The 144,179-nt window shown below is 40.2% G+C and overlaps 1 protein-coding gene across 6 annotated transcripts; it reads left to right on the plus strand.

Moving 5' to 3' along the window:
* The first annotated feature begins 3,980 nt into the window (after nucleotides 1-3,980).
* SLC39A8 (solute carrier family 39 member 8) lies at nucleotides 3,981-83,307 on the plus strand. 6 transcript variants are annotated; one of them, XR_007137484.1, is made up of 11 exons: nucleotides 3,981-4,107; nucleotides 4,884-5,335; nucleotides 33,162-33,324; nucleotides 39,552-39,721; nucleotides 42,943-43,065; nucleotides 43,548-43,715; nucleotides 71,858-72,065; nucleotides 72,388-72,572; nucleotides 74,682-74,844; nucleotides 77,601-77,723; nucleotides 83,108-83,307. XR_007137484.1 is itself a non-coding variant. In XM_047798643.1 (10 exons), exons 2-9 carry the CDS (start codon nucleotides 5,117-5,119, stop codon nucleotides 74,829-74,831), a joined length of 1,386 nt encoding a protein of 461 aa, XP_047654599.1. In that variant the 5' UTR covers nucleotides 3,981-4,107; nucleotides 4,884-5,116; the 3' UTR covers nucleotides 74,832-74,844; nucleotides 83,108-83,307. The 6 variants fall into 6 exon arrangements, 5 of the variants coding, with proteins under 5 accessions (XP_047654599.1, XP_047654598.1, XP_047654595.1 ...); XM_047798643.1 differs by lacking the exon at nucleotides 77,601-77,723; XM_047798642.1 differs by lacking the exons at nucleotides 77,601-77,723; nucleotides 83,108-83,307 and adding an exon at nucleotides 75,967-76,252 and having other exon boundaries at nucleotides 3,982-4,107.
* The last annotated feature ends 60,872 nt before the right edge of the window (nucleotides 83,308-144,179 follow it).

The raw sequence follows: 144,179 nt of genomic DNA on the forward strand, positions 1-144,179 counted from the left end.
CTGCAGACCTAAGCCCTCCCATCTCTCTCCACTGCAACCTTTAAAATCTCCATGAGAGCAACTGTCTCCCTTCCGTCTACCTTTAACTACAGGCTTTTTCAAGGTTAAAAAAAAAAAAGCATGTTTTCACCCTCGTTTTCCCTAGATACCATGAACTGTGATGCAGATGGTAAAAATATATGTTAAATGAGTAACTTAATTTCATGGACTATTATCAAGTTGGGATTTTAGCAAAATTTTAGTTTTACTATCTATGTAATTTGTTGCAGAAATCTTCTTTTCTTATTCATACTCAATGTTTTATTTTATTTTCTAATTTATTTATTTATTTTTTTTTGCTTTTTAGGGCTGTACCTGTAGCATATGGAAGTTCCTAGGCTAGGGGTCAAATTGGAGTTTCAGTTGCCAGTCTACGCCACAGCCACAGCAACATGGGATCCAAGCCGTGTCTGAAACCTACACCACTGCTCACAGCAAGACCAGATCCTTAACCCACTGAGTGAGGCCAGGGATCAAACCTGTGTCCTCATGGATTCTAGTTGGGTTCATTACCACTGAGCCACAACATGAACGCTCTCAGTGTTTTATTTTTTTAAGTTTTGAAGCAATTACAAGCTTACAGAAAAGTTGCAAGCACAGTACAAAGAGCTTTCCCACTGCCCCCCTCCTCAAACCATTTGAGTATAAGTTGCTACTCTCATGCTCCATTATTTTGGAATACTTTAATGTGTAATTCCTACATTCTTTGACCACTTTCTTGCCTTCAGGCACAGCAAGAGATTCCAGGTTCACCTTGGTCTTTGCCTGTCCAATCCTGGAATCAGCCCTTTTCCTAATGAGCTCTGATTCCTATTAATGGAGAATAGTTTTTAGAAGCCAAGGTCAGGGCCCTAGGTATGCTTATTGCTATTAGGGCATTGTAGTTTCCAACCCCTCCTATTGGACAGAGAGAGCTAGGGATAATTTATAACATATCCATTTTCATTTGTTAATATACTGAAAACCACAAACTAACCCTTATATCTCCAATACCTCATCACGGGCTCATTTTAGTTTTCTCCCTTTTGATGTCTGAAACTCCCTTCTCTGACAGTGAGAAAATCGGCTACTATTATCTTTAACGTATTTATTTAATGGTTCCCTTTACATGTAACTACTTTTCTGTTTCCGATGCCATTTCTTTCGCTTCTGATTCCCTTCTTCACCCTCTTGGGTTCTCCTGCTATAATTCTGAAATTCCAAATTTCAACGTGGAGGATGGGTTTCCACATACATCCAAGCCTTTGGCAGACACCAGCTGAATAGCCTACATTTCAACTCAACTCCGACTCTATCTACCTGGAGATAATGTCGGATCCCACAGTTTTAGGGCTAAGCCCTATAAGACTGTCCCCTCACCCATGTCCGTCACAAAGTCCAGGTTGTCACCTGTGCTTCTGATAAACTAGCTATAGGTTGGAGGATCCAATGACTCACAGAACTCAAGAGAGACATTTTACTTGCTCCACTCCTAGTTTATTACAAAAAATAACTCAGGCACAGCCAGATGGAAGAGGTGCACAGGCCGAGGTTTGGAGAAAGGGGGCATAGCTTCCCTCTCTGACTGCACTACTATCTATGCCTCCACATGTTCACCCATCGGTAATCTCTCCCAACCCAGTCCTTGTGGATTTTTAAGAAGGCTTCATTACGTAGGCATGGACGATTAAATCATTGACCACTGGTGATTGATTCAATGTGCAGCTCCTCCGCTCTCTGCAGAGGTCAAGAGGGCGGAATTGAAAGTTCCAACCCTCTAATCACATGGTTGGTTTTCCTAGCAACTAACTTCATCCTGAGTTGGGGGTCCAAGAGTCTCCTTTAACACCCTCATCACCTAGGAAGTTCCAAGGCTTTTAGGAGCTCTGCGCCTGAAATAGAGATGAAGCCCACATATGTATTTCTTATTATAAATCACACTGCCACATGCCCCATGCCAGGCTGACCTCCTCACTGCACAGATGTTCATACCTCGTGCTAGTGCTGGGCAGGGTCTCCCTCCTCATCCGTGCCCATCTCAGACATTCTGTGTGGGGCCACCATCAAGCACGGATGCCCTCTTCTCACTCCCAGGCTCTGACTCCACCCTCGACTCCCTCTCTTTCTCTTCTCTGATCCAAATGTGCCCTCCAAACTTAGCTCTGACTTTTAGCAGCCCACAGCAGGCCACTGCTTTGTGTAGATGCCCTCCTTTTTCACCTTGGGTTCTGACAAACCACACTGGGAAGGGTGTTTCATTCATCAGACCTGGGTACGAACATTCTGTGCAGGGTTGCGTGAATACACGCTTACCCCATTAGCGATGCATCCTCTGATTTCCAACGTTTCCTCCCCAATCTTGACATCTTTGTCATCCTGCTTAGCCTCTAACTGCCCATGCTAAATTCTGAGAGAGAAAGAACATCTGTCTATACCCTGGCCAGTGCTCATGGCATGTTCCCTTCATTATTACCATTTAAAATGACTTGACTTTTAAAAGCACATTTCTGAGAAAAACGAGTCTTTACATTACACCTTGTTTCAAACTGGAAGTCCTTTTCTTCAATAATGTTATTGGTAGAATGCTGTATCTTGGGCTCTAAAACATTATTTAAGTAGTCCTTTGGTGATTATATTTCATTAGAATGGAAGCTCTACAAATGAGCCTCACCAATTTAGTAGTTAGTTGTAATTTTCAGAATACTCTCTTTTAATTGTATGCTTACGTTATGTTCCCTGTTTTTGGTAAAGTTGCCAAGCAGGTCGATTGTTATTTATTTGACTGCTTATCACCATTTGAGGTTGATGGGCTGGCAAAATTTATCTGTCTGTCTGTCTGTCTGTCTGTCTATCTGTTTATCTAGAATTAGAGAGGACATGAATGGCTGATAAATCTTTATTTTAAAAATTTACAATATAAAATGTATATTATTTGAAACTCATTTACATCTGTGGAAAGTCCAACATACTATCAATGTTGCAGTTGAAGCTGGGAATGAACAACTTGTTGGGTGTAGACGAACCATCTAGAAAGCTCATTGATTTCCAAGAATCACTTTGAGTTACTGGGGTCAAAAGGAAAAACAGGCATCAAACTACATTTAAGAATCCAAGAATAATCTGGACGTGTTCCCATCAGTTGTGTAGTTTAAGAAGTTTAAGTGTGACATGAACTTACTTCTATCCTTGGGTGATGATGGTGTTTTTGTGTCAGTGTCATTCTGTAAACTAATATCAACAAATACACAGATTGTATAATTGGAAGGGACACACCAGGAAGATTTTTTTGATCTCCCTCCAAGGCACCAATCGCTCTACTATGTACCCATGGGCTTGAATAACTTTCCAATGGTGAAATTATTACCTCCCAAAGCAAAGTGTGCCTTATTTTCTGCAGAAATCTTCCCGCCCTGTTCCTGCTGCCTTCTGCTCTCCATAGTTAGAATGCAGTTAAACCCTCTCCATAGCGCCTCAGCTATGTCCCACTAGAGAGCCTCCTCCTTCAGGAAGGTTCTCTCCCTGACTCTTTCTTGCACTAAGTTCCTCATGAGAAATGAGATTCTTTCCCCTGCCCCTTGTCTGGACTTAGTGTATCTTTTAAAATGTGCTGTGTTAGGAGGCTGTGCATTCTTCCTCGTGAAAGACAAGAACATTTTTGAGTTCCTCTTATTGTCCTAAGCTGAGTGAATCGTGGTTTCACTTTATTTCTGGACAGTTACAGCCAACAGACACAACCTTTGCCCCCAAACACCGCATTCACTTTGCACAAATTTGTTGACCTCACACCTAAATCAGCTTTTATTGAACCCTCATCTGAACAAACAAACATTCATTCTGATCTGCGGATATCCCGTGCGGCGTCAGGAAGGGCCGGCTCTGCACTGCTGGCTCAGTGAGCTTGCCACCGATACAGATTTGGTTTCCTTTTGCTCCTGACTTTAAGAAGTAAGACAAAAAAGCAATTCCTGCTAATCTCTTAGACAATGCAAAAGGCTCCACACTCTATTCCAGGAAGCTGGTTTCAACAAGGTAACAGACCACCAAGCCCAGAAGGGAGTCTAGGGATATCGACAAGGAGGTGGCATTCAGGTAACCCCTGGGGGTGAGGGCGGGGAGGCCGCTGGGCTGAGGGTGGGAGGGCGCAACCCCAGCCGGGAGGAAAGGGCAGCGGCTGTGCGCCCTGGCGTGGACACGCGCAGGAGTTCAGGATGGGGAGTGTGTCACCACGTGCTGCAGGGAGGCGGGGACAGGGCCCTTCTCCGGTTATCTGTTTAAGAGCTAGAGCCGGATCTCCCAGTTTCATAGCGGATTTGCCAGAGATAGTGTTGGGAGGGAGGAAGAGGGAGGGAGTAGAGAGAGGCAGACAGTGACTCACGTGGACATAAACAGACGCAGAAACAAGAAACAAACAGGCGAGGTGAGAGGTTAGAATTAGCTAACCTACTAGCTTGCCCAGGCGGAGAAGAGGTCTGGGAGAGGGAGGGTCCCGATTAGACGCTCAAACCCCAGGACCCTGAGGTGGCCATTTCCTGCGGCTTTCTGGGGACTACACGTCTCACCCCTTCTACGTTTGCTCTGAAGGAATTAAGCAGAAAGAAAGGAAGAGGGGGTGGGGTTCGACAGCCAGTGTGATTTTACTTTTTCCTAAGAAGTGGCGCGGTTTGGGGCTTTCTATCCGGAAGGAGCATGTGTCATCACACTGTGCGCTAAACCTGGGACGTTTGCAAACCCGGCTCCGGGGCAGTTGGCCCCATGCCGGGCCAGGCGTTCGAGGGCTCTGGCCTCACAGTGCTCCCGGGGCTGGCCGGCGGGTGGCCTGGTGGCCTTTATCTCTGTCCCCCCCTCCTTTGTCCTCTTTATCTCAGGCTCTCCAGGAGGCCCGGGGGCCCGCTCTGTCTATCGCTCCCCACCCCCGGCTGCACCGTCACTTCAATGCCCGGCAGATCGCGGGCTGCGGCTCCTTCAAAGGCGGCGGAGGACCAGGGGCGCCCCGCGCCAAGGCTGACTCGGACCGGCGCCGAAGCCTGACCCGTGCGCCCTTGGGCACCGACGCGCGTCCCTGTGCACTTCGGGCCCGTGTGGGGCAGCCCCGGCCAGGATGGCCCCAGGCCGGGCGGTGGCAGGGCTCCTGTTGCTGGCGGCCGCCGGCCTCGGAGGAGAAACTGCGGGGCCCGAGCTCGCCTTCAGCGAGGATGTGCTGAGCGTGTTCGGCGCGAACAGGAGCCTGTCGGCGGCGCAGCTCCGGCGCTTGTTGGAGCAGCTGGGAGCCGGCCCCGTGGAGGGCGCCCCCGAGCTCGGGCAGCTGCACTTCAACCAGGTAGGGCCCGGCCCGGCTGCTCCTCCGCGCCAGGTTGTCGGGAGACGTCCATTTGCCCTCGAACGCTCTTTATTGGGGAAAAGTGCGGGAAAAAGAATTTCTCCAGTGTGAGACGGGTGGGTCCTGTTTTTCACTAGACCCAGCTTCCTAGCTGGGGTTCAAGGGCTGTCGGTGTCGAGGGAGCCACACATTGCAGTTTTATGCCCAATGAGCTGAGCAGTCAGACGGTCGTGGTTCTAAGATATTATAGAAAAGTTAATAAAGTAGTTGAGGGGGGAAAGCACCTTAAGAGATGCTTTTTAGATAGGGATGGCGAACTGAAGCCTTCCCAGCAGAGACAGAGTTTCGCAGGCTACCCTCCCTAACAGTTGCTCAGTGCAAAACGACTGCCAAGGAGCTATGATGTAGTTCTGTCTGGCCTGTGTACACCACAAGAGGCATTTAGGGCTGAAGGAGCCATCGAATAGAAATAGGGAGACCCGAGGGAAGGGGAGGCGGCGCGGGGGTGGGGGTCGCTGAGACCAAGATCCCACATCCATTTGGGGCCGACCTGGGTTGAGATCCATAGTTTTAGTTATCTGTCAGGTGAAGCGTTTGATTCTAATATTCATTCCAAAACCAACACCATCAGCAAAACAAAACCCCCAATGTATCTCATACATATTCGCAGTATTACCTAGGCATTTGGTAATTCCTGGGATTTAAGGAATTTAGAATTCAACACCATGCGTCACTGAGGAGCAATGAAGACCATACCTATCAGTAACCTTCAAAAAAGGGTGATATCATAGATCCTTTGTTATTTTCATAATAAGTGTTCTATGATTATTTCTTAAAATTGCGAAGTAAGCAAAATGTGCTTTCAGCATCCTCCCCAAATCTCCTCCCTACTTTTTAAAAACGCAGTTAACTCAGTGCTTTGATTTTTTTTTTTTCCTTCTCTTCCTGTTCCAGTGACAAGAAGATGATGAATGGCAGTATTCAGTATTTTCTGTACTGTGTGTCACTTCTGGGGCGTGTTAGTTTGTGTTACAAGAAGTGTTTGTGGTCCAAGGTGTTTGGGAAACCCTGTGTACCATGTACTCCACTCTTGGAATTTGAGCATTTCCCAGTAAATCTGACCTTAGGTTACAGTTAAGGAAACTTTAATTAGATAAATTCCTTGCTAATAATATTATAATTTGACGTTCTTTTTGTTAGGAATATCTTACCTCAATTAAAACATACAGTTTTCAAGAAGTATGATTTTTGATGCCATAGGGTATGAGAGTGACCTCCCTTAGGTCTGGAACGGTTTTGTGCATGTCCTCTTGTGTACAGTCTTTAGTAAATTATCTATAGATCCAGTTCTGGCATGGCATTGCAGTTGGTTTAATATCTAAGAAATGATACAATGGAAAAACTGAAATGAACCCACGTTATATCAATATTTTAGAAATGAATCAAACAACTTCCTAAGTATTTTCTGTCTAGTTGCAGTCTCCTCAAGTAGGGCAAACAGCTGAACTGACTAAAGCATTTCTAGGTAGAATAGGCGCGGTCATATGCTTGGAAAGAAGTGTGGAGACTTGACTTGGCAGCTGCATATCTGTAGCCCACACATTGTTTTGACTTAAATTATCTCTTTATCTTGCGATGACTGGAGGGGCTGATGAATTTTAAAGGGACAAAAGACCCCTGAGCCAAGCCTTGGAGAAGATACTGGAAAATACACATAAACAATTTAGGAAAACTGCTTAAGTTCATTCGCAATATGATTCTAGGTTTATGAGTAAGTGGGGTACCTCAATAGGCAAAGTGTATGTACACTGACACTTTGTTTCTCATTCTTCTGTTTGCATATTTAGCTACCCTCATTATGGCTTCTGTGGGCATCAAAAAGAGATAAGAGGAAGCCCATAATTACTTCGGAAACAAGGAGAAAGAAGCCAAGGGAAACCTATCACTTAATCAGACATAGCAAACATCTGTTTGATGTTCTAAAAAGTGCTAATGAAAACAACAATTAACTGTTAAATGATGTCAAATAAAATGCCATTCCAGAGGAATCTATTAATTTGCTGACATTTATATCTGCCCTAACAGGAAACCATCCAACTTGGAGCAAAATTTAGGGTCCTTAATATCTCTGTACCTTAAAGAATGCAACTTCAGTTTCCTTATCTGCAACAGAGTAGAATAATAATAATATATGTGAGAAGCTTGATTTTTTGACTTTGAAGAAGGTTGAAAAGATAGAAGTTATTTCTTTAGACCACAGATTTATTGAATCTTCTACAAGATCTGTTTACAGATGACATTTGTTCCTTTGGATGAGGTCTTAGGTCAGTTTTTCCCACATAACAGACTACATACCACAAAATATAGACAATTTCGGAAGGTTGTCTAATATTTTCTCAGTGTCCCTACGTACTATTAAATTAACTTGTTGCTTTGAGTGATCAACATGAACTGAGTTCAAACTGGAGACCATAGAATAACTGAATTTAATTGTTGTGCTGCTTGTGGTTTCTGAGGGTACAAAGAATAGGTAGAAGAAGCAACCCAAACAAATGAGAGGAGAGAGCTGTTTTATTTAAATAGGTCTCTAGGACTCATGACTCAGTATAAATCTGCTTTATCTCAGAGAGTTTCTAGATACAAAGGGAAGTCCCAACTGAGTAAATAATTGAGGGGATTTAGGAATGGGCTCAGTGCCACCTTTCCTTTGTTCAGATGTTCCTTTCTCATTCTCCAAGTGTTGCTTTCTCTTCATTTCTTCAAAACACTTCACCCCCACATTATCACACTGAGCTGCAGGAAACGCCTCCATTAAAATAAATCAGTCTCCCAGGGAGGGTTAATGAGGGTGCCAGAGATATGGATGCTGGTGTGGTAGGTTGGCATGTGGGGCAACCTTTGTTTCCTACCATCCCACCATCACTCAACCTTCAGCTTTTGCTTCTTTCTTCTAACTCCATTTTTCTGTTTAATGCCTGTCTCGCAGGGCATCTCCTGCATCTTTCTTTTTCTTTCACATCCTGTCACGTGGTTGCCCATACCTTGCTTTTAAACCTCTTTCAATTCACATTCAATCTTAAAGCAGTGCTTGGAGTTACGCCTCTGTTCTTCCAGAAGTCCATGAGTTGTCTCTTGGCTGGTGAAGTCTCAATCTGGAGCCTGGCATTTGAGGCCCTGCTCATCCAGGTTGACCCTGAGATGTCACCTTACCTCTCCAGACCTCACACTTGCTAAATGAAACTATTCATCTTCTATAAATTCACCTTATACTTCTGCTCAACCACTTTTTAGCTCATTGTCTTCCTTGTACCCTTCCTGTTTCCTCCTGGAATGTTCTTTGCCTTGAATTGCCCTATCAAAATTTAAAAAGTTTAAAACTCAGCTAACCTCCTCCAGAAAACCTTTCTGGGGCATCATAGCCAGCACTGATTTGTGGATTTCCCTCTTTGTTGAATTTCTGAATTTTTTTATCATGCTAAGGACACTTAGCTATTCGTGTGTTCAACAAATATTTCGAATAACCACTGTCCTCTAATTAGAGTGGTCATTTTAAAGTACAAATCTGATCATATCACTCATTTTGTTACAACAATGAAATGCCTTCAGGATAAACTTCAAACACTCTTAATGTGGTTTAAGCCTCTTTATGATCTGGTTCCTGTGTTTTTCTCAAGCTTTCTCCTTTGCCACTACTCCAGTCTGTAGTTTCTGGTTCTCCATTTACACCTGCTTATGCTTCAGGTATCAATTTAGACATTCCTTCTTCCGAGAAGCCTTTCCTTTTTTTTTTTTTTTTTGGTCTTTTTGTCTTTTTGCCTTTTCTAGGACGGATCCTGCGGCATATGGAGGTTCCCAGGCTAGGGGTCTAATTGGAGCTGTAGCCACCAGCCTATGCCACAGCCACAGCAACTTGGGATCCAAGCTGTGTCTGTGACCTACACCACAGCTCTCGGCAACACGGGATCCTTAACCCACTGAGCAAGGCCAGGAATCGAACCTGTAACCTCATGGTTCCTAGTCAGATTCGTTAACCACTGAGCCATGACGGGAACTCCCGAGAAGCCTTTCTTAGCCTGCTCAAGGGTTTAGAAAGAGCCCCTTTTTTTGATCCTACTTCAGGTGATGCCTATGCAATCATAATGCATTGTATATTGCAATTAAAATATGTAAATAACTTATATGTATAACAATTTTCTGTTTATGTGGCTGCTTACACACTCCCTCCCCCAACACACGCACTATACTCACCCATATGGTTTGAAATAAATTGAAAGGAGTGCTCTGACTCATCTCTCTAAGGTCTAGTGGTGCTTGGTACCTAACATGTATTCATGATATACTTTTTGATATTTTTTTGAATGAGTGAAGATTGTTTAATGCGGGTAAGGTAATTTGGGGCCTCACATGACTTTACAGTTTGTAGGTAGATGTATGATATTTGCACAACTATAATGCACGATAGGATGATATGTCTGACCAAAGAATTTCAAAGACAAATGGAATGGGATCAGACTTGTGTTTTTAGAAAAGTCATCCACATGAGAGTATGGAATGTGTCGGAATGGGTCAAGACAGGAGCTAAGAAGGGGACGGCAGTGGTTTGTGGGAAGTGTAATAATTGCTTGAATCTGGAGGCAGAAGGTAGCACAAATGCTCTGCTTTCTTCTGAAAAGCAGGCATGACTGAAGAGTAGGCGAAAAAGCCCCCAAGATAGATGTTTTCTATTTCAGTCTTTTGTCTGTCATGGTCTTTTAACTACAGTTAGGTGTTCTCTTTCATTAGTTTATGGCCCAAGGATGCCAGAGGGAGAGGCAGTGAGGGAATCCTGGCTTATTTCAGTGGATGACCAGGCTAGCGGTTTATAGCAAACAGAAAGGGTGTGTGTGGTCATTACCTGCATCTGTATGCACAGCTTGTTGTTTATTGCACTTTTTCCTGGGATAGGAGGTAATGGTGCATTACGTGAGGGAGGTTCTGAGAAACACTGACCATGGGTGGAGGAAAGAAAGCGCATTCTCTCTCTCTCTCTCACTCTCTGCCTTTATGTTCTGAGAATGGTGGGGTAAATCTAGGACTGCCTTCTAGCCTGATTGTTCAGGTAAGAAACTGGCTGCAAGGACAGAACCAAAGGGCGAGATCATGCTTAGGTCTCTGCTGGGTTTTCCTGCAGGACAGTGGACCTTCCTGTTCTGATCTGTCACTTTCCTTCAAGCTGACTGTGTACAGGGTGACCATTGTTTCCAAGAGGTTCTGGGAAAATGAGAGACACTCATAAAGCTGATGTCAAGAGCTTGGTTTGCTTCCATGCCAGGGATGATTGGGATCCATTCGAGAAAATACCCTGCATTCTTTCCAGATCTAACTCCCCAACTTGCATCTTTATCCACTACCCTGGGAGTTACCTGGACCCTTTTGTATGTAACAAAAATAATTATATCTAGGATTTTTTTTTTTTTTTTTTTACTGTGTGGCATAACGCTTAACCAATCTATTTGTACTAACACATTTCAAAGTCACGACAATCCTGTGATAATTTACACATGAGAAAAATGTAGTGCCAAGAGATTAAGTAACTTGACCAAATCCATGTAGGACGTGGTAGAACCTCTGGCAATCCTAAATCCTCAAGTGGATTTTTGGAATTGTAGTTTAGGAAATCGTACTCTCTAGCTCCATCGCGTAGTCACACTAAGGGAACTGGACTAAGACTACAGAAACTACAGTGATGGTGATGGGTCCTTGTCCTCAGGGAACTTCTAGTCTAGTTAAGAAATAAGATGGAAACGTGTGAAAAAGTGTGCAAGGCAAAGCTGCAGTAGTTGTAACCATGGAAACAAATATTACAGGACATTATCACAAGGCTGTGTGTGATGAATTGCCAAATGAATACTGTTGGTAGCGTGTGCTACTAGTTTAGGAGGGTGAGGGAGCCTTTGGGTAAACACCTTGTGGAGGAGTTACATGTCAGACACTTTTTTTTTGTAGAATCTTGCTTATTTGATTTGGTTTAGAAAATATTTATTGGTTGAACATATGCTTGTGCCAAATGCATGGGTGCTATTAATCACAAGATGGATTTTCCTGTGGGTTATAAGGATTCTCTTTTGTAGAGTGAAATTTCCTTTGATTCTTTTTTAAATGCTGATCGTTTCTCAGAGGAAATATTTTGGGAATAATAGTTTTCCTACTCCTGAGTTTCAAAAGTTTTCGTAGAGGAAACACGTCCATCAACTTGTTCTTTCTTCTGTGGTTAGACTTCGGATATGGGTGAAACACCCATGTCTAGTGTTAAATTGTTCAGTCCTGTTGTTACGTTTATTCCAGAAGGATTCTACCTATGAATCCACTCTTCTGGCAGATTAGAATGGAAGTCTTCCTTTTTCTTTCTTTTTGAAAAATTGTGCCGTGTTCTCCCTGGCAGATAATGCTTTTAATTTACATGTGAACTATCTTTTTAATTTGTTTCATTTTTGGCTGCTCCAAGGCATATGGAGCTCCCAGGCCAGGGATCGGATCCAAGCCACAGGCATGATCTAAGCCAGAGCTGCAGCAACTCGGGATCCTTAACCTACTGTGCCGGGCGGGAGTTGAACCCTCATCCCAGTGCTCCCACCAATCCTGTGGCACCACAGCAGGAGCTCCTCTTTTTACTTTTTTAATTGAAGTGTAGTTGATGTACAATATTATATAAGTTACAGGTGTACAATGTAGTGATTCACCATTTTTAAAACTGTAAATAATTCCATTTATACTTTTATTTTATTTAAACTTTTATTACTATTATTATTTTCTTTTCAGGGCCGTGCCTGTGGCATATGGGAGTTCCCAGGCTAGGGGTCTGATCAGAGCTGCTTCTGCGACCTACACTGCTGCTTGGGGCAACGCCTGAACCCCAAGTCACTGAAGAAGGCCGGGGATCGAACCCATGTCCTCGCAGAGACAATGTCGGGTCTTTAACCTGCTGAGCCACTACAGGAACTCCCAAGATTTGAGTTTTGTAAAGCGCAAAGTGTCACACACATTTCCCTCCTCTTTGCCAGCACGTGAATTAATGCGGGCCCCAGCCTGGAGTTCTATCAGTGGTCTGTCAGTCCTGTTCAATTAAGGAAAGGAGGTTGGCTTCACTTCTTTCTTGTTTCCCCACATGGCGCACCATTACAAAAACAAACAAAAAAACAGAAACAAAAACAAACAAAACACCCCCAGCTGCCCTGCTACTTCAATGTCCCGCAGGTGGAGGGCTGCTGCTCTTTCGAAGGCGGCAGAGGACCAGGGGTGCCCCGCGCCAAGGCTGACTCGGACCAGCGTCAAAGCCTGACAACTCGGGGTTCTTAACCCGCTGAGCCACAAGGGGAACCCCTCCACTTATAGGTTTTATTTATAGGTTTTATAGAACATCGGCTGTATTTCCTGTGTGGTATAATACATCATTGTAGCTTATTTTATACCTTATAGTTTGTACCTCTTAATTCTGTTTGTTTGGGTTTTTTTTTTTTTTTTTGCCTTTTCTAGGGTCATACCCATGGCATATGGAGATTCCCAGGCTAGGGGTCCAATTGGAGCTCTAGCCGCCAGCCTACACCACAGCCACAGCAACGCCGGATCCTCAACCCACTGAGCAAGGCCAGGGATCGAACCCACAACCTCATGGTTGCTAGTCGGATTCGTTAACCTCTGAGCACGACAGGAACTCCTGTACCTCTTAATTCTGTAAGTCCTCCTTTGTCACGCCTGTGAAGCCCCTGCATTGCTGAGGGCATGATGTTGGAGAGGACTGTGCCTAGGGACTAGGGAATGAGCTGCAGCAGTGAGGGAAGAGTAGGTGAGCAGAGTAACAGAATTACTAACTCTTAGCATCTCACTGAGCTCTCTCACACAGTTACCATGAGAGGGAGAGGTAAACGTTTCTCCTCATTTAAGATAGATCTTTTTTTTCTCTCTAGGGATTTTCAAAAGAGAGTAGCTGGGTGGGAGATTTGGGTTCATAGCGTATTTCTGTTTCCTGATGATGCCCACCTTGGGAGATGCTGAGGGCCAGGGACTTGATTTCCCCATCCTAAAAATCCATGGCTTTTCAACCACAACTGTAGTTTAAGGTTTTTTCTTTTCTTTCTAAAGTTAAATTTTTTTTAATATTCATTAAAAATTTTTATTGGAGTTCATTTACAATTTCTGTCAATTTCTGCTATATAGCAAAGTGACCCAGTTACACAGTTTTTGCTTTAAGTGTAACATGTATTTGCATCCTCTATGTTAAATTTCTTTTGGAGGTGGGAGGATTTCGAAGAGAAAAACAGGAATATAAATCGGCATGGAAAACAAGGCCTGATGTTGAAAAGGATTGACGTTTCTCAGGAAAAAGAAAGGCAGCCCCATTAATGAGGGCAGCTTAATGTGGTTGGTAATAAAATTTGCCAGTTACTAGGGTTCAGAGTGGCATTTCCTCAAGGGACTATCCATATTACTAAGTGTACTCAGTTAATATTGGGATTGTTTACAATGCAATTTACTAAAAAGAAAGAAAGAAAGAAAGAATGGTGCTAAACTCTAGACAACCTAAGAAACTGTAGTTTTCAGAGAGTGTTCCCATTTCCACTCCAGATAACAGTAGATTCCTGTTTGTAATTGAAACTAAATTAATTTATTCTTAAACTATTCCCAGTTGTCTCTTTCAGGAGCCAAATGCTTTTGCCGCGTCTTGAGATTTATTTTATAAAGAAGTGAAACTCATTGAATTACCTTTGTGATGATGGGATTTGGGAGCATAGGAGATCTTCAGAATGGAGCCCTGTTTAACTTGGTTTCTGTATCCTTCCAAAGATCCTGTGTTGTTTTTCTTGGCCTGAAGTTTAAGGAGGACAAAAACAAAAATCGGTGAATCTAGATCACAGGTGTCAACATGAAAAGTAGTATTATGCCTTCCAAGTCCAAATGTTTAATACCTTGACTTTTTTTAAAAAAATGACTGAGTCGTAGAGAGAAAACCACATGAGCAATGATAAGGCCTCTAAGGCCTTTAGTTCTATGAACCTAGTTCAAAATTAATTCAGTTATCATCAATACATTCGATTCGCTTCTTTGCTCTCTGACCATAGTAGAGACTACAGCATAGTGGTTAACAATTTGGTCTTGGGCATCAAACAAACCTGGGCTGAATTTCTAATATTGTCACTTATTAGCGGGGGAATCACAGGCAATGACTTAATCTCTTTAATCCTCAGTTTTCACATCCGTACATTGAAAAAAATGAACCTTTCTCGTAAAATGGTTGTGAACTAAAAAATTATAATAATAACAACAATTACTGAGCATTGAGTCTATTTTAGGCGTATTTAGTACATATATTAACTCAGTATATATATTTAGGCACATTTCAGCATATTTTTATATGGTTAGTGCATTACGTTAAACTTGAGTAGTAACTCAAGCAAATAAGCTATTTTCTCTTATTACCTGTTACTTGAATAAGAAAAAAGACAGTGCAAGTAAAATTCTTAGCGTCAACTCAAATTATGTGTTCACTGAACAGTTGTTGTCTTTATAATGCTGTGTTGGTTGATATGGCTTAACAATAGCTTAACTGTCCTTAACAAAATTGTCTTTCATTGAAGCCTGAGCACCTTAGGATCAGTCAACTTAGATGAGAGCGCTGCTATAAAAAGACAGCCAGGATTAATGAACTAAGATCAGTGAGAAGTACATCATTCCAGTTTCCATGATGACTCTCATCTTGAGAAAGGGTTTTACCATTTGCCTCTTCTTCCCTTTCATCAAGCACTAGTAATGACCCCCTGAAAATACAAACCTTAGGTGTAGAGATTAATGAAGTAATTTGAGTATTTCAATCTGTACTGAAATTATGAACATTCCCTCTCTTCCAGAGGACTTCTGAGGCTCTATTTAGGAGTTGGCTCTATTTTATGATTTTCTTCCAAAATTTACATCAGCACTGAAATGCGAATGGTTAGAAGCCCATATTATACTTCTAGACATTGATGTGATTTTTGTAGTTTTAAATTTAGATTTAGTTATGCAAGCCCAAAGAGTCCAAGGGCCTCCACATTCAGCTGACCTTGTTAGATGGAAAGTAAGTTAGAGAAGAGAAGCCACTTTGGTCTCACTACAATAAGTGAGAAATGGGTCTCTTTAGGGACAGGGAAAGAGAAATTAGCCCAAACTTAAGAGGGAATTCTATCATCAGTAAGTCGATTCTGAATTGGGTAACAGATATTGCATTATATGAATATTGAACATATATGCTAGAAAACACCCAGACCCTTCTGCTAAGGGATGCGTACAGTTGAGGATACTGGGTACTTGAATTTGCATATCAAATCATACTGCTCTGCAGTTTTCTTTAGGAGCAGGGATCTCAGAGCTCGGCTATGCGTTTTGGTTACTTCACCTACACGTGTTCATGAGAAAGTCTAGACACTGGCTCTGTCCTTAAACTTGGGATGAAGACCATTTAAGTAAATGTTCAAATGGCCTTCACTCTAGCAGAGGAAGCAGGGCCTGTCTTAACAGGAGTGATAGGTAACATTTATGGAGCACTTCTCATTTGCAAGGCATTGTGCTCAGTACCTTCTTATACACCATGCCCCTTCATCCTCCTGATCTCACAGGGTAAGTGCTCTAGGGATTGCCCCTGAGGAAACCCAGCCTCAGCTACATATGACTCTGAAATGGCAGAGTGAAGCTTGCACTCCAGGGGGACTAGACTTCAAAACCCATGTGCTCCCTACTGTTACTCCTCATTCTGAAGGATGTTATCCAATGGCGGGGTGGTTTGTTTTCCAAAAGCCTGGTGCCTCCTATTTCATCTAAGTGCCTGGAAGTCGAGGTGGAACGGATACCTGTTTCCTGATGCCACTGGGAGCTGTACAGCCCTTTGAACTAGGAAGGCATTTTCTCCTGAGATTTCTTTTGTTTTAGTAAAACAAGGAAAAAAAGATGATCTTTTAATCAGTAATATTATTACTAATATTATTATTTATTTTAATTTTTAAATTAGTAATAATATTACTACTCTTTTTCCCTGCTGAAGCTGTTTGTGCAATAGTCACATCTAGCTCTAAAACATAGTAATTCCTTCACAAACTCTTTTTTAACCTTAGAGTGTTATTTCCTGATCTTTGACATTTTATATGCTAAACAGTATTGTGACAAAACTAGGACAGAGCAGTTTCCCCAGAAACTGAGGCACAAAGAAATCCTTTGGCAGAAGTCAAGATGTGCCCAAATTTGTCTGGGAGAACAGAGGTACCAATTTTGAGTCCTCAGTTCTTTTCCACTGTGCTGGTTTAAGGTAGAGGCTGTGTTAGTGGGGCCCTTGTGCCATGAATCCCCTGAATATCCCATGGTCTTTGTGCCTCGGTTTCTGTATATACCTCGGTGGTGGAAATGTATGAATCCTCTTCCATTTTTTCACCTTCCAGATACTTCTCAACACATTGTGGTCTGGCTCCGTCTCCAAAACTCTTTGGAAATTGCTCTACAGGACGTCATCCAGCACCTTCTTATTGCTAAATACAGCAGGTGGCTCTCAGGCTTTACCTCTCTGCTAACTGACCATGTGCGACCCTTCTACTGGAGACACACCCTCTCCTTGCCCACAGCTGTGTCTGTCTTGGTTTTCCTACCTCTGGCTGCTGCTTTTCAATTGCAGCATCCTTTGCTCATCTCTTAAATACCAGGGTTCCTTGGGGGTTCTATCCCAAGCCCTTTTCCTTTTGATTTTGTACACTCTCTCTACAACCTCGGCCACTCCTCTGGCTGCAGTTATCACCTATCTGTGGATGCTTGCTGCATAGGATGGCTTGGTTCACATCCGTCTCTTGAGGGTCAGTCTTGCACATTCTGTTGCTCACTGTCTCTCCTCTCCCCCAACCCAGTCCCAACTAAACTTGTCCCAAATGGAACTCAGCAATTCCATCCTTTCTCCATCAACACCTTCTGGTAAATCCTGTTTTGCCCATCTCAGGGATCAGCATCACCATCCACTCCATTGAATAAGCTGAAAAACTGGATGTTATTCTTTTTTTTTTTGTCTTTTTGCTATTTTTTGGGGCCACTCCCGCGGCATATGGAGGTTACCAGGCTAGGGGTCGAATCGGAGCTGTAGCCGCCGGCCTACGCCAGAGCCACAGCAACGCGGGATCCGAGCCGCGTCTGCAACCTACACCACAGCTCACGGCAACGCCAGATCCTTAACCCACTGAGCAGGGGCAGGGATCGAACCCGCAACCTCATGGTTCCTAGTCGGATTCGTTAACCGCTGCGCCACGATGGGAACTCCTGGATGTTATTCTTGACTCCATTCCCTCCCTACTTCCCATATCTAATGTACAGAGGTCCTGTTGCAATAACTTAAATCATGTGCACTTAAACTCTATAGGTGCTGGTGTCCTCTTTTGTGGAATGGGCATAATTTTACCTACATCATGGCATTGCTGTGAGAGTAAATTAGATGCTCTATCTTGACATTCTGTTTGTGCCTGGCGAGCCACTGCCCATTGCATTCTGTTGTGCCCATGCCCCAGCACCCGCAATGTTGCCAACTTACATCTCAGCTATGCAAATCTGATCTCTTACTGTCTTCAGATGGCTACTAATTACTTTAGAATAAGACCTAAATTCCTTGCCTGGTATTTAAGGCCCTGCAGTATCTCTCCTTAGCCCCCATACTTCTCCAACCTTATTTCTCTTTTCCTTCACATCTCATCTTTGGTATCATTTTCTCCAGGAAGCCTTGGACAATCCATTACTTTAAGGTAGCTAAGTTATTCTGTCTTTTCACGTTCATGGATCTTACCCCAGCACTTACAGGACATACTGTAACTGCCTTTTTATTTATTTATTTTTAATCTGAACCCTGTCAGAGTCTGTAAGATCTATTGTGAGATTAGGGGCTGGGTTTTTCCCAGTCACCTTCTTTATTCCTGGAACTAGCATAGTGTCCGGCATATAGTAGGTATCCAGGAAATAGTTGTTAAATGAATGAATAACTTCAACCATTTACAATACATTTCCTATCAGTTTACTTTTAACTTATTTCGGTCAACCTGGATGTCTCAATTCAAAGTAAACCAGCAGTCCATTTATTTGATACAAGCAAAATAATAAAAAAAACAGTAGAAAAGAAAGAGTATATTAAAATTGAATCTGTGTGTCATATCAGAAGAAGGAAATGCATTTTTTATTCTTTCTAGTTTCTGAAATTTTCAGATTTTGGGGGCCATCATCTTAGGTTTTCTCTAGAGCCCATAGCTGTAATTTTTAGGGCATCTTAGAAACACTGGTGTCAGTTTATTTGTGGTATCAGGGCCTACAAAGCTGATGGTGGAAAAGTTTTATAGAAAGAACAAAGAAACTTGTGACTAGAAAATTTGGCTCTTCAGAGTTCCTGGTAAATAACTCTCCCGTTGTCCATTTCTATTCTCAGAATTATTTTTATGCACCATGTACTAGTTTCTTATCTTCTTTCACCCACCCCCATTTCCTTAATCTGTCCTACTAGTGATTGTGATAAGTTGGGTGTCCTATATGTCTGATGCTTTGCTAGGCGTTGAGGAAGGTGTGAAATAATACATCTTTCCCCTGTAGATGTTCATAATCTTATTAAGGAGATATCCATTCTCATCAACATATGGTAATACGGGAAGCATACACTAAATGCTAAACGTAGAAATCCTATCGAGGTGGGGGTCTGGAGAGCATAGCAATATTAAGCAGAGGTGGTGGGGGCCAAATGTAGGACAGATAGACGTTGAATACTTCGAGAGGAAGTATCTCAGAATTCTAGGGAGGGATCACAGGGCGCGCAAAGTCACCGTGAAGGTAAAATACAAGACATTCTAATAAGAACTGCTTGGTTAGAATAGAGAGTTTGAGTATGCTTTCGGAAGAGGGCAAAGGAAGAAAGAACAACTGGAGATGGCTAATTGAGATTCTTTAGCTTTAGGACTTTAGACTCTTGGCAAACAGAAAGTGTGTGTGTGTGTGTGTCTCTGTGTGTGTGTGTGTGTGTGTGTGATTGTGGGGGCCCAGTATGAGCGGAAGAGTGTTAATGGCAGTGTTTCAGTAGAAACAATCTTGGGTGAGGCAGTGTAGGAAAACAAGCTACGAGGCATATGAGATAAAATTGATTAGAAGCGCTCCACTTGTCAGTTAAGTAGCATGTAAGTGACACTGACAGCCCTGACGGCCTGACCCTAGCCAGAACACAGATTGGGACTCGAACCCAGCCCAAACCGAGACTGGGACTTGAACCCATGGTTTTACATTAGAATTACTCACCTTGTGTCTGGACTCACTGAGGTTCAGATACTTCATGCCTCCGAGCAGACGGAATTGAGTGAGAGACAAAATGATAGGCAAGACACCGATTTGTTAGGATAAGACGCTTGTGAGAGATGCAAACAGACAGGCAAAGAAACTTCTGCACCAGGATCCAGGGGGCTATGCTTTTATCAGCCAATGGAAGTGGGGGGCGGAAAGGCCCGCCTCTTCCTTTCTGGGAGTGGTAGCTCCTCCTTAGTATCTGGTAAAGTGTGTATTCAAATCAGCTGAAGAGTGGTCTTCAAACACTTGCCCTTGGTCTGAATCTGAACGCAAGCCCCATCCCACCCCCACCCAATGACCTGAGGCAATTCTCGCACCTCCACCAGTCACGCAAGCCTGCCTTGTTCTGGTGGTTTTCTTGAACTTACAGTGGTCTCCTAACATCCCCCAGGTTTTCCTCTTTATCTATGATCCCCTACTGGGACCTCTACAACCACCTGCGCCTGCTCTATCCCTATCCTAAGGGTCTTTTTTATGTCCGAGACCAAACTTTTTGGTCTCAAGATCCCTTTGTACTTTTAAAAATGATTTGACGACACCGATGTACTAAAGTATATGTGGTTTATATCTATTGACATTTACCACTGTAGAAATTAAGGTTAAGAAAATTTAAAAATAGTTATTGAATATATAAAAATAACAGTTACAAGCCCATGCCATGCTTACATTTTCTAGCTGAAAAATAATTGCATTTACAATGACAAAAATTAGAAGAATGGGGAGTTCCCGTCGTGGCGCAGTGGTTAACGAATCCGACTAGGAACCATGAGGTTGCGGGTTGGGTCCCTGCCCTTGCTCAGTGGGTTAAGGATCCGGCGTTGCCGGGAGCTGTGGTATAGGTTGCAGACTCGGCTCGGATCCCGCGTTGCTCTGGCTCTGGCGTAGGCCGGTGGCTGCAGCTCCGATTGGACCCCTAGCCTGGGAACCTCCATACGCTGCGGGAGCGGCCCAAGAAATAGCAACAACAACAACGACAACAACAACAACAACAAAAGAAAAGACAAAAAAAAATTAGAAGAATGGCATTGTTTTACATTTTTGCAGATCTCTAGTATCTGTAGAAGATAGTTGGATCTCATATGTGCTTCGGTATTCAGTCTGTTGTGACTTGTTACTTAGCTTCTGGAATATCCATTGTTCAGCTTCTGGAATATCCATTGTTCACTCCTAAAAGAATGAAAGTGAAAAGGAAAATGCAGTTTTAGCATTATTATGGAAATCATTTGACCTTGAATATGATGCTCTCTAGAAGGGCCTTGGTAATCCCTGGAGGTCCCTGGACCATGCTTTGGGAACCACCACACTAAAGGATTGTGATATAATTGGGTCTTTGATGGACAAGGTCATTCCATGTCTGCAGAGGTGAGAGAACTTTGAAGGATGAGCTCACTCCTTGTGGTATCTACCCCAGCCTTGAGTTGGAGAAGGGGCAAGCCTTCCATACCTAAAAACTGCCCCCCTTCCCCCACTGAGACTGAGTGGGGAGCTCTTGGTGGGTAGCAAGGCCCAAAGACCTTTAGATCTTGGCAGCAAATGGGAGGAGGCCTAGGGGACTATGTTGCAGGTGATAGAAAGTTAGGATGGCCCAGTTGCTTGCATGTGGGTCAGAATCAGAGAGTGGAGAATCCAAAATATTTGTGCTCTGCCAGCATACCAGGCTTCTAAGCATGAAAGGAACTGTATGTGAAGTGGTCCAGTAAGCAATTTATCAGTAGCTGCGGTTAAGTCAGAAAATTTTGTAAACCTCTCTTTTAGAGGGTGTCATTGCTTTTACAATTTAATTTAGTAAAATTAAAAAAAAAAAATTCCAGCCTGTCTTAATTGTATTTGGAGGAACCTAGAAAAGGAGATTAAAAACCCCTATGATTTAACTTCATTCTTCTAATTGGAAAAGAAGTACAAGCCTATTGCCTAAAACTTTGGCAAATATAGAGAAGCAGAAAGGAAAAAATGAAAAAACCCACCCGTAAGTTCATCACCCAGAGATAAGCCTTGTTAACATTTTGAACCTTGTATCCCCAGATTTTATTTAACCTTATTTAGAGCAGTGGTGTCATTATATACATTTGGTTTTGTGATGACCTTTTTCCCCCCTCAACAATGCATTATAAAACAAGGCATCTTTCTCCTTTAAATAATACATGAAGGAAAGGCTCTTGGTCTCTTAAGAGCTTTGAGATTGCATGTTAACACAGTGCACGTGTGTACATGGTAGGAGCAAACGCATAGGCACCATGATGGCTTTAGTACGTGTAAGAAAACCTGGAGTTCCCGTCGTGGCGCAGCTAGGAACCATGAGGTTGCAGGTTCGATCCCTGATCTCACTCAGTGGGTTAAGGATCCGGCATTGCCATGAGCTGTGGTGTAGATTGCTGACGCGGCTTGGATCCCGGGTTGCTGTGGCTGTGGCATAGGCTGGCAGCTACAGCTCTGATTAGATCTCTAGCCTGGGAACCTCCATGTGCCACAGGTGCGGCCCTAAAAAGACAAAGAAAAAAAAAAAAAAAGAAAACCTGCTGGAAAAAAAGGAGAACAAGTCTTGGGGAAACAGAGTTGGAATCCATTGATTAGCCACCCCTTACATCTAGAAGTTCATCTTTCTAGAATGTTCTTTGCTCATACCTTGGAAAACTGTCCTGTCATGGTGAAATGATCTTGAGTGAACTTTAAAGAGAAAATTAAGAGGGAAGAAGGTCAAGAGAAAGTTGGTAGGGGGTGAGCGAGTAAGCACATACACACATTGTGCAATATTAAGGCGGTGTGGAAGTGATACTGGCGAGTTCCTTGCAACTGCGGTGAGGCAGTTCCATTATCGCATCAGCAACAAACCTGGAAGCCACGTCCACGGTCACTCCTACTTTGTCACTTCTGCTGCCTGTGTGGAGCCTTTAAATCACTGGTTCCACGACATGATGCAGTCACCCGGACAGGTTAAGTTCATGGGACCGTTCGCTGGTTTCAGGGTCAGGAAAGGCCTCCCAATTGTTAAACTCAAACCACCCTTTTAAAATTTATTTATTTATTTATTTATTTTTGTCTTTTGTCCTTTTAGGGCCGCACCTGCAAGCATGTGGAGGTTCCCAGGCTAGGGGTCCAGTCGGAGCTACAGCTGCCAGCCTACGCCAGAGCCACAGCAATGCCAGAAGTGAGCCGTGTCTGCCACCTACACCACAGCTCATGGCCAAGCTGGATCCTTAACCCGCTGAACAAGGCCAGGGATCGAACCTGCAACCTCATCGTTCCTAGTGGGGTTTGTTTCCACTGTGCCACAACGGAACTCCTAAAATTTAAATTTTTAAATTGTCTTCTTGGGAATCTTTGGCCTGTTGCCATGTTTGAAACACTCTTATGTATACTCATCTTCTGTGCTTCTTTTGCTTTTTTATCATTTTATTGAGGTCACTACTGTGAATGTAAACTGATGTTGCAGTGGATTTAAAAATCACTTTGCAGACAAGTGAGGGGTTCGTTCATTCATTCCATAAGTATTTGCTGAGCCCTGCTGTGTGCCAGGCACATAGTATTATATTGTTAATATTAGCATTAGTAAGTATTAAGGTAGATATGAACTCAAGGTTTCCAGAAGTTTTTTTTTCCGTTAAATAATTCTTTTGGGTCTTCATCTTTTTCTCTTCCTAATACATGCCTAACAATCTGTGGACAGGCCTCGCTGGTCTTGCAGTTATGTGGTTATGTGATGGTAGCTTAGGTGGGTGAAGCAGCAAGCTGGCTTCTCCGCTTTAACTGCAAGAATACTGGGTTTAAAATAGCAATAGGGAAGCAAATTATTCAAGATGGTACACACCCAGATGTTCTAGATTTGATGATCCTGCTGCAGGAATACTTCATGGCAATGCCAGCAGCCTTGAGTTTGAAGTAGAGGGTGTTGGGAGTTCCCGTCGTGGTGCAGTGGTTAACGAATCCGACTAGGAACCATGAGGTTGCGGGTTCGGTCCCTGCCCTTGCTCAGTGGGTTAACGATCCGGCGTTACCGTGAGCTGTGGTGTAGGTTGCAGATGCGGCTCGGATCCCGCGTTGCTGTGGCTCTGGCGTAGGCCGGTGGCTACAGCTCCGATTCGACCCCTAGCCTGGGAACCTCCATATGCCGCAGGAGTGGCCCAAAGAAATAGCAAAAAAAAAAAAAAAAATGAAGTAGAGGGTGTTGTGTCAGGACTGGGCTCTCTGCTGCTTGCGTGTGGCTGTTGCCTCTGCCGCATGTTCCTGCTTGGGTGATGGACGTCTTGGAGGGAGATGGGCCCTAAGGAGGATTACTGGGTTGGAGTGGGGGGAAGAATCGTGACCGTCTTGCAGTTCTTCTTAGTTCTGCTCGTGGTGAGACAAGTTGGCTGATGTTTGAATTATTTGAATTTGACTGATGTTTGGTCATTTTTGAGGTCTCTCTTTGGGTAGGATGCTAAATATGGCCTAAGAGTAATTTAACTTTACGATTCAAGTCACAGTAAGGAGCAAGAAGTACACTCCTTGCCAGGGTCTAAATTGTTCCTACTTTCATTATTTGTGTTCTTCTCAGTGTTCAACCCCCCAAAACGTAAGAGTTTACCAGCAAGAGTATCGGCTTAGAAGTCAGAAGTCATAAGAAGACATTGGTTTGAAGTCTGACTTTAATACAAGTTGTTTAATCTTGGACCACTTACCTTTCTTAGACATAATTTTTTAAATCCTAGATTTCTCTTAAAATCTACTTCAGTAGTTGATGTGGGGATTAAAAGATCACACACATGTTAAGCATATAGCTAAGAGTCTCCTCCTCCAGGAAGCCTTCCCTGACCTCTTCCCTCTTCCCTCACAAGACCTTGCAGATGCCTTTATTATTCCACTGACCATATTGTATTATAGTTATCTGTTTGTATCTATATATTTTTATTTACTGAATGAAGATGGACGCTTATTGAAGATGGAACCATGTCTCCTTCTCAGCACCTACTAGCATATCTGGCCCAGAGAAATGTGATCCATCTGTGTTTGGTGAATGAATAAATGAATGAGAGTGAGGGAGAAGTGGAACTAGCTTCTATGAGAGCAGAACAGATGAAGATTTTGCATGGATTTTTTTTTTGTCTTTTTGTTGTTGTTGTTGCTATTTCTTGGGCCGCTCCCGCGGCATATGGAGGTTCCCAGGCTAGGGGTTGAATCGGAGCTGTAGCCACTGGCCTACGCCAGAGCCACAGCAACACGGGATCCGAGCCGCGTCTGCAACCTACACCACAGCTCACGGCAACGCCGGATCGTTAACCCACTGAGCAAGACCCACTGAGCAAGGGCAGGGACCGAACCCGCAACCTCATGGTTCCTAGTCGGATTCATTAACCACTGCGCCACGACGGGAACACCTGCATGGATTTTTGATCCACCTCTTACCTGTGACATCTCTTCAAAGAACAGGAGACTGTCATTCACCTGGGGTGGGGGGAGGGGGAGGGATAGGTTACATGGCTTTCATCACAGCTGTAAACATGGCTAATTCCAGAAAATTAGCTGTAGTGCTTACTGCAAAGCAACACCTGTGGCAAAACAGAGCGGGGTGGAGAAATCACTAAAAGAAAGTCGATGAGGCTCTTTAAGGCTTGGATTCTAACCCCAGTTATAACTCTGGCTCCCTCTGGGACTTAGTGTGGCTTGGTTACTTGACTAGACAGCATTTCATTCTAATTTTGATCAGCACTGAGTCTAAGTGCATGGCACAGCCCGCTCTCTTCCTGCCTTTACCTCCACAGCCATCAACACCCAGCCATACCCAGCAGTGTCCTTATTCGGAGTATGAGCTGCTTGGCCTCCTTGGAATCACAGTCTGTGCAAAACAGAATCTGAAACCATCTCTCGGGTGACTTTTGAGCTGGATGATACTTCATTTGTGGTGTGATGTGAAAGCTTAGGCTTAATGTGTACAGGATCAGATGGTTCTGCTGCTTTGTATTATTTAGTGAAATGCCATTTGACAGCCAAATAGAGGAGACAGCCCATGTCCTGGGAAAAGGAAGGAGGATGGAGAGGCTTATCTTTTTGTTTTCACACACGTTCCGGATGTAGCATTCATTTGCTAGCTTTACAAATGTCTTTTAAATAATCACTTTATATATCAATCGGGACTCTTTCATATATAAGTAAAAGAAACAAGTGAAACTGGCTTCTGTTATAAAGGAAATTCATTGGCTCAGGTAATTAAGAGTCAAAGGGCAGCATCAGCTTTAGGCACAGCTGTATCCAGGCGATTGGTGCTGGTATTGGGTACCTGCCTTTCTCTGCTTACTAGTTTACCTTCTTTCATATGGTGGAAGAGTGGCCTAAGGGGCTCATAGACCCCTAGCAGCCCTGATGAAGATTTCTTTGATAGCGCCACGAGAGAGTGGACAGGTCTAGGTCTGGTGTTCCCTGGTCAGCCCCCAGTAAATCGCCTTGAGGGAGGCTCCTGTCGCAAACTGGTGGTCTGTTACTGGATGATGGCAAAAGGATCTTAGCAGGCAAAAATGATGAGCATTCACTACATTTTATTGGCCTAGATTCTTTATTCTTTCTTTCATCTTTTTTTTTTTTTTCTTTTTAGGGCCCTGCCTGGGACTTATGGAAGTTGCCAAGCTAGGGGTGGAATCAGAGCTGCAGCTGCTGGCCTACCCCACAGCCACAGCAACAAGTGTTGTGAGCCACATCTGCAACCTATGTTGCAGCTTGCAGCAACACCAGACCCTAAACCCACCGAGCGAGGCCAGGGATTCAACCAACTCACATCCTCATGGATACCAGCTGGGTTCTAAACCCACTGAGCCACAGTGTGAACTCCCTGGCCTCGACTGTTTCCATTTTGGGCTTATCTTGCTTTGTCGTAGTCTCTGGATTCCCTTCCTGCTTTTGCATAAATCATGTATGTCTTCCCAAAGCTTTTCTCTTCTTTCTTTGCTCTCTCTGCTGATGAGCTCCTCCACTCCCCGTCTGCTGTTATCTCCTTACAGAAGACAGCTACCTCTTCATCTCTGGCCTCTACCTTTCTCCGAGGAAGCTCATTCATCCCTTCCGTCTGGCGTCCCACAAGCAGGCATCGTAGCTCTCAATGCCTAAAACCAGATTTGCCACCATCCTCCCCAGTGCGTCTCTTTTCCTAGGTTCTCTGATCCCACCCGTAGCAACATCCTCTTTCTGCTTTCCCAGTGCTCTAACCTCAGAGCTGTTTTTGCCAGTTTCCTCTGCATATTATTTCTGCTTTATATGAACTCTTAGATCTTTATCATTACATCTCTCGTGAATTGATCACTTTCTGGTTTCATACATTTGAGTGTATCTGATTTATTTCTGCCGAAATTATTTAGGTTTCTCAATGGAAGGTGGGATGACTTATTTATCTTTGTACTATTTTTTTCTTGGTTGTCACCCTCCAGCTTCTCCCCACCTTCCACTTCTCCCATCAATATTAGACCTCGAATTTCATGACGCAGTAAATACTCGTTGAATGAAAGAAAGAATTTATGTGACATGTAGTATAATTGCATGGTTATTATTCTTGGCACTGTCAAGAAAACCAGAGCCTGACAGTAAAGTGATAAAAACAGATTTTATTCAAGAATTAATACTGTAGAGAAAAGGGACCTCATTGTAGAACTGGGCTTAGCTGCGAATATGTCATGGTCAAGTGGGGATTTACAGTCAAGGAGCAGGGTGGGACCAGTGGATGGGAAATCATGAAGAGGAAACATCAGGGAGGGAGGGATTTGGGTTCAACACACCCAATAGGATTCCCGTGGAAGGCCAGCCAGGGTGCTCAGATATGGAGGAATTTGATCAGATATTGAGGATATTAAGATAATATCAGATGTTAAGGACAGGGGATTTCTCTAGACTGATTTAGTAAGATTCTTGCTAAAACTGGGCAGTGCAGGCCCTATGAGGATCAATATAAGGCCAAGGCCTAGAGGCTTATACGAACCAGACTGAAATTTAGTTAAGTAGAGAGGCTGGGTCATCGTTTAAGATATGTGATTTCAATCTTGCCTGACTCCTTGGCAGTTATTATAAGCAGATTTCCACTGTGTGAAGTGTCGAGGGAGGGACTTGCCTTAACCGTTCAATCTTTCCTGTCCTCTCTTCACACCAGCCTCCAGACTTCCCCCAAAGATGTATCTAGAAGAAAAGCAAAAAAAAAAAAAAAAAAAAAAAATCAAAAAAAACAAAAACCACTTCTGATTAGTGAGCACTGGTGAGGAAGATGCTGTAGGGGAAGCAGAAAAAAATGTGTGGAACTATCTGCTAAAATGATTTTGAGTATAATTTGGGGTCTTATTAAGGAGATACACTAAAACCCTTTTTACCTCTGCCACTGAAACGGACAGCATTACCGGCCTGACCCTAGCCAGAACACAGACTGGGACTCGAACCCAGCCCCAACCCAGATTGGGACTTGAACTCATGTGCCATGACCTGAACCCAGCCCAAACCCAGACTGGGACTTGAACCCCTGGTTTTACATTAGAATTGCTCATCTTGCGTCTGGACTCACTGAGGTTCAGGTTCTTTATGCCTCCACGCAGAAGAAAATGAGTGAGAGACAAAGGGATAGGCAAAAAACAGATTTGTTAGGATAGGCTGCTTGTGAGAGATGCAAGGAAGCTCTGCCCCAAGAATCCGGTGGGCCATGGTTTTATCTTCCAAGGGGTGTGGGGGTTGGAAAGGCCTGCCTTTTCCTTTCTGGGAGTAGTAGCTCCTCCTTAGTATCCAGTAAGATGCAAGTTCAAATCAGCTGAAGGCTGGTCTTCAAACTCTCGCCCTGGGTCTGAATCTGAATGCAGGTCTCATCCCACCTCCCACCCAAGGACCAGAGGCAATTCTCACACCTCCACCAGTCAAGCAAGCCTGCTTATTCTGATGGTTTTCCTAAACTTACAGTGGTCTCCCAGCTTTCCCCAGGTTTTCCTCTTTATCTATGATCCCCTGCCAGGACTTCTACAACCACCCGTGCCTACTCTATTCCTATCACCACCGCCTTACTTTGGTACTTTCTATGTGTAGGACCCACCTGAGATCACCTTAATGGGGAAGAGACTAACAACTAGCAGTTTAACACAACATTTAGGAAATGTCCTCAGGAAAAAGTTAACCCTCTGTGCATTACCTCCTCCTCTGGCTGGAGTTTGCCTCTCCTAGGGCAAAGCTCAAAGGGTCATGGCAAACGTCAGGGTGATGCCTTTGAAAACAGCAGTGTTAAAAACTAGATAGAGGAGTTCCCGTTGTAGTACAGCGGAAGTGAACCCGACTAGTATCTATAAGGTTGCAAGTTCGAACCCTGACCTCGCTCCATGGGTTAAGGGGCCCGTGTTGCCATGAGCTGTGGTGTAGGTCGCAGATGTGGCTTGGATCCTGCATTGCAGTGACTGTGGCGTGCGCCAGCAGCTGCAGCTCTGATTAGACATCTAGCCTGGGAACTTTCAGATGCTGCAGGCATGTCCCTGAAAAGGGAAAAAAAAAGGGAACGAAGAGCTCAGTGTGAAAACGCGAAGGAGCTAATAAAAACACAGGGGCACAGAGGCACATGCCGTTCAGGTTAGTCACCCCGAGCTGTTTTGTGAGGAGCCCCGGTGGGTCATACTGGTTTCAGAGTCCACTCCTTGTTTGTTCTGGAGGAGAAGGGTTGTGTGTGAGAGGATGTTTGAACTTCCTCAGTGGTTCTACCGGTTCTGCTGTCATCCTCACTAGTCAGGCCCTGGGCGCTCATCCTGTTTGTCCCTCGGGGAAGCACCGCCCTCTCTTCGACAATTGCTTTCTTTGTGTCACATTAAACTTTGTTAAGTCAAAGCCCAATAAAAATCAATATTGTTTAAATATTGTAACAGCCCCGTAGGGTGCCGTCATGAAGCTCTTTGCATTCTACTTGCTGGCAGCTATCTAATGAAACTTAATGTCTCTTAAAACGTGGCTACTTTTTACTTTTACTTCTTTTTTTTTTGCCTTTTCTAGGGCCACTTCTGTGGCTTATGGAGGTTCCCAGGCTAGGGGTCTAATTGGAGCTGTGGCTGCCAGCCTATGCCAGAGCCACAGCAATGCGGGATCCGAGCTGCGTCTGCAATCTATAGCACAGCTCATGGCAACGCCGGATCATTAACCCACTGAGCAAGGGCAGGGATTGAACCTGCAACCTCATGGTTCCTAGTTGGATTTGTTAACCCCTGAGCCAAGATGGGAACTCCCTACTTATTTTTTTTTTAATTAAAATGTAGTTGATATACAATATTATGTTCGTTTCAGGTGTCCTACCTAGTGATTTGATATTTGCAGACATTATGAAATGATCTGTTAAGTAGTAACCATCTGTCTGGATACAAAGTTATTACACTATTATTGACCATGTTCTGAGGCTGAATATTACATCTCCGTGGCTTATTTATTTTATAACTGGACGTTTGTACCTCTTAATCCTCTGCACCCATTTCGCTCCCCCTCCCTCTTCTGGCAACCACTGTTTGTTGTCTGAGGGTGGATAGTTCTTTTAAACAAATCAGGCCTCCCACGGATTCAGTTTTGCCACGTTGTTCGTGTTCTGTCCTCATTCTAAAATCCTAAAGCAAGGCCCAGAGCTTTGTCTTATCTTTACCTTTCTTTTTTCTTTCTCTTTTTCTTTCTTTCTTTTTTTAATTTTCTTTTATTTTTGTCTTTTTCAGGACGCACTGGTTTCATATGGAGGTTGCCAGGCTAGGGGTCCAGTTAGAGCTGCAGCTGCCAGCCTACACCACAGCTATCACAATGCCAGATCCGAGCTGCATCTGTTTCCTACACCACAGCTCATGGCAGTGCTGGACCCTTAACTCACTGAGCCAGGCCAGGAGTCAAACCTGCGTCCTCAGGGATACTAGTCCAGTTCCTTATTGCTGAGCCCCGACGGGAACTTGCTCTTTCTACTTTTCTTTTTGTTCTTTCTGCACACATCTCAAGACTCTCAGTATTGACTATATTCCGTTAACTGCATTTTTTTCCTAACCATATGTAGGAGCTTGTCTTTAATGATGTACAGTGAGAAGTCTGGACATCCTTGCAGATAGTGACTTTAGAACACTTGATTGTCATTTATAGCAAAAAAAAAAAAAAAAAGAGCTTTGCATTGTGTTCAGTATGCATATGCATGGTTTGTATAGAGTGTAACTGCAGCAAAAGTTTGACTAAGCAATATTCACCCTCATTACATGTGATACACTCTGCAGTTTCTGTTAGATTGCTTTATTTTTAATTATCTACAAAATGCTGACTTGTAAGTGGATTTCCTGATCCACTCATGGCTCACAATTAGAGTCCGAAAAGAACTGTTTAATAGTCATCAAGTTTTAGGAAGTCTTAGATTGTTAATTCTGAGAAGACTTTGCAAATTATCTATGGGCAGCTTCCCCTTTTCCTCCGGTTTTGTGCTTGGAGGAACTTGAAGTCCAAGTGCTTAAGGCTTCCTTGTAGAGAAACAGTGCTGCTTTGTGTTTAAAACTTCTACACCTACTTATTCCTGGCATCATGCAGTGGAGCAGCTGGGCCACATGGACTCTGGAATTTTTGAGCCTCGAAATTATGCTCCTGGGTGTCTTCACATGAATAAGCTATAGCCACTTTCTCTTCCCCAATTGGCTATCTGGCTATTTTCTTCCTCTGTTAGTTTATTATACCCCACCCTTGGCCTGAGGGAAGACTGCTAACAGAGCATTGAGTGTACCCTCTCCTCTTCTTGGGCTGGCACACAGGTATCATTGTCATGAATCCAAAGGAGAGCTTGGGTTCCATAAAGAACAGCCTTAGGCACATACTTAGACATTTAAAAAATGATGTCTCAGTGTGCATTTTCTTTAAGGTGGTTGAAGTCAGCTTTTGACAACACCATACATTTCGGTTTATTTGATGTTTTTTTCATCTTTCCTTCATAACTAGTAGTGATCTCTTTTTACCAAATCTTACATTTTTAATTCGATTTTTTCTGTTGTAAGGGGAGTGACAGCACTTTAGAGTCCAACAATTAATGACGACTTTTGAGTTTTTAAAACCATTCATAGTGTATTTGTGACCTTGGGCTGCCATGAGAAAATACTGCAGACTGGGTGGCTGGAACAACAGAAAGTTATTTTCTCATGGACTGGAGACTTGGAAGTCCCAAGTCAAGGTGCTAGAAGGCTTGGTGGCTGGTAAGAGCTCTCTCCTTGGACTGTAAATGGCTGCTTTCTTGCTCCTCCCTTGGCAGAGAGAGAGAACAAAGAAGCTCTCTGGTGTCTCTTTTTTATGAAGCCACTAAACCAGTTGGAGCAGGGCCTCACCCTCATGACTTCATCTGACCCTAATTACCTCCTGAAAGCCTCACACAAAATATCATCACCTTGGGGGTTAGGGCTTCAATATATGAATCTGGGGAGAAGACAATCCAGTCCAAAGCACAAAGCTAAGATCTTAGTGGGATTTAACCACTGGCCGAAATTTGCGAGGAGGTGTTCTTTGCACTTATTAAAAACAGATTTTTCTGTTTGTGTGAATGGGTATTTTTCACACTCTGTAATTCTTATAACATTTATTAGCAACAGTAACACATTTAATTTCTTTTATATTCTTCTTAATAATGCAAGTATATGTAAGAAAGTTTACAGTTAAAATATGCCCCAAAGAAAAATGATGCCTTTAAAGAGTTATTTCTATAGAGACTTTTTTCTCATACTGATTATCTTCCCCATTAATAGTTAAATAAATTTCTAAATAACCCAGAATCATTTAAAAACCTTCATGTAATATATAAAAGCTACCCATCATCATTGAGAATAATACATAGCACAAACAAGCATTTGTTTGTTTAAGACGTATTTTAAAAGCAATTTTTATTTGGTGAAATCATTATTGCTGTGTACGATGGATGAATTTCTTAACCGTGAAACTATGAGGGAACCAGGTGTGTTTGTCTATATGAAATGTGATATAGGAGTTCCCTGGTGGCTCAGTGGGTTAAAGACCTGGCATTGTCACTGCTGTGGCTCAGGTTGCTGCCGTGGCAAGTATTCGATCCCTGGCCCTAGAACTTCAGTATGCTGTAGGCGTGGTCAAAAAAGGAAGTGCAATACAGAGGAACTCCAACAGCCTATGTAAAATACCTATTCAACCTAAAGAGAAACAAAGAGGGGAGTATGAGGCTATAGAATTAACTTAAAGCACTTTGTATGAATTGGTCCACTGTTAATATTTTTAAAGTCCTTGGAAACCCCATGCTGGTTCTTTATATTTTGGCTGCTATAGGGAGACTGTTGATCAAGAGGTTTGTGGGTTTTTTGTTTTTTGTTTTTTAAATTTTTCTAGCTTCTGGGTTTAAAGAGCTGTTGCCTGCTTTACTATTGTAGAGAGCTGTACATTTTTGCAGTGAGCTTTAGTGTAAGAGTTAGTATTGTGTGTCTAGAGGAAATATTTACTACAGTATCTTTGCAGTGTGGGCTTTCACTGTGCTGACACATACCAGCTTACTTTGTTTCTTCTGTTTCAGTGTTTATCAGCTGAAGAGATCTTTTCCCTCCATGGCTTTTCAAACGCGACGCAGATAACCAGCTCAAACTTCTCTGTCATCTGTCCAGCAGTCTTACAGCAACTGAACTTTCACCCTTGCAAGGATCGGCCCAAGCACAAAACAAAACCGAGTCTTTCAGAGGGTATGTTGCAAGCTTTTTCTCCTGTTTGTTTGAAAAGTCTGTAGGGTAGTCTGAAATGAAATTAAGATGTTCTTTTTTTCTGCTTTATGGCTCTTCATTAATCTACATAGAATCCCTTTGTAATAAATATTTATATTCTGGAAATATTCAAAGTGAGCGTAAGTAGACCTTTAAATAAAGCTTCAGAAGTTATGCTCTTTTATTTATGGAGTCAAAATATTTCTTGGTACCAGTTGAAAATTTTATAAAATTCTGTTCTTGATTTTAAACAATGTATGTTTTATGCTGTGTATAGTGGATGGTGCATTCACTAGTTGGGTCATGATTGATCCACTTCTATTACCCTGTACTTATCAAAAATTTTAAAAACCTGTCAATTTATCTGTCTTTTTCAGTTAAGGGATAAGAAATCTAGGGTGTAGTTTTAGATTAAATCTTAAGTTACTGAGTTATCACTGCTTTAATTTTCATAAATGAAAGAAAATGCCAGTGACTATGTTAAGTGCCTATCATGGTGTTGCTGTAGATAACTGTGTTAAAAAAATCCGCTGTAAGGAAGTTTTAAAGTATAAGAAAATAAATGTGTTCTTATCATATCGTTTACATACGTAATTAAGCATGTAGAAGACTTCTTTCACAAATGAGATGAGCCAGTTGTTGAGGGGCCGTTTGCTAGCTCTGTATAATTTCTTGGTATTCCCAAATTGTTAGCTGCTCCACATGGATAATTTAATTCTCATTTTTCTTATTCCCTTATGTCCTGTGTATTAAGGATTCTATAGTGAACAAGAAGACAAATTTCCTGTCATCTTAGGGCTTACAGTGTAGTGGAGAAAAGAAATAAGCACTTACACAAACCAGCAAATAAATAATTTCAGAGTGATAAGTGCTATGAAGAAAATAAAGGAGGGAAAGGACAGAGGGAGATGGTGGGTGAGTGTGATTTTAGATGGGTCGAGGGAGGCCTGTCTGATGAGATTGCATTTGAACAGAGTCCTGACTGAGCCATGGCTGGAGGTCCTGTGCGGGACAGCATTCTTGGTCCAGGGACCGGCCAGCGTGAGGATGAGCTTGGCCTGTGTAAGGAACGGAGAAAGTGTGTGTGTGTGGAGCACAGTGAGCAGAAAGGAGAGCAGACGGAGATGATGTTTTGGGGGCAGCCAGGGGCCAGATAGGGAGGATGTGCAGGTGCAGTAAATTGACTGAATTTTATTCTGAATGTGGTTTGAAGACCCCCGTAGGGTTCTAAACAGAGGAGTGACGTGATTTTATTGGGCTCTGGACAAGATGATTCTACCTTCGATTTGAAGATAAATTTTCATGGGGCAGAAGGTGAAGCAAGAAGCTGGGTTGGGTGGGGGGTTGTTGCTGGGGTTGGCGCCCAGCCTAATAGGGGCTTGGTCTAAGGTGGGAGAGGGGAAGCTGGGTGATGTGGTCAGATTCAGGGTGGGTTTTGGAGACTGTGTTAGCATGGTTCGCCTCTGCACTAGATGCGCGGAAGGAAAGACGAATGAAGGGTTTACGCCAGAGAAAGCAGGTAGATGGTTGCAGGGTATCCTGCGATGGACGGGCCTGGGGAGGGGCACTTTGTTGTGGAGGAAGTGAGCGGCGGGCCAAGACCAGGAGTCTAGTTTTTGACTTGGCTGGTGTGAAGCATGGATGTAGACAGACCCACGAAGGGGAGGTGGCCAGTGGGCAGTGCTGCACACACACCAGGAGTTCACAGAATAGGTCGAATAGGCTGGAGAGGTGTCATCTTACGGGAGGCATTTTGAGCCACTGGTCTGGGTGAGCACACCTAAGGTGAATATAGAGAATATATAAACAGAGGAAAGCTTGAGAGGAAAAGGGAAGCCTCCACAGAGGAAGCGTCTATGTTACTAACTTTTGGATTCCTTTGTGTATCTACAAACACTTCAATCTCACTATGTATGAATAATGGGAATAGCAATAGGGACAAAGATAATGATAATATCTAATTCTTATGTATTCCTTACTGTAACAGGTACTTTTCCAAGTCCTTTCGTATGTTAACCGAGTTAATCTTTGCACCACTATAATGATGAAGGAGTAGCTATTCTCATTTTGCAGCCAAAGAAACTGAGATGCAGAGAGTTTGAAGTTATTTGCTCAGGATTACATAGCCTGTAAGTGGGAGAGCCACATTCATGCCCAGACTGTCTCAGCTTTAGACCCTGTGCGCTCTTTTGTATTCTATATTTACATATACAAAGAACAGAGGTTTCCAATGAATTATATCAGTATAATTAGTGATTTTGCAGCAAGAATTTAATATGCAAACAAATTTTTTTTCTAGGGTATGTACTAAAAGGGGCTATGTTTCTATTTCGACATCTGTTTAATACAGTTTATACTTTACATTCCAAAATAGATTCAGCAAATGCTTTTTATACTAACATTTACTGATAGTATAACATGGTAAAATCATAGATTCTGAAGTCAGCCTACCTGGGCTCAAATCCCAGCTCTGTAACTTTCCAGCTAAGTTGGGTGCTTGACTTTATATCTTTTTGGCTCATTTTGCTCATCTAAAATAATACCTTTCTCATACGGTTGCTATAAGGATTAAATAGCTTAATGTTTGTAAAGCATTTAGAGTATTATTTGGCACACAGGTACTATATGTATATTTCTGTTTAATAAAGTATATCTAATATGTACATAATTCTGGGGACGGGGGGTGAGGCTTCAGGAAAAGGAAATTCTCTACTCTGTGCAGGTTAATTACTGATAATTCAAAAGTGTTTTAACCCCAATTCCTAGGTTACTCTCTCAGGAACCAGGGAGTAGGAACAGGGAAGTGGGAAGCAGGAAGTGGAAGATTTCTAGGGTCAACACTACGAAGCCACAAAATGGAAAAATCAGCACTTTTAAATTACAAGATCAGGAAGGCACCGAATATTTGGATGCAGGATCCAGAGAGAAATGCCTCTTGGAGTACACATTATCTTGGGAATTGAAATAAAGCTGGAATGTCTGGCATGGAGTAAGGGTTATAGAAAAGTTTCTGGAGAATTAAGGAAACTAACAGAGTACTCATTACTAGTCTAAGATGTTTAATTTGACAGCATATTGTCTTTACCTGGTGTGGTATCTTAATTGTTTTCTTTTAGTGCAGCTGTGTGATCTTGGCACCTCATTTTGTGTCTTTGTGCCTCAATAGAGATAATATTAGTACTTTCCTTACAGAATATTTGGGGGTAACAAAGGAATTAATACATGCAGGTATCTAGAACAGTGCCTGGCCTAGAGTAGGAAGAATATATCTCTGCACATGTTTGGTTTTGGTTTTGTTTTTGTTTTTTGCCTTTTCTAGGGCTGCTCCCTTGGCATATGGAGGTTCCCAGGCTAGGGGTCTAATCGGAGCTATAGCCACCAGCCTATGCCAGAGCCCCAGCAACACAGGATCCAAGCTGCATCTGTGACCTACACCACAGCTCACGGCAACGCCGGATCCTTAACCCACTGAGCGAGGCCAGGGATCAAACCTGCAACCTCATGGTTCCTAGTCAGATTCGTTAACCACTGCGCCGCGACGGGAACTCCATGTCTTCACTCTTCCTTGTATATGTGTTCATAGGTTCTCTCCATTCCCTGGCCTCTGTGCAGACTATTTTTTTTTCCCACAAAGAAATGACTTTTTTAAATAATGAAATGCACTGGATTCTTGATATAACAGTTCACTTAATATAGAGTCAATTTTGAGCTCATTCAAGGGAACGAAAAACCAAATAAAAGCAAGCCAGAGGAGTCATGATGCAAGGATTTTATGAACACATATGCTCTGACATTTCAGCAGGCAGATAAACGAGTCTCACTTATCTGAGACCTCACATCTTGTGATTTTGAAATTGCCTTTCAGGTGCTTTATAAACTCATATTGATGAGTGCAATACACTGATGGTAAATTAAATTCTCCAGGAGATTAATTACATTTTAGCAATAAGTTAATTGTCCAAAGTTGCCTTATTATTATTATTATTATTATTATTTTTGAGATCACAGGATATCGTTCAGCTCAAATAGCAGATAAGAATGATAGAATTTTACTTGAAGCAGCGTTGACAATCACATTGTCCAACTCTCTAATACCACTGATGACCTAAGGCTCTACTCCAGAGAGGTTAAATGGCTTTCTCTAGCTATAATACCTGAGGTGGAATGAGAGTCCAGGGCTCCTGGTTTGTCATCCTTTCATCATTCAGCAGTGAGCCAAATGAACTAAAATTTAAGTGATATCTACCTAGTAACTAAAAAAGTAATAATAACATTTATTTCTTGAACACATTATGTTCCAGGATTTGCATTGACTGCTTTTATTTTATCTTTGAAAAAACTCTATGAAATAGGAGAATTAAATGAGTTTCAGAAGGCGAAGGTCTTAGAAGAACATTAACACATTATGGGCATTCAATTAATGTTAGCAATTGTTACTAATATTCCTTGAAATTTTATTAAAATCCTTCCGCGTTCACTAAGAAACAGAAAGAAAGACGGTCTTTTCTGAATGAGATCAGTAGAGGGAGTCCTGGAGGTCTATGGGAGGTCCAAGGAATATTTTTATACTAATTCATTCTTTGGTGCTCAAGTTGAGCAGATGAATGGATTTTTTTTTTTCCTTGAATAATGTCCTCACAATACAAGAAGGGGAAACTGCGATGTGCCTGGAGCCTGATGGAACTCCCACAGTTCCCCAAGCGGTTCTGATTATGTATACAATAGTAAGGAAAGTTGAAAGACTGAATAAGCAGAAGACTTGGTATTTTTTTTGACGGAGTTCTGGGTTACATCTTAAAATACACTGTTCATTCACTCATTCATTCAGGATTGTATGCTATTTGCTGCGCAATTCTAGGCAGTGAGTGTGAGTAAAACACAGCCCCCCCCCCCCGCCCTGTGCTTGAAAGTCTATAGTTTGTATTATGTAGGCAAATATATAAGTGATAAAATGATGGTATCACACAAGAAATGGTTTGGGTTTGAAGGTCCAAAACCTTCAAACAAAGAGCTCTGGGAAACCGGGGCACTTTATGTATTTATTTATTTTGGCTGTACCCATGGTACTGGAAGTTCCTGGGCCAGGGATCAAACCCACACCGCAGCAGTGACCCGAGCTGCTGCAGTGACAACTTAACCTGCTGCACCACGGTGGGAACTCCCTCTGGGCGTTTTAAAGAAGTGACAACGCAGAGGCAGCTCTCTAATCTTTCATCTTGTCCCTTGTCCTCAGTGAATGGGGCCACAAGCAAAGCCAGTGTTGCATGGTTCCAGGGACCAGTTTGTATTTCAGCTGCATAACCATCTGCCGCTGTTCTGTTCTCACAGTATGTGTCACTCACATTCCCATTTTGTCTTCAAACTGAGCCCTCTAGGATAACTTGGGGACATTGAGGCTCACAAAGTACAGGTCACACTCGTTATTGGCTATGAAGCTTGGGATGCCATTCATTCATTTTATTCTAAGTAACGTTCATTAAGCGCCTGTTGGGTATTAGGCTCTGGGGGCAGAGAGACGAAGAGTGCACTGCCTCCTTTTGTCATCAAGGTCTCCACTCTATGGGATGCTTTGCCCTTCATCTGAGCCCAGCAGGGTGAGTTGTGCAATGCATCCACCCTCTCCACTGCCCTGTCCTGCCTTCCTGAGTGCTCACTGCACTGGGGCTCCTTGAAGGCCCCACTGGGGGGCTGAGGTGCCGCCTCCCCACAGGAGGTACTGTCCACAGGTGCCTGCAGACAACGATTATGACCAGCTCAGTGTCGGCCAATGTGACCTTGAAGTTAACCACCCTCACCCATCTCCACCCCTGCCCTCCACTGGTCAGTCCCCTACCTTCTCCCTGAAACTCATTGTATCCCTCTTATTCCTCTGAAAGCCTGGGTTTTAAATGAGGCTTTGAGCCATAGATGAAACTAGGTAGCTTGGAACCTGTGGGCCTGACATGATCACTCTTCTAGATGTTCTTCAAATTCCCTGCAAGCTATGAAAGTCTGTAAGCCCTTATTGATGACTTAGGACCGTTGGAAGCATAGGCAGTGTTGCTGTTAATATTTATATTCTCATTTTTATGCAATTTTAATTAAGAAGATTTTGTTGTTTTAGAGAAGATACCTGTTTCAAGCTTTGAAAGCAGGCTGAATGGACAACACGACTTCATTTTGTCTCTTTGCTCTGATTAATTTGTGCTTTTTTTCCCTCTGGTCTGCAGTTTGGGGATATGGCTTCCTGTCAGTGACAGTTATTAATCTGGCATCTCTCCTCGGATTGATTTTGACTCCACTGATAAAGAAATCTTATTTCCCTAAGATTTTGACCTATTTCGTGGGGCTGGCTATTGGGACTCTCTTTTCCAATGCCATTTTCCAACTTATTCCAGAGGTAAGGAGGTTGGCTCTTTGTTTTGGTGAATAATTGTATCTTTTAAGATGTTTCAGCATTTGGTACCTTTTAAGCCTCCATAATTCTCACAGCATTTTATGGTCTGGTTTATAGTGTTTTGGATAAGAGAAAAGCTGAATCACAGCAAATGTCCCAAGCTGCAGGGGAAGTCAGGGTCAGAGAGAAAATGAATACTCTGAGAGGCCAGCCGCCAGAACGTGCTCAGACAGCTCTGGGACACCTGGGAGGGCCTTAAAACGCTCTACTGTCTCACATTTGGCAAATTGAATTTTTCTGCACCCTTTTATTATTTATTTATTTGTCTCAGAAGCATGCGCAGTGCCAAGTTGACTGAAGACGTACAGAGAATTCCTTCCTTTATTTATTACAGCTATAGAAGACGAGAGGATACATTAGAACATGGTTGACCACCCTTTCCATTTGTTTTTTTTTTTTTTTTTGGCTGTGGAAATAATTGAGGGCTGATAAATAAATAACAGCTTTTTTTCCTTTGATAAAATGTCTAAATGATCTGCCATGGACTAGAGCGTGCTAGTCAACTAATCGACACATAACGTATATGTTTTATTTCAAGTCTGTAATGTGGCCGTGTAAAGAGGAGGGACAGAGGAAGAAGACTAAGGGAGAGGAAAAGAGACAGGAAGGAGGAAGGGACATTAATGGAAACGAGCCACAAAGGGGAGCTGGAGAAATCTCTACACACAAGGACTCTATCCCTGCTGGAGGGGCAAGCCCCAAACAAAGAGAAAATAGTATTTCAAGGATTGCTACCTTCAGCTCCTAAGTTCTCAAACGTTCTAACTAAAGCGGCTTTTAGCTTTCACAGCTATAAATGCAAGTGAGACTATAACCTCTAAAAGTCATAGTTTTATTGTTATTGTTCTTCTATCTAGAAAGGACCTAGGAAGACATCTTCCTCAAACTCTCAACTGTATAGATGAAAAAGTTAAAATCCAAGGGGATTAAATGACTTGATTACAGTCATATAATCAGCTAGTAACTAAGTTAGGATGACAATGCAAATTGTCTGATAGAAATTATATGTAATAATATATGTATAATATAGGTTATAATATATAAATCAACTCATCTGATTTGTGGGTCAAATTAAATTTAAAAAACTGATATTGTATGTGGATGGAGGATTGTACATTTATGAATTTGAGGTTTTCTATTTTATTCAAAATGTAATAATACCAAAAAATGTCTATTAGGAAAATAAGAAACTTCTTCGGTGAAACTTAAAGATGTTCTTTTGCCTTACTGTGATAATTAGGGGATTGTGGATGTGATCAGAGAATTATGTAAACACTAAGGAATCTGTCTTTTTATTAATCCTCCCAATTCACACAGTTTCCGGGCAAAATTATTTCTCTTTTGTTATTTCATTTTATTTTCATAACCCCTATGTTAGATGTGAGATGTGTAGAGTAGGTATCTTTATGCCATTTTTGTGCTGCATAAATAGATGAGAAATGAAGACGCGGCCTGAGGTCTCCGCAGAGACTGCTGTAGAACGAGAATCCAGGCATCCTCTATTCTAGACTGCTGTTCAGAGGGGAGATTTACAATGTGTGGAGTGGTATAAAGCTGTGACTTTTCGCATATTACGCTCTTTTCCTGTTTTATTTATTTAAGTTTGTGTTTCTTGTCTGCTAAGAACATCTTGACTCTATAATTTCCAACTCCAGCTCTTGCCCTGTGTCCTTTAAACAGTGAATTGTTTCCTTCTCATTGTGTGTGTGTGTGTGTGTGAGCCTGGTATTTTAAATATTTTCTTCTTTTCTTGGGCTTCATCCTTGAATCATTTATCTCTTTAGGACTTATTGGGATCCTCTAAAGTCAAGAGGATCTCTTATGGGAAAACAGGGATCCTGCCGTACTAGCTTTAAAAATTTGACTCTGAGGAGTTCCTGCTGTGGCGCAATGGGATTGGCAGTGTCTCTGGAGCCCCGGGACTCAAGTTCAATCTCAGACAGCATAGGGGGTTAAGGATCTGGCGTTGCCACAGCTTCAGCTTAGGTCACAACTGAGGTTTGGATCTGATCCCTGGCCCAGGAACTCTGTATGCCGTGGAACAGCCAAAAATAAAATAAAATAATAAATAAAAATGTAAAAAATAATTGAAAAAATTTCGCTTTGAATCTGATGGGCAAATATATGACTTTTAGAGAAAGTGGATAATCAATGTCATTTATCTTTATTACTTATATCTAATGTTATACATACAGGAATCAGTGCTACTTTTTTACTACTAAAAGTTCCATTTTTCAAGGCACATTTTGCTGAAGATGTTATAGCTAGGAAACCATGAGATACTCTAGGGGCTTTATTTAATAAGACTTCCTCTGGTTATAAGACTCCTATGCCATCTCTTACAGTTTGATTACTCAAATTTCAGAGTTTTTGTTTTGTGATTTTGGCAGGTAAATTCCCAATATTACCTAGATGTGAAGAATGGGCTTAGAATTTTGGTGAAAATTATATACTGAATCAGATTATCTGAATTGCCATTTATTTGTTTATTTTTTTTGCTTTTTCTGTTGTACATTAAAATTTTTTTTGTATTAAGGTGTAGTTGATTTACAATGTTCCTTCAATTCTGTTGTACAGCAAAGTGACCTAGCCATACATATATTTACATTCCTTTTTTTTTTGTACTATTTTACATCATATTCTAACCCAAAAGATTGGACATAGTTCCCTGTGCTATACAGTAGGACCCCACTGCTTATCCATTCTAAATGTAATAGTTTGTATCTATCAACCCCAAGCCCCCCATTCATCTCACTCCCTCCCCTCTCCCCTCTGGCAACCCCAAGTCTGCTCTCCATGTCTGTGATCTGTTTCTGTCTTGTAGATAGGATTATTTGTGCCGTATTTTAGATTCTGCATGTAAGTGATATCATATGGTATTTGTCTTTCCCTTTCTGACTTCACTTAATAAATCTTTAGTTGCATCCATGTTGCTGGGAATGGCATTATTTCATTCTTTTTTATGGCTGAGTAGTATTCCATTGTATATATGTATCACATCTTCTTAATCCATTCATCTGTTGATGGACATTTAGGCTGTTTCCATGTCTTGGCTATTGTGAATATTGCTGCAATGAACATAGGGGAGCATCTATCTTTTTGAATAAATGTTTTGTCTGGATGTATGCGCAGGAGTGAAATTGCCTTTTTTTCTTCTCTCTTAGGCATTTGGATTCAATCCCAAAGTTGACAACTATGTTGAAAAGGCAATTGCTGTGTTTGGTGGATTTTACATATTTTTCTTTGTAGAAAGAATGCTTAAGATGTTATTAAAGACATATGGTCAGGTAAATGGACTTTAAAATGTTTGATGTTTTACCTAGTAAAGCTACTTTATATAGGCAAAAAAAGGCAAGCCTTATTCCTATGGTTACTTGAACAGTTCAGCTGTTAGACATGAATGTGAGGAGAAAGAAAGTCTATATGTCGATAAGTATAAGAGGAACACTTGATTCTTATTGCAGAGTTGGAGTAAATACTAACAATTTAATGTCCAATAATAGATACACATAATTTGTATTCTACTCATATTCATCAACATAAGAAGATCTATGAACCCTAACATGAAAAAACAGAAAGAGCAGAATCTAACAAAGGAGGATGCATTTAAAGGGAGAGAAATTTTATAAATCTAAAATGATCATGCTGCATATAAAATAGACATACATTTTTTCTCTTATAAATAATCATTAACATTTCTATTTTTTTGCCTGTAGGAGCCATGCTTGTTTCCTCTTATAACCTTTTCCTCCCATATTTTTCCATGTAGAATGGTCATACCCACTTTGGAAATGATGACTTTGGTCCTTCTCAGGAAAAAACTCATCAACCTAAAACGTTACCTGCCATCAATGGTGTGACATGTTATGCAAACCCGGCTGTCACAGAACCTAATGGACACATCCATTTTGATAACGTCAGTGTGGTGTCTTTACAGGTATTGTAATTCTCTTTACCTCCTCCTTTATATTGTGTGAAGACTGCTGTGCCTACAGCTAAGTCAGTGTTTTGCTCATTTAAATGTGTCAGATTTACTCCTGTATAGGTGGGGTAAACAGAATGCTAAGTCTGTTTCTTTTTTCCACCTTTCTTCCATCTATTTACAGTAAACACATGACTTAAGTAAGAAGTTCTTGGTTAGCGGGCCAGAGGCTTCACTGCTTTTTAAGATCGTTTAACTGTGTAAGAGTCACTTAGATTTATACGATAACATGCACCAAGATTAATTTAGAGGGTTTCTCTTCTTTTGCAATTCGTTTAAGATCCAAAACCAAAGAATCCATTTGGCTTTTGAAACTGAAGAAAGAAGATTTGTAAGCTATTAAAATTGTGTTCATTAATTAATTGTTTAGAATTCATATTTCCATTTTCTAAATTTATGTTAATAGGTATCATTTCTTGTGCAAGCATTATATGCTAGGTAATATGATTTGCTTTTTACTACAGAGATTAAAAGTAAGGATTATTTTCTACATATTAGAACTATTTGAGAATCAAACCCAAATTATGTCTGCAAAAGGAGAATTTATTGGAAAGGTCGTGGACTCTCTAATGGAACGGCCAAGCTGCAGGAAGATCAGGAACCCAGGAACCATTAAGAATCATCAGGACTCCCTCTCTGCATCTTCAAGTCATTCTTTTCTTTTACTATAGACTGGCTCCTTCTTAAATGGGAAACATAGCCACTAGCAACTCCTGGCATTTAGGGGCCATGCCCAACATGTGGAAGTTCCTGGGATAGGGCTCGAACCTGTTGCACCACAGCAGGGATCTGAGCCACAGCAGTGACAGCTCCAGATCCTTAACCCTCTGTGTTACAAGGGAACTCCGAAATGTATGTTTTATAATTTCATCTACTAGAAGGAAATTTGACCTGCCTCTTTCAGTCCTAAATCCAAGATTTCTGGCAAGTGTCCCCCTGGTCCAGCTTGAATTAGATGGCCACTTATAGACTAATCTAATTAGAAGATTGGGCCCTTGGTATGGCCTCAAGGGCATATGGATGCAATAGAAGAGTGATTATTAAAAAGGGATCCTGGGATGATAGTGTCATTGGTGCCCACGTAATTCTCATTTGACAGATTAAGAGAGTGGAAGTTTAGATATTAAATAAACTCTTAAGGGTCACTTAGCTTACAAATGACAGATCTCTCAGCTACAACATTAAGCACAAAATATAAAAGAGGACAATTAAAAGTAAAATCAAAAGGAATTCAGTTAAGAAGAAAAAGTGGAAAAAAGATACCTGGAAGAGGTTGTTAGTGCAAGGAACTTGAATGTCCTTCTGGAAAGAAAACACGATTGATCCTATACTATACTTCTTCCCATCTGATTAAGGAAAATCTCAAGTGTGTTTGAAGAGGCAGTTTCGTATTAGCACTAAGCTAAAGGAGGAAATTATTTCATGCAAAGCAATGAATGATACTTTCAGGTGAGATTTTGCATAGAATATGGAAATGTTCAAATAGATAATTTCCTATAATAATTATAGGTAACCTTTATTAAATGTTCAAGGGCTATACCCAGAACTTTAGGAAAATGATCACATTTGATCTTCATAATAGCCTAGGAGACAAGCACTTCTATAATTGAGAGACAGTGACTTAGAGGTTAAATAAACTCAAGGACACACAGTTTCTAATGGTGAAGCTTGGATCAAGACGGAGGCTGTTTGATGCTGAAGCCTGCACTCTTACATACCTTGCTGAGTGGCCTTCTTCCTATCACTGCTCTACTAGAGTCAAGATGATAGCCTTAAGTCTTAACTTAATAAGCATTAATTTTTGTAGGGGGAAGAAGATAGTTTGACCCAAGGGCACTGCTTTCTGAGGACAAATAAAATTGAACTGCTCAAAAGTTTGACTTTAAAGCTTTAGGGCTCCTGGTCCATGATTCATTATGGCCAGAAGATTGTTTGCAGTAAATACAAACACTCTGACAAAGTGAGGTCCTAGGCATGATCCTCTTTTGTATAAGTTAGAGCTATCCATCAAAAAGCCATTCTTTCCCTACTTCTGGTAGTTGTGCTAACGTGTGGGCTTTCATTCATTTATTCAATAAGCATTTATTGAGCACCCATTCACTGTTTAAAGCACTGGGGATTATGAAGCAAACAAATTCTTGTGGAGTTTATAGTTTATTCAGCAGAAATAGGCAATATAGAGAAGAGTAAAACAAGAACTATTAGGTAGCATTAACGATTTTGGTGGAAATAAAAATCATAGCAATGTGGCAGTGACATATGAGGACTTTTGTGATCGATCAGGAAAGGTCCCGTAAGAGGTCAAGAGAATTGGATAATGAGAAAGAAGAGCCAACCATGCCAGTATCTGAGCAAAGAATGTTCCAGAAGCTTTGAGACTAATGAAAGGGCCCCCTACAAGGGAACCGGACTCTAAGTGGCATTGGACTTCCTGGCATCAATGCTAGAGGCCAGTGGCACAATTCCTTCAATGTCCTGAATAGAAGCAATGGTGGAATTGTAAACCCGAGTGGACCACCAGTCTAGGAGAGGACAGAATGAAGCGAGGAGTCCGGCATATGCTGTTAGGATGGGAAGTCCATTGGAAGCAGAGAAGTTGTGTGCCAGGATGAGAGCCATGCACCATGCCTTGACATGGACCGCATAAATTGTCACAACACTAATGTCCTAGGGGGAGTGTTTTCTGGCATTTGGGTTGTAGGCATCATTTCTAGTGAAGAGAGATTTAAACAAATGAAGCAACATGTTTTATTTTCCATTTTCTCTTCTCATTGCATTCAAAAAAATGGAAAGAAGGGAAATTTTAAAATATCATCAGGGTCCAGATGTTGCTTTAAGAGACAGGAGATAGAAAAATATGAATGATACTGATTTTAATAGTAAACTTAGAATATTTTCTAATATTTTATATGATAAGAATAGATGTCACCTAGGTGACCCCATTACAATGATTGAATGTAGTGTGTAAAATTCATGGTTCATTTTGGAGTCCAGGTATTGCCCTAAGAGTTGTTTTTTTGACAATTCCTGTTTTTACTGCTTTAGCACATTGAAGTTTTTTTTTTTTTTGCAAATTGAAGAAGAAACCACCTACAAGTGAGTTAAGAAAAGTAGTTTAATTTGACATTACTATCAAAAGAACACAGATTTTATGACAATTTGTATTACAACAGCATACTTCTTGGTTTTTCTGAAATACAGGAAGCACAAAAGAAATGTTATAGAATAATTAAAATGCATGACTTAGAGATGTCTTTATTAATATTCATCCAGACAATTTTGGTTCATCACAGAATACTCAGAAATGCAATGGTGCTCAAGTTTAGTTGCCGTTGGTATTTTGTCTATATTCAGTCATATTAAAACTACAGTTTTACATGAATTTTTAAAATTTTTGTTGCCACAGAAGCATGTTTATCACAGGAGGAGGATAGAAGATATTTTCCTTAACAGTCTGTTAGCTTGATTATAACTTAAATATTTAGACAAATGGTGTGAAACTTCCTTTATACATTTGCTCCAGACTCAGTAAACGTGAGCATCACAACCCTCGTGTGTGTGTGTGTGTGTGTGTGTGTGTGTGTGTGGCTGTGTGTGGCTGTGGGCATGTAGGAGCATTTATGTTTAGGGGGAAAGGTAGGGATGACAGAGGGATACTAAGGAAAAAAGAGGAGCAGAGGATTCCATTTCTCCAGTTATTGCCACTAAGTAACATTTCCCATCTCATCTGTGACACTTGCTTTGTTCCTTTCTCTCTCTGGCTGCTGCGCAGACCCGGGAAGAAGTCATTTCAGTACCTCTGCAGTCTGCTGGGGCTTTTCCTCCTGAGTCCACAGCTCTGGAAGGACTGTGTTTAAGAGATGTCGATTCCTCAGGAACGCCGGGTACTTTGGGGAGTATTAGCTCTTCAAGTCCACTAGAGGGCCCATCTAGCTCATCCGTCCAGTAGTCCATAATCAGTCTTTTTCTAAATGAAACCACCCTTGGTTTCATTGAAGAACAGATGCTATTAAATATAAAGTGATATGAGCCACTTATTCTTCCTAAAGGAAGATAAATTAATATCAGCCATTTTTACAAGCTGACTATTGTGAATTTCATATTTAAATCGAAGTGCAGTGGAGGGGCATTTAGCTGCAAAGTGTGGTGATATTAGGAAGACTTTGTCAATAACTGATCAGAAGTGGTACTCTGCAGATATAGAGACAGCATTTTTGAGTTGGATCTCCATGAGAACCCAACAGATTTTAAACACACTTCATTCGTCCAGGTATTGAGCATCTACTGTGCACTTGGCATTCTTCTAAGTACTCAGTGGGGTAGACAAACTTTCTGTCCTTCCATAATATAACTGAAATATTATATAATATATAGACATATTATACACAAAAGTAGAAAGTATCTTTTAAGTACAAAATTTAAAAACCCATGACAAATCAGAAGCTCTGTATGTATGTGGGGGCGGGGGGGGCTTACCTACTGCTCTTCTCTCCTGTGTGGCTGGTTTGTCTCCATTCTTGCCTGGAGATGTGTATTTCTGGCTGCCTGTATTGGGAAGTAGGGTGGGAGAGGAAGGGGTCTGGGGCACTGTGCATGTCCGACTTGATGCCCTGGTCTTTAATACCTTACTTCACTCCAGCCTCCAGTTTGCTTTGTGCTCTTGGTTCAATTTCTGCAAAGGATAAATCTCTGGTCATCATTTGGGGTGGTTGCTTTGCTTTGATCTGGGGTTTTAATTGCTCCCTAAATGAATTTACAATGCATTCCCTTACTTTTTGTCCCACTCTTTCTCTGCCAACTCCAGAGCTACTTGGTACCTCCATTCCCCAAAACTTTCTGGGGCTCTGGGCCCTGCATCACTTTGTTTCTTTTGACTTTTTCCCTCTCTGAAGTCAGAACTCATCCTCCTCTTTTTCACTTTTTTTTTTCTTTCCTGTTTAGCCCTGCACCTGCAGCATGTGGAAGTTCCCAGGCTACAGCTGCCAGCCTGCATCACAGCCACAGCAATGCCAGATCCGAGCTGCATCTGCGAATTAACATCACAGCTCACGGCAATGCCAGATCCTTAACCCGCTGAGCAAGGCCAGGCATCGAACCTGCATCCTCTTGGATACTAGTCGGTTTCATTCCCACTGCGCCACAATAGGAATTCTTCCTCCTCCTCTTTTCATCTTCCAAAATAAACATCTCAGCACTATCATCTTCCATTCTTTCTGTCCTTGTGGTTTTATGTCTTTTTTAGTCCTTAATTGTAGCAAGTTTCAGGAAGCGCTAGAGAAAAATAGGCATGTCTAGACTGCCGTATTTCACCGAAGACCTACTTACTATTTTATATCATCTAGTTTTTGACCATCACAAGATTTAAAAACAGAAATTAGTTACTTTCTTTTATGGGATTATATTAACAACTAGTTGAAAATGGTACATGTAATAAATTGTATAGTAAGTAGTTTTCGGACTTCCCGTCGTAGCGCAGTGGTTAACGAATCCGACTAGGAACCATGAGGTTGCGGGTTCGGTCCCTGCCCTTGCTCAGTGGGTTAATGATCTGCCGCTGCCGTGAGCTGTGGTGTAGGTTGCAGACGCAGCTCGGATCCTGCATTGCTGTGGCTCTGGCATAGGCTGGTGGCTACAGCTCCGATTCGACCCCTAGCCTGGGAACCTCCATATGCCGCGGGAGCGGCCCAAAGAAACAGCAAAAAGACAAAATAAATAAACAAATAAATAAATAAAATAAAAAGAAATGAAAATTAAAAAAAAAGAAGTAGTTTTCACAGATCTTAATTCACAGATACTTATAAAAAAGCTGTTTGAATTAGAGGCAAACAATGTCCCTAGACAATCATGAGCAGGAATTCTGAGTGCACCTTGGCTGTTGGTGGCTTTTGTTTTCCCACTGGATCCATCTCCAAGCTCAGCTGCTCCCCACAGGCTATTTTACCAGGTTCTAGTCTATGTGTTTTGAAAGTTATGTGAACTTGTACCTGAATCCACTCTGAATGTAGCCCACGCTTCACTAACTATGCTTTTATGCATCTTCAGTGAACAGCTTTTCGTATTTTCAAGACTAACTGTTCCAAAACATTTTTCATGACTCCACAAAATTCTCTCTCTCTTTTCTTCCTTTAATGAGGAGACTGTGGAGATAATTTAGCATCTCTGTGACCTTTGCTGTCTCACCTCCTCTGTGACTTCCTGAAAAGTGCTCTGTCCTCCTCTGCTCTCCACGTTCCTTTTTGTGTCGGAACTTTTTTCCTTTGTCTTTTTTCTAAGGCCAGATCCTCAAAACATGCGTGCTCATCTTTCCCGTGGTCTCTTCCTGTTCTCATTTATCTTTCTAGAATCTTTCCTACTCCCCACTGTCTACAAACATCAAAGTTCTTTTCTTCCTTAAAGTATTCTTTTTTCCCTGATTCTGCTACTCCCTAAGATTTCTCAAACCTCCTCCTTCCGTACACTGTCCAACTTTTTTTTTTTTTTTGCTTTTTAGGCCACACCCAAGGCACATGGAAGTTCCCAGGCTAGGGGTCCAATTGGAGCTGCAGCTGCTGGCCTACACCACAGCCACAACAATGCCAGATCCAAGCCGCATCTGCGACCTACACCCCAGCTCATGGCAATCCTGGATCCTTAACCCACTGCGCGAGGCCAGGGATGGAACCTGCATCCTCATGGATACTAGTTGGGTTCATTAACTGCTGAGCTAGAATGGGAACTCCCTATGTAACTTCTTGAAACACCAGGTAATACTGATATAAAACTATGTGTCAGACATTGTCTTAGGTGCTTTACATGTATTAACTCATTTACTCCTCAGAGTAACAACTGTATGATGTGAGTACAGCAATTATCTCCATCTGAAAGTTTGTAAAACTGATGTTCAAAGAAGCTGGGTGGCTTAGCCATGCTCACCCAGGTACCAAGTTAGGATGGTTAGCCATTACCCTGCACCGTACTGCCTATCATTTCCACTTGCTGACTAATCTTTACATGCTCCCTCCTCTTATTCATCATCTCCTCCAATATTTAATTGTGAGTAATTTAAAAACACTGCCCGTTCTCCGAAATTTCTCTCTGGAATTGAAACTGACAGCACTAACGGCCTGAACCTAGCCAGAGCACAGGACTTGAACCCACGGTTTTAAATTAGAATCACTCACCCTGTGTCTGGACTCACTGAGGTTCAGGTTCTTCATGTCTCCATGAAGAAGGAATTCAGCGAGAGACAAAGGGATAGGCAAGAAACAGATTTCTTAGGATAGGATGCTGGGGAGAGATGCAAGTGGGCAGACAAGGAAGCTCTGTGGGAGGATCCCCTGTGCCACAGTCTTATCATCCAAGGGATGTGGGGGTTGGAAAGGCCCACCTCTTCCTTTCTGGGAATAGTAGCTCCTCCTTAGTATGCAGTAAGATGTGTATTCAAATCATCGGAAGGGCTGTCCTCAAACTCTTGCCATTGGTCTGAATCTGAATGCAGGCCTCATCCCACTGCCACCTAATGACCTGAAGCAATTCTTTCACCTCCACTAGTCAAGCAAGGCTGCTTCTTCTGATGGTCTTCCTAGACTTGGTGGTCCCCCAACATCCCCCAGACTTCCCTTTACTACCTATGATCCCCTGTTGGGACTTCTACAACCACCTATGCCTACGCTATCCCTATCAGAATGATACAAGTGGTTTTTCTAGGTAACAGGCTCTGTTTTAACACTTATTCTTTCTGAAGCTTTCTTGTAGTTTAACCACACATCTGAGTACCAATTATTGGCTAAATGCTAGGAATATAAAGGCAGATCTTTTGCTGGAGCTTATTTCCTCCCTCTTGGAATTACTCAGTAGGTGGTTTCTGTGATGTGATGCTATTCTTTTTCTCCTGCCTCTTAGCTACTATGTTCTTGGTGCTTTCTTGGAAATCTCCTTTCTTTGCAAGACAACTGGGAGGGAGGAAGCAAGGGCTTTGGAGTTACACAGGCCAGTGTTTACATCTCAGCAATAAAATATGTTGGGTGATTTGGGGAGAGTTAATTAACATCTCTGAGTCTTTGTTCCCTCATCTGTCAAGTGAGGAGCTGAAATCCTTAAATTAAAAAATTTTTCTGAAAATAATTTACTAGACTATGTAACAATGTGTCTGACATTATATGCATGTGATACATATTCCCCCCTTCCATTCACTAAACTTTTTGCTTCTCTTTCCTTCATTTTTCATCACAGTGATCTCATCAAATCCCATCCCTTCGCTTTTCATTCCTCTAGGATTAACTTTAAAATCTATGTGTGTATTTATTTACACAACATTTAGAAGAGGGCTTCTCATACTAAGCTGCAAAGACATTTGAGTCTATTTGTACTTTTTTCCCTGGGATAGAGCAGCACACGGGAGGATGAAAACATAGAATTCCATGCTTACTCATCTTCATTGTTTCCCCTTTTTAAAATTTGAGTACCTTCCCTAGAAACTAAAGTGTGATTTTTCAAACTTGAAGCCTGTTTGGTAATAGAGACAACTTTCTGAATGTAAATGCCTCAAGTCTGCCACTGGCCTCTGTCAGAGAGACTAAGAGAACTTGAAACAATTACTGGCATTGGAGTAGAACTTTAAAGCCCAGTGTAGGTTGCCACTTGAATGATATGAGCAGTTTTTGCACTGCAGTCTCTCTTTGAGAGGTGTTCACCTGCACACTCATCCATCCAGTTGTCTCTGTCACACTCTGACACCTTCAGTTCATTTGAAGGGATGTTAAATTAATGCTGCTTTAATTACATGGAACTAGATCACTAGTGGAGGTGCCAGTCTTCAAAGGGAGAAGGGCTCTTATTCTAAGGTGGAGTGGAAGGGGGAGGATGTGTTCGTGGGTTCGTGGGTTCGGCTCTTATTCTAAGGTGGAGTGGAAGGGGGAGGATGTGTTCGTGGGTTCGAGGGTGTGTCTGTGGGTGGAGGAGAGGGTGTGTGTGTCAGATGCCTCCATCTCAGACAGGTGCGAAGTAGCGGTAAGGAGCGTGGGGTTCGGGAGGAGTGGAAAAGGCTTGGAATAGGCTCTCTGTTAGGTGGTTAAGAGGTGATTGGAGGTGATGACAGATTGCGAGGCAGACAGGCAGATGTCTCAGCCCTCAGCCTGTGTCCTCTTGTCAGGGATGGACACGTGTACCTTTGTATCCCAGATTCGCCAACTCAAGCAAAGCTCCACACAGGTGTCAGGCAGAGACAGTGACAGTTCCCTTGAGTAGAGTCCCACCCTGTTGCCCACCTGGAGAATGGCGTGCTTGCCACCTTTGGAGAGTTCTGAGAACCAGGTGATCATGTATGAAGGTAGCCTGCTCCTGCGTACGAAGTTTCAGGCATATCATTTTGCACTCCACCTCCTGAAAGCTGTCCCTGCGCAGTTTTTCTTCTCTGTCACCCCTGAACCATAGTTGTGTCAGGCAGAGCAAGCCATCAGTAAGCACGGGAGATGTCTGTTACCTGTCACTCCTGAATAACTGACCGCAATAATAGCAACGGTGGTGATGGGTGGTGGGATGTTGGTGGTACAGATCGTGGGCCGGGAATATACGCACAACTTGACCGATATCATTCATGTACAGCCTTGCCTGGTGGGGTGACGATCTCCGTCTCACAGATGAGGACGCACTTTCAGAAAGGTTGGCATTTCCTTGAATTTAGATCTGTCAGACTCAAAGTTCTTTTAGCAAAGACACGTTGGCTTCCGGATGTGTTTCTTAATTAAAGGGACCGTTTTTTAAAAAAATATTCTCTATCGAATGTGGCACTTTACAATTTTCAAAAGCTTAACACAGGAGTTCCCGTCGTGGCGCAGTGGTTAACGAATCCGACTAGGAACCATGAGGTTGCGGGTTCGGTCCCTGCCCTTGCTCAGTGGGTTAACGATCCGGCGTTGCCGTGAGCTGTGGTGTAGGTTGCAGACGCGGCTCGGATCCTGCATTGCTGCGGCTCTGGCGTAGGCTTGGCAGCTACAGCTCTGATTGGACCCCTAGCCAGGGAACCTCCATATGCCGCGGGAGCAGCCCAAAGAAATAGCAAAAAGACAAAAAAAAAAAAAAAGCTTAACACAGATGACTTCATGTAATCCCATAATAACCCATTTTTTTTTTCTCTTACCTCCATATCGCCCTTCTCTCTTCCCTCTCTCCACTTGTAACTGCTAGTTTGTTCTCCAGATCTGTGAGTCTGCTTCTTTTTTTGTGTTATTGACTAGTTTGTTGCATTTTTTAGATTGCACATATCTACAGTATACAAGTGATATCATACAGTATTTGTCTTTGTCAGATTAATTTCACTTAGCAAAATGCCTTCCAAGTCCAGCCATGTTGTTACAAATGGCAAAATTTCATTCTTTTTTATAATGCCTGATAATATATATGTGTGTGTGTATGTGCGTGTGTGTGTGTATAATCACCTCTTTATCCGTTCATCTATTGATGAACACTTAGTTTGCTTGCATGTCTTGGCTCTTGTAAATAGTGCTGCTATGAACATGGAGTGCATGTATCCTTTCAAATTAGTGTTTTGACTATGTTTAATGACGTCCAAATATAAATACTTTTTTGTAAGGAGAAAAGTTATATCCATTTACCAGGCATCTGCCATGTATTTGGAATTCCTTAAAGGTATGTACATCCATGTAAAAAGAGTTATAGAAGATGTGATGAGTGTTCTGGTAGAGGTGTGCACAGATTGCTGGGCTAACACGTGGCATGTGTTGAGGTGGGAAGTGATGCAAGCGAAGTGGTCAGGGATGCTTTCCTGAGAAGATGATACTTTTCCCAAATCTTGAAGGATGGGTGGGAGATTGCTAAGTAGATAAGACTGGATGAAACGCTAACCTAGGTGCAGAGGATACTTCCAATTATTATTTTTAAGCATTTGGCCCTTGTAGAACAGGAGATCTTCATAATTCCCCTTATGAAGCTGATCGATGAAAGGTATGAACTTTTTCAGCAGAAGAATATACAGACCCACCAATTGTTACATATAATTTCAAGTTCATGAGCTCGCTAAAGTGCCTCTACAAGCTATCAGCTAATCTTCTCTGATGCAGAGAGATACTTGGTAAAAGAAACTGCCCAGAAGTGCGAATAGAGAGCACTGGAGCAGGTGCCTTCCAGCTATTATGTTTAATTCCTACAGCAGTCCTGTGAAACAGGTATTATATTTACAGATTTAATTAAGACTCAGTTAAGTTAAATAACTCACGTAAGTTCACACAGATAATAAATGGCAGAGTTATGGTGAGATGTCCCCGCCCCCCCCGCCCCTCTACCCCGAGGTCTTGAGTCTCAGCCCCCATGTTCCTTCTGTACACATGACATGACCTTCCTAATGGGAACATAGCTCTAATCAGTTCTGATTTCTAACAATGAACTTACAAATGAACTTTTGCAGTACAACTGGTAGTGAGTTGGGGATTGCCTGCAGAATGGAATCTCATTAATTTTGAGTCTACTAATCTGTCATAGCTAATAACTTATGATTTGTGAATTTGGCTTATAGACTGGGCTGTAGAGGACTTTGGAATCATCTTAAAATTGCTTTTTGAAATAATTTGTTATGGAGGTGCACCTGAAATTTATCTAAAGAGACACCAAGATGTTCTCACCGTAATTGAGATGCTGCATTAATCTCATCCATACAATGTAGCAGTTTCCTTCTGGACCTCTACCACACCCTGTGGAAGCTATTTGTTATTGTGCGTTCTGGAAAGCAATAAAAGTGTACTTATCTAAACAGTTCTATACCAAATTGCTTTCACTAATCAAGCAGGACTTATCCCTATATAGAAGAATTAGTGAGGTTTTACTCAATTAGGCTTGATGTCAAGTTAATTTTTCCCCCATTAGTATAATGAAGAATTGCTGTGTTGCTCTGGTGTGCGTGGTGATTGATTTAAAAAATGAGATTGAATGCCAATACATTTTTCTTTTGAAAAATGAGGGAACAAAATTAAGAGGTTCAAATAAATTATTCTGGGCATCAGAAAGTGTTGCTTAATTTTATTGTGTAGAAAGCCCAGCTGCAAACCAGCATAAGCAATGGAAAAATGTAAATATATTCTATTGCTGGTGTCTCTTTAACAAGAGCTTTTTCAAGTCGTTTTTTTAAAGGTTAAATTATAAAAGATGTTCATGTCATAGACATTGGACTTGCCAAAATAGGTCTGTTTCTTTTCCTTTTTCTAAAAAAATTTCTGCCATTTGCTCATTTGAAATATTTATGTGGTGCTATATTCTTTACATGCTACATCTTGCAGTTTGGGAATACTGGATCAAGACCGGGTGAGTAATTTTTACTCAGTGGATTGCATGATGGAAAATTTGCCAAAGCATGAGATGTTTTATTGTAATAAATAAAATTCATGTCCAAAGGATAAGCCCCTGGAGAGACAGAATTTACTCTATATTGTATTATTCCATGTAATATTTATTCCGTATATTTCAAAATAAGGATCTTAAATTAGAAAAACCACAAAGTTAAAGTATCTTGCAAATAAAGTGTGGTTTTTGCCAAAATGCTTTTTAAGTTTGACCCTACTACACTCTGTAGTAGAATATTAACAGATTCTCTCTCTCTCTCACACAAACACACACAACACACACACACACACAACACACACACCCATATGGATATTTATCTGCCTATATATTCCCATCTATTCCATTTTATGTCTGAGGCAAATGTCCAGATCACACATAGCACTTTCGTAACTATTAATACTTCACTGATCATCTTACTGAATAAAAAAATAATTGAAGGAGTTCCCATCGTGGCTCAGCGGTTAACGAACCCAGCTAGTATCCATGAGGACGTGGGTTCAATCCCTGGCCCTGCTCAGTGGGTTAAGGATCCAGCCTTGCCTTGAGCTGTGGTGTAGGTTGCAGACGTGGTTTGGATCCCAGTGTTGCTGTGGCTGTGGTGTTGGCTGGCAGCTACTGCTCTGATTGGATCCCTAGCCTGGAAACCTCCATATGCTGCAGGTGTGGCTCTAAAAAGACCAAAACGTTGAAAACATTTAAAAATCAGATTAAATATTCACTTTTTTTTAAAAAATTAATTTTTATTTTACATTGGATTAATTGACCATAGATGTCTGGATTTATTTCTGGGTCCTCTGTTCTGTTCCATTGGTCTCCATATCTGTTTTTGTACCAGTACCACACTGTCTTGATTACTATAGTTTTGTGATATTTTCTGAAGTCTGGGAGAGTTATGCCCCCTGCCTGGTTTTTGTTCCTCAGCATTGCTGTGGTAATTCTGGGTCAGTTACGGTTCTGTATAAATTTTTGGATTGTTTGTTCTAGTTCTGTGAAAAATGTCATGGGTAATTTGGTAGGGATTGCACTGAATCTGTAGATTGCTTTGGGAAGCAAATTAACCAATTAACCATGTCAATTCTTCCAATCCAGGAGCATGGCGTATAGTTGATTTATCATGTTGCATTAGTTTCAGTTGTACAACAAAGTGATTCATATATATATATATATATACATACCTCCATTCTTTTTATCTAAGTTATTACAGAATATTGAGTAGAGTTCCCTGTGCTATATAGTAGGTCCTTGTTGATAAGTGTTCACACTTAATAAATATACCATTAGGTTAAGCCAGATCATTGATCGAGTGGTGAAATTTTATTTTACCGTATGCATTCTTTTTATATAGGAGATTTCAGTCCCTTTCTGAGGACCTCAGTGCATTAAGTTAGTGATTTTTCATTGATGTTAAGTGGTCACTTTCTCCTGTCTTTAACTTGCTCACTGTGTTGATCAGTGGCCCAGTTTATTCAGATCTGTTGTAAGTTTGAGTTATCAAATAAATGAACACAGTGTGTGAGCTCAGTTATTTTTAAAGGCTTTGTGTGTGTGTGTGTGTTTTATTTCTGTTATTAGGTATCAGAGCATCAAAAGTAAAAAGGTATAAATTTGGTTGCATCTTCTTCTATTTAGGAATTTCAGGTTGTTTAATGAGCATGACTTTATTAAACCTTTACAGCAACTCAGTGAAGTCAGATTAAAGAAAAAAAAATCAATAGCCAAGAAAGCATCAATAAAGATTATCTTTGAAGTTTTAGTAAACTATGCAGGTCTGTGGTTTTGTGCTTAGTTCATCTATTTGTATTACTAGATTATAAAGTATATATCAGAAAAATTGAAGTTGGGGATTATTGATAGTTTTCTAGGCTGCAAAACCAATCTAGAAATTGTTTTACACTTGGAAAGTAAAATTGCAAAAATCCTTTATTGGGGGGTCATCACTTTTGCAGAAAATGTCCCTGGATCGTTTGTAGTTTTTAATCACTTTGACCAAAATTTCAGTCATGCAACTTATATATTTAAACAGCAATGACAGAGTTCCCTGGTGGCTCAGCTGGTTAAGGATTTCAGCGTTGTCACCTCTATAGCTCGGGTCACTCCTGTGGTACAGGTTCAATCCCTGGCCAGGGAACTTCTTCATGCTGTGGGTATGGCCAAAACAAAACACCACCACCACAACAATGGCAGCCTTATATTGAGCCTTATTTTGTGGTAACATTTCATGTTCTGAATGACACCTTGTTCTATAGGTCAAGTCAGTAGAACTATGTTAAAGGGCAGGAGGATGCTGTTCAGGTTTTCATTCTGTCATTCATTCCCTTGTCGTGGACCCTGTGATCACCTGCCCTGTGCCAGTCTCTCTTCTGTACCCTGGAGATACTGTGGCAAGTTAGACAGAAAATGCTTCTGATCTCCGGCACTCTTTTTGTTCTGGTGGGCACATCGCCCAACGTGATAGGGTCTCAGATGCTGTGCAGGGAATTGATCTATGGTGATGGGATGATGTCCAGGTGGCTACTTCAGTGCAGTGGTCAGGGTCATATTTAAGCTAAATCAGAACTGCGGGAAGCAGCTATCTAAGCAAAGATCAGAGAGAAGGTCGTGACTGTAGAAACAGCCAGTGCAAAGTCTCAGGGTGAGAAAGAGTTTGATGGGTTTTAAGAATTGAAAGAAGGCCAGGGTAGCTGGGGCACAGAGAGTGCTGGTATAAAGTGACATGGGAGAAAATTCTGGATAGAATTCTTTCTTCAAAGTGTTACTATAGCCTAACATTTAAATAAGTATTGATACTCTTAGGTAAGCCTCTGGTTCCAAAATTACATTTTATTAAATGTAAAAAACTCAGGAAGGGACAGTCAAAAAACAAGGATTTTTTCAAACTGTATGGTGGTCTGTAAACAATGGATTGTATGGAGTAGATGTGAAAGCCCGTGGATAGTATTTTTCCCCCTCAGTCATCAGGGGTATTATTTTAAGTGTGTCTGAAGTGTTAGTGAACCCCAGAACTTCAGCTTAGTGTAATCTACTCAAAACCAGAGGTACTTGAATCACTGGCACCTTCCAGGATGGAGACTGGCAAACACAATAAAATAACCCGTTATTATAGCAATAAACGACTGAACTCAGAATTTCTTATCTGAAAGAACTTAGGCCTTTTGAGAAGTCTTCTCTGCCTTTTGTTGCATGGGCTTAGGAGTCAAATCATCTGGTTTCAATGGCTTGTCCATCTCTAACCTTTGTGGTTTGGGTCAAGCCTCTACCTCTAGTACCTACATTACCTGGTCTGTGATTACTTGTTAGTTACTCAGCTCACAGCATTTAGGAGGGTACCTTGCAAATGCTAAGCATTCGACAGCATTAGTTGCCTTTGTTGCTACTATTCTGATTTTTATGCCCTCTTCCTCCAACAGTCTTCCGGAAAATGTGTAAGTCTCCTCAAGGTAGATACAAGATGGCTGCTGATAAAACTCCTCTGCCTTTTGGGGGTGGCTGGGATGGAGGGGGGCACACTGCCACCTGCTGACCAGAATGGGATTTGGCATCCCTCTGCTCCATTCAGTTCAGCATGCAAGTCCCCGCTCCCATGATTTTTTAAAAGAAATAGTTATTGAACACCTACTATATTAAACTCTGGGCTGAAATGAAAAAAAAAAAAATTCCTTGTCCTTCAGGAGCTTTTGATTTGGCTCCTTGACTTTAAAGAATCGGTGAGAAAACAAAGAACAACAAAAACACTTCTGCACTTTCAGAGGATTTTTTTTTTTTTTTTTAATGTAGACGAACCAATTTGGAACTGATTAATGACCATTTTTCTATGCACATGTCTCCCACGTTGTGTAAATGCCCACATGTTTGCTCTTTGGAAAGATTGGAATAGATGCTTCATGTGACAATGATTTGTGAACCTGTCATGAGAGAAAATGTACTTTTACTATTACTGCACATTCATTTATTCAGAGTGCCTGCAGTGCTAGATGCTGGATGAACAGGAGTGAAAGAGGAGAAAATAAAACCCCTTGTTTCCTAGAGATCATTGGCATAGCTTGTTTGGCACAGGCATTTAAATCCTGTGTCTGCTTCTTTCTAGAGGTGTGACTTTGGACAGTTACTTAATTTACCTCTTTATACCTCAGTTTCTTCATCTGTAAAATGGGCTACTCACCACCTAGGGTTATTGTGAAGATGGAATGACTTGTACTGCTAATGACTTTACCACCACTATCATCAGGATTACTCTCCTGCGCTCTCTGAGGATATCCTGTGTCTTTCATGCTCAGTCCCCCTCTATCACATTTATGTCCTTAACCTGGTGAGCAGATCTTCAGAGTATCATGTTTACACCTTTAAGGAAGAATGAGGCCCTGCTACCCTTTTCTCCTGTGTGGTTCTCGCCCCTCCCTCTCCACCCTCAAAGTAGAGATGGCCTCTGTTTTTCTCAACTCTTGCAATAGAGACGCAAGACTGGTTGCCTCCTCAGAGAACAGCGTTTCTTCTAACCCTCTGTTGCTCACTTTCTTCTCTACCGGCAGACTGCCTATTTCTTTTTTTTTTTTTTTTTTTTTTTGTCTTTTTGCTATTTCTTTGGGCCGCTCCTGCAGCATATGGAGGTTCCCAGGCTAGGGGTCGAATCAGAGCTGTAGCCACCGGCCTACGCCAGAGCCACAGCAACGCGGGATCCGAGCCGCATCTGCAACCTGCACCACAGCTCACGGCAACGCCGGATCGTTAACCCACTGAGCAAGGGCAGGGACCGAACCCGCAACCTCATGGTTCCTAGTCAGATTCGTTAACCACTGCGCCACGACGGGAACTCCACAGACTGCCTATTTCTTAACTCTCTGACTATGGTCCTAACGGGCTCTTCTGTTGTGGGGACTGCGCTTGGCATTTGATCTCGTCCCCCTTGTCATCTGTCACCCTAGGCCTCATCACTCTCTCAACCATCTTGCTCCTAAGAGGCCTGTGTTTCTAGATCTCTGCCAGTCAGAGAGCTCGTCCTTGTCTCTTGCAGGGCTGCAAACGTCCTTTGTAGGACACTGGGTGGCATCTTCCATATTTCCGTTCTTTTCACACAATTCATGTCAAATGGTAATTACACCCCAGGCCGCTGCTGCGGGGTTGGCTCCCCTACTGCACCCGACCCTACCCCTGCTTCCTCCTCTGAATTATTCTGGAAGACTTGATGCTGAGCAATGTAGATGTCCCTGCATTGGGGGGATCACTTGTTTTTCAGGAGCCCAGCAACAGATTTCTCCAACTTATGTTAGAACTTAACCAATTTCCTGGCGCCTTCTGACTCCCTTTGTGACGTTTCAGTAGCAGTGAGAGTTGTGTGGGCTGGGGAGGTCATGACCCAGGCTTTTTAAAGAAATGATGTCCTGCTTCCCAAATGTAGCAGAGCCTTAATGCCCTCCTCGTCTGTAGTAACAGTAGGCACCCTTTTAGGATGACACAAATGGTCCATTAGGATAACTGTAAATACTTAATTAGTATACACTTGAAGTTTCATTAGGAAAATAGCAGCGTAATTTCCTGAAAACCCTTTCAGATTTCTCCTGAATTATTTTTTTCAAAACAGTAAAATGATACGGCCCCAAACTGAAAATGAAAGCCAGTGATTTCAACTCTTAAAGAGCTAAAAACAACTTCACTCACATTTCACAGAAGGAATGGAGGGAAAGGAAACAATTTTCACGGTTTCTGGAAATTGTTATTTTCTTGTTAATGGTTATTTTCACTGGCAAAGGGTTATGAAAATAGTTATGAGGTTTTCCTGAAACCAAATGACTAGAGTCTAAGCACATTTGAATTATATTTGGTTATATACATTGAAGATAAAATTAATTTCTCTTTTCTCACATGAAGTTTGATTTTGGTTAGAGTGAGCTGAGACTGACTTTTCAGGGCCAGAGGAAGGATAAAGAAACCACCAGCTATAAAGTCCATTGAAATCGCTAGAAAATAGAGTCATAAAAGCAAAGCCCATCAACATTTTATATTTGTTTAGTGCCTTTAACTCTTTACATCTTTGTGTCTGCTTAAACCTTTTTCTAAGTGTTTCCATTAAAATATATTTAATAGTATATTTAGTAGTACTATTAATAATAGTACTACTAAAAATATATTTAATAGTATATTTAGTAGTACTATTAATAATATATTTAATAGTGTTGTGTGCAGAATGAGTATCTGACTTTGGATCCATCATGTCCTTTTCAGAAAGAGGTGACACTTTCAAGTAAGGATAAATAATAAATAGAAAAGGGGCAATTTTCTGTAGTGTGGGCAAAGTGTAGGTGGAACCCCAGGGGGAAATGCAGTAAACCTGGAACTTGAAATAGTGGAAATTGTTAGCAGGCTGACATCCAGAGGGAATGGGAAAGGAAGAAGTTACTAGAATGGGAGGGAGCTAGTCTTGTACAGAAAGCCACTGTTCAGCGGGGCAGTGATCTTCAATGAGGGACATAGCCCAGCCTAAAATTGCCCCTGAGAGAGGGAGCCTGAGGGATAAATACTCTGGTCTCCTCTTGTCTTCTTTCCAGTTTTATGTTAGAACAGTTTGTTTGGGACCAACTAGAAGCCAGGAGCATGGGAGCCCTTTGATGGGGTTCATACAGATCAGAGCAGAGAGCTGGGAAAACGGTGGGAAAAGGGTGGACCTTGGATCTGAACGGAGAAATGAAGGCTCCCTGGTATATTCCACCACCTCTCGTTTGTTCCCCCTGTCAGCCTCCACTTTTCTCCATCAGGGTTGGACGTGCATGTCCCCGACGCAGGGGATGCACATAGTCCTGCCAGCAATCATGTCACCCCTGTGCGCTATCAGCTCAGTCATATCACAGCCTGAATCGAACGTGGTGGCCAGCACCAGTATTCTCCTTTTAAAATACTGGGGGAGGGGGAACGGGAGAAAAGGGGCAACTGAGGAACAGGAATGTAAGTTAGAGCTGCTCCTTCCTTCTGTGGCTGGTTATAAGGCCCGAGTGGTAGTTACAGCTGCCTCATTCCACTTGGCATTCTCTGGTTACCTCACTGTCTTGTGTCACCTGGATTGGCGAGGTCCTTTTCCAGTTGATGGTTTAGGGACATAAAGACCCCCAAGTTTCCAGGGATTACCCTCTACTTCCAATGAATCAGAAAATGATCATCTTTCCTTGTGGAAGAATTACTCCTTTGGACATTAGGACCTTCAAATCCACCAAGTCTAACATCTTGGAGACAGCAAGCAAGTATTCCTAAAGTGGATTATTAGGTGTCAGCATGAGATGGGCCACCCTAACCTCACCCCTTGGTTTCTGGATCTGTGTATCCTCCATAGCTCCCTGGATATTTGGTTGAAATTTGAATCTTGTGTGTTCCTTTTGGATGGTGAATTCCACCAACATAGAGAGTCTTTTCTTTATATTTCTGTCCTCTATTCTCAGCTCAGTCCTTGCCTGCTATGAAATAGGTGTTCAGTAAATAATTAAGGAGCCTAATCCTAACACCTCCTGTGTGACACTGAGCAAGTTATTTATATGCTTGGATTGTCATTCTCCTCATCTCTAAAATTAGGATACCAATGTCTATTCTGTTCTACTCATGAGGATGTTGTAAAGGTCAAAAGAAAATGAAGACTCTAATATATGGAAATGCTTTGTAAACTGTGAGATGCTGAATATGCAAGATATTATTTTCCATCTTTTTTTTTTTTTTTAATGGCTTCACCTGCAGCATATGGCAGTTCTCAGGCCAGGGGTTAAATATGAGCCACAGCTTCGACCTGTACCACAGCTGCAGTAATGCTGGATCCTTTAACCCATTGCCCTGGGGCGGGATCAAACCCACGTATCCACAGTGACTTGAGCTGCTGCAGTTGGATTCTTAACCCACTGCACCATGGCAGGAACTCCAAGATATGACTTTACATGCTTTTATTTATTTATTTATTTTTTCTCTTTTTACTGCAGGACCTGTGGCATATGGAAGTTGCCAGGCTAGGGCAGAGCTGCAGCTGAGGCCTACGCCACAGCCATCTCAATACTGAGATGGAACTGAGCCACATCTGTGACCTATGCTCAGCTTGTGGCAAATGCCATATCCTTAATTCACTGAGCGAGGCCAGAGATCAAACGTGAATCTTTCAGACACTATGTGGGATTCTTAACCCAGTGAGCCATAACAGTAACTTCTTGTTTACATCTTAAAGATTCCTTTCTTCCTATACCCAGTTAATTATCGGATTCATATAAGCCTGTTAACTCAAATTCCATACTTTTCATGGTAAATTTTACCTTCTGGCTAATTAATCTCCTGACTTTCACACACTTTGAACTCCAGTAGTTGAAAGTTCAATAGCTTTTTTCAAGCATCCTTGTTAAAAGTTTTCTTTTTAATAAGTCACTGTACCCTCTCAGTTTTCTAAAGCACTCTCTCTCTCTCTCTTTTTTTTTTTTGTAGATATACTCTTTCCCATTTTCTCCAATGATCAGTATGCTCCTGAATGTATTAAAGGGCCATCACGAGACATCTTGAGTTTTGCACACTTTTCTCTTAGTTTTTGTTTTTCTTCCTTGTAATAATGCTGTGTTCATCTGTAAGTTTGTTAGGTAAATGATCTATGTGACATAATAATCATGGAGCACTTAGCAGTTTATAAACATCCATTTAATCATCACAACAATCTTATGAAGTTGTAGTCTCCTTTCTACGGAGAAGATATCTGATATCATATTCCAAGTAATTTTTTGGATGGGGACTTAATTTTTTAAAAAGGAGTTTTAGGTTCATATCAAAATTGGGAAGAAAATACAGATATTTCCCATATAGCCCATTCTCACACATTTGCATAGCCTCCTTCATTATCAGCATCCTCTACCAGGCCAGTACCTTTGTTACAAGTGATGAACCTGCGTGGACACATCATAATCACCCAAAGCCCATAGTTTACAGTCCACTCTTGATGTTGTATATTCCGGGGATTTGGACACGTGTATAATGACGTGTATCTGTTATTGCAGTATCATAGAGAGTATTTTCACTGACCTGAAAATTCTCTGTACGCCACCTACCCATCGCTCTCCCTTTCTCTGCCTCCTGGCAACTATTGATCTTTTCACTGTCTCTAGAGTTTTGCGGTTTCCAGAATGTTATATAGTTGGAGTCATATAGTACGGAGCCTTTTCAGATTGGCATTTTTCACTTCGTCCTATGAGTTTAAGATTCATCCGTGTCCCTTTGTGTTTTGATGGTTCATTTGGGGGAGGGGATAACAATATTCCAATTGTCTGGATGTACCACAGTTTATTTAGACATTCACCTAATGAAGGATATCTTCGTTGCTTCCAAGTTTTTGCAATTGGGAATAAAGGTGTGGTAAACATCTCTGTTGGGTTTTTGTGTGGACAGAAGTCTTCATCTTTTTGGGGTAAATTCCAAGGACTATGATGGCAGGATCTTATGGAAAGAGTATGTTTAGTTCTGTAAGAAAACTTCCAAGCTGTCTTCCAAAGTGGCTGTACCATTTTGCATTCCCACCAGCAATGAATGAGAGTGTCTTTTGTTCCATATCCTTGCCAGTATTTGGTGCTGTCAGTGTTCCTGTGTTTGGCCATTTTAATAGGTGTACAGTGTTATCTTGTTTTAATTTTCATTTCCCTGGTGAAATATGATGTGGAGCATCTTTCCATATGCTGATTTTCCATCTGTATATCTTCTTTGGTCTGTTCAGTGCTGTTAAGGTCTTTGGGCCATTTTTTTTTAATGATGCTGTTTATTTTCCTGTTGTTTAGTTTTAAGAACTCTTTATGTATTTTGTTTTACAGTCCTTTATCAGAGGTGACTTTTGCAAATATTTTCTTGCAGTCTGTGGCTTGTCTTCTCATTCTATTGACATTGTCTTTTGCAAAGTGGAAGTTTTTAATTTAATAACGTTTAGGCTATCAATTATTTCTTTCATGGATTGTGCTTTTGGCATTGCATATGAAAAGTCATGGCCATACTCAGGGTCATCTAGGTTTTCTCCTATGTTATCTCCTTAGGGCTTTCAGAGTTTTGCTTTTACATTGAGGTCTATGATCGCTTTTGAGTTCATTTTTATGATGGGTGTATATACTTTTCATTTCCTTTTCTTTTTCTTTTTCTTTTTTTTTTTTTGGTCTTTTTCTAGGGCTGCATTTGCAGCATATGGAGGTTCCCAGGCTAGTGGTCTAATCGGAGCTGAAGCCACCAGCCTACACAAGAGCCACAGCAATGCAGGATCCAAGCCATGTCTGCAACCTACACCAGAGCCCACGGCAACGCCAGATCCTTAACCAGCTAAGCAAGGACAGGGATCGAACCTGCAACCTCATGGTTCCTAGTGGGATTCGTTAACCACTGAGCCATGACGGGAACTCCTCATTTTCTTTTCTTGTTTTATCACATTAGCTAGGACCCAAGTAACTTTTTGAAGGACACAGAGAGTCCTTCAGAGAGTTAAACTCGTATCCATTTGGTGCCAAAGCCCATACCCTTTAATAATTAAACTAGCTTGCATTCAGTGCTCCTTTCCTTAATTCTCACCCTCCTTTTTTTTGCAACCTCTTAAAATAGTATTTTATTATTTTTATTTATATTACACTGATTTCTCTTTTATGGGCATAGATTTTATATGTGTCTTTGCTTATAATTTTTATCTTTTATTTGTTGTCATTTCTACTTCCATTTGCCATCTTTATTGTGTTCTTAAGTAGGTTGCTACTTTACTTTTTTTTTTTTAATAATTTTTTTTATTTTCCCACTGTACAGCAAGGGGGTCAGGTTATCCTTACATGTATACATTACAATTACATTTTTCCTCCAGCCTTTCTTCTGTTGTAACATGAGTATCTAGACAAAGTTCTCAATGCTATTCAGCAGGATCTCCTTGTAAATCTATTCTAAGTTGTGTCTGATAAGCCCAAGCTCCGGATCCCTCCCACTCCCTCCCCCTCCCATCAGGCAGCCACAAGTCTCTTCTCCAAGTCCATGATTTTCTTTTCTGAGGAGATGTTCATTTGTGCTGGATATCCTTTTTGACTTGGCTTTAAAAAAAAAAAATCAGACTGCCTTCTCTGCAAAATTCTGTCAGCATGGGATGTGGAATTTGAAATTTAACTTTCACTTGCAATCGTTGCTTGCTTTTACCTTCTTATCAATAAAACGTATAGACAATAAAACATAAAAACATTTTTATTAATCATGGCTCACCTTGCCTCCCCCAATGCAAAGTGAGGTCTGATGGTGCTCATGCTGATCTTTGAGGCCATCATCCCAATAAAGTTTCACTTAGTGACGATACACCATCTTTTTAATGAGGACCAAACCTGGCAGGCAGCCTGCTTCTCCAGCTTCACTTTAGTCACTGATGATAGCTCCTGAGTCATCACTGGTTCTCTTTTCCCTCTTGCTGGTTCTTACCCCAAGGCTTTAGTGTTTTGTTTTCTGAGTACCGAAAAAATATAAAATACGTTCAAAAGTCCCAGAACATCCATAAAAGATAAAAGAAAAATGCAAAGATTATCCACAGTACTGTCTCCCAGGGAGAACCATGATTAGCATTTTTGTATATAACTTTCCAGATATATTTATGCTTGCATCATCATGGAATTATAATAATAATACCTTTTACAAAAAGGTGCCTACTAGACATATGTACTTAAATATATACATTTATGTATATAAATGGTGTACACACACACACACACACACACACACGTTTACCTCAACACTATATCTGGGCATCCTTAGCTGTGGGAAAGTATAGCAATTCATCCATCTCTCCTACTCTGCATAGCATTTCATTGCAGCTGAAAGCTGTATTTATATGATCTGTATTCTCTACAGGATAGCTAAGTCCTTTCTTTTTCTTTTCTCATTTTCCTCCTCCTCTTCTTGCTCTTCCTTGCCCTCCTTCTCGTTCTTCATCCTTTCCTCATCTTTCTTATCCTGTTTTGATTTCTCTTCTTCTTCCTCCCACCTCATGACGCTCCTCCTTCTCCTTGTCTTCCTCATACTACCCTCCTTCTCTTCTTGGTCTTCCACCTCCTTGCTTAAATAGTAAGCACACTTGCTTTCTTTCTTTTGTTTTTCTTGGTACTTTCTTTTCTCTTACTTTTTTCTTCTTCCCTTCCATGCTTACATTGGGATTCTACTTAATCTCCCCTCTACTTTCATAACTTTGGACCATGATATTCTTTCTCCCCGATCCTCATTAATCTGCACTTTGCTTTGACTTTCATCTTCATTAATAATTAAGGTGAGAGAAGTTAAGAGTCTTGATGGTGATTATACTGTAATTCTTGTCAGAGCCAAGCAAGAACTCAGTTTTCCTGAATTTCAGACTGATGGTCCTTTCACTAGATTGAGTTGCCTTATCATGGCTGAGGTTAGAAATAGCCTCACATTTAGTGTACAGGTCAAACAAGAGAGAAATCAAGCAAGCAACAGCAACAAGGAAAAATCAAAAAGAAAGGGAAAGAGAAGAATACTCCTTAATTTAATTAGAGGGAGTTGAATTTAGTGTTTTCTCTGCTCATTAACTTTGTTCCAACTGAATTAAAAAAGAACCACTTGTGAATGTTTGCCTGCTTTCATTTGTTGCAAGGCTATTAAAAATGTATAAAACCGTTAACCTACCCAACAGCGTCATTTGAGACTTAAGCTTATAGAGCTAAAAGGAAGCATAATAAATAGAGTCAATAATATCTGTACTTAGAGGTAAGAGAACCATTCCCTGATATATTAATTTAATTTCTTTTTTGGGGGAATGAAAAGAGTTTGTATATAGACTCTGAACAAAATATCAGGTAGTCAAGACTTGGTCTCTTAATCTTTTCCCTAAATCATTACAGGTACATTAAGGAAATTATAAATATATGATTAGGTGAACCAAGTTGGAAGAGGAAAACAAGGGGTCTTATTAAATATATCTTGGCAATAAGTTTTTGCAAAGCTAAGGTTACTTCCTCTATGGCTCTTCTCTTGACCACCTTTGTTTCTCCTTTGGCAGCAATTGCTTCCTGATCCAGGGCATTTCTTACCCAAGCCACCTATTTGACATGTACTAAGTCATGGTTATTTTATATTAGCTATATCAGTTATTAAATTAATTAAAGATGGAGGCAATTAGACTGAAGTGGCTCTAATGACATAGGTAAGCGCACCAACATTTACAAAGTTACAAAATCAAAACATAAGGGGACAGTCCTTTGCAAACAGTCAGCTAGGCTTTAAGCCAAAGCCAATTGATGTCTTCCTTGCTTTGCTTCTGCCTTTTCTCTATAAAAGTCACTCCCTGTGCTTCCTGTTGGTGGAGTGCTCCTAACCACTTCCGATGGACACTGCCAGATTGGAATCGATTCCTCCTCAGATAAGCTCTTAAAATGTTTAATTAGCCCGAGTTTAACACTGTACAGTAAAAGACCACATTTTAAGACCAGATGGAATTCTTGTTATGCTGATGCGAATTGCCTTTTAAAATAGAAGGAGATTAAACACTATTCCAACGTTGCTTCACCTGTTTAGAAGAGTTTTTGAGAGAAGGGGTGTTTTCCTTGTGAATCGCCTTCAGACTTAATCACAAATAAGACGTGTTCTCCTCCCCCCTGCCATGAGTTTGGAATAGTAGAACAGTTACCAGGAAAAGCCCACTTATTTCCTTTGTATCCCTGGTAAGTTCACCAGCATTTCTGTGCTTTAGATGATAACAGTAGTACTTAAACTGATAATAATAGTAGTGCTTAACTCATAGGATGGTTCTAAAGGCATTAAACAAAGTGCTTAAATTTTCTCTATAAATGACTTTTATAGAGAAAAGGCAGAAGCAAAGCAAGGAAGACATCAATTGGCTTTGGCTTAAAGCCTAGCTGACTGTTTGCAAAGGACTGTCCCCTTATGTTTTGATTTTGTAACTTTGAGGCATTTATTGGCTTAAGTGCAAGAAATAAACACCATACCCTTTGCTATTACTATTTCTACCACTACCATGGCAACAAATAACAATCTTCCCTCCTTCCATATTGATTTAAGAATTTATTGGCCCAAATGACTTTTGGGTGTGTCTACAAACAAAAGACATCCCTCAGGAGTTTTTTGGTGGCTCAGCGGGTTAAGGATCTGGTGTCGTCCCTGCTGTGGCACTGGTTACAGCTGTGGTGCAGGTTTGATCCCTGGCCCAGGAACTTCCAAATGCTGTGGGTATGCCCTCCCCCCACCAAAAAAGAAAATCCCTCAAGGATGAAGATTTGCCACAAGTGAGACAGTGAAATGATGTGTTGCAAGATCTAAAGTCAGTCCTGAGAGAATAGTCCCCAAAGTGTTTTGAGCCATTAAGTGATCTCAGAGTAAATGCATAACCTCTCAGATGATTGCTCTCAAGGAAGCCCTTCTCAAGCTGATATGTGTTGCCCATTTTTAAAAGTTGGATATATGATTTACATTTTGTTTCTCCAAAATAAATCCAACTTCTTGAAGATAGAAGCTGTATTTTCCACTTCTCTGCACTTCCCATAGCATGTAGCACACTGTTGTACAAATTGCAGATGCTCAATAAATCTGTTGATTAGTTGCTGAGGTAGAGTTGAGGGGAGGAGAATTAGGAATAAAATGTTCTCCAGTTAATTGCAAATTGCTTCCCTACTTAAAAATGAATTATTATTTTTATTATCTTTTTCCACAGTTTCTGGAAAATGCTTCAGTTGGCATTTGCCATTTGATTTTATGCAATTCTGTAAATGTTTTGGACATCTAAATTCTTGCAAAGGGTTCATTGTAGGATTTTCTGTTTTTATTATTGTTTCGCAGTGGAAAGAAGGGTTAACATAAAGTCAAGCCTGTTCCAATCACACTTGATGGAATTTGTTAAGAGACTCATTGAACTTCAGGGCTCATAGGGACCATATTGTTACAGCCTAGACACCCAACACACCACCTGGAAGACAGTGGAAACTCCATAAGTCATTAAAAAATAAATGAATCATTTAGTGCACTCTCTTCACTTCACAATTGAAGAACCTGAGGCCCAGATGACTTGCTCACAGTCACACAGTGGCAGAGGATAGATTAGGATAAAAGACAAAAGTTCCTTGATGTCATTGTGCCTTTTGTTTTTTTTTTTTTTTTGGTCTTTTTCTAGGGCCGCTCCTGCGGCATATGGAGGTCCCCAGGCCAGGGGTCCATTCGGAGCTGTAGCCACCGGCCTACACCACAACCACGTCTGCGACCTACACCACAGCTCACGGCAACGCTGGATCCTTAACCCACTGAGTGAGGCCAGGGATGGAACCCGCAGCCTCATGGTTCCTAGTCGGATTTGTTCACCACTGAGCCACGACGGGAACGCCTCATTGTGCTTTAAACGTGGATTTCACGTTTAAGTTGCAACATGGAAAATACTTTACATTTCGTCTTTGAAAAACTTACTTTAAAGTGTGTGAATATATCGAATCCTTAGGCTAAGGTCTGTTACATTTTGGGAAGGCAAGAGTGAGAATTTGTTCATGCAGGTCAAAAGGATTGTTTGATGGGGAAACCAAAGTAAAATGTCTTTTAAGGGGTTTGTTCGGGGCCTGTCCCTCTATTCCTTTCCTTTCTCATTATTGTAAGTTTTTTTCTTCTGTTCTATAGGATTAAGGGTTCCTATCCACCAGGAGAGGCTTTCTGTTGGAAACACTTGTCTCTCTCAATAAATAACACATCTCCTACTTCTCTGTATCTCTTAGACTCCCAAGAAATGCTGCTTAGCCTGTTGATTATTTTCTGTTATTTTACAGGATGGAAAAAAAGAGTCAAGTTGCTGTAGCTGTCTGAAGGGGCCGAAACTCTCAGAAATAGGGACAATTGCCTGGATGATAACGCTCAGTGACGCCCTCCACAATTTCATCGACGGCCTGGCCATCGGGGCCTCCTTCACCCTGTCTCTTCTGCAGGGACTCAGCACTTCCATAGCCATCCTCTGTGAGGAGTTCCCTCACGAGCTAGGTAAGGGGCTCTGCTCCCCTATCAGAGGCGGTTACTCCTCGGTTTCAGGGGAGGGAGGCACTTCAGATGATGCACTCTTAAAATTCCTGCTGATGTTTAAAAAAGAATGTATATGTATATGTGTAACTGAATCACTTTGCTGTGCACCTGAAACCAACAGAACATTGTAAATCAACCATACTTCAAGAGAATTAAAAAAAAAAAAAAAAATCCTGCTGATGCCTCAAAAACGGAGGAGTCCTTTTTGGACATGGGTGATTATCTTTTATCTCATCCAAATTTAGAAGAAAACTATTCACTTAATGTGTTGTTCTTCTTCCAGGGGACTTTGTGATCCTCCTCAGTGCAGGAATGAGCACTCAACAAGCCCTATTATTCAATTTCCTTTCTGCGTGTTCCTGCTATGTTGGGCTAGCTTTAGGCATTTTGGTGGGCAATAATTTTGCTCCAAATATCATATTTGCACTTGCTGGAGGCATGTTCCTTTACATTTCTCTGGCGGACATGGTAAGAATTTTTAAGCTTTTATCGCGTTTTAATTTAAATTTGGAAAGAAACATTTCACTTATGAAGTAAAGGTGACCTTTTGCCTTCCACATGTGGAAGGCCTTTCTGTAGTAATATGAAGTATTCCTGGTCCAGCAGATAAGTCTTTTTGAGTAGTTTGTACTAATAGTGATTTGAAAGTAATTCTCATTGATCCTTTGACTTAGGATCTCAGAGACAGAGGATGAAATGACTTATTTTTGCTGATGTAGAGATGTTTTCCCAGGTGTTTCATCTTGTGGGCAAAGCTTGTATTCTGCTGTAGGACTTTTCACCCCTCTTTCATGACGATGTCCCATTTCAAAAGAAATAACTTACTAAGAGTAAATAGCATTTTGTTATTTCAAAGTTCTAAACAGTGAGAGCCTTTGGAGTTAAACTAAAACTGGCAAATTAAAATTAGGTGATATTTACTTGGGTCAGGATATATTTGCATCTATGTTTATGTCTATGCTATGTCTGTATTTCTGTTTGTGTAAGAGGGAAAGTATCAGTGGTCCTGTGGATTTTCAAATAAATCATGGGCGGCTTTCCAGAATGTGAGTGTGCTAAGTATATGCAAATCAAGGAATATTTCCTTTGCATTTGGAACTAAGTATGTATGACACACATAGTTTAATAATTTAATTTCGTTATCTGCATTCTTAATTCCAAATGATAGCTGTCTAGCTATGGTCGCTGTTCTGTACAGACCCTTATAAGAGCAAGGATTTCATCTCTTAGAACCATCACATCATTTATTTTCTTCTTTACGGAATAAATGCCTCCTACCGTATTTATTCTAGGTCATCCACTTCTTTCTCTGATCTAAGAACAGCATCTATTAGAGGTATTCAGCTTAAAGAAATAGCACTGATAAATGATGCTGTATATACTTCGGCAGTGTTGCTTTTTTCAGAATGTCTTCACAACTTTCATCCATTTTATCCTAGTAATAGTTTTCTTAAATTAGGCACATGGATTAACTGTGGATTCTGAAGACCTCTTGGATGCTGTGGTACAATGCTCCACTGTACATATACCACTGCTTATAACTTCCACTGTATTTGGTAGAAGTTATTTGCCAAGAAAGGGTAGATTTTAAGTATAGAACTTGGGGTTTTAATCTCTTTCATTTCAGTTCAGTTGTTACAGTCTTCCGTTCTAAAACAGTGCACAATTTATTTAAAAACCTTGAGATTTTGTGAGGGGTAGAGAAAGCAAAAGGAATCAAATTGAAGAGAGCAGGAAGTAAATATATAGTGATTTCTAAAAATTTGTTTAATTGGCTACTACTGATTGATATTTCTGTACCATGCCTGGGAATTGGTAAGGCATTGTGGCCTCTGGAGTGGACAAAAAGGCACAGTGCTTGTTTTCCTGAGGCTTCCATCTGCAAAGAGGGGAACCTGAAATGCAGCAGACAAACAAAACCACACAGATGATTGCATAATTACAGATTTAAAAAGAACTGCGAAATGAAAGGAAAAGCAATATATGTGAGGAAAGATGATAAGAGGGGAATCTAATGTGAATTAGGAGGACCTGAGAGAAACCTTCCTAGGAAAGTATGATTTTAGCTGAAACCTCAAAGATTTAGCTCATTGAAAACTTTGATGGAAATGAGTTCTGATAGAGGTTTTGATGGCTGTGAAGATTTTAAGGATGGAAAAGGTTAGATGCATTTGAGGTCCTATAAGGATGCTGTGGATGGATCAGAGAGAGTAAGGGGGGAGAGAGGGAGGGAGAGAGAGAGAGAAGGAGCGAGAGGGAGGGAGAAAGGAGAGAGAGATATTGAGAGAGAGAAGGAGAGAGAAAGTGAGGGAGAGAGGGAGATTGAGAGAGAGAGAAAGGGAGAAAGAAAGACCTCAAAAGAAGTAAATTCTATCCCACCGATGAACTCACTTGGTATTTTTCTTCTCGTTGATGTCAGCTAGGGCTGGCGAGCGCTATCATGCTCTCTGTACGAAAATATTTCAACCACTGAAACAAACGCTCATCCTCTCCCACCTCCACAGGAAGCTTTAAATGACTGTTTTATGTTTTACCACAAGATGGCAACAGTTATCTAACAATAGATCTTTCCTCTAGTTTCCAGAGATGAACGATATGCTGCGAGAAAAGGTAACTGGAAGGAAAACTGATTTCACCTTCTTCATGATTCAGAATGCTGGAATGTTAACCGGCTTCATAGCCATTCTGCTCATCACATTGTATGCAGGAGAAATCGAATTGGAGTGATAGGAAATGAAAGGTGTGTTAACGGAGACATTTAATAAATAAAACAGCTCCAAAGGGATTTTTAAGCTGGATCCTATTTAGACCAAAGACAATTTTGTTTTTCAACCGTACATTGGGAAAACTGATTATTGGTTTCAGATCTGTGAAATTAAGCCATTATTTGTTGTTAAAAATGCTTCAAAAAAGCTTTCAGTTCCAGTCTGAAGAGCCTGATAGATGAGATCTTTAGTAAATACCCACTTCTTTAAATGTGTCATGCCCACTAAAAATCATCACGAAGCAAGAAACATGCATTCCGTAATCATTTAGACACCAAGACCTGGATAAAAAAATGCAGAGTAGGCTGTATAAGCTTTTAAACCTCTCCGGTCGGATCAAATGTTCAAGTAGTTTCAGAGAGGTTTTCTTTCAATTAATTTGTTCTAGTGCTTTCACCAGCATGCACATCAAAATGTGGACGAGGATGAAAATGTATACAACACGGATGGAACTGATTTCAAGGCCTTAGTGAACCCAGGAGAGAAAGATTACTCATAGCTTTTGCTTTGTTTTATATTTCAGTTAGGGACTGACTTGTAGGATTGTTTTAAGAGCCATTCTAAAATAATATGAACTGTGACATCAGGAAAGTTTTGTTAGCCCTACGAAGTTCAGCCCTTGTTTGATATTTTATCTCTAAGTGTAAACTCTACCAGAGTCCATTAAAAAGCCAGAATTGCTTTCTCGTGACTTAGGTTGTGGTTATACCACAGCAAATGGCAATACAGTGTGTAAAGATGGTGACAGTTCAGGTTTCGGTATCCAAGTGGCCAATGTGTTTGCTTTGTAATTTATAGAAAGAAATTGAAGGTAATTTTAAGCAATTTACTTTTAAAGATGAATACAACTATTTAGCAGAGGCTATTTTAAGTAAATACAAAATAACAGCTGGATGGCTGTATGTCAAAGACTGATTGACTTAAGAAATACATGTTTCTGATGGGTGATTGAGAGACATTCAGATGATACTTCTTTTGTGTTCAGTCTAGATTTTTCCTATATGGTATTCCTTGCCAAAAAAAAAAAAAAATTCTACCCACTGTGGTTATTTTTCTACCATTTATAAAAGTTTAGGGCCTGTTTATTCATTTAACAGATACGGAAAGTTGGTCTACAATTGAACATCCCAACCCCAATTCACACTCCCACGACTCTTAAGGAACGATTTGACAGTGAGGAAAATGACTGATAAAAGCCAACAGTGATCTCAAGAATTACATTTTCTCACCAGCCATAAGATGGTGTCACATAGCAATAATACAGGTGTGAAGAATACTTAACATGTGTGTTAATATTAACATGTGTGTTAATGTACATTTTGCTCTATGACTGACAATTAAAAAATATTGTTTGACCAAATAGTAAACACCTTTGAAACCCTGTATTGTGTCATTCATTATTCATTTTAAGAAATATCTTCCTACACCACAGCTCACAGAAATGCCAGATCCTTAACCCACCGAGAGAGGCCAGGAATCGAACCCGCAACCTCATGGTTCCTAGTCGGATTCGTTAACCACTGAGCCACAACAGAGACTCTAAGATGTATTTTTTTGAGTGGCTTCCATGTACCTGGTATCATGCGGGAGAGACATTGATAGGAAATTGATGATGTGTTTCTTTCAAAGATACTCCGTAAATAAATACCATAAAGATTCATCATTATTCATTAAAAATAGTAAACATAGAATCTATTTTTATCATTTTTACCTGTTTACATTCAGTCTTAAGAAATAATCTTTATCTCTTTAAAGCACAGATTGTATATCTGGATTAAGCTATTGCCAACATGATATTAAAACAAGATAGTTAAACAGACTCTCTTTTGGTGTAACAGACTCATTTGCTACAGATCATTGTGTATGTGGACTGTCTAGGTGCTTCATATTACTCTTTACATGCATTGATGTTTTGGCCATTTTCCTCAACTATGAGGAGAACAGGCATGTAGATTCAAAAAGCAAAAAGAGGAGTTCCCGTTGTGGCTCAGTGGCTAACCAATCCAGCTAGGAACCATGAGGTTTCGGGTTTGATCCCTGGCCTTGCTCAGTGGGTTGAGGATCCAGCGTTGCTGTGAGCTGTGGTATAGGTTGCAGATGTGGCTTAGATCTAGCATTACTATGCTCTGGCATAGGCCAGCGGCTACAGCTCTGATTAGACCCTTAGCCTGGAAACCTCCATATGCCACAGGAGCGGCTCTAGAAAAGGCAAAAAGACAAAACAAAACAAAAAAAAACACCAAAAAACAAAAAACAAAACACCAAAAAGCAAAAAGAAAATTGCTGCTTATTAGAGGCTAGAGTTCCAGGTCGAAGGTAGGATATGGGAAGCCATGATTAAATTTAATGATCTTAGATAACAAAATGTAAACCTACTAGTCAACATATCTTATACTGAGACATTCATTATATCAGTTGAATATTCTATAATTTCAGGCTTTAAAGGTGCTACTATGACAAACATGATTTCAATGAATTGTGTGGGGGTGTATACCTTTATTTTTGCATTATTGAACTTTATAGCAACGCTTACTAATTTGACATTTTTAGAGTACTGAATCAGACCCGGTCTTAGTCTTTTTAGGTGGCTATAGCAAAATACTGCAGACTGGGTAGGTTATAAACAACTGAAATTTATTTCCTACAGCTCCGGAAGCTGGAAGTCCAGGATTAAGGCCCTGGCAAATGTGGTGTCTGGTTTGTAAATGGTGCTTTCTCCCTGTGTCCTCAGGTGGTGGAAGACAAGGGACCTCCCTGGAGCCTTTTATAAGAGCACAATCCCATTCGTAAGGGCTCCAGCCTCATGACCTAAGTATGTCCCAAACCCCTTAGCTTCTAACATCATCTTTGGGAGGTAAGATTTTAACATATGAGTTTTGAGGAGACATAAACATTCAGAACATAGCAAGACCTCTGTTACCGTGCTTGTATGGAGTAAGAACGCATTGAAATCTGAAGAGCCCAGGCTTATGACAGGTCGTTTTCGTGCTCATGGGTCTGCTGAGAAGGTGATCCAACCTGGGGGTCATCCAGGTTGGGTCACCATTGAGTCAGGTGGCGAAGGGCACGGATGCGCAATTCTAATACAGGGGGAGAGTGAAGAGCACAAATGGGTTCAATCTACCTTATGCAGATTTAGTCTGTCATTTTACTTAGTAGGAAATATCTAGTTAAAATTCACCCAAAGCTTCTAAAATGACTTCCATGTTTGAACTATAATATTTATCCTGATTCCTTTTTATGAGAATACTATTTTCTTTCCTTTACTGGTGTGAGTTGTTGTGTGTAGATGGGTGGATGTCACACTGGTTGGCTTTAATTCAGGATAATCTGTGTTTGTTCAGTTCTCAAGTCTAACCCCGCCATGTTCATTTCTATAGCAGTTGCTTAGTGGAGCCAACGCGTGAGTTCGGTTGTATAAGGGTCCCTGAGAAGCATTTCATAATGATCTCTAGATACTTAATATTTCCACCCTACCACATCTAAAAGGGTTTCTTTACCTAGGAGCTTAAGTTTTTGAAAAAGGAATTAATTAGGAAGAACCGAAATAGCACTATGAGTTCACCAGATAATTAGTGTAGGTATATTAGCAGAACGAGTTATTGATGGCTTGTGCCAGGGGAAACTTAACTGCCAATCTGTCCTCCATGCTCTGGTGGGCATCCTCGTCCTTTGGGGTTCACTTTGTTTTTTAGCAGTAGGCTACCATGATTTCCAAACTCCCTTGGTATTTATTTAAGGTTCATTTCAGTACAAGAGGTTCTAACCCTGTAATAAATAAATTCCTTAACACTGATGTTGCTACAGCTGCTTTTGTACTGGCTCCCAGCCTTCCCCCAGCTATGGTTGCAATAGCTGTGTTAGAGTGCTTTGCTCTTAGCTTCCTTTCTGTGCTGAGTGTGCAGGAAGCTTTCTCTCATGGTCATTTAACTCATATTGAAGGCTCCCAACTTCTGTGTGTCTCATCATCAGTGATTTCACAGGTGAAGTTTCAGGGAAGGCAGCAGGAGAAATAGGAAACTCCGAATACCTATTTCATTAATTCTAAGATGGGCGTTCCCCCCACCCCACCATTTTAACATTTCTGAAGAGCACGCTAGAATCACTGGCAACCAGGTGGCATTGTTGAGAAACTTAGAGTTGTGCGAAAATGAAAATCATCTGTTGGAATCTGGTAAAGCCAAGAAAATGCCACCATCATTGTGTTTAGGATTCGATGATGTAGAATAAGACGTGAGTAAAGGTGTGAGGTTTACTCTCTGTCCTATAAAGGAGAAGCAGTGCAGGGCTGGCAGAGTGGGAACCCAAGCTCCTTTGACTTGTAATCTTTGGCTTTTGGTTTCAAGATTACTTTATGTTCTAAGATATTTGCTAGAGAGATCCCACCTGAAAGCCTAAATTCCACATAGCAGGAAGGAGGAATGGGCAGAAAGGCAAAACATTCCCACGCAACTCTTCATCCCCCTTAAAGGAGCTTTTTCAGAAGTCATATACAGCAATCTCCATGTACATTCATGCACCAGATTTATTCGCAGGCCACACCAACTTGTAGCAGAAGCTGGGAAGTGTTGCTTTCTTTCTTTCTTTTTTTTTTTTTTAAGGGGTGAATCTGTGACATATGGAAGTTCCCAGGCTAGGGGTCCAATTGGAGCTGCAGCTACCATCCTACACCACAGTCACAGCAAAGTGATCTGAGCCACATTTGTGACCTACACCACTGCTCATGGCAATGCGGGATCCCCAAGCCTCTTAGCAAAGTCTACCTAAGTTGAATTCATTACCCCTGAGCCACAGCAGGAACTCCCAGGGAAATGTTGCTTTTAGCTGGATACAGTGCCACCAGTAAAGTCAGGGTAGTGTTTCTAAGAGAAGGCAAAGAATGGATATGAGTAGACTGGTGGTGATGTCAGATAAAGACAGCCTAGCATCTGGTTCATGAGGGGAACTTACTACTCTGACACAGCCAGTTCAGGGAACTAAGTCTTTTAGGAATTCTTAGATTTCTTTCAGATTAATTCTTTAATTAATTTAAATTGTACTGGCCCACGGCCCATCTTACCTCACAAACAGTAGTGTTCATATATGCTTGTACTTTCTAGTTTCTCTGTCTCAGCGTGTTATGAGTACTATTTATTTGCCTGGATGTCATTGTGTGTTTTTCACTGGATGGTCTAAATGTTAAGGAAACAAACAAAACAAACCTCAAAACCAAACGAAAACACTCTTTTTCTATAGGCTTAGATCTTTCTGTCTAAAACCCTTCTAATTACTGGGCTCAAATCCAGAACCGTGAAACTAAGTACTGTCCACCAAAATAAATTTTAAAAATCATTAATTTTTCTCTCTCTTTCTATAGGTCATTACCACTACATAGTTTAAGCAAAGTCGGATCAGCAGTGTTATCTGATTTTTGTAGATAATTAAATGAGCCACAGAGGTGATGGTTGTTCCTTGGTGGTGACTAAAGGAGAGGGTAACGTTTGATGCCACTGAGATGCTTCAGCGCTAAAGAAGGCCTCAGTCTGTAATCTAAACAAACTGAGCCCAGAAGCGATAATGGTGTTGAAATAATATTCCACATATAGAACCATGGTTTTTAAATAGCAGGAGCAGGATAGCAGAAAGAGTAACTTATATGCTTTGACAAGGCATGCAAAATCAGACTTTTTAGATAACTTCACAGAAGACATTTTATGTAGGATATGAATCTAGGCCATACTTCATACACCACGTGTTCTCAGAAAAATACAGTTTCTTAGCAACCATCACCTGGGTGTCAAGTTATTACTTGATTTTTATAGACACCTGGCTTTTTTAGGCACATGCATCACTAATACTTAGGCATAATATCCAGGTTAGTGTTAGAATAATTACATTTTACTTTCTTCCAAATAATACTTTGAAAATCATTCAAACTTTAGCTCTTTTTAAAAAATAAGGTAGACCATTCCAGGGAATGAGAAAACGAATTCTGAGCTTGTTCTCTTGTGAAGAAATGAATTCATTCATTTATTCAATAGCACATACAGTCAATGTTGGTGATACCAGGCCCAGAGGATCCAAAGATGAGTCAGCTCGTGTCTGTCCTCAGGAGGACCCTGGGGGAAAGTCACATAAAAACCAGTGACGTCACACTTAGAGGTATTAGGACATCAGCAATCAGACAGACAGACATGCGGACAAATAGTAATTGAGTACCAATGAGAGAATTCTCTTTAGGTGAAGTGGGAATCAGGCAGGCCATTCTTCACAGAGGATGTGCTTGACTATTTGACTTAGGTTTCAGTGAATAAGTCTAATTCCATTCTGACTAGACCTTTCCCCCTTCCCTGAGTTTGAGCCAAGAACTTCACTCCCTCACTGAACTTGAGATGGAACACTTGCAGTTAATGATCCTAAAAGATGCTTTGGGGATCATCAGAATACTTTTGGTATCAATACACTGGAATCATTGACACTGTATCTATTTAAGTGCATACATTATTATTATTATTGTTGTTGTTGTTATTTGTCTTTTTAAGGCCAAACCTGCATCATATGGAGGTTCCCAGACTAGGGGTCTACTTGGAGCTATAGCTGCAGGCCTGCATCACAGCCACAGCAACCAGGCATCTGAGCCATTCTGTGACCCACACCACAGCTCATGGCTATGCCAGATCCTTAATCCACTGAGCAAGGCTAGGGATCAAACCCACGTCCTCCTGGGTACTAGTCAGGTTCATTGACTGCTGAGCCACAATGGGAATTCCGCCTTTTGGTATTATTTACACCCCTGCAGAGTATTAAATATGTTAGAAGTGAGGTGTTTCCAGAAACCACTACTAAAACATTGAGAAAGGCAATGTAAACAATTATTTAAATTGTAAACAATTAAATTAACTGAATTAAAAGCAGGCTACTCAGCAGTATGCCCTCTGTAATCCCATTTTTTCTTTATATTAGGACGTGTGTATAATATATACACATGGGGAAGATATTTTCTAATGCATTAGTAGGTGGTATCTCTATTTGTAGGATTATGAGCTGCTTTAAATTGGCTCTTGGTAAAATATTAACATTTTCTCAATTTTCTTCATAAACGCACATATACCAGTGTTTTAGAGGAAGAAGTCTCAGTTGGTGGGATGTGAATCATTCAAAGCTGTTTTTAATACTTTCTCAATTTTCTTTAGTAAACATTTATTCTTAAAAAAAATCCAAAAAATACAATTAGGAAAAAATGAGAAAAGCTCTCAATGTAGAGGACAGAAACATTTAGGAGAGCGTAGTAACTGACATGCTTAATCCTTGCGATGTTCCCTCCCTTTGTCTCTCAGTCAAGGTTGTAAGTGTATTTTCTGGAGCATGTCACCTCCAAGTGCCTGCAGTTCCAACCCCTTTACCAATGCTTGGCTGGACACAGGACATAGTTTCTCACCATGGAGACAGGACAGGGTGTGTGCTGGGCCGGGTCTTAAAAGGAGTTAAGACGAGATGTCTTCTACTTCCTTGAGACATTGTGTGCAGATGCCATGTCTGGGGCAGCAGTTTTGCTACTGTTATAAATTGAATTGGGTCCCACCCCTCCCTAAAAAAAGATACATTGGAGTCCTAATCCCCAGAGATGAGGAAGCCACTTAACACCCTTAGGCCTGGGAAATCAAAGGGGTAGGACTCCCTGGACCTGGAGGTGGGTGTTGGGTCTGAAAGCTGGCCCTGTGGAGGAAGCCCTGTTCCTATACAGCTCTGCTACCCATGCTGGCTGTTCTAGCAAGGGCACTGCATGCTGCTGCCTTCTGCTGCTGATAGGGTTAGGGTTCCTAGGACTTAACATTCTCCATGTGACTTCCCGATGTCTTTTCTTTTCTTTTCTTTTCTTTTTTTTTTTTTTGTCTTTTGTCTTTTTAGGGCTGCACCTGCGGCATATGGAGGTTCCCAGGCTAGGGGTCTAATCAGAGCTACGGCTGCTGGCTTACACCACAACCACAGCAAAATCAGATCCAAGCCAAGTCTGCAACCCACACTACAGATCACAGCAACACCAGATCCCCAACCCACTGAGCAAGGCCAGGGATCGAACCCACAACCTCATAGTTCCTAGTTGGATTCGTTTCCACTGCGCCACAATGGGAACTCCCAGCTTCCCTATGTCTTTAAGATGCTATACCAACTCACACCTCCTCTGGGAAATGGGATGTGGACTTGGAGAAGAGGATAATTCGTTATACTCACATAAGCTATCCAGTTCTTAATTTCCAGGTGGCTGTGCTGCTTCCATTTGCATTGTGGGCCATGGGCCTGAATGATCTCCTGGCAACACTTTGGAGTTTCTACCCTGGGAGGCTGGTATGGCATCGCATTTACACAGTCCCTGAAGAAATGGCAGTGGATGGATAGTCAAGGAAATGAATTTTTGAAGGTGGTAGTTTTCTGTTGATGAATAAAGAATGGGAAGTATACTCCGTGAATGGTTTATTTATTGAAATGAAACAGATGATTTGGGAGTTATCCGCAGAGAACTAGCAAAGGTAAAAAACTTTTTTGCCAGCACTCAAGGAAACTCGCTCATCCTTCTACCTGGTTTTAAAATACAAAACTTGCCATTGCTATTTCAAGATCAGTCTAAAAATAGATAATATTGAGCAGAGAACATTTTATTAAATATAACCTTTGTGTTTTTTCAGGGCTGGTCAATTGTCAGTCAATAAATATTAGCCATTAAGTGCTTCTGCTGTTTTCATTTATGTTATATTATTTCTTTCATTTTCTGCTCACACTGCCACTTACTGAGAGTTACTTCTACTAAAACTGGTTTTCTTTTTTTAAGTGTCTCCTATGTATGTAATTAGAAAAGTAAGTTTCTGGGATAACTGTAGAAATATTTCCTTATTAAAAATTTACTGTGAGCTTGTTTCAGATACTGAAACCTTAGATTTGACCTTATATCACTGAAAACAGGTGTTTTTTAGTTTATTGATTTTTAATTATTTCGTTTTTTAAACAAATTGTAGAAACAGCACATGTGTTGAAGGGGAAATGATCTTGGAATCAGAGGGACCAGATTTTAACCCCACCTCTGATATCTACCTGCTATGTGACCTTCGTTATATCTCTCTGAACCCCATTTCCTTCTCTGTAAAACAGGGATAATAATTTCTAGCTCACAGTGTTCAAAGTGACGATGCATAAAATGTGTCTGGTAAGTAGTGGACACTCAACTTGCATTATTTTTTGAGCTTCTTCAGTCTCTGAATATCAGGAGAATGAAGTTTCTGTTTCATGGCAACAAGATCACAGAGTATTATTATTTACAGAATGATTTAATTGAGAGTATTATTTGTGTTTCGCTATTACACTAGATTTGCTTTCTTTGAAAGTAAATATGTGTAGTAGGAATATTATTAATATTACTTTAGAAGATGAATACGCAAATGATGTATTCACTTAAAATATTGGTGTTTGGTAATGGGTACTTAAGATCAGTGGAATTTTTGCCTGGAATTCAGATGAATTCATGAAATGACTTGTCATCTTGACCTTGCCTGACAGAGAACTTTGCTTTGATTTTAATTCTTCCTTGATAATTTCCCATTTCTTTGTAGTTTGCGATAGTTTTCAGACACACATGACTCAAAATGCTACAGATTTTTTCCTTTACTATAGTGCCTCTGCTGGAAGAAATATCATTCAATGTTATCATAATGACAATATAGCACTTTATGCTCATCAAAGCTTCTCTTCATCTATTATTATTTCATTGTCATATTAACTCTGCACAGTACATAGGACAAAGAACATTCAGATGAAGAAAGTAAACCCCAAAGAAACTGTGATTTGTCTGAATGTATCCTTAGAGTCTGGGAATCAGGTTTTTTTTTTTTTTTTTTTAAACACAGAGCACATTAAAAAAATTTTTGAGGAGTTCCTTTTATGGCTCAGCAGGTTAAGAATCCGACATAGTGTCTGTGCGGATGCAGCTTTGATCCCTGGCTTCGCTCAGTGGGTTAAGGATCCTGGCACTGCTCTGCCGGTCTTCAGGTAGAATTTAGTGAGGGTTGCTATATATGCAGTTGTAGTTTATCACATGTCTGTAAGGGGAGGTGAGACCAGTGTCCTCCTCCTCTGCCCTCTTGATCTCCACCCTCCTAAGATTCAGTGTTATTATCACCCTTGTAAAAATTATTTTTACTGTGTAAAGTACAGTTGGTTCTTAACATTTTTTTTGGATCCTGGAATTTTTTGAATCTCTGGTGAACACAAAGGTGCCTCTTTCCATATACAACAGAAATAAACGTATGTACACACATTGTCTGCAGTCAATCTCCCCTTCCCAACTCAGTGAGTTAAAAGAGCCTCTGGTTTTAACAGTCCTGCTTAGGGATCACATTGCAGCACACCTGATATGGCAGCCTGGTCTTGCTGATTTATGACACTACTTGACCTGTAAGTGTGTGTGGATGTGGACACCTCAGACACACAGCACGCATCCTCCCCCCCCCCCCGGCCCCCAGCAAGGCACTCTGATCATTTCACCACAGAGAAAGAATAAACATCGATGAATTCATTCAAACTGTGCTCCATGGAAAAAAGGGAAATCTACCAAATGTTAACATCTTTGCCTAAGAAAAAAGAATGCTGTGTTCAAAAAGGTTTAAGAAATGCTGCATACTGTAGTTGTCCCATGGAGATTCATTTGAGGGTATCAAAGACTCCAGAAGTTCTGTAGGGAAGAAACCAGTGAAGCTCTTTTTGACCCAGCTTTTCCCCATATCAAACCGCATAGCCTTTTTTCATATTTGGATAATTCTTATTAGTATAACTTAAAATGCATTTTGGAAATGGTGACTACTTTCATTCAGTTTTTTTGTGATTCCTATAACATCTGCTTCTTAGCCTGATGCCTATTGACAATGCTGTGGTTGCATCAGTATTTGGGAGGAAGTCCGAGATCCCCAGCCATCGCCCCTTCTTGTGGTTATCACTTGCACCTAGGCCAGATTTGAAGACTGTTGCCATCTTCAAGTCTTCTGCCGGGTGCAATGTATTGAGATTGATATGAAGCTCAGTTTTCTTTCTTTTTTTGTCTTTTCTAGGGCCGCACCCACAGCATGTGGAGGTTCCCAGACTAGGGGTCTAATTGGCGCTGTAGCTGCAGGCCTACACCAGAGCCACAGCAACGTGGGATCCAAGCCACGTCTGCCACCTACACCACAGCTCACGGCAACGCCGGATCCTTAACCCGCTGAGCGAGGCCAAGAATCAAATCCACATCCTCATGGTTCCTAGTTGGATTCATTAACCACTGCACCATGATGGGAACTCCAAAGCTCAGTTTTCTGATTTTTATTCTAAAATCTTTTGAAGATAATAGACAGGGATCAAACGAAGCTTTTTGTAGTACTCACCTCCTATTTCATTCTTAGCAGTTTCTTCTATTTCTTTTTTTTTTTTAAAGCTGTTCTAGTCAATATTTCAGTGACAGTTGACTAGAGCTTATCTAACTATAATCTTACTTTTCAGTCTTGAGAGGCAGAAGAATGCCATGGATGAGCACCAGCACCATGATGGGATTAAGAGGCCCAGAGTGAAATCCAGGTCCACTCTCACCAGCCCCATGAGCATGGCAATCTGCTAAATTGCACTGTAACGTGGTGATCATAATGGTGCCTACCTTATTGGTTCTGTCACCTTGAAACAGTTAAGACACATAGTGGAATTAGCACGGGGCGTGATTATAAATGAGTTATTACTATTGAAAGTCAGCTGAATCTGGTTCTTATGACCTGTTCATGGCCTGCTACATAGTAAGCACCCCAAAATTCTCTATTATTACCATTATCGGTGTTACTCTTTTGATGATTTTATTGATTATGTTCTCATTGCCTTGACTTACCTGGTTCCAGAATGAAGATCATTGTGCTATAAACTGATTATAGAGGAGTTTCTATTGTGGCTTAGTGGTAACGAACTCAGCTCATATCCATGAGGATGCAGGTTCAATCCCTGGCCTTGCTCAGTGGGTTAAAGATCTGTTGTTGCAGTAGCTGTCGTTGTCGTAGCCCAGTAGCTTCGGCTCTGATTCAACCTCTATCCTGGGAACTTCCATATACTGCAAGTGCAGCTCCCCACCCCCCCACCCCCCAAAAAAAAGAAAGAAATTTTAATTCTAGTACCCAGAGTTCCTGTTATGGAATTGATATGTTATTTTGTTGTTGATTTTTAATAGCATGTACACAGTAAAGAACAGACTCTCTTCCTTATTGCATATTTGAAAGAATTTCCCTGCCAAAGTGAACCCAGGAGTGGAAGAACTATGGGTGTGGGAATGTGTCGGGAGGCATCTAAAAGAGATTCAGGAAAGGAGATGAGGCAATTATGTTAAACCTTCTGGAAATGCACGATCATCAAGAAAATCACAGTTAATGGAAAAACAACAGAGTCCTTATTTCTATGTTTATTTTTTCACTCCTAATCATTTCATTACACTTTGCCACGGAGTGAAGGACCAGCTTCATTGTGAAGCTCTCTCAACCTAAATAAACAGCTCAGAAACCTGAAAGAAAGGTAGGCCTACATTTTCTTTTCTATGATTATTTGCTCCTTGCAAATTCTGTCTTGCCTCCCTTGCTATGGGAATAGTTGCTTAACAGTTTTAAGTGTGAAATAGTTTGTAGGAATCAAGATTGGTTTCCTCTTGAAAGGGGAAATATTACCAATATTAATTTAGATTTATTGCATTGCTAGTTAGTTATTTTCATCAATCAGAAATAAAACCTTTTGGGAATTCCTGCTGTAGCTCAGCAAAAACGCACCCAACTAGTATTCAGGAGGATGCAGTTTCGATCCCTGGCCTCACCCGAGAGTTATAGGATCCAGCATTGCCTGAGCTGTGGTGTAAGTTGCAAACATAGCTCAGATCCTGTGTTGCTGTGGCTGTGGCGTTGGCTGACAGCCACACCTCCGATGTGACCCCTAGCCTGGGAACTTCCATATGCTGCAGGTGTGGCCCTAAAAAGAAAAAAAAAAAAAGAAAGAAAAGAAAGAGAAAGAAATATAACCTTTTGGTGTTCTTGCTGTGGCACAGTCATTAAAAGTCTGACTGCAGGAGTTCCCACTGTGGCTCAGCAGCAACAAACCTGACTAGTATCCATGAAGATGTGGGTTCAATCCCTGGCTCTGCTCAGTGGGTTAAAGGATCCAGCGATGCAGTGAGCTGCAGTGTAGGTAGCAGACATGGCTCAGATCCCAAGTTGCTAGTTGCTGTGGCATAGGCCAGCAGCTGCAGCTCCAATTCAACCTCTAGCCTGGCAACTTCCATATGCCACACTTGCAACCCTAAAAAGACAAAGAAAAAAAAAAAGAAAAAAGGAGGAAAGGAATCTGACTGCATCAGCTTGGGTCACTTTGCAGGTGCAGGTTCAATCATCGGCATAGAGGTCAAAGTGGGTTAAGGATCCAGTGTTGTCACAGCTGTGTCTTGGAGTCAATCCCTGGCCTGGGAACTTCCATACGCTGCAGGTGTGGCCATTGAAAAGAAAAAACAAAGACTTTTTTTTTTTTTTAAAGGGCTATTTCTACGCAAGAGCACCCCTTTGTATTTTGTGTGTGGGGGGGATACTATTTACATTTGGCTTGGGAGTTTGGATATTTGCTGCCTCTTTCTTCAGTGTGAACAGGCTGTTATCCCCAGAGTGCTAAGTGTGTTTCCAGGGGGAAGGATGCAATGGGTAGGGCCAGCAGTGGGTGCTTCGGTGTTGGGCTCTTAACAGCAGCAAGGACCTGCAGGAGGTTGGTGCAGGCTACTCCTAGTTGCAGGGCCCTGGGAAGTGGTAATGAGACTTAGGCAGATTTAGGAGAGGCGAGAGCATTTGGCAGTGGCAGTGGCAGGGTGTGTGAGTTCCTAGCGGAGTGAGAGCAACAACAGGTAGTGTTCGGTCAAAATGCCCTCCTCTGGGGTGCTCTCTGAGGCGACTGGAGCCACAAATGGTGCCTGTTCACAGACCCCTAGTAGTGGCGGCCCCGCCTCCCTCTGGTTTCTGAAATGACTGCTGTGGTTTGTCCCTGCTGCTTATAGATCATGCGAGATGCACCACATGGCACTTAGCCCCTCAGCTGCCCTTAGTCCACACAAGTGGTGCCCTGCCACCTGCAGCCCACACAAGAAGCGCCCAGTCTCCCGGGAAATAGCGCAAGTGGCCTCTCGCCACCCGTAGCCTGTGCCAGAGGTGCCCCGCCCTCTGAGGGCCTCTGCGCCTGCGCAGGGAGATTCCTCTGGCAGTCGGCCCCTCCTCGCTCACCCTCCCCAACAATGGCGCCTTGCTTCTCCTGTGGGCCCAGGCCGCCTCCCTGGTTCCCTCCTCTGTGGAGTTTGGCTCCCCAGCCCGTGGTACACGGCTCCTTAGCCCTCCGGGCTGTCTCCACACAGCCAACCATAGTTGCCTCCGAGGAACTGACCTCCAGGGAGCCTGAGTCTCAGCGCACAGCCCCCGCCTGAGCGTCTCAGGTTGTGCCGGCTGGGACAGGGGTGCGGATGATCTGTGAGGCTCTCACTTTGCTTTGTCCTCTTCAGCCCAGCGGCTGTGCTTTTCTTGGTGACTTTGAGGTCCAAGGGGTTTCGGCTGATTTCCCTGGGGTTAATAGATGAAAGCTATTGCCTTTGGAATGGATAAGCAATGAGATCCCGCTGTATAGCCCTGGGAACTATATCTAGTCGCTTATGATGGAGCATGATGGCGGATAATGTGAGACAAAGAATGTGTACATGTATGTGTGACTCTGTCACTTTGATGTTCAGTAAAAAATTGGCAGAACACTGCAAACCAGCTATAATGGAAAAAATAAAACTCATTTAAAGATTAAAAAAAAGAAAGAAGAAATACAGCCTTTTAAAAAGTGGAGCAGTTTGATTTGAAAGCAGGTGGACTGGGCCTATTAGGGACTGTCTCCTGTCAACAGGCTCTGGAAGAAGCTGTATAAATGGAGCCTCCTACTTCAGGGACGCCTAGCTCCATATTTGCAAGCAGTTTTCAGATATTTGAAAACAATAGTGGGACTAATTTTTGCAATGTTATTGGAAACCTCAGTATGAAAGAAGAGTCAATAGAAATGGTTGCATTGTGAGGACTCGGCTTCTCTTGCTGTCCTTTCCCTCTGAAGATCATCTCTGGGAAACCGAGGATTCCAGGTTTGAAAAGCTCTGACATGCAGAATAAATGAGTGTCTTTTTAAAATTTGTCAATCCCGGGGAGTTCCCTTTGTGGCGCAGTGGTTAACGAATCCGACTAGGAACCATGAGGTTGCGGGTTCGGTCCCTGCCCTTGCTCAGTGGGTTAACGATCCAGCGTTGCCATGAGCTGTGGTGTAGGTTGCAGACGCGGCTCGGATCCCGCGTTGCTGTGGCTCTGGCGTGGGCCGGTGGCTGCAGCTCCAATTCAACCCTAGCCTGGGAACCTCCATATGCCGCGGGAGCGGCCCAAGAAATAGCAACAACAAAAAGACAAAACAAACAAACAAAAATTTGTCAATCCCCTAGTATATTAGGTGAAATACTTAAATGTATATTTAAACTCTTGTATTTTTAATGAACACTCTAGAAGAGGGGTTGGCCAATTTTTGGTAAACACTTGGATAGTAGATATCGTGCACTTTGCGGGCCAGATCCAATATTGAGAATATTACGTGGATACTTACATAACAGGAGATAAAACAAAAATTTCCATGAAAAAATAGTTTTTTATGAAATTCAAAATATAATAATAAGGATTATTGAATACATACATGTTTTTGTAACATGGTTTGGCTAAATAGAAGAACTGAGGTTTTTTGTTTTTTTAAATGGCATTTGCTTAATTGGAGTTCAAGGTGGCATTCCCATTCCCTTTCATTCGATCGATTGTAAATGTTCATTTGTAAAAACAGTTCTTAGCTTGTGGGCTGTACAAAAATAAATGGTGGGTTAGATCTGGTCTGTGGGCCATAGTTTTTGATTCCTTCTCTAGAATATACTTCAGCTGGAAAATAGTAATTAGGAGCCTTCAATTAACCTTTAAAGTGTTTTTATATCATAGTGACCACAATACTATTATATTGGCAGTGCTTTCTCCCTTTGAAAGTAAAATTACAATGCCCAGTGTTGTGGATAGTTTCAGAAAAAGTGAATCATATATTTTCAGTGAGAGTCTTTTCTGAAAGAGAGCTTGTCAAAATATGTCAAAAAATCTGAAAAAGTGCATGTACACTTTGTTTCACTCAGTGATTTCACTTCTAGGAATTTAACCCAAAAGGGATTATATTGAGGTATTTATATGCAAGGTTATGCATCATGGATTATTTATCATGGTGAAAATTTGGGCGCAAGGTAATAAAAGGATCACAAATGCTAGGCAATAAAAGGATCAATGAAACAAATACTTATAGAGATACAAGAGAGATTATTATGAAGCCCCTGGAAATGGTATTGTGAAAATATTGACACAGAAAGATTATTTTAAAAAAGCAAGCTGCAGACATTGTGTGTAGTCTGATCCCATTACTGAATAAAAAATATGTTAAGCATACACATAGAAAACAAAATGAAAGTCTACATGCTAAAATGTTGAGAGTGGTTATTTGTGAGGTAGGACTATAGATCACTATTAGCAGTAGCATGAAAGTATTATTTCTTGAGTACTTAGCAATTGCAAGCACTGTGGGAATACTTTACATACATCATCTCGTGATCTTAAAATCAATGCTGTGAAATAGGAATGCTTATCTCCTCTAACATACAGGGGACATTGAGACTTGGAGAGGTTAAGTAGCTTCCCCAGCTGACACAGCAAAACTAGGGAACTAGGTTTTGTACTCAGATGTGTCTCATTCCAGAATTTGCACTGCTGTCTCTCATGCCATACTAACTTTCTTATTTTCTTCATGCTAATTTATATTTCTCATCTTGCTCTATTAGCACGTATTTTTAAGAAAGTTGAAGATGAGATCAATGGGTATGATTACATTAAAAACAATGAATTGCCATGTAGAAGACTTAACCATTTCTTGTTCTATTATTGCTAATTCCAGGAACCCCCATCTGCCTGTGTTTTCTACTGGCCCAATGGGCTTCCATGAAAATTTGGAAAAGCAGAAGTCTTTAATCTAAGGCTGCTGCAAAGAATGGGCGTCCCGGTTGCCTCTAAGTCTATCACCTAGCCAAGAAATACTTGTTTTCCTCCAAGATGAAAAATAATCTTCCATATTTTAATGGTAAATTCCTTTGCCCCAAAAGGCAATCTGACTCTAAGAGCTTTTTAGAATCGGTGCAAAAAGCAGGAATGGTTGTCAGTTGGAGACCAAGTGCCTCTCTGTTCCCCACTGTCTTTCCACCCTCTTACCACAATCCCTCAGAAGGGGATAGGGATGGTATTGGTCTAGGAGAGAAGTGTAAATTTATTCAAATTAACATTAAGTTCTTATTTAATAATGTGTCAAACAGAAATAAATTTTCCTGTGGATTTAAATTTCATGATTTTTGTTTCTGTATGCTAGGCTACAGATGCTATAAAAATGAAGGCTATTAAGGGCCGACATTTCCCATTCACTGAACAAAATGAAGTGTTCTTTCTCGCTAAATTGCTCTTTAAGATAATGAGTCCTGTCGCCAAAGGTCTGTGATCATCTTGCCACTTTGGTTTGTGTGATTACTGGGTTATAGAGCACAGTCAACATGATCAATTTTTTTTCCTGACCTCTTTTGTCACCCTTTTTGTTCCCGGCTCCTTGAAAATAGAAGGATGGGTAAATGCATCTTTCTCGGGAGTTGTGAAGAATCATAGTTTTATTTATTGGATGTAGTTAAAACAGCCTATTGTGAAATGATGCCAGATCACAGGTAGATAGTTCGGGTCATGGGGAGCTATTACAGAAGACACATGAAAAATCTTGAAACACTGGCAAGTTAAAAGGGATCATAAGTATAAATATGGATATTGAATTAGGAATTTAATGGTCATTATTGATTCAGAATCATTTTGGAATGGGCAAAAATCAGATCGTACAGTGAGGATTAATAAATAGTTAAGTACAGTAATTGCGTGTGGGGTGAAAGATGGGGGAGCTAATATTTCACTGTGGCTCTTATTTTTTTAGTTTCCATTCGTTTGTCCATTTATTTAGCACATATTTGTTGAGCTTTCTAGGCAATGAGGACAGAGAGCTAAGCAGGACAGAACCAATCTCTATTCCCACGGAGCCTAGAGTTTCTCAGATGGATACTAAATATCTTGTAGTGCATGCGACATGGGATTAAGGTGGACCCTCATCCAGTCTGGCTGGTGTCCTTAGAACAGGCGATTAGGATACACAGTAAGTCACATCATCATGTGTGCACAGAAAGCAAGCTAAGGAAAGAGGCATCAGGAGAGTCCATACCGGCTAACACTGTGATCTTGGACTTCTCAGCCTTCAGAAGTGTGAGAAGATAAATTTCTGTTGTTTAAGTCCCCCATTCTGTGGTATTTTGTTCTGGCATATCTGGCAAACGGATATAGATAGTGATTAGTGCCACCTTTTAGTGAACAGCTATGAAATGTCAGGGACTGTAGTAGGAGGCCTTTATGAACTACTTGAAGTAAGAATTATCCTATTTTGACAGATGAAAAACTGAGTCTCAAGGAGATTATAAACCTGTAAGTGGCAGAATTGATACATCGACCCACTTTAACTTCCTTCCATATACTTATGCAGCCTGGATAAAATATGTTCAGTTTATATAGGTACATGTATAAATTATATGATATATTTAATATACAATGTATAAAGTATACTTATAAATATATAAAAATATATAGAATTTACTGGATTCTTCCTATTTAAGGCATATGATCCTAAGCATGTTATGTGAGTTATCATGCTTGATCCTCAGCATGACATTATGATGTATATATTACTTATTTACTTATTTTTATTGTTATTTCCCCAATACAATTTTTTTCTACTGTACAGCATGGTGACCCAGTTACACATACCTGTATACGTTCTTTTTTCTCCCAATATCATGCTCCGTCATAAGTGACTAGACATAGTTCTCAGTGCTACACAGCAGGATCTCTTTGCTAATCCATTCCAAAAGCAATAGTTTGCATCCATTAACCCTAAGCTCCCAATCCATCCCACTCCCTCCCCCTTGGAAACCACAAGTCTATTCTCCAAGTCCATGACTTTCTTTTCTGTGGAAAGGTTCATTTGTGCCATATATTAGAGTCCAGATATAAGTGATATCATATGGTACTTGTCTTTCTCTTTCTGACTTACTTCACTCAGTATGAGAGTCTCTAGTTCCATCCATGTTGCTGCAAATGGCATTATTTTGTTCTTTTTTATGGCTGAGGAGTATTCCTTTGTGTATATCTACCACATCTTCCTAATCCAGTCGTCCGTCGATGGACATTTGGGTTGTTTCCATGTGTTGGCTATTATGAATAGTGCTGCAGTGAACATTCGGTTGCCTGTGTCTTTTTTAAGCAAAGTTTAGTCCGATATATAGCTGAGAGTAGGGTTGCTGGGTAGTTCTATGTATAGTTTTCTTTTCTTTTCTTTTCTTTTTTTTTTTTGTCTTTTTGCCTTTTCTAGGGCCACTCCCGCAGCATATGGAGGATCCCAGGCTAGGGGTTGAATTGGAGCTGTAGCCACCGGCCTACACCACAGCCACAGCAACGCAGGATCCAAGCCGCGTTTGTGACCTACACCACAGCTCACGGCAACACCAGATCCTTAACCCACTGAGCAAGGCCATGGATCGAACCCGCATCCTCATGGTTCCTAGTCAGATTCTTTAACCACTGAGCCACGACAGGAACTCCATATGTATAGTTTTCTAAGGTACCTCCATACTGTTCTCCATAGTGGTTGTACCAGTTTCCATTCCCACCAACAGTGCAGGAGGGTTCCCTTTTCTCCACACCCCCTCCAGCATTTGTTATTTGTGGACTTATTAATGATGGCCATTCTGACTGGTGTGAGGTGGTATCTCATGGTAGTTTTGATTTGCATTTCTCTAATTATGTATTATTATTATTCCATGTGACAGATAAGGCTCTTAGACTTTGAGTCAATTTCCTAGGATCCTAAAGTACCAAGTGCTGGAGTCAGGACTGAAGCTTGGGTAGTCTCACTCTAGAGTATATTTTTCTATCCAGCATGTTTCTAAGTGGCTTTCTGTTTGAATGGATAATCACAAGGAAAGGTTTCTGAATGGAAAGCTTAAGTCAGAATGACCCAGGGCACCCATAATAGAAATGTAAAAGCAATGATAGGTTAATTGGTGAATGGATCTTGATGAGATTTTTCAAAAGCAAATACGAAGTAATATTTATTATGAAAGTAGTAGATGCTTGGAAATATTTATTATTATAGTGCATAGCCTGGTCTTTTAATCAGTTAGTCTGTCAATCAAAGGATCAACAAAAGAGACACAGGCAGTCCCTGTAATGGCATCATACTAACAGAGTGACAAAGTGGATCCCCCTTTTCCAATGGGACACGCTCTGAGGAGGACTTGGAAGATAAATGCCCATTATCAATTGACTTACACCTGTGGCCAAAATATGGCACACACAAGCAATTTTCACTTGAATATAAGCTTGCAATAGATCTTAAACCAAAAAATTATAGATTTCAGTTCTGTAAGGTGGGCATTAGCATTATCCCCTCTCTTTCCAATTTTCCATTTCAAAACAGCAGGCACCTGAGGTCTCACCGTGGCTAAGATGAGGAAGATTCCTTGTCCCTGGTGATGGCAGGTGGTGTCTATGAAATCGTAATGCAGCTGTAAGTCTCGATTTTTTTTTCGCTAAATGCCAGCTAGACCTCTCACAGCTTACTTGAGTCACTGCCCAGAAACCAATGGATGAATGGGAAACACAGCAAGATGTGAAGCAGAGTGTTAATTAGTAGCAACGAATGAAAACTCAAGATTTGTGAGGAACTCAGAAGCAGGATTGACTAGAGGAATTCCTGTGATTCATATAAAATATCCTGACTTTTGGAGCTGTAAAATCCTTTCTTGGCTAATTTGAGTTTGATTTCTCTTGCCATTAGTGAGTTATATGTAATATGCCATATGGTTTTGAACTAAATTAATTCAGCTTTGACAAATTTTTGTATCATCCTTTGGTATAAATAGCTAAGACCTCAAAAGCTCAAGATTAAGAATGATTTCTTTTGATCCGCATTTAGCATAGCATTGGTAGGAATAAACTTAGAAAGTACGTGAGCCTAAATCACATTATAGAGATTTTTATACCATAGAAGAAAGGACAGAGGTTGGAATGAATAAGACATTTTAAAAATATAGTTCACTCTCTTCTAAAGGGAAAGGCTGATAGATTCAGCAACAAACTCTCCACAATTCACATCTAGCAGGCAGGGGTAATAAACATGACTCAGCACTGCGAAGGAAGAATACTCAAACTGATTTTGTCAAGATGAAAGTGAGAAATCTCCTAAGTGAACCGAAAAGCTTTTTTATGATGGCTATCTCAGATTTTTTTTTTTTTAATTGGACTCTTGAACTTCAACTTTCTCTGGTTATTTAGGCCGCAACGGCTGACCAGTCTCCCCTGACTTTCATCAGATGACCCTTTGTGCTGGTGGCAATCCTATGACATTTCCCATGTCCATTCCCGTCTCCAGGACCACAGCATGGTTCTCACACTTCTCCCTCTCCTCAAACCTCCAAAACCCTTTCACCTTCCCCCTTCCTGTAAATGAACCTATTTCCTGCTTCACTGAGAAAAAAGCAAACAGCAAGGACTTCCATAAGCTGCCACAACCACATCTACACAACTGTATACATTGGCTTTCTCTCCTCGTGTTACAGATAAACAATTTGTTATCAAAGGAAAAAAATTCTAATGTCTCCACTTACTTGCCTCCTAGGTCTCAGCCCTTCTCCTCTACTCAAGGACAGTGTTCAGCAGTTCTTCCCTCCTGTCCTTTGTAATCAAATTGATCCTTTCTCCTTGAATATTCTCTTAGACTGCAAATACTCTTTAAACTCTCATATTTAAAAAAAGAAAGGAAGAAACAAAAAGAAAGTTATTTTTCATGACCTCACATTTCTGTTACCACCCCATCTCTCACCTCTTCTTTAGAAGCAAAGTCTCATTTTTTTATACTGGTTCTCTCCATTTTCCCTTCTCTGAGTCTCTCCCAAATTCAGTTATATCAGGATTTTGATCCCGCAAGTACATCTAACTGCTCTAGCAAAAGTCAGAGTTCACGTTCATGTCCTGAGCTCTCATGGTCTGTTCCCAGTCCTGTGATGCAGATCTCCAAGCACCTGACATTGCTGACCACTCCCACCTCTTTGAAATTTGTTCATCACTTGGCTTCAGGGACACCCCCACTACCTCACTGTCCACTCTTTCTCAATTTCTTAGGTCGTTCATACTCAGTTCTGATCTTTAAATCAGCAGCAGTATTTAGACCCTGAGTTTCCCTTTTAGAGTGACACTCACTCCCTAGGGAATGTCATCCACACCAGTGACTCACAGTCCTGATCCTTCTGAGCTTTAGATCCAACTGCTTGACATTGCCACCTGGATGTCTAACAGATGCTTTCATATTAACGTGTCGCAACACCAGCTTCTCCCAGTCTTCCACATCCAATAAATGGCAGCTCCATCTTTTCAATATCTTAGATAAACCATGACTCTTCTCTTTCTTGATCCCACATCTGATTCTTCCATAAAGTCTTTTGGTTCTGCCTTGAAATTTTTCCAGAATCCTACCATTTCTTTACCACCGCAACCACCATTCTAGTCTTACCCAACATCATTTCTCCCCGAAGTACTGGCATCCTTTTTTCCTGGTCTCCTTTTCTTTCTGTCATTGTCTCTCTCAATTAAGTCTATTCTCAATTAAGATGCCAGAATGATCCTTTTAGACATGACCCAGTTCCTGTAATTTCTCTGTGCAAAATCTTCTTGTATCATCTTCCCGTCTCATTTGGAATAAAAGTCAAAGTCCTGACATGTGCCTCCTCTGCTCGAATGATTATATCTCACCTCATCTTCTACTATTCTTTCCCTCATTCACTCCCTTCTAGTTGCACTGGCCTTGAGGATGTTCCTCTGACAGGCCAAGTGTACTTCTGCCTCAGGGCTTTTGCACCTGATATTCTGCCTGGAATATTTCCCCTCAATAGTTATAAGACTTGCTCCCTCATCATGTATAGATATTTACTCAAATATCACTTTCTTTTTTAAGTTTTTCTCATATCACTTATTAAAACCTGCAACTACCTTATTCCTGACTTAATTTTTTTGGTGGCACTTTTCACCATCTGGCATGGTAGCTATTTTTCTTAACTTTTGTCTGTCTTCCTTCCTAGAATGTAAGCTCTGTGATGGCAGGAGTTTTTGACTTTAACTCCAGCACATAGAGCACTGCCTTGCACTTAATAGGTACTTAGTAAACATTTGAATTTCTGAATGTATGAATACAATTGGAGGGACAGCTAAATGTAACTTGTACAATTTTTTTTAGAAGGTATGAAATAAGTGATTTATAGAACTGGGTTTCTGTCTTTTGAGAATTCTATCTTATTAAAAAATAAAAGATATTCTTTACACCAGTTAGATGGGCATTACTATAACTGGCGAGGGGAGATAGGGAATTACATGAAATTAGTGGAGCCCAAGGTTACACTTTTCATTATGAATTTACAGCTATTTTTCCAAAATAGATTTTCGTTCCCTTTTGCTTAAGTGGTTTTGAATGCTTCCCTATGCTTTCTTGTCTCAAAGATGAATAACCTCCATAGGTCATCTGCAGAAAAGTGGAATCTTTCATATTTATAAATGATCTTTTGAATGCCAACACTAATAGAGTGAGAGGAAGTTAGCTAAAGTTAGATTTTTGAGTAACTCTTAAGAGCTAAATGAGTGATTTCCACGTGTGGGGTGCAAAAGAAGCCCCCGAGGCTGCTTGTTCAATACAGCTTCCCAGGTTCTTCTGCTAGTCTCTGAGGATCGGCCCTGGGGATCGGTGTGTAACATGGCCCCCAGGGATTCTGAGGCAGAGCTCCGTGGGCCTGGCTTTGAGATGTGCTGCTCTGATCATTCAGAAGATGTTCAGTCTCTTTCCTAGAAATCAAGCAAAGGCTTGTGGTAAAAAGAAAAGTATCGTGAATTTCACCCCTGTGGAGACCAATTATCCTGCTAGGAATTGTGGCTTGTCTGCAAACTGTCCCCTAGCTGCAGGGTGCCATCTTACACACGGGCTGTGGCATCCAAGGTGGGGGAATGAGTAATTTCAACTCACCTCTGCTTGATCAATATTAACCTCTAACCCTCACTGAAAAACTAATTCTAAGGAAATGTCACGTAACTGTAGGTGGTTAGAATCACCTCCTGGCCACGTTTGCTGACTTATCACCATCTACTTCACAAATGACTACCTTTTTTTTGTCTTAGTGCTTTTGTCTCCTTGTTCCTTTCTTTATCCTAAGGGAATTAGGTGATTAAAAGGGTCAGAGTATGAGGCAGCGTTACTATGGAGACCAGAATCTACTCAGCTCCTGCACAGGCTGTTTTTTCCCTCTCTCTAACTAGCTGATCTTCCACCAGAGTAAAGGATTTTTACCAAGCGAAAGTATGAGCCTTTGAAATCGTTCCCTTTAAATCCAGGTTGTGTTTGAGAAGAATGTCGCTAAACACTTTTCATCATTCTGAGACAAAGTGCTAAGAAAATGTTGGGTTTGGAGTGGTGAAATTTCCTGTCACCATGGTGCTTGGTTTCTGGGCTTGTAGTTATTTTGTTTTAAGCTTGGGGTTAGCATATTATAATCATAAGTGGGAAGACTCAGAGGGCTTCTAATGTGCTCACCTCCTGCTATGAGAGAAGGAGATGGAAATGTTGGTAAATGCAGATTATTCATAAAATTCCATCCACCGCTTTGAGTGCTCACAATATCTAGGCACTCCTCTAAGTGCTTTACATGTATTATTTCTTGTAACCTTATCTCAAACTATGATGAGGTAAATTCGGTTCTATCCATTTTACAGGTGAGAAAACTGAAACACATTGCGTTTAAGTGGCTTGTGCATGTAGACTTTCTAGAAATGAAACTAGGAGCAGATCCTGGCACACAGAGCCCACGCTTGGAGTGTGATCACTGCCCTAGAGAAGCTGCCGCTGAATCAGTTGTGTGTATTGTGACAATGCTGCTCCACAACCATAGTTTAGGTCATGTTCATGTCAAGTGTGAGTGTGCACATCACAAGGCTATATCAATAGTTATTTCAGTGAGTTGTAAAATATCCTAGAATTACGGTGCTTGTGTCCGCCCTGCAGTCTCTGGGTTCAGTTCTGATCTCAGCAGCAGCTGAAGTGGGCAGGTGTCCTGAAGTTCAGTCTCAACCCAGCAGAGCCAGCCTCCACCTGGAGGCAGTTACGAGTCTCTCTGTGCTTTACCTCAGGTCTTCTCTGACCCTCTAGGAGCCCCTTATATTGTGCACGAGAGCAGCCAGAGATGGTGGGAGAGTTAACTGCCCAGAGGCAATTCTCAGCCAGTGGGGTTGGGAGTGGGGGACTAGTACATAAATAGTCCAGCCTTCTAGCATCAGCTGGATAATTCTAGAATGCATTCTATATGCTTCTCAGAGGGCCTGGTGGAATTGAGCCTCCATCTACGAGCTTGAAAAGTCAACTAATGGTGTTTTTTTCCTCTTTCCTGTCTTCCTTTTTCTAGCTCTGCCCCTCCCTGCCTCCTGGGATCCATTCCTAAATTAACCACCTTCTTCTAAGTCTTTGTCTCAGGTTCTGATTTCTGGGGCCACCCAAACGAAGAACCAGAGTTGTTTATCAGCCTTCAGAATTGTGGTGAGAGTACAGCCGCTACGGATGTGGTCAGTTCTGTGTGGTCAAGACACACATGTGTGTGTTTGGATCCTGGCTCTGTTACTTCCATGCCTTATTACACTGTCAGTTACCTAAATATCCTGAGTTTTGATAATGTCAAATTGGACAAATACCTCCTAGGATTGTTGTGAGCTTGCCCAGATCCCTGTTATACCAGTCTTGGTGTGGCTGTGAACCTTGCTCCACCTTTAGACTCTCCACCCTGCAAGACCAAGTGTTGGATGATGCGAAGTTGTGTAGAAAGAAGAGTGTGAGATGGTTACCAAAATGTGTGTGCGGCAAATGCGAACTCAAAACACGCATTTCTCTTCTGGGAGAACAAGGTGAACTAAATGTTGATTAGAGATCTTTGTTCATAAAATATGGCAGAGGATTTGTGGGGCAATGTTTTCTCAATATTCTTATAAGAAATTTTATAAGAGCTATCTGCTTTTCTCCATTTCCCTTTGAGGAAAGAGCTATGAGTTTACTGTAACATATAGAAAACTATGGGGACTCAAAAAATACTGAAAGCGTCTATTTAAATTATAACTCCATTTATTAAAATGCTTCTACTTTATTAAACTTTGTCTCTTGATGTTAAAGAGATGCTGCAGTGAATGGGAACAGAAAGCGGGTGAGTGTGGAATGGCTCCAGAGTTGCCATAGAAACAGGTGGTACAACCAGTCAGTGAAGAGCTATGTGCTCATCCCGGAAGTTTTCAAATTGCCCCCAAAGGCCATCTGACTGTCTAAGAGAACTGCAAAACTATAGCTGGGAAGCTGATGCTCTGTGCCCACTTTGCACCCCCAAGTCTATGTCAGAGTGAAAGAAAGCTTATCTTGCACACAATGCTATGGCTCTAAAGATGATAGAAGTTATCCATGCTGCAATTCCTTCCTCTGCTTTTGCAAATAACAGGAGAGACAGTGGGAATAGCAATAATTACTGACATGTATATTGCTCTTCCCATATTTCCAGGGGGTTTTGTGTTCATTGATTCCTTTGATCCTGGAAGACAGGCAGCCTTGGCCTGGCTCTCCCAGTTCTACAGAGGAGAATACTGAGGCACAGGGACGTTTATTCAGGGTCATACGAATGATAAGTAGTTAAAATGGGACCAGATTCCTGAAATCTTTGTATAACTTTTCCGTTTCTGCCAAGACATAGCCCAGAGATATGCTGGAAGAGGATAAAAGTCCTTGCTCTCAGTTGCTGTGAAACTTAGAAGAAGTCCTAATGGTGCCATTGGGAGCTCAGGTGGAAGTGCTCTCCATGGGTCCCTCTCCTCTTGGTCCTGACCTCCCTTTATTTCTGCCTTCGTCTAAACCTAATTCTTTTTCTGCAGCACGGTTTTTTCTCCATCAATCTTTTCCGAAGTTAACTTGTACCTACATATATATATATATATATATGTATTTTTTTTTTTTGGTCTTTTTGCTTTTTAGGGCCTCACCTGCAGCATATGGAGGTTCCGGCCTACACCACAGCCACAGCAACGCCAGATCCGAGCCACGTCAGCGACCTACACCACAGCTCACAGCAATGCGGGATCCTTAACCCACCAATCAAGGTCAGGGATCAAACCCATGTCCTCATGGATACTAGTCAGATTTGTTTCCACTGCGCCATGGTAGAAACTCCTTTTTTTGTTGTCATTATTGTTGTGTATCTTGAATTCCCATACTATTTATTCTAAGAGTAACTCACATGGTACTATGATACTGTGATTTAAAAGAAATATACGTATTTAGTTATTAAGGTGGCCAAGATGTATTTCTCATGTATATTTGCTCTTTGTCCATGGCATTAGGAAATGATAAACCAAGTGGTAAATAGCAGATGCAATCAGTATATGAACATAAACACGGGTAACTTGGTAAAAACTGTCATAAAACATGTGTTTGGAGAAATGTAACAAATCCTTAATTGTACAGTAGAGATGAGAATATTTCATATATTTATATTTAAAACAAGGCTATGAGGCAGATATTATCTTACTTTTTTAATAGAAGGGAAGCCTGGGACATAAAATGTATTTAGTCATCTTTCCAAGATCAAATAGCTGGTGTTACAGAAAGGATTTGTACTTGGTATTAACTCCACATCCTATTGGTTTAAACATTATACCAGGTTACTTCATCTTTAGAACTCGAACTTTAAAGTACTTTTCCTTTGCTCTTACCTACTGCTTGAAAATGTATAATAGGAACTGGGGTTATTTGATCAAAATGAATGAAAATGATTATTATCCAAGTAACTTCTTAGTTTGCATCTGTGTATAGTATGGTCTAGGCGTTAGGGAAAAAATCCTGCCTCCAGAATCTTATGCTTGAAAACGTCAACACATCTTATTCTTAGTGCTTTTTATGACCCATGCTTTAATTGAATGTCAGGTTCACATTTGATCAATGAGATTTGATTTCTCCTTTCAAGTTCACTTGGACTACTACCACTTCCAAGAATCTTTGATTTCTTCCCTTTTTATGCTCATAATATTCTGTCAACACTTTATGCATGTAGCGGAGTTTTGTTTTGTTTGTTTTTTTAGGGCCACACTCGTGCGTATGGAGGTTCCCAGGCCAGGGGTCTAATCAGAGCTACAGCTGCCAGCCTACACCACAGCCACAGCAACGCGGAATCTGAGCCGCATCTGCAACCTACACCACAGCTCATGGCAATGCCGGATCCTTAACCTGCTGAGTGAGGCCAAGAATCGAACCCGAAACCTCATGGTTCCTAGTCGGATTCGTTTCCACTGCGCCATGATGGGAACTCTGCAGTGGAGTTTTTATGCATGATTCTATTCCTCTCAGATAAGGGTTTCTAGAAGGCAGGGTCATAAATTGGACATATTTTCACCCTTCATGAAGCCTTGCCTGGAGTGTTATACATGATAAGTATGCTATAGCCATTTGCTAAAATGAGATCAAATACTTCTTCTTAGTTAAAAAATCATTTTTTAGTTTAGCTCTTTTAATTTGCCACATCTTCAGCATGTGGAAGTTCCTGGACCAGGGACTGAACCTGTACTGCAGCAGTGATCTGAACTACAGCAGTGACAATGCCAGATCCTTAACCCACTGAGCCACCAGGGAACTCCTAGCTTAGCTTTTTAATAGAGACAATTCTATTCTGCATTTAGATTTTGTTTGACCTATATTTCTCCAAGGAATTCTAGAAAAGAAACATTTGAAAATAGTAGAACTACGTAGGCAAAAAATTTTGATCAATTATATACTTTAAGCCTCCCTGACTTTTCTAAAATACGTGTTGTCAACTTTATTTTTGGTTTAATAGTAGATTGAACCATATATTTATTAAAATCTTAACTTCTGATGCTTAGGTTTGCTTTATATAATAATATACATTTTGGGACAACTATTATAATAATATAATAAACATAATAAATATAATAATATAATGATATTTATTATTTGGCAGTTAAAATGGGTAATAATGCTGTATGTTTTCTAAGAAAAAGTGCTTGTGCCTACCTATCTTACAGGATTCTTGAGTTTTCCAACTTTCTACTTCTCTAAGGTGCCTCTTATAGTTCAAATATAGTCTCTATTTTGTTGACTCATCACTTGGTGACCCTTATTACTGGGTGTGCTGGCAGTGCTACAAGTACTCTGTACTGTGATGAGCCTGATGAGCTACTGCGTTGCTTTCTAAAGAACAGCAAGGAAGGAGGAGGCATAAAGTAGATCAAAGTAACTTTGACAGAATCCTCCATCAGAGCCAACGGGGATGAGACGGAAAAAACACTTGGGGGGTAAATATATGCGACTTCAAATGACATTGAAAATTAAGTACTTATATATAGGTTCTTATGAGAGAGTGTGCAGACAAGTTTTTAATAGTAGATCAAGGAAAGAAAGGGTTTTGTGGATCCCTGGGAGTACTACACAGAAATAAATCATTTAACTAGCATTAATCCATGTGTATACTGAAACCTGAGAACAGTATTATGTTTTAGAATAAAATGTGTCCCCATTTACCTTTTAGAAGTTTGAAAAAGGCAAAGCATTGCATTTATAGAGAATTCATCGATTGACTTCCTGTTGGCTTCCCTCTCTCCCCTTCCCTGGCCGTGTGGTGACCCTTTTCTCAGCATGATGGGAAAGGCTGGGAAGAGAGAGCAAGTTCACAGTGACCTTCACGATTGTTCTGCACCCCTGCTCAAAGCACAGCTGGGCTCCCTGAGCATCTGGGAATTCCTTCCAAGCAAACTGGATTAGACCAGATGATGTAGAGGATGGGAACTGATTATGACTTATCAGCCACACTGATTCTGCTGACAGTCAGCAGGAGAAACCAGAGGGCCAAGAAGCTCCCTCTCTAGGTTATGGGCTCCAATTGTCATGTGTATGTGGAGTGACTGCATATATGGTCCATGTGATTTATTGTCCAAAGTGGGACATATTTGAGGGTGAAAAGAGGAACTATTAATGATTAAGTCAAGACCACCATTTTAAACCACCCCTAGTAAACTGGGATACATGATCATCTATTATTTGTACACCTGCAAGATCTACATTTATTTTTAATTTTTTTTTAATTTTGAAAAATTTTAATTTTTCTTTGTATAAGCAACCCACCCCCAAAACATTCACTTTTCAAAAATCTTAGTATACAAATAACTGCGAAAGGTGGAAGGAATAACTAAAAACACCACCACCACCAACACAATAGCTCCTAATAGTAGGCCAGGTCAAGTGCAGAATTCATGAAAACGAGCTGCTCACATTCCCAGAACCACAACCCCCAGCAAGGAATCTTGTCCTCTTTAATTTGCTGGGTGGCAGAGCCTGGAGGAATTACTCAAAATATGACAATCCCAAAGCATGGTCACCTAGGGGGAAGTGAGGAGACAGATACGACTTGAGCATGATAATTGTTTTCTGGTAATAACAGTAAAGAAAACAATCTTAAGTGGTAAAGGTTCTGTGAGCTCCAGCTTCAACAAGTAGCTAATGGTGTATGTATTTACAAAATCTAGCATTTGTTAGCTAAGGCCATTTTTTAAAAAAACTTTATTATAGTTGATTTACAATGTACCTTCAATTTCTGCTGTACAGCAAAGTGACCCAGCCATACTTATGTATACATTCATTATTTTTTGTACTGTCTTCCATCATGTCCTAACCCAAGAGATTGGACATAGTTCCCTATGCTGTACAGTAGGACTCCATTACTTATCCATTCTAAATTTAATAGTTTGCATCTATCAACCCAAACTCCTAGTCCATTCCACTCCCTCTTCCTTATCTCCTGGCAAACACATGTCTCCTCTCCATGTCTCTGATTTGTTTCTCTTTTGTAGACAGGATTGTTTGTGCCATATTTTATATTCCAGGTATAATTGATATCATATGGTTTTTGTCTTTCTCTTTCTGACTTAGTTCACTTAGTATGAGAATCTCTAGTTCCATCCATGTTGCTGCAAATAGCTTTATTTTGTTCTTTTTAATGACTGAGTAATACTCAATGTGTATATGTACCATATCTTCTTAATCCATTCATCTGTTGATGGACATTTGTGTTGTTTCCATGTCTTGGCTATTGTGAATAGTGCTGCAATGAACACAGGGGTGCATGTATCTTTTTGAATAAAAGTTTTGTCTTGATATATGCCCAGGAGTGGGATTGCTGGATCATATGGTACTTCTACATTTAGTTTTCTGAGGAACTTCCATACTTCTTCCCACAGTGGTTGCACCAATTTACATTCTCAATAACAGTGAAAGGAGTTCCAGTTGTGGCTCAGTGGTTAATGAACCTGACTGGCATCATGAAGATGTGGGTTTGATCCTTGGCCTCTCTCAGTGGATTAAGGATCTGGCATTGCTGTGGACTGTAGTGTAGGTCACAGACGCAGCTCAGATCCAGCATTGCTCTAGCTTTGGTGTAGGCTGGTGGCTACAGCTGCAATTTGACCCCTAGCCTGGGAACCTCCATATGCTGCTGGTATGGCCCTAAAAGACAAAAAAGAAAAGAAAAGAAAACAAAACAAAAACCAGTGAAGGAGGGTACACTCTCCTCCATACCCTCTCTGGCATGTTATTTGTTAACTTGTTAATGATGGCCATTCTGACTGGTGTGAGGTGGTACCTCATTGTAGTTTGGATTTGCATTTCTCTAATAATGAGTAATGTGAGTATTTTTTTCATGTGCCTGCTGCCCATCCATATATCTTATTTGGAAATATGTCTTTTTAGGTCTTCTGCCTATTTTTCAATTGGATTGAGTTTTTTTCTTGTTGTTGAGTTGTATGAGTTTGTGTATTTTGGATATTAGGCCCTTATTTGTTGCATCATTTGCAAAGATTTTCTTTCTTCTGTGTGGTTTTTTTTTTTTTTTTAAATAGTTTCCTTTGCTATGCAAAAGCTTTTGAGTTTAATTAGGTCCCATTGGTTTATTTTTGTCTTTATTGTCATTATTCTAGGAGGTGGATCAAACAAAATGTTACTGTGATTTATGTCAAAAAGCATTCTGCCTATGTTTTCCTCTAGGAGCTTTATAGTTTCTGGACTTACATTTAGGTCTTTAATCCGTTTTGAGTTAATTTTTGTGTGTGGTATTAGAGAATGTTCTAATTTCATTCTTCAACATATAGCTGTCCTGTTTCCCCAGCACCACTTTTTGAAGAGACAACCTTCCTCCACTGTATGTTCTTGCCTCCTTTGTCATAGATTAGTTGACCATAGATGCTTGGGTTCATTTCTGGGCTTTTTATCCTGTTCCATTGATCTATATTTCTGTTTTTGTGCCAGTACCATACTGTTTTGATGACTGTAGCTTTGTAGTATAGACTGAAGTCAGGGAGCCTAATTCCTCTAGTTGCGATTTTTCTTTTCAATATTGCTTTTGCTATTTGGGGTCTTTTGTGTTTCCATACACATTTGAAAATATTTTAGTTCTGTGAAAAATGTCATTGGTAATTTAGTAGGGATTGCATTGAATCCCTACTAAATTCTTTTCAGTATTGCTTTTACTAGTTGGGGTTTTTTGTGTTTCCATACAGATTTGAAAATATTTCTAGTTATGTGAAAAATGTCATTGGTGATTTAGTTGGGATTGCATTGAATCTGTAGATTTCCTTGGGTCGTATAGTCATTTTGATTATATTGAGTCTTCCAATCCAAGAGCATGATATATCTTTCTGTCTATTTGTGTTATCTTTGGAAATTCTGAAAATAATGTACTGGATGAGAAGCACTTCCAGATGATGGAGCAAGAAGCTCCAAATCCCCATTCCTCTGTAAAAAGCAACAAGAACACTGTTGGGGGGAGAGGGGGATAAGACATTTTAATTTTGAAAACATTATTCAAAGACACCACAAAATTAAAAACTATACCAGATGAAAAGATACATGGTCCAAACAAAGAATTACAAATAAACAAACAAAATCTCTGCAAAATGAGGATTGTGGCAGGTACTGTACATAAGTTTTACTGTAAACAAACTGATTCAGTTATACATGTACCCACATCCATTCTCTTTCAATATTCTTTTGACCAACTTTTGTCTTGCCTTCCTCTACTATAAAGTCTGAGAAGCCAAAAACCTAACTTCAGAATGGCAGCTGGGGCTGGATATGTGACACAATGGTATATAAAAGATAGAAGATGTCGCCTGAGGTTTTCTGGCAAAGTCTTTGTGTGCCCGATAAAAGTAATGCTGCTGCTTCTTTCTCTTTGCCTCTCCCCCCATCTTATTGCTCTCTGCTGCCTGCTGGAGGATGGCAGGAGGTCATTCACCACCATGAGGGAAGGACAGTGGAAGAAGAGCCCTTGACCCTAAAACTTTGAACTGCCAGCCACCATTTATTTCTAAACCTCTTGCTATTTGTTGAAAGTAAACAGCTTAATTTGGTTAAGCTACTACTTAGATTTTTTTGTTATACATAGAGTAATTCTCAAAATACAGATAGGAAATTGGACATATGAAACAGAAAACAGTCATTTATACAATTTGGCTGGAAATAATTAGAATGAGAAATATCACAGCTTAAATAAAGAACTCAATAGAGGAATTAAGTAGCTGAATGGGTACAGTGGAAGATAAATTGGAAAGCTGGAAGATGAGGTCCAAGACCTTTCTCAAAAGATAGCAGAAAGAGAGAAAGAACATAAAACAAAAAATTAAGAATTATGGAAAATGGAAATAGCATCAATATCTAAGAAGGTGTTTCAGATGGCAAGATAAATAGTAAATAGAAGGAAATAATTTAAGAAACAATAAGATTTTTTCAAACTAAGGAAATACATTCACTCAGTGAATTGACGGATTTCATATTGTATGAAATAAAATAGAAAAATGATATCTTATGTACTTGCAAAAAGTGCTGAAATGTAAGAAAAACTAAGGCTAAGAGAAAAATTCTAAAAAGCTTCCAGAGATTAAAAGCAAATCATCTCTATCTAACAAGAATTTCATTGTTATCAGACTGTGTAATAGAAATGTTGGATAGAATACTATTTTTGGAGTGTTGACTAAAAAGACATTGGAATCTAGAAGTTTTCCCAGCTGGATTATTTAAATTCATGGAAAAAATCATGACATACCCAATGCCTCAGAAGATTTATTGCATGACAAGCCTTTTTAAAAATACTCCAGGACAAGAGTCAGAAAACTATAGGCCGTGGGTCAAAACTCGTCCACCACATGTTTTTATAAATAATGTTTCATTGGAACACAGTGCCGCTCCTTCACTTGTATATAATCGTACTGTTTCTTTCCTGCTCTGATGGCAGAACTGAGTCGTTACAACAGATTGTCTGGTCCACAAGCCTAAGATATTTGCTCTCTGGTCCTTTACAGAAAAATTTGCCAAGCCTGTTCTAGGTCAAAGTACTCAAGCACAAAAGAGAAATAAGGACGGTTAAATCTAGGATACTTTTGCGATAAGGGAAGTTAGAATGAATAACTAGTAGGTTTCACCATTTAGATAATGAAGGATGAAAACAAGCTAAATATATCCCCAAGAATCCAGACCTAAGGCATGTTACGTGATGAGGTTGTGGAGGAGCTAGAGAAGGTAAGTTTATGCTGAGGCTTTTACCTTGTTCAGGCAGCACTATAGCATAGAGGGCTTCCAGATTGTGCTACACAAAGGCATCACACCAAAGAGGCATTATTTACATTGCAGAGACACCTCAGAGAGATAATTAGAGCCTAAGTTCTGGCCTTCACATCACTGTCTTATTGGCTAATGGATGGTGTGGAGGGGAGACCTGAGTTGAATGAGCCACCCGAGCTGCCTAGAGGAACAATTCAGCTATGGATAACTTTACGAATGATAGGAGCAAGTAAATACATATGTGCTATCAATAAACTAGTGGTTACCACCAGAAGTATGGAAATAAACCAGCAAAAGAATAGTCTATCCATCCAGTGGAAGATAGGAAAGGACGGGAAACAGGAAAACATGATAAACTGGAGTGTAAAATTGTCAGGAGTAAATCCGAATGTAACAATTAAATTACAACAAATATTAAATGCATAAAACTAATGGATACAAAGAGATAGATGCTCATGTTAGATTTTAAAATGACAATCATTAATCAAGAGAATCAACTGTATCTCTGTGGAAATGTAGACACAACCTGGTAGTTGTCAAGTGGTAGTTATTACTGTGCTTTTTTCCTGTATTGAGTCAATTATTCAGAATCAAAGCAATAACCAATATCCTGGAGTCAGAGGTAGGCTTCCTAAGGTTTTACCTTCCAATTAATGATTTTTTTCCAACAGAGACTTTGCTTAGAAAAGTTTTGTTTTTTTTTTTTTCTTTTTAGGGCCACAGGTGTGGCATATGGAATTTCCCAGATCAGGGGTTGAATTGGAGCTGCACCACAGCCATGGCAATGCAGGATCCAAGCTGCATCTGTGACCTACATCAGAGCTCACAGCAATGCCGGATCCTTAACCCATTGAGTGAGGCCAGGGATTAAACCCACATCCTCATGGCCACTAGTCGGGCTCACCACCACTGAGCCATGATGGGATCTTCCAGCAAAGTCTTAACATGACTTAGTGATAGAAAGGAAAGCTCTCAGGATAATTTTCAAGAGAGTCTTCTATATGGAAAAATGTCTGTCTTACTAAAAATATAACAATGAAACCATACCAAATATCATAATTTTGGAAATAGAATTTTGATTAACTTGCTCAGAACGAAATTTGTCAGAAAAGAGCTGTCAGCTGTGATACAATGGTGATGAAAATGTGTGGAGTCACAGAGAAATTCACTCTCAGACATTTTGCAGAAAAGTTGATTAATTCCTCGTGAAGAACAGAGAAACAATGATTCGGTGAGTCTTTTATTACATGACTGCTTGTTTAAAGTATTGGTAGATCTCTTTTATAAACTTGATTTTGTTCTACCTAATTTTTTGCCATTAGGTTGCATACTACTGAATATGGTGTAGTTTTGTTCCAGAGAGCAGGAACTGAAAGTGTTCCCCTTTTCTGTGATTAAACACCACATAAAAAAGGAGAACACACAATGGGTAACACACGATTGGAGAATAATTATTAATTCTCACTAGAAATAAGCACTTCACTTCAAAAATATATCTTAGTATTAAAATGGAAGCCATATAGCAGGCACATTCTGTTTTTTGGAGCTGATGAAACCAAAGCCGTTCTAAACAGTACTTACTGAGACTGATCACCACTTTAGTCTTTCACAGTGTTGTCTAATATCTAAGAATGTTTACACTGTAGAACTGCAAAATCTCCACTCTTTTGCTGTACCTGTACCGGTAATGGAGAGAAAAATAACATTCAGGTGATAGTCACGTTAGAATAGTAACAATTTCATTGTCTTATTCATCTGCAAATATTTTCTATAATCAAATTATTAAACCTCCAAATGTCCCGATGCCATGCAAATTTACAGCTAGAGAAAGGGAAAAAAACTAGTTTTGTGCCTTTGTAAAAAAGAACATTTAACTAGAAACCAGGTAAAGCTATTTTTATTGGTTAACATAATCATAATGGTCAAAGAAAAAACATATTATCTGTGACTACCGAAGAATTTGGAAGCCAGATCTGTTAGGCTCAAGTCTTGTGTCTGATAATGAGTTAGATTAAGCCTAGGGAATTTGTAGGACTAAAGAGAAGAAAAAGACTGGCATGTGAGGGCACAGCAGCAGTTGAGTTAAACCCTCAGCAGAACTGGGAAGAGGGGAGAAATAGTGAAGTCCTCTTTGTGCTGTGACTAGGGTGTTAGCCCCGTTGACTGAGGAAATGGCAGGACATCTTGTTAATTGGCTAATATTGCTGAAGCCCATTTGAAAACATAACATGATGTGCTGCACACTTGACATTCAGCTGAGGATAAATAACTACAACATTTCTAACAGTGCTGGCTTCTTCGGCTAGATTTTGGTTACCTCATTCTAGCAAACAAATCAGTCTTTGGTGAGAGATGAAAACAACTAGAATTAAATCTGTACTTTTTTCTTTACAAGCCTATTTTGTATATTTTTAACTTGTCATTTGAAAAACATTTATTAAAAACTGACTAGATGGCAGGCATTTTGCTTGGTGTAAGAGCTGACTTTGGTTAGAATAAAGTCCCTTCATTCAAGGAGTTAGTATTTTAGTGTGGAGACTGGAAAACAGAAAATCAATTACGACATGATATATGATTATAGGATGTTTTGGGGAACCTCTAGAAGTATCACTCAACTTGATTTCAAAGACCTAGGAAGGCTGCCTGGAAAAACTGCCATTATTGGCCGAGATCTGAAGCATGCATGAGATTAGCCAGATGAAGACCACTGGGGGAAGGTAAAGGGTGTAGGAGTGTATTCCACATGAGAAAATTGCCTGGGAAAGGATCAGTGGCTAGAAAAATTGGGGTGGATCCCAGCAACCATAAGAATTTCATTATAATTCAGGAAAAGTGTAGCGGATTGGAGGAAGGAGAGAAAAAAAGAGGCAGGTAGAACCACTCTATAATCTATGCTAAAGAGCTTGAGAAAGACTCCATAAACTACTGAGAATTTAACTAGGGGACATATGGTTCTATCTGGGCTCTCAGAAGATCACTTTGGAAGAAATTTGAGGAGTGACCTGGAAAGGAGAAGATTAGAGGCCAGGAGAGAAGTCAGGAAGTCTTGGAGCAAACCAGGAAAGAGATAGAAGTGGTCCAATCCAGATAGACACCTGAGAGAACAGAGATGAGGGAGTTAGGGTGACAGAAGTTGATGATTCATCAAATATAAGAGAAGGAGAAGGTAAAGCAGATATCAGAGCTGATGATGTGAGCAACAGATGGATGATAATCTCGGAGACAGAGAAATCAGGATGCTATAATTTCATGAGTCCAATTTTATGCTTGTCTTGTGTTTGAGTTGCCTTCTGTTTCAAGGGTTCTCTATTCCTCTTCACATTACACAGTTTGGTTATTCTGCATCTTCTGCCATTGCCCATTTCCCCTTTCTCTCATTGCGATGTGCTTTGTTTTTACTCCGTTGAAGTATGTCGCCCGTCAAAACTTCTTTTGTTGTTAGGCCCAACGCTGTAAGTTTTCAGATGCCCCAAGAATACGAGAAGACTGTTATTAACTGTTTTCTCTCTCAAATATCAACTTTGAATTAACATTTCTAATTCAGTTAGGATTTAGAGATGGTTAGCAATAATTATCTTCACATAAAGCTTTTTATTGTCATTATGCATCCGTTGCTTTGAAATGTTTAACTTGATAGTGAAAATTTAGCATCAGCCACACAAAACCACAAATACCTTTATAATTTAACTGTGATGGCCCTGAGGCCTTAAAGGCTGAAACTAAGGGGAAAAGATGGTACAATGAACAATTTTCTTATTACATTTAGTTTTATATTGTTGCTACAAAAAATTACCACAAATTTAGTGGTTTAACACAAGTGTATTAGTCTACAATTCTGTAGGTCAGAAGTCTGACAAGAGCCTTGTCTAGGCTTAAAATCAAGGTGTTGACAGGGGTGTGTTCTATTTTCAAGGGCTCTAGGAGAGAATCCCTTTGTTTTGGCCTTTTTCAGCTTCTGGAGGTCACCAGCATTTCTTGACTCATGGCCCCCTTCCTCCATCTTCAAGTCTCTCAGAGACCATTGCATCACTCTGATCTCCCTTCCCCACTTTTGAGGACCCTTATGATTACACTGGGCCCACTGGATGGTCCATGGTTTGGTCCCTGTTTGTAACCTCAATTCCATTTGCAACCTTACTTCCCATTTGCCAAGTTACCTAATATTCACAGATTCTAGGGATTAAGACAGGACATTTTTGGGGCAGGGGGATCATTATTCCGCCCACCATACTTACGAAGTCCAATTAAGCAGTGTTTTGATTGTTAAGGTTTTCCTTCTGTTTTCATATTTAATCTCATCAAGGCTATCAATAACTTCCACATTGCAAAGTACAATGGACCGTTTTCAACTTGGCCTAAGAGCAGCTTTGACTCATGAATGATTTATTGATCCTTGATGCCAGTGCTTCAGCTGGCTTCTAGGACATTATACCCTCATGATTTCATCAGGGCTACTAACATCATGGGCTACTAATTCTCAGTCTCCTTTGCTGGGTGTTCCCATTTCCCCTGGGCATGTAGCAGTAGAACACGCCTGAGAGTTCTTTGTCCTTTTCTTGTCAGCATATATACTCCCTTCTTGGGCACTCTCATTGATTCTCAAGTCTTTAAATATCACTCAGAGGCTAGCAGTTTTCATACTTTTATCCCCATGCCTAGATCTCTCAAATTCCAGACTTGTGTATTCAGCTGCCTCTGCTACATCTTCACTTGAAAAGACTAACAAACATTTCAAAGTCAACATACTAAAAACGGAAGCTTTCCCCCCACTCAAACCTGTCCCATTTGTGGGACAACTGACGTCAACTCTGTAATTCCAGGTTCTGAGGACAAGAATTTTGTGGTCGCCCTTGTATGCTTTCTTACCTTCACCCCTCACACCCTCTCTTCCAGGAAATCCTGTGGCTCTGCCTTTAAAATATGTCCAGACCTCATCACCTCTCAGCAGCTTAACTGCTGTTATCTTGGTCTGAAAACTATTTTCCAGACCTCATGATCCAGATAATATGGGTAAAAGTTGTTTTGCAGTAGGGAACATCATACTCAGGAGCATAATGTACAAAAATGGACGAACTTTCTATTCTTCATGCAGACAAAATCTTTATATTTTATCATATTCTTTATATACCTTACAGATTCTTGGATAAATGCACTTTGATGTACAAAACTTTATTCAATTCCATTCTCTAAGACGTTTCATTTTTTTTTAAGAAGAAAACAAAGTCGTCTGACTTTGAAAATTATAGCAGCATTTCATTGCTTTCCATGGCTGTCCAAATCCAGAAAAGTCCGGGTTATGTTTCTGACCATGGTAGAAACTGACCTGAGTGGATTTAGATTATATTTACTTTAACTTTATCAGACTATTAACCCTTATTTCTAGTGGTTTGAATTAGACACTTTAGGTGCTAGATCCTAATTATGTAGGCCGGCAAACACCAATCCACAATATTTTATGTTTCCTTTATATACCCCCCAAATATCTAGGTAGTTCCTGACCAGAGTAAAAGCAGTAGGTTAAATTTGGTACATTGGAATAATTTTTAATTACATTATTTTGATTTCATTATCAATTTGATCTCCCGTGAAAATGAGAAGTGAAATTTGCTGCTCAGGTAAAGCTTATGTCAAAATTCCTGCTTCAGTTCGTATGATGAACTGTATCTTGAGTGTTACTTTACTACTACAAAGTTTTGTATTTTTAGTTGCTGGTTCTGATTAAGTTTTTCCTTCCTACTGCCTCCTCCTGGGGATATCTCTTTGAGATAAATATTCTAGAAAAAAAATTTCTTTGTTATTCTTTAGCTATCTTTCACAAAGCTTTCTTCATGGCTTTTTTTTTTTTTAAACAGAAATATTTAAAATTAATTGCTATGCCTTACACACTGGAACTTCCCCTACCCACCCTAATCTTTCTCAGAATATTGATGAGAATGCACAGCTTGTCCACACTGAGGGTACTAAACTCTTTTTGGCTATTCTCCAAAAAGATCCATTGAAGGAGAGGAAGAAGATGCCTTGGGCTCGCTGAAATAAAACACAACTAAGAAAATTTTTAGCGATAGAAACAGCAATAAATAAATAAAAGTGAAGTACAGAGGGTCTTAATATTTAGGAAGATAGGTTGGGAAGAGCAATTAGAAGGTAGAAAAGTGACTCTTAGGCACATCACTTGGTCTTCCTTCAGTTTAGGATTTTCTATGCTCTTTTAAGCAATATGAGTCTGATGAACCCACAGTAAAGTCAGGCATTATGATCCCTGCTCTTATGTTTATGCACCCTGCTTACTCAGCACACACTGCAATATCCCATTTTCATTTGGGATCTGACTCTGCAACTCAAAGTCATCTTTGGAGGCTTACTTGGAATCAGAGAAAGCAACTGCTCAGCCAGATTTAGCATCTCCATAAAACAGACGATAATATTTTCCTAGATACTTGAGTAAAGTGACAGGTAGCATTTCTAAAAAAGGCATTCCATAGCTACTCTCATCCCGTCTTTTAAAAATACCAAATGTGTGGGTACCAGCTGCCCTCTCGTACATGTTGTAGTAGTGCCGTCTTATCCATGGGGAATGTATTCCAAGACCCACAATGGATGCCTGAAAATGTGGATAGTACTAAACTCTGTATAAGCTATGTCTTTCCTATACATACATTCCTGTAATAAAGTCTAATTTATAAATTAGACCGAGTAGGAAATTAACAATAGTAACTAATAACAAAATGGAACAATCATAGCAATATACTATAATACAAGTTATGTGAACGAGGTTTCTCAAATATCTTACTACCCAAATTTAATGCCTTTTCCGTCTTTTTTTTTTTTGTCTTTTCTGGGGCCACACCCACTGCATATGGAGGTTCCCAGGCCAGGGGTCTCATTGGAGCTGTAGCCACTGACCTAGGCCAGAGCCACATCAACGTGGGTTCCGAGCCATGTCTGCGACCTACACCACAGCTCACGGCAACACTGGATCCTTAACCCACTGAGCAAGGCCAGGGATCGAACCTGCAACCTCATGGTTCCCAGTCAGATTGGTTAACCACTGAACCACAATGGGAACTCCAGCCTTTTCTATCTTAACTAAGCTCTTACTACACTGTGGCCTTAACTTTTGCACTTTGGGGTGCAACAGCAAAATTAGTATGAATTTCATTTTTCTTCTTCACTATTTTACCAATTAAACACTTGTCTTTACTGTAGACCTTAACAACCTTGGCATTCATTTTTTTCTTTCCTTATTAAGTTGAGAAGTTAATAAGAATGTTTTCACTTAAAAAATACTTTATGTTTTTTCTTTGCCATATTCAAACTGCCCACATCTCTATTCTCGGTCTTTGGGGCCATTATTAAGTAAAATAAAGGTGACCTGTACAAAAGCACTGTATTACCATGACAGATGATCTGATAACCAACCTGGTTACTAAGTAACTAACCAGCAGGATATGCTGGGCAGATGGATGATTCATGATCTGGGAAGCGTGGAGCCAGATGGTGCAAGACTTCATCACACTACTCAGAATGGTGTGCAGTTTAAAACTTAGGTATTGTTCATTTCTAGAATTTTTCATTAATATTTTCAGACTAGAGTTCCCTTCGTGGTGCAGTGGAAACGAATCTGACTAGGAACCATGAGATTGTGGGTTTGATCCCTGGCCTCACTCAGTGAGTTAAGGATCTGGCACTGCCATGAGCTGTGGTGTAGATCACAGATACGGCTTAGATCTGGCATTGCTGTGGCCTTGGCATAGGCTAGCGGCTACAGCTCCGATTAGACCCTTAGCCTGGGAACCTCCATATGCCGCGGGTGCGGCCCTGAAAAGACAAAAAAAAAAAAATATTTTCAGACTGAAGTTGATAGCAGGTAACTGAGATTGTAGGAAATAAAAAAAAACAAAGGAGGGCATATTCCTATAGTTGTTGCTGGGCTGGACAGACACTGAGCGTGGTATCTCTGGAGATAGACTGTCTGGGTTAATCTGTGGGCTCACCACTTACTGGTTGTATAAACTTGGATGCATTAGAAAATTTCTCTGTTTCTCAGTTTCTTTGTTTATGATATGGGAATAATGATAGTAATAGCACCTGCCTCATAAAATTGTTGAGAGGGTTGAATTAGTACCCTCAAATAAATGTTGGCTAATACTGTTGGGATGAGTAGTTCAAATTTTAGCAATGAAATTTCAATAAAGGTTAAAACCAGATTATCTATTCTAGAATAAGAATGAGACATTCTGAGAAGTAGCCTGTTTTAACTCCCAGAGTTCTGAAGAATACCAGATTGACAAATTTTACCAATACTAAAATAAACTGCATTGTGAGAAGGGATTCTGAAACTCAGAAACGGATGCTGAAACCTTGGTAGGGTAACCACAGTATTTTCAAGTGGAAGAGGAAGTTCTAAAGCCCAAAACTAACATCAAAATTAGTTTTGTATAAGTCTATCCTGTGATACTAATGTTTAAGGGCTTAAAAATGTTAATTGCCAGGAAGGAACAATTAAAAAAAACATAAGTAATGTTATTTTGAATTCATGCTTCAATTAATAATAGGTAACTGGGATAGCCTTGTGTGTTTGTTCCAAAGTATGATACTATTGACAGCCACAGAATCAATACACACACAACACAATTAACTACCTTTTTGACTGCTTATGGCAATTAAAACCCTTAAGTCCTTTGTTGGACTCCCATGAGTGTCCCTGGAAATTGAGTTTCTAGATTGCTCTCACCTCACTGTCTGAGGAGTATGTTCTTGAGAAAAAGAAGACATGGTGTAGTTTGTTTCAACTGAATTCAATTCAAACAAGTTTATTAAACACCTACCATGTGCAAAGTTAGTGCCAAATAAATACCAAGAAAATACAGCATAGAGGCAAATATGTTCATTAACAAATGTTTGTTTAGAGTTGACTGTATGCAAGTAACTTAGCCTATATATTGCATAATATAATATGACATGCTTGTTGTTATGACAATGTGCTGTATCTGATATCAAGGATTATAGTGAATCTGGAATATTCTGCTAAGTTGTTTTTTAAGTGCTATCATATGGAGACTCATTTACTGTCCATGGTTCTTTCCTCTAACTTAAAATTGGTTGCTTCTTCCTCTGAAATCCCAAAGAAGTATTTTTCTTACTTACACTTATCAAGACTTAAGATTTTTGTAGTTACTTAATTTGCAAGATGGAATAGTTGTTCTTAGATTAGTGTCTGAAATCAGAACTATTAGGTAAAATTCTCAGCTAAAACCCTTACCGCATAAACTTGAACAGATCATCTAACCATTTTGTATGCCAGTTTCCTTGTTTCTAAAATAGAGGTTAATAATAGCACTCATCTCACAGAGTTATGAAAATTAAAGGTGTTAATAATATATAAATATACTTAGGAAAGTGCATTTCTGTACATAACTCATTCCACTAGGTTAAATTAGAATTGAAAAGTGGTTTTATTATCTTTTCTTGAATTTCAGTGAAAGTGAAAAATAATCACACATTTAGCTAGCATGAACTTACATAAGCCACATCATCAAAAGTGCACACAACATTATATTGAAAGGATATTGGAGAAGATTGCTAAGAAGATTCTTTTTTTTTTTTTTTTTGCTTTTTAGGGCCACACACCTGGCATATGGAGGTTCCCAAGTTAGGGATCCAATCAGAGTTACAGCTGCCAGCCTATACCACAACCACAGCAACATTAGATGTTAGCTGCATCTACAACCTATATCACAGCTCATAGCAACACTAGATCCTTAACCCAATAAGTGAGGCCAGGGATTGAACCACAAACTCATGTTTCTAGTTAGATTCAATTCTGCTGTGCCACAACAGGAACTCCCAAAGATTCTTATAATGTGCAATCATGTATATATGATCATTGATTTTATTTTCAATTTTATTTTCATGTATAAATTGAAAATCTACCTACAGCAAACAGAAATTATGGTTAAGATATACCAAAATCCTTTTGAATATATAGCTGAATTTATAGGGAATTTAGTGATAAACACACGTCCAAAACAAAGAATGAACTAACACAGAGCTAATATTGTAGTGCCAAAGTGACTAGAAGACTTGCACTAAATGACCATATGAGGTTGGGAATTAGAGCTTGCACTTTAAACAACACATAGTAAGAACAGAGACCTCTCCAAAAGCTGCATCCCTTTTAGAAGTATGAACAAGAAAAAAAATATGCTTACAAATATGGGAGATAATGAGGAAGTTTTTATATTTCTATTTAGTTCCTTTGTGGGAAAAAATTCTCTTAGTAATTTGTAGTCATGTTTTTGCCACGTGTGTAAGATTTGAATTTATATTAACTGCATGGTATAGAAGTGACTAAGCTGAAAATTGTAACCAAAGAAAAATGCACAGCTAGCTTGAGAGTGGCTGGCAGAAGCAAATACAAACTCTTTTGGATGAGCACACCCTAACTTAGGCTGTACAAAGTTACCAAGCTGGAATTCAAAATTCAGAAAACACAGGGGAATCTATTTGTAGTTAATATAAATAGACACACAAACAGTAGTAATAGATGCCTAAGGACTTATTAGTAGATATAATAATAATTAGTAGACATTATGAAATATTTTTGTTATGATGAAATATGTATATTTGAGATATAAAAATGAATAAAAATTATAACAAAAGAGAGCATTATGAATAATAAAGTATGTTTAAAAGGAAAAAATCAAACTTCCAGAAATGAAGAGGAAAAAAGTTATTAAAAAAATGGAACAGAGAGGTTAAACAGACACAGCCAAAGAGTGAATTAGTAAATTGGAAAATAGATCTGAGGAAATTACAAGAGGCAAAGCAATGGGTTAAAGAGACAGAAAATAGGAAGAGGAGGTTTAGCAAAATGGATGATATTTCAAGAAAACATATATCTAACAGGAGTTCCAGGAAGAGATGTCTGGGAGAATGAGAGAATGTAATTCAACACTCTTGAGACCCTCCTTTCTCTTTTCAGTGATTTCTAGGTGTTTAGGGTATATCAATGAACAAAGCAAGTAAGGGTACTTATAATCATTTTCTCACCATTCTAGCACAGAGAATAGAAAATTAAAAAATGTATATATATATACACACACACACACAATAAATGCATAAATTAGAGTATATTAAATAGCACATATATTACAGAAAAAAATAAATAATAAAGTAGGATAAAGGATATGGTGGTGTGTATATGAATGTGTGGAAAATAAGGCTGAAATTTCAATAGTGTGAAAAGGGTAGGCTTTATTGTGAAAGTGATATTTGAGCCAAGATTTGATAGAGGTGAGGAATTTAGACATTCAGAAGAGACATCCATATAGAAAGTGCAAAAGCTCTAAGATAAGAAGACACCTGGAGTGTTAAAGGACTTTTTTGTTTGTTTATTGTTGTAGCACAGTATTGACTATTGACTGGCATATGAGAGCTGATCAATGAGTATTTGTTAAATCAGTGGCTGTGGTATATACATCATTGTCTATCTCTGTTACAGAGTCTGTCTTTTCCTTTACTTGATTGCTTGTTTTCTTAAACTTTCCCCCAATAATCTATGTAGACTTACCTTGAGTATTATTACGATTTTGATGCTGTATTATCAATGTGGTACACATAGGCAAGGTATAGGTATATGAGGATTTTGTGGTAGAAGCTCATAGAAGTTCTTTTTCTGATTCTTTCTAACATTTTAATAAAATAAAAAGCAAGGTTGCTACTGAAGAGTGAAGAAAATGGAAATGGTGTTAGAAGTTTGAGAAGGGTATTAAGTATAAAATAGTCATTTAGGAGACTAGAAGATTGAGTTAGGAAGATAAATATGATTACATTTCTAGAAAGGTCTAAGGGCTCATTTGTGTTTAATAGTTAAGGATCTGGAGTGAGGTCAGTTATCATAGTTGTGTTTTTGTTTAGCATACCAGATACAGGGGAATGTGGGAGCTGGATTTATCCAGCACTAGGGTATTTTCAGGCACAAAGAAGGGAGTGTGAGAGGGACAGAATAGTTATGGCTTATGCAGAAGAGTGATTATAATGATGGGCTAAGAAATTCAAGGTGGGAATGAAGGGAAATGAAGATATGAGAAGGTTAAGTTTCAATCTAAAAGTGGCCAGTGAAGTGAAGGTCAAAGTGAGCTCAGAGACTATTTGAAAAAGAAATAGTAGAAGGAGTGGTATGCTTAAAATTGACATTATGGAGGGCTGAAGATATTGGTGAGGCCTTTTGTATAACTATTACAGTGGGTGGTTGAAGTGAGGTGGAGGAGATCATATGAGGAGGCAGATTAGGAACTGGGAGTCCAGGGTAGGGAGGACTGTCGACCTTAGCAATTCTCAACTCTGAGTGTACATTAAAAATGCCCTGGAGAGCCTAAAAAATATAAAAGCCTAGACTCCATCTCAGACCAGTTAAACAATAATTTCTGGGAGTGGGATCTATCTACTAGTAAGCTTTTTAAATGTTTCTCATGATATTTGGTTTTCAGCCAAATTCGAGAACCACTGATAGTTGTGGATAGAAAATACTGATAAAGAGAAAATGAGCCAGGAGGTAAAAACTTTCAAAGATGGGGTATGGGAGGTGGTGACCAGGATGTCTATAAATAAAACTGCTGCACATTTGTAAAATGGTAATAGTACATAAATGTGAAACATCTATATTCAGTCTACAAGAATGCTTGAGGAGTTTGGATTCCTAGACCCCATGAGAAGGCCCAGTTTTTGAAATGAAGAAGGAACCTATCTTCTTGGCTCTGTCTTAGAGACTCTTTCTGGTAGTTTGGTGCTTTTTTAGCAACTGCACTTAATTGTTGTACTTAACTCTGCAATGGTGGTAAGTAGAATAAAACTGGCATTTAACATCAAAATTTTCTATAAAATACAGAATGAAGGAAAGGGTAGTAAAAAAATCAATTAAATATATACTTCTAATAGAGGATAGAAATGTTTTGGAAGGCTCCTGCTTCCAAAACAGACTAGATTCATTCATGTAATGCTCACCTTGAATACCCTGCTTTAATTATTCAGGAAGTTATGGTCTAATGAGGCAAATTCTCCCACAAATTTTATGTTAAAAGATGTCAGATCAGCCCTCACTAGCTTGAAATTTAAATTTTCCTTTGCCCTTGCAATATCTCTTAATTCAACTTCGCAATTCTCAGCAAAACTAATGTAGCCATCAGAACTTTTCACAAATTATTGTCATGGGTACTTTTCCCAGGATTGGTCTTCCATTCTGTATTAAAAAGGTAGAGCATAAATTGATCTCTGGTCTCTTCATGGTTGTGCATTGTATATACGTTTTTAAGTATGTTGATCTAAATCATGCATCCTTAAAAAAGATCATGGAAGTATACTTTTTGACACGTATAGGTAACACTGTGGTTAGCAGGAATTTTGCATTTAAGAGAATAGAGAAGAAGGTAATAGTCCTATTTTCCCTTCATTCTCTGGGGAAATTAGTTATTGGACATGGTATTTTGTTCTATTATTCCTTTTGGTACAATAGGAAGAGTCAGCTTTATGAGTAGATGGGAAGACAGAGCTCTATGCCAGTAATTTAAGAGCCCTGAAATGTTTTTGCTGCATTGTCTGAGTGCTATATTTGGAGGTCTAATAATTTTGAGTTTTGGATTTTATTATTCTTTAAGAACTTGCAATTCAAAAGTCGGTCACACTAGGAACCTATACCTTATAACTTCGGAGTGTTGAATATTTCATTTAGCTGAACACAGAGAGATGCGGAAAGAAGATACAGTATCACTCTGGTGGGAAGTCAGAATGGGTGGGTGAAGTGGGTGGAGAAGATGGGAGAAAACCAGCTAGGAGCACATAAGAGGAATGGTGTGAGCTCTATAATTATATTAGAGTTTTGCCTTTTGTCAGACTTGCCCATAGGTCCCAGAGGGAGTATACTGGGAGTGGAGTTCCAAGTAGACTATTTTTATTTATTAATTTTTTTTGCATGTGTTTTGGTATGTATGGTGATACATACAATAAATACTATAATAAATACTCCTATAATAGTTCCTATAATAAATACTTACAAGAGTTCCTATAATAAATACTTACAAAAGAATGTTTGATCTGAGGAACTCAGTGAATCATTAAGAAATGAAATTGGTTTCTTTTTAATAAAATGTCAAGTTCAGGTAAACTTACCAAAGATGGAAAGTGATAAGATTCTGAAACCTTTTTTAAAAATCAGTCTTTAATAAAATAGAATCTAGATAATGAATAAGGATTTCATGTTAGAAGCTGTTTAACAAAGAGACATCAGACAAGTTGATAATAAAACTTTTCTAGAAGTCATATTCTTGGAATTCTACTTTATATAATTAACTTATAGTGAGGAAGAAGAAAATAATATGGGATCTTTTGACCTTAGTTCTGATTTAACAATTCACACTGGCAGAAATGCATCCTAGTGTCTACAATATTGCAATGGAACCACCACGTATTATTTTTATGCTTATTAAAGATTCTGGTATTCATTTCTTTATTCCTTTAAAGGGAACATTTTATTATAAAAATATGAATATGATATGAGTTCCCTTCGTGGCTTAGTGGTTAATGAATCCGACTAGGAACTATGAGGTTGTGGGTTTGATCCCTGGCCTTGCTCAGTGGGTTAAAGATCCGGCGTTGCAGTGAGCTGTGGTGTAGGTTGCAGACGTGGCTCAGATCCCACGTTGCTATGGCTCTGGTGTAGGTGGGCGGATACTGCTCTGATTCCACCCCTATCCTTGGAACCTCCATGTGCCACAGGAGCAGCCCAAGAAATGGCAGAAAGACAAAAAATAAACAAATAAATAAATAAATAAATAAAATTAAAATAAAAATTAAAACAAGGACCTGATTTTAAACATACATGTGTGCTCATACATGTTCCTATATATATATATGTGTGTGTGTGTGTGTGTGTGTATATATGTGTGTGTGTATATATATGTGTGTGTGTGTGTGTGTATGTGTGTATATGTATTTATGCACACGTAATACATTCCTTGATAAAGAGCCCCTTCCCTTGTGAATTTCCCTTGGGGGTGTGTTATAAGTTGAATTGTGTTCCCCTTCCAAATGTATATGTTGTAGTCCTAACGCCCAGTATCTCAGAATTTGAAGGTGGGGTTTTTATTTGGCAGTAGAATTTTTACAAAGATAATAAAGTTAAAATGAGGTCATTAGGGAGAACCCCAATTCAGTATGACTGGTGTCCTTATAAAAGAAATGTGGACACAGAAACGCATACATAGGGAAGATAATGTGAAAACTCATAGGGAGAAGATGACCATCTACAAACCAAGAAGCAAGGCCTGGAGAAGAACCTTCCTTCCCAGGTCTCAGAAGGAATCAGTCCTAAGAAATGCCTTGCTTTTGGACTTCCAGCCTCCAGAGCAGTGAGACAGTAAATTTCTGTTGTTTAGCAATAACTTTGTATAACTATTACATCCACAGCTATTACAGATAAGGGTGGCTTGTGTCTTTGACCCTACATTATGTGAAGTGATGTGTGGAAAGAGCTCTGAATTGGATTAAGAAAATTTGATTTTTATGTCTGTGGTTCTTCTACTTTCCAGCTGTATGACTTTAGTAAATCTAACCTTGCCAGACCAAGTACTTCCTCACTGTTGTAATCCACTGTCCTCAGAAATTGGTCTTAGGCCAGAAGAATGCTCTAATCAGCCCTAAGCAAAATGCTTGTAGACAACACTGTTGGCCCCCTACCAGTAGGGTAGCCATAAGTCCCAGAGGAAGTGGGGGGTAGTACTAGCCTATATCTGGTATCTTGTTGGAATTCTGATGTCTCGCCCTTTCATTCTCAGTAGTCTTGTGGTTGGCTGATAAATTATATGGTCTTCTTATCTTTGCCCTCTTCCTCACGCCAGTTTTGCCCAGGTATTTATCCTATTCCTGGCTTCAGGGGTAGATTCTGACTAGTTAATGCTAGTGATGCTAATCTCACTCCTTACTTGAAATTGGGTCAAGAACAAATACTCAAGTTAATTAGTGAATAGCTTTCCTGGGTAGTTACTGGCCCAGGAGTAGTGCATGTCCTAATCTGGCCAAGATACATTAAAAGCTGGAATTTATAGGCTATGACTGAATGATAGTTTTTTTTTTTTTCCCCCTCAACGAATGAGGTAGTATATTGCCCCATTGTTGCTAGAATCTGTCTTGTGAGCCTTACATAAGCAGGCTCGGGAATAAAACTTCAGTCAGAGTGGGCATAACACAGAGGAATGGGAAGAAGTTGGAGCCTAAAATCTGCCACAGAGACTCTAGGTTTCCTGATAGGTGAAATAATATTTTCTTTTTGTTTTAGTCCATTGAGCCTGAGATTTTAATTACTTATAGTGAAGTACTTCCTAAGAGAGATAATGTGTGCTTGTTACTATAGTTGCTGTGACAACTTGACACAATTGGGTGGCTTGAAACAACAAAATCTTATTCTCTTATAGTTCTGGAGGCCATAAATCTGAAACCAGTTTCACAGGGTTAAAGTCAAGGTGTAGGCAAGACTGGTTCTTTCCAACAGCTCTAGGGGAAAATCTGTTTCCTTGCATATAGTAGATTCCGGAGGCCTCCTGTAATTCTTGGTTCCTGACCCTTACTTTACATCACTCCAGCCTCTGGTTTCTACCTTCACATCTCCTACTTTTTTTTTTTTTTCTTTTTAGAGCCACACCTATGGCATATGGAAGATCCCAGACCAGGGGTTGAGTTGGAGCTGTAGTGCCAACCTACACCACAGCCACAGCAACACTTGATCTGAGCCACATCTGCAATCTGTGCCACAGCTTGTGGCAACACTGGATCCTTAACCCACTGAGTGAGGCCAGGGATCAAACCTGTGTCCTCACAGAGAAAACCTCACTTAACCCGCTGAGCCACATGAGAACTCAGCATCTCCTACTTTTTAAGTCAAATATTCCTCTGTTTCTCTGTTATAAAGGCTTCTGTGATAAGACAGGAAAGTTTCCCATTTAAGACACTCAATTTAATCATGTTTGCTAGGTTCTTTTTGCTTTTCGAGGCAACATATTCATAGATTCTAGGAATAGAATTCGGATACATTTGGGAGCCGTTATGTAGCCTACTGCATGATGGTGTTGACTTTAAGGCAAAATGACAGATTCTGCAATAGTGATATAGGCGATACAGGGTGTTGACTAGGAGTTTTTTCTGGTGTTTAGAATTTCGTTTGAGGTCATAAGTCTGAGAAAGGTAAATACACTCACATCTTAAAGAGAGATTTATTATATCCTTACAACCATAACTAAGCTATTGAAAGATAGTAGAACCTCTCTAGGGACTATTTATACAATGATTAATTTACATCTTGTGTAAGAGATGAATAGAACCTTTAGAGAGTGATTGGAGACAAAATAATTAAATAGGTGTGTCTCTGAGTTAAGAGTGCTATGGCATATTCTCTTCCTCCCAAGGAAGAGAGGAGTGGGACTCTGGCACTTATCTAAAGCCAACTGAATAAGTCTTAGAGACTGGAGATGCCAGGAAATAGGACAGATAGAATCTTATTTGCTGGCTGAATGCTTGTGTAAATGCAGAAACTTTTAAGCTTTCCTAGTGTTCCCACCAGACTGAAGTCTGGCATGAAAATTCTTTAGAGACCTTGACAGGTTCCCCTAGAGCAGAGACATACATAAACAAAGAAAATGGTGTTTGCTTCCTGTCTGCTTCCAGCCTGGAGAATTCCTAAGCCATGAATCTGGCTGGAACAACTTGAAATTATAGAATAGAGAAAGTTGGAGAAAAGAAATGTCTAACAAACGGCATTCTATCATTTGGTATAAGAATGCATAAATCTCCCATGGTCCATGTACCTCACTGAGCCCTTATCTAAACCGGAAGTGTTCTGGAGAGATGGAACCCCAGGAAAGAGGCCAAGAGGTACAGCAAAGAGGGCAGGAACTCAGGGCAGTTGCAACAAGATAGCTGGGCATGCACCACTCATATAATAAAAATTTAGTGGGGGTCTCCAACAAGGACACAGATGTGCTCCATGAGGGCATCTACTATGGCAAATTACTTCACACCTGCTATATGAGACATCCTTATTTTCATAATCTCCCCTATCCACTACCTTCACCCTGGGAGATCCTGCAGTGGAAGATAGGATAGATGGAGGAAGGAAGGGGAAAACAGACAAAGATCACTTTGTGATTATAGTTAATCTCATCCAATGATCAAGTCTGAACTGTGGGAAGGTGTGACACTTTGGAATGAGAGATTGAAGTTCTAATTTAGACTGGATGGGAATTTTTTTAGTACCTGAAAGTGAATCACACTTACTTAAATGAAATTGTTTTTGAGGCTCGAAGAGATTGAAAAGGTATGGGATATACCTGGGATATTATCTTGAAGTAGGGAAGGGAACTTGCAACAGAGAGTACTGGCCAGTGATGGCTAGAGAAAAAGTAGTTTACTCCTTTCAGTAATCTGTTATACAGGTAAGAATTGGCCAGGAACAGAGAAGAATTAAAGTGTGGCTATGGCAGTGACATGGATTAGTAAATCCATTACTAAGTGTATTTAAAAGTTAAGAGAATGTCCAATATTAGAATAAATCTCCAGGTCTCCTAAAAACAAAGCAAAACATAATCAAACCAAATTACAACTAATGTGGCCAAATGCTATTTTTCATTGAAAATTTGAACAACCTGGTTAGTTATTTACTGACAATTTACATCTCCCAGCTTTACTAAATTGTGTTAGCAATTTAAAAATTTCTTTTTATGCAATTAGTCATTAAGTGTAGGATGGCATTTCTGATTTAGGAGAAAAATTATATTCTACACTTTTTTTCTTACCCCAATGCATGACTCAAATGAAGAGGTGGCATTCATAGAAAGAAGAGCAAAATTATGGATAGAATATCAGTCATGATATTTTTCTGTTCATTTTCTCTAACAGAAATGTTAAAATCAGTCTTTCATGTGACACATTAGGTAAGGGCAAGCTAGAAGATCTTTTTTCACAGCTTGCTTTCACCATGCCATTTCCTTTAGTTTCCTATAAATGTTTGGCCCACAGACCTCCCATTAGTTTTAAAGGGTTTCGGTCTCTAAATATACACTTTAACATGAAAATGTGTCCTAGTAAGGAAAAACCTCTATTGCCTCATGCAGTAATGCTTCAGGGGAATCCTTCTGAAAGTTTAGCCATTAATTCCACTTCCTGTCCCTGCCAATGATTCGACGGGGAAATAACATGGCTTTAAAATGAATCAACTACACAGAGGACATTCATTAAACTGCCAACTCTAGAAAATAATAAAATATTTTTTTCTTCTTAAATCTAAATGTAAAGAATCAGAGTGCAGAAGGAGGCTTTACTGAAATGCCAAAGTAAGAGTCAGTCTTTTAAATGTTAAAGGCTTCTTATCTGTTAAAAATATATGTACATTATTTCACTCAACTTATAATTTTTAGGCCCCAACTATTGCTAGACACTTTTGTAGCTAATGGGAATATGCACAAGCTATACAGAAAATTCTGTATCCACATAGTGTACGTTCTAGTGTACACAGAGAGATAATAACATATAATAAATGTTATGTATATGTATGGTATATTTACAAGTGCTCACATACACACACACACACACACGGTGATATGTTCTTTGGAGTATATATAACCAAGGGAGTGGTGGGAGGGAAAAAGAAAATTATTTTAAATAACTAAGGTAGTTTTGAAATTCCTCATTGGTAAGATATCTGAAAGAAGTGAAGGCATTAGACATGGCAATAACTGATGGAAGAGATATCTAGGCAGAGGGAGAAACAGATGTATGTGTTTTCTTGGTAGATATTAAAGAAGCCAGTTTGGCTTGAGGGGAGAAAGAAGGAAAGTGGCAATAGATGAGGACAGAGCAGTTGCAGGGATGTAGATTGAATAGGACCTTAAAGAACTTTGTAAGGAATGAGGCTTTTATTCTGAGTGGAATGGAAGCCATTAGAAAGTTTTGAGTAGTTGTATAAACTTTCTACAGTTTCTAAAGGATCATTCTGGTTTCTGGGTTGAGACCAAACTGCCTATGAAGTGAAAGAAGAGCAGTTAAGACACTATGGAAATTTTCGAGATAAAGATGATGACAACTCAGAGCAGGGTGGTCATGGTTGAGTATAACTGAATGTATTTTGAAGGTAGATCCAATAAGACTTGCTAATGCACTGGACAAGAAATCAGAAGAAGAGAGGACTTAAGGATGTCTCCAAGGTCTTTGGTCTGAGGAACTGGAAAGTGGAACTGTTCTTTACGGAAATGGGGCAAGCAATCAGAGGGGCAGTTTAAAAGGAAGTTCTGCTTCTGACTTCTGTTAGACATTAGACATGTGGATCTATATAGTAGGCAGTTGACATAGGAATTTACAGTTCTGGAGAGAGAGCTTGGCTATTAATACAAATTTGGGAATTAGAATCACACACACACACACACACACACATAAAGAGTGAATCCTAAGGAACTCCAAAGTTTAGATTTGGGGAATGTACTGAAAAGAAAAGATAAATGGCTAGTGAATCTGGAGGAAAATCATGAGAGTATGTTATTCCAGAAACCAAAGGATGGAAATTTTCCAGGGGAGGGCATGGCTGAATTGTCAAGGAGTCAGCCAGTGATTTTGTCAGAGAGGAGTTCATTGGTGTCTTTGATGAGAGGAGTTTGGGAGAAGTGGTGATAGAGCATTAAAGTGTTACTATATTGCAGTGGATTCAAGTTAAGATGGGAATAAATCAGAGATGGCTGGTATAGGAAAAATTTAAAGAAATTTTGTCACAATATAGGAGGAGTTACATAAGGGATAATCGGAAGCGGATGTAAGGTCAAGGAGAGATATTTTTCCATGGTTTTTAGATTCTAGGAATTGTGGCAGTTTTTGTTTGTACACTGGTGGGAGTGTCTCTGTGGAAAGTAGAAAATTGATGATGGGAGAGAGATGGAGGAATTGCCGAACTGGTGAGATTGTGTAGGCGAGAGGCAATGGAATCTAGCACACAAGAGAGATTGGCTTTAGACAGGAGCAGGGGTAATCTATCTGAAGTAGTGGGTGGGAAGGCAGACTATGTGGGTGTAGATGCTGATACCGGAATAATTGTGTGGACAACTCTGGATATTCTTCACTGGTTAATTTTCTCAGTGACATAAGAAGCACATTCTTCATCTGAGAGTGAAGATGGGGTAGGAGGAGTGGAGGTTTGAGAGAGAGGAGAAGGAGGTGTCATATAGTTTTTCAGGAGGCTGCAAGAGTGAGGAATATAGGAGGATATCTGATCCACACTAAAGGCTGACAACTCACTTGCTCTTCCCTGGCCTGTCACATTGAAAACCTATTTTCTTTTCTTTTTTAAAATTAAAGAATAATTGATTTATACTGTTATGCCAATTTCTGCTGTAAAGCAAAGTGACCCAGTCATTTATATATATGTCACAATATAGGAGGAGTTACATGAGGGATAATCGGAAGCGGATGTAAGGTCAAGGAGAGATATTTTTCCATGGTTTTTAGATTCTAGGATATATATATATATATATATATATATATATATATATATATATATATATATATATTCTTTTTCTCATATCATCTGCCATCATGTTTTACCCCAAGAGATTGGACACAGTTCACTGTGCTGTACATTAGGTCCTCATTGCCCATCCATTCTAAATGTAGTAGTTTGCATCTATTAACCCAAACTCCCAGTCCATCCTACTCCCTCCCCCGTGGCAACCACAAGTCTGTTCTCTAGGTCTGTGAATCTGATTCTGTTCTGTAGATAGGTTCATCTGTGCCATATTTTAGATTCCACATATAAGTGATATCATATGGTATTTGTCTTTCTCTTTCTGACTTACCTCACTTCATATGAGAATCTATATTTGCATCCTGAAGACCTGTTTTATATTAGATAATTTCCATTAGATAATTTAAAGTAAAGCAAGTCAGCCTTGTTTTATGTATTTCCCCAACTTACATTAAGTACATGGGGACAGGTACAGTTTGGTTGGAACGTGGCTGTTGTCAGATTTGGGGTTTTGCCAGATGAGTACGATACAGTGAGAGAGGAGTGAGAGAGAAGTAGCAATAAACAAAGGAGGGTTCTGATGATGGGTTATGGAATTTAAGAAGGGCAAGAAGGGGAGTGAGGCATGAAGGAGGTAGGCAGTATCAAACCTGTCTGATCCATGACTCTTACCTCTTGGTGAAGCCAAGAAGTGTTGGAGATGGGTGTAATAGTCTGAGAGTGTGATACTTAGTTCTTGCTAAGAAAAGCTCTAGACTCTAAGGCATGACAGTGGGAAAGAATGGCCAGGCCAGGAAGATGTGGCCTTTGGAGGAGTGGAAGATGAAGGAACCAAGATGCAAGGCAGGACAAAGTAAGACAACAGAATGATTCCTTAAAAAAACCCAGTGATATGAATATATATCCAAGAACATTGAATGACGTCTAGAAGAGCAGAAAAATCAGAAACAATTTAAATATTCCTTCAATAAGTGAAAGATTAATTAAATTATGACATATCCATATAATAGAATTCTATGCAGCCTTTAAAAAGAAAGCTAATAAATATGCACTGACCAGGGAATATGTTTATGATATATTAAGTGAAGAGATGATATTCACATGTTAATATGAATAGTAAAGTTTATTTTAAAAGTTAAAAAAGGTGTGATACACACAGATATATGTATATGGTATATGCATTAGAAATGAAGTACTCAACAGATGTTCCCAGGAGTTGGAATTGGCAAGGCTGTTATATAAAAAGTTACTTCTCTTTCTTTAGGTAAGGAGAAACTTTTATTTCTTTTCCTAGCCAGATAAGTTTCTTTAAACTTTGTCTTGTAAACTACTGGTACTATAATATATATAAATCATAGAGATGTACTATACAGCACAGGGAATATAGCCAGTAATATAATAACTTTGTATGGAATATAATCTAGAGAAATATTGAATCTTTACTATGGTATACACCTGAAACTAATAAAATACTCTAAGTCAACTATGCTTCAATTAAAAAAATAAATTTTTCTTATAAAACATAGAATATATAAATAAAAGTGAACAAATCTTGAAGTAGCAGTGGGTTAAATATCAAATGAACTCTTACATCATGGTACCACTACTTAGATTAAGAGATACAAAATTGCCAAACTCTGCAATCCCCCCTGTGTTCCCTTCTCCTTACTCATCCTTCTCCCAGTTCCAAAGTTAAAAACAATCCTGACTTTTATGACCACTACATCCTTGCTATTCTTTACAGTTTTCCACTAAGCATGTATTTTTATACATTATGGTATTGTCCTGCCTGTTTTTGAACTTGATGTAAATAGAAAAATCCAATAGGAATTCTGTTGTGCTGCCTTCCTTTGTTCATTGTAAAATTCATCCATATTGCAGGATGTGGAAATTAAAAAAAAAAATTTACCTTTTATTTTGCTGAGAACTTTTTATTTTTTTTTATTTTTTTTTTGATGGGACTTTTGCATTTTTTTAAGGAAAAGGTTTTTTTTTTTAATAATTTTTTTTTATTTTCCCACTGTAAAGCAAGGGGGTCAGGTTATCCTTACATGTATACATTACAATTACATTTTTCCTCCAGCCTTTCTTCTGTTGCAACATGAGTATCTAGACAAAGTTCTCAATGCTATTCAGCAGGATCTCCTTGTAAATCTATTCTAAGTTGTGTCTGATAAGCCCAAGCTCCCGATCCCTGCCACTCCCTCCCCCTCCCATCAGGCAGCCACAAGTCTCTTCTCCAAGTCCATGATTTTCTTTTCTGAGGAGATGTTCATTTGTGCTGGATATTAGATTCCAGTTATAAGTGATATCATATGGTATTTGTCTTTGTCTTTCTGGCTCATTTCACTCAGTATGAGAGTCTCTAGCTCCATCCATGTTGCTGCAAATGGCATTATGTCATTCTTTTCTATGGCTGAGTAGTATTCCATTGTGTATATATACCACATCTTCCGAATCCAATCATCTGTCGATGGACATTTGGGTTGTTTCCATGTCTTGGCTACTGTGAATAGTGCTGCAATGAACATGCGGGTGCACGTGTCTCTTTTAAGTAGAGTTTTGTCCGGATAGATGCCCAAGAGTGGGATTGCGGGGTCATGTGGAAGTTCTATGTATAGATTTCTAAGGTATCTCCAAACTGTTCTCCATAGTGGCTGTACCAGCTTACATTCCCACCAACAGTGCAGGAGGGTTCCCTTTTCTCCACAGCCCCTCCAGCACTTGTTATTTGTGGATTTATTAATGATGGCCATTCTGACTGGTGTGAGGTGATATCTCATGGTAGTTTTGATTTGCATTTCTCTTATAACCAGTGATGTTGAGCATTTTTTCATGTGTTTGTTGGCCATCTGTATATCTTCTTTGGAGAACAGTCTATTCAGGTCTTTTGCCCATTTTTCCATTGATTGATTGGCTTTTTTGCTGTTGGGTTGTATAAGTTGTTTATATATTCTAGAGATTAAGCCCTTGTCGGTTGCATCATTTGAAACTATTTTCTCCCATTCTGTAAGTTGTCTTTTTGTTTTCTTTTGGGTTTCCTTTGCTGTGCAAAAGCTTTTCAGTTTGATGAGGTCCCATGGGTTTATTTTTGCTCTAATTTCTATTGCTTTGGGAGACTGACCTGAGAAAATATTCATGATGTTGCTGTCAGAGAGTGTTTTGCCTATGTTCTCTTCTAGGAGTTTGATGGTGTCCTGTCGTATATTTAAGTCTTTCAGCCATTTGGAGTTTATTTTGGGGCATGGTGTGAGGGTGTGTTCTAGTTTCATTGCTTTGCATGCAGCTGTCCAGGTTTCCCAGCAATGCTTGCTGAATAGACTTTCTTTTTCCCATTTGATGTTCTTGCCTCCCTTGTCAAAGATGAATTGACCATAGGTGTCAGGGTTTATTTCCGGATTCTCTATTCTGTTCCATTGGTCTGTCTGTCTATTTTGATACCAGTACCACACTGTTTTGATGACTGTGGCTTTGTAGTATTTCTTGAAGTCTGGGAGAGTTATGCCTCCTGCTTGGTTTTTGTTTCTCAGGATTGCTTTGGCGATTCTGGGTCTTTTGTGGTTCCATATAAATGTTTGGATTGTTTGTTCTACTTCTGTGAAAAAATGCTCAACATCGCTGGTTATAAGAGAAATGCAAATCAAAACTACCATGAGATATCACCTCACACCAGTCAGAATGGCCATCATTAATAAATCCACAAATAACAAGTGCTGGAGGGGCTGTGGAGAAAAGGGAACCCTCCTGCACTGTTGGTGGGAATGTAAGCTGGTACAGCCACTATGGAGAACAGTTTGGAGATACCTTAGAAATCTATACATAGAACTTCCACATGACCCCGCAATCCCACTCTTGGGCATCTATCCGGACAAAACTCTACTTAAAAGAGACACGTGCACCCGCATGTTCATTGCAGCACTATTCACAGTAGCCAAGACATGGAAACAACCCAAATGTCCATCGACAGATGATTGGATTCGGAAGATGTGGTATATATACACAATGGAATACTACTCAGCCATAAAAAAGAATGACATAATGCCATTTGCAGCAACATGGATGGAGCTAGAGACCTTCATAGTGAAATGAGTGAAATGAGCCAGAAAGACAAAGACAAATACCATATGATATCACTTATAACTGGAATCTAATATCCAGCACAAATGAACATCTCCTCAGAAAAGAAAATCATGGACTTGGAGAAGAGACTTGTCATTGCAGTTTTAATTTCCATTTCCCTACTGAGGAAGAGCCCTTTCCAGGTTAACTCCTTGGAAGAGGGAGTGGCACCCGGTCAATGTCACCAATTTTTGTTGCTTCACTGCCCAGCTATCTCATGAGGCTAATGCACAAAGACCCCCAAGACGACTAAACAGGACCTCACATGTCCAGCAGGGTGCTGAGGGGAGTTCCCCAAGCTGCGATAATAGGGGTAGGGAGAACATTGTGATATTTACATGATTTCACTTAATCCTCCATGGACATGGTATTTCTGTTTTACAGATGAGGAAGTTGAGGCTCATCAGCATTATGTAATTTGCCCAAACCCATAAAGCTAGTAAGCAGATTTGCCAGAATTTAAGTTTGAGTTTTTGTGTTTCCAAAGCAAATGCTGGAAATTGCTCTGAAATTTATAGTTGATAAGACACCCTCAGGGTCCTTTTCTCTCGACTGAATAGCATCTCTTTTTAGATCCTTATTTTCCAAAGCTTTTATCAAATTCAAGGTTTTAACTGGATCATTTTTTTTTTCTGCCCAAATTCCCCACGTCACGTCTTGTTTCCACACTACAGTGTTGAATAAATACATCCAAATTTACTACTTGGTGACAATTACTGTCACCATTATGTCAAGCTTTTCTGATTGGGACTATTGACTCTGAGTAAATGGAACCTGGGACTGTTGGCAGGGGTTGGCACAGGCTGTTATAATGTAGCTTAGTGCACCCAGAGGGTTCATGCATGGATAAGCTGCACCTAAGTGGGCCAGCTATACTTAATGGCCTGTCGTTTCCAAAAGAAATGCTGAATGTACTTTATTTCAATGATGAACATTTTGTAGTAATTTAACATTTAGCCCTCACAAATTGCTGTTTGACCTTCAGTGTTTTATACAAACATACTCGATTTAGAGGATTGTAGTTACGTATGGTCAATTCATACCCCTGTAAATTAATAGTGGTCATCAGTATGAGGTAATGGCCATTGCCTATTAAAAGTTATTCCTGAATTATGAGTTATATTAAGGATTTTGAGGGTTTTTGTTGTTTGTTTTTGTTTTTACTATTTTCTTTCCATTTAAAACCACAATTAGCATTACTACTTTCAGTAACAGTTAAATACTTATAGTATGTGGTATCTGTTGAGCTCTTTTGCTCTTCTTTGATAATTTGTCCAGATTAGATCACTTTTAATGAAACTTATTTAATCATACAGAGAATACCTTGGGGGGAAAATGTAAGAGATAGTTTATAACATATGCATATTTTGGCATATATTATTGGCAACAGATGAGGCTGCATTTATTGAATTTTAAACTGAAAGTCATGCTGTACCGATGCTAAACTGGGTAGCTTGGGAAAAATGTGAACATAATTCTGATGATTTGGTCAGCTTTTAAGATATAGAGGGCAAAACCAGGAATACAAATGAAAGGGACCAATATTTAAAATTTCTAATGCTCTGCTTTCCTTTGCCTTCCCAAGATCTCTGACCTAGTTTACCTGGAGGGTGGGAGCAGGTAGGTGGGCAGAGATTATAATCTGTTAGGGGAGGAATACCAACGTTAGCCTCCATCATGCCATCACACACAAGTAGGATTGTGGTTCTAGCTTCTGCCTCAAGAGACTTTTCCTGTTTCCTTGATCTCCTCGTTCAGTGTCCCCACAACCAAATGTGGAGGATTCAGTCTGTCCGTCTCTGCTGTGGCGTAGGGGAGGTGCCACACCTGCCACTTAGGATTGGCTGGAGTCTGGAAGAGGATATCAGTAAAGAAGGAAATAAAAACTTTGCTCTTTCTCTAGTCCAAAAAACTTGTGATGAGGGAGAAAAAACATTAACTTATTGAATAGCTTTTATGCATTTGGTTCTGTGATAAGTACTTACACGTATATAAATGGGCATCAGCTATTCAGTCCTCACAACGACTCTGTGAGGTAAATCGCAATTTTATTCCATTTTAAGTTGAGGAAACTAGAACACAGAGCCAGTAAACACCTCACCCGAGGTCACGCATCTAATGAGTGGCAGAGGAGCACTGGGCTCTGTGGCCCCACTAGATTCTAAGGAGATGGGTGATTACGAGCAATGCCCAAGGCAAAGAGGGCAGGCAGCTTTTCTTCGTGCCATCTATTCAGGACTAGGAAATCATCTCTGAGCCTCATCTTGCACCCACCTCGGGCCTGGCTGGAGCACTGTAGATAGCTATACAGCACGGTGGTCAGAAGAGGGAAGTCTTACAGTATGGCCTTCCTGAGCTGCCTTCAGGGGCAGCTGCAGTGAGAAGCTAAACAGAGACTAGCCAGTGGGCCCAGCAGGAGATTCTGCAGGCTGTATGGGGCTGTGTGGTGCTGTGTGGTGCTGTGTGGTGCTGCGACCACCTGGCCCATGGACTGGAAGAAGGCTGTATCTCTCAGGCAGAAAACTGTGGAAATGGGAGCAGAGGGGAGATAGGGCTCACCAGGGTAGAGTACGAGGCATTGTCAAAGCTAGGAGAGACTGAAATCAGACTCCCGCTGACACAGAGTGAAGCTATGCAGCATAGCAGCAGGGCAAACAGCACCCAGGAGCCAGGGGTGTTGCCATGGTGACCTGGGGAAGCAGAGTACATTATGCTGAAGACTCTTTATTTTTCCAGGAGGACCCAAAAGCTCTATTCACCACACCTACCACCATGCTCCATGTATCATCACAAGGAGAAGTACAGGGGATTAGGGCTAGCTCAGGGACTAAATTTTTTTTTTTTTGAAAGACTAAATATTTTATAGGGAAGTCAACACTATTGGATGAGATCAAGCCTTAACTGAATTTTGTTAATTTGTTGTCTGCTTACCCAGTGGGGAAGGGGCTAAAAGAGGAGACCAGGTTAAGTAGAGAACCCTAAAGAACTTTCACTTTCTCTTCACATCTTTGTTACAATAGGAATTAAATTTTATAAACCTGCTACAAAATTTGGATAATCAAAACAAAAAAAAACAAAAAAAAAGGAAAAGGAAAAAACATGTTGTCAACTGTATAGGCAAATGGAAGCAGTTCATACAAAATCATCAGAAAAATTAAAGGGAGAAGTTGGAATTACAGAAATAGGACAACAGGATAATAATAAGCTTATTGATGGTAGCCAGTTATATTAGAACCAGTTTAACAAAGAAGAATGTGCAAGACATTTAATGGCAATGCTACCTCAGTGTTGCAGAAATGTACGTGGCTGTAAAGAAATAAAAAACAAAACAAATACCTAAATACTGTGAGTAGGATGGAAAAAAATGTAAATTATAGGCAGAGAACCACAATTTCAGTATTTCAATAGGTTGTTCCAGGGCCACCCACACCTTTGTTTGTCAGACTGCACCATTTTTCCTCCCCGTTGCACTTCTGGATCTGGTCCAGAGGGCAGTGGGTGGCAGGAGAAGCACTGATTTGCACCCTCCTCCAGGTCTCTCAGAGCCTCACCTCTTCACCCTACCTGTCTGCACCCACTGCCCCATTTTGTTCAGGTTTTCATTTGCTCTTATTTGGGCCACTGTGAAGGTTTCCTAATTGATTTTTCCTCCTACAATCTCTTCCTGCTCTAATTCATCCTGTAAAACTTTTCCATATTCATTTTACTGAAGCTGGTTTTCATGGTGTCTCACCTGCACAAAATCTATAGAAATTCCTGCAAATAGCTCTCATTTGGTAATGGACTTGGGTAAATACTCCTCTCTCCAGTATGCAGGGTGCTTCACAAGGCCATAGCAACTCTGCTGCCAAAGGTCTGAGGATTCCTTTTCTTGGAAGCATTACAGTTACTACGGAATTTATTCCTTTACTCCTAGAGGGTCTATAGCTTTGGATCACTCCGTAGTTATATGTACATCAATAATCAAATTAACAGATGGAGAAAGAAAAAATGAAGACTATAACCATGTGATCAAGTTAGAGGGAAGCAAGTTGAACCTAGAATAACAGTCACATTATTAAAGAGGAAGTCTCTTGGAAGAAGAAGTTCAACCAAGAACTCTAGCCAAGGAAACTTAGCAAGCGTTTGGTGAAATAGATATCCTATGCAGTCTCCACTTCTCCTAAGACAAATGGGAATACTGTGTTGTGAGTAGAGAGCTGTAAACTATCCCCAGCCACACTTCTGATATCCTTGATCAGTATTTTTTTGGGCCACACCAGAGATCAACTGATGGATCTTACTGTCTATCTGTCTGTCTTTATGTCTATCAACTATCTTCTCTCTCTATATTTCTTGTCAGTTTTATTCAAGTATATTACATGCAATAAAACTTATCAATATTAGGTGTACTGTTCAATGAGTTTTTTTTTTGAAATTTTATTTTTATTTTTTTTACAGTATAAAATGCATATATTTAAACACAGTTACATTCACACAGATTATTATATCATGGATCTTAAGAAAGAGATTAAGTGACACCCTCTGGAGAAGTGGAATGGAAAATATGCTGAGACAAATAGGAAATTTATTCTATACTTTATCCCATTTTGAATGGTTTTCATCTTTACTATTTAGTATTATCTATTACATTTCAATTTTTCTTTAAAAATTAGCATTATATTAACATTGTGTGTATTCAACTAAAATTTATAAAGAAGAATGCCTTATATACCATTAAATATTTTATATAGCATAATAAAAAGAATAACTTAACCGGTAAGAATAACAAAAATAATACACCCTCTGAATATAAGTAAAATATAAAATGCATAAATTGGTTAAAAAACAGTGTAACTATATAAATATGTCCTCACAATTTGTTACATCTTATTGATTCTTCGATATAGGCATTACACCATTCTAGGTGATGTGATAAACAAGACATTATAGACCTTACATTGTATCATGGAGAGAAATGGTTATTAATAATACAATTGTAGAATTGTATTATTCAATTGTACAGTGGCATTATTTAATTGTAATTATCATAAATTCTTTGATGGAGAGGAAATCAGAATCAGATCTAAGAAGACTTCAGCATTCCAAGAATGATGTCAAATGACCCCCTTCATGGTGGATTATGCACTTACTTACTATGAGATATATTTCTTCTCCAGAGATTCCTTGTTTGTGTATCAATCGTAGATTTCTGGTTTGCAGTTATTCTGAAGTTTTGATATAAGAGTCTGTATGTATACGAGATTGTTTTAAGTTGTTGTGCTCTTAATTGCAAGTTCATCTCCAGTGTCCTGCATTTGTACCCATCTCTTCTCATGATTTCTGATTTTGGTGGTATAATTGTGCATGGATGATTTTGTATCTTTACTGTATATATACCTTTACTGGTGAGCCTTGTCATTTGTGGTATTTTTGTTTCTAATTGTGGCCTTTTCTTTTCTGCCTAGAGAAGTTCCTTTAGTATTTGTTTTAAGGCTGGTTTAGTGTTGCTGAATTCTCTCAGCTTTTGCTTATCTGTGAAGTTTTTGACTTCTCCTTCAAATCTGAATGAAAGCCTTGCTGGGTAGAGTAATCTTGGTTGGAGGTTTTTTCCTTTCATCATGTTAAGTATATCATGCCACTCCCTTCTGGCCTGCAGAGTTTCTGCTGAAAAATCTGCCGATAACCTTATTGGGGTTCCCATGTATGTTACTTGTTTCTTTTCCCTAGCTGCTTTTAAGATTTTCTCTTTGTCTTTAATTTTTGTCAGGTGGATTAATTTGTGTCTCAGGGTGTTCCTCCTTGGGTTTATTTTATATGGTACTCGTTGTGCTTCCTGGATTTGAGTGAGTGGTTCCTTTCCAATGTTAGGGAAGTTTTTGGGTATTATCTCTTGGAATATTTTTTCTGTCCCCTTCTCTCTCTCTCTTCTCCTTCTGGCACCCCTATAATACAGATGTTGGAGCATTTAACGTCATCCCAGAGTTTTCTGAGACTCTCTTCATTTGTTTTCAATCTTTTTTCTCTTTTCTGTTCTGCATCTGTAATTTCCACTAATTTGTCTTCCACCTCGCTTATTCGTTCTTCTGCCTCCTGTATTCTGCCTTTGGCTGCTTCTAGTGAATTTTTATTTCAGTTATTGTATTTTGCATCTCTTCTTATTTAAGTTTTATATCTTGTTTCTCTTTGCTCAGTGTTTCCTGTAAGTTATCCATCTTTGCCTTCAGTTTATTTCCAATGTCTTGCATCATCTTCAGCATCAAGAATCTATAAAGTCTTTTTCCTGGAGGCTGAGAATCTCCTCATCACTTAACTTATTTTCTGGGGTTTTTCCTTTCTCCCTCATCTGAGTTATAGTTCTGTCTTTTCATTTTTATAGGTTTTTGGTGTGGTGACCTTTTTACCTCTCTTACTTTGACCTCTCTTACTTCTGGTGTCTGTCCCTCTTGTGGCTGAGGTCAGTATGGGGGCTTGCTGTAGGCTTCCTGATGGGAGGGGCTGATGCCTGCCCACTGGTAGGTGGAGCTGATTCTAATCCCTCTGGTGGGTGGGGCTTAGTCTCTGGAAGGGATTAGAGGCAGTGTGTGCCTGAGGGGTCTCTAGGTAGCCTGTTTACTGAGGGGCAGGGCTGTGATCCCACCTGGATTGTCGTTTGCCCTGGGGCTTCTCAGGCTGACTGATGAGTGGGGCCAGATTTTCCCAAAATGGTCACTTCCAGAGAAAGGCATGCTGCTGAATATTCCCGAGAGCTTTGCTTTCAATGTCCGTCCCTCACTACAAGCCACATTCACCCCTGTTTTCCCATGATGTCCTCCAAGAGCTGCAGTCATGTTTGACCCAGATTCCCATGGAGACTTTGCTTTGCCCTGGGACCCAGTGCACGTGAAAGTCCGTGTGCACCTTTTAAGAATGGGGTCTCTGTTTCCTCCAGTCCTGTGGAGCTCCTGTGCACAAGCCCCACTGGCCTTCAATGCCAGATGCTCCAGGGGCTCTTTCTCCCAGTGCCAGATCCCCTCACATGAGGGTTTGATGTGGGGCTCAGAACTCTCACTCCTGTAGGTGAGTCTCTGTGAACCAGTTAGTTTTCAGTCTGTGGAGCTTCCTACCCCGGAGGTATGGGGTTGTTTATACCATGAAATCACCCCTCCTACCTCTTGATGTGGCCTCCTGTTTTTCTGCTGGAGTAGGGTATCTTTTTTAAGGTTTCTGGTCCATTTGGGTAGAGATTTCTCAGCCTTTAGTTGTGAATTTTGTTGTTTTTAGGAGAGAAGTTGAGCTCTGTTCAATGAGTTTTAATAAATGAACTCAACCTGGTAACTACCAGCAAAATCATGGCATAGCATTTCCATTGCTCCAAAAATATCCCTGCCCTCCTGCTTCTTTGTTTTGGTTTACCATGCCCTTGACATGTGGAATTTCTATGGCAGGGGATGGAACCAGAGCCATAGCACTGACAATACAGCATAGTTAAGCGGTAGGCCTCCTTGAAGTCCTCTCCTGCATCCTTGCAGATAGTCCCCTCATTGATTCCTCCCTCCGTAAACTCAGATCCGCATTTCTAGAATTTTATATGCATAGAATCACATTGAATACATTTATTTTATGCTTGGCATCTTTAACCTGGCATGATGCATTTACTGCCAGAGATTTTAGTTTTTCCTAAACTGATAGCACCTAGGACCAGCAACAGGTGTTCTGAACTCAGAAGACAGTGAATTTGATTCCAAGATTTGACACTGACTATCAGTATGGCTGTGGGCAAGTTAAATAACTTCTTTGAACATTTGTCTTTTAACTATTAAAATGGGGTCAAAAATACTGACTTCATAGGATTATTGTGAGAATTACTGTTGTAGGTAAAAATATTTAATAAATTAATAAGTAGAAAGCCAAGTGACTACCAACTACATGGATCATACATTTCTTATGTTCAAAAAAGGTAGCCAGCATTATTAACAGTAACAGGGGCTGTTTGTTGTGCCCAAATATCTGATCTCATTAAGGTGACCATATGTCCCAGTCTATATGTGCTGTCCCAGAATAATTATTAATGGTGCCTTGCTGCAACTCAATACAGTTTCAGTTTGGAAGATAAATTTCATGGTTACTGTAGGTCTCCCCTTCTTCTTCAGTAATGGAATTTCCAAATTTTCACTGCATGATGGATTATTCCAATCAGAATAAAGACTATTTTTTCCTTTATAGCCAGTAGTCATCTGACAAATTTTGACCAATGAGATTTAAGTGAAAATGTTGGTAAACTTTTGGGAAGTGGCCTTTTTTTTTTTATTGGAAAGTTATGCATTATTTCATATAAATACATAAGAATTCCTGTATATGCTTCACTTAGACTCTCACTCAATGTAAACATGGTAAAAATTGACTGATTCTCTCTCTAGCACTTGTTATCCATCATTTTGCTTATAGCCATCCTAGTGGGTGTGAAGTGGTATCTCATAGTGTTTTTGGTTATATTTCCCTGATGACTAATGATGTTGCTCATTTTTTTTTCTTTTTCTTTTTTTTGGGGGTGGGGGGGGGCTGCACCTGCAGCATGTGGAATTTCCCAGGCTAGTGGTCCAATTGGAGCTACAACTGTGGGTCTACACCACAGCCACAGCAATATGGGATCCAATCACTCAGTAATTATGTGGTGTCTGTGACCTACGCTGGATCCTTATCCCACTGAGTGAGACCAGGAATTGAACCTGCATC

The sequence above is a fragment of the Phacochoerus africanus genome, chromosome 10 (assembly GCF_016906955.1).
Source record: "Phacochoerus africanus isolate WHEZ1 chromosome 10, ROS_Pafr_v1, whole genome shotgun sequence".
Taxonomy (NCBI): domain Eukaryota; kingdom Metazoa; phylum Chordata; class Mammalia; order Artiodactyla; family Suidae; genus Phacochoerus; species Phacochoerus africanus.

Bases quoted from the DNA above. Each gene is read 5' to 3' on its own strand.
- SLC39A8 (XM_047798643.1), top strand. From the start codon at position 5,117: ATGGCCCCAGGCCGGGCGGTGGCAGGGCTCCTGTTGCTGGCGGCCGCC. The intron at 5,336-33,161 runs GTAGGGCCCGGC...CTTCTGTTTCAG, and splicing joins GGCAGCTGCACTTCAACCAG to TGTTTATCAGCTGAAGAGAT. The intron at 43,066-43,547 runs GTAAATGGACTT...TTTTCCATGTAG, and splicing joins TATTAAAGACATATGGTCAG to AATGGTCATACCCACTTTGG.